Below are 113,102 nucleotides of genomic sequence, written 5' to 3'. Positions count from 1 at the left end.
AAGTATTGAATGAACAAATTAGCATAAGTAGTGAACACATTTAATGTGACTATGCTCTAGTGTACTGTTTTCCCCTCCGGTAGATTCCTTTTAGTTAAGGTATTATGTTGCATGTTTCTGTACAGACAGTCTTTAGAGTTTTCAGTTTTTTTTTTTTTCAATAAACTTATGGCATTGTGACATTTTTCATTTTTACTCCAAAAACTTTATCTGTTTATGTAACCAGGAGGACTCAAGAGGTCCTGAGGTCCATTCATTCAAAATCGTTGCATTGTTTCCTCATGTCTCATGGAGGCTAAATTCATGCTGCAGTTTTTTCCCAAAATACCTAAAGAAAAGAGAGGATCAAAATTTTTCTCTGATTTCTGACCTTGACTCATGCAAAGGGGCTGCACTGTCTTTTGCATGTCATGAGAGTCAGAAGAAAGATTTTCCTAATTAAGTGAGAACAAATTTGGTATTTTCATTGGAAACTCCTCCTGATTTTCCTGGGACCGTACAAAGAAAACATCCTTCTGTGTCAGTCCACCGTGGACACCCTTCAGACTGGTCTCTGCTGGACACCTTCCACCATGGTCATGCCCGGCCTGGTTGCGGTCTTTCTGTGGATATTGTTTGTTCTTCCCCCTGCTGCTTCGCAGGGCTGCACCTCCACAACTGTGGCACCGGCAAACATCTACTTTGAGATGAAAAGTCTGTCCTGGTGCTGGGCAGAACAAGGCTGCAGAGCAAAGAATGGAAAGCTTCTGCAGGTCCTGGACTGTGTGGTCCAGCAGGCCATACAGAGGGAAGTCCGGTTAAATTCGTATGGTTTAGTCCACTGGTGGGTGGGAGAGAATTTGAGAAATGAGTCCTCGGCACCGGCCTTGACAGGTGAGTCCAATCTATTGATGAGTTTATACTGAGCAACAGCGAGATTTCGTAACTCTCTTTGCGGCTGCTGTTGGATCATGTGGAATTTCAAGCACGTTCGGTTTGTGGAGTTGCAAGGAACAAAAAATCAGTTTTTCTTCATGTTTGTCATGACATAAAGACTCAAGCCAGTCTTAATGATAAATGAAGTCTCTGACTTATACATATATAGCACCTGGAGGGTGTGATGCTGATCTAATGGAAACCCAGAAAGCCGACAGCCTTTCCAACGTGAACTGTATAAGTAGAGAAATCCAAGTAGGTTAACTCTGCTTTACAGAGCAGATTTTTTTCTTGTTTCCGTAAAAATGGTCCCTATTTTCTTGAAGCAGGTTTGACATATTAATTTTCCTGAGATCATGCAAACAAAAGCTCTGACAGCAAACAGATACACGTTGGCATTTTTTCCTATGGCTTTTGTTTCTCAGAGCTAATATTTCACGTTGTACTGCAGCATGTGTTGCAGCTACCGCAGAAAAGCTCTGCAGTAACTAAGAAAAACTATTGTACCACATACTGGATTTTGACATTTTTCATAATTTTATCATTATTATAATTTTTACACAATAATAACATTTGAGTAGGGGGTGCGGTGGCGCAGTGGGTTGGACCACAGTCCTGCTCTCCAGTGGGTCTGGGGTTCGAATCCTGCTTGGGGTGCCTTGCGGCGGACTGGCGTCCCGTCCTGGGTGTGTCCCCTTCCCCCTCCGGCCTTACGCCCTGTGTTGCCAGGTAGGCTCCGGTTCCCCGTGACCCCGTATGGGACAAGTGGTTCTGAAAATGTATATGTGTGTGTAATAACATTTGAAAAAAATCGTATAGATCAAAGTCCTGAACTCATGTTCAATAGGAGTGTTTAATACCACATTCCCATGAGTGTGCCTACTGGAATACTGTGTTTCTGGGCAAATTTGCATATTGTCTGCCTTGCTCATGAATGTTTTGAACCGGCCCGTGAGCAGAATCCAGCCGACATCTCGACTGGCCTAACATTTACTTAAGATTTCCATACTCCCCTTGGCTGTTCCTTCTATTCTGACATTTAAACAGTCATTTGAATGGTGTTCTCTCAGAAATTCCTTATTTTCACGTGTTTCTCTATCATAATTGATGGCACTGCCAAGTGGTTCTCATGTTCTGAATGTGGAGTACGAGAAAAAAATGTTTTAAATCTCTTGATGAACTGTTCTTGTCAGGGTCTAATGAGTTTTCCCTTCTTGCTTCCATTGCCAGCATCAGGAAAACCTTTTCCGCTGTCAAATGGGGGCGGCTTCTTGCAAAATAATGGAAAGCCTCTGTTCTGCACCTACATCACATCAGATTATCAGCTGCAGACTACATCTGACTGCCGAAAACAAAAGTGGTCCATCTGCATCATTGGTATAGCACCTATGATAGAATATGTAGCATTACATTTATTCATTTGCACTTATTCATTACCTTACTGCTCAATCCTTACTTAAAAAGAACAGAGTTTACTCTCTGCCAAGCTTACCAGAGTTTAATACAATGTATTTATATTGCAAGATGAAGAAAGGGATAGTAGAAGGGATAGTTCCATTGTTTCAAGCAATGCTGAGCTTCTATGAGTTCTGATGCTTTTCATAATGCTTTGCTTTATTTTGGAATGAAGATCCTGCCAACCCAAGAAACAAGAGAACGGTAAGTTTCTTCACCTTGCAATAGCTTGGGCTATCCCATTCTCTTATAGAAAGGTGGCTCTGGGGTACCGGGATGATGCTATGCTGCACACTGACCCAGGCTCTCATGAAGGAGTGTCTCCTGGACTACTTCCACTTGCCCTTTTGATTGCTGCCATAGACCCTGTTGCCCAGCTTCCTTTCCTGTATGCCACTTCATGATACCCATTCAGCCCACCAACTCCTGGTCTCCTATTTGTTCTGTACCAACAGGCAGAGGCTGATTTCAACAGTTATAGTAGAAAAAGGAGTAAGAGGACGCTTAATTCAAATCCACCTATAGGTCAGTGTTTTGTAGAGTGTCATGGACAATGTGCTCCAGTTTTCTTGCTGTTACCTGAATGGGAAAAAATAAACACAATTCATTTGTTCTCCTAACACAGATGTGCCTGCAACCTTGAAAAACATGAGCAAAAGCTTGGGAAACATTTATGCTGCTGTCCAGGTCAGCTGTACTGCTTGAGATGTAATGCATTATTTGTTTCATTCATGCCACTTACTGGGTTTCCAGCTTGATCTGGTGGAGGATTTAGACTTTTTTCATGTGATGGGAGGTTTTTATCCATTTTTACCTCTGTTTTGAACCTGTTGTGTCTGGATTAATGATTAACTGATTGATGATCATGATTAATTCCTTTTTACAGAAAGCCGTTGACTTTTTGGAACTGATGGAACAGGGAAGGATAAACCCCACATTCCAGGAGACGGTAAAGAAATCAACTTAATCAGTGTTTCTGCAATGAGGAACAGTTCCCACATAGCATAAGACAGTCAGTCATATAAAACAGACAAACATCTTAAGTGAAATGGAACTATGGCAAGAATTCTTTGACAGATTAATTTTAAAAGTATTCAGCCGTGCGGCACGGGTCTATTTGGTTGAGAATCAGGAGGACTCATTGAGGTCTATAAAGGGTTAATGCCATGTCTGTAGGATTTTTAACTACAGTATAGTCAGGCAATGGATTTTTCTTTACATCCATTTGCAGGTACCTACTTCATAAAAGAAACTGCGTGCCTTTGACAAGGAGTAGTATGATGTGGTTTTAGCTTAAAAATGCTACTTTTCTCCAACTGCTCTTCGTGATTCACTCCACAGAAAACATTCCTGAAGTTTCTGCTGAATGCCACCTTATTACAAACTTCACTACCACGGGAGAACAAGACTACAGTATCCTCCATCCTCTTCAACTGCACTGGTGCCATCCTCTACTTCGCTACTTCTTACTGCGGTGGAATCCAGTTCAACAGATCTGAGGTTTCATTGGCCATTAACTGTATCTTCCAACTAATGATGCAGGGGAGCATCTTATTTCCTCATTTTTCATTATTGTATTATCATATTGTGGGGGGCGCGGTGGCGCAGTGGGTTGGACCGGGTCCTGCTCTCTAGTGAGTCTGGGGTTTGAATCCTGCTTGGGGTGCCTTGTGACGGACTGGTGTCCCATCCTGGATGTGTCCCCTCCCCCTTCAGCCTTACGCCCTGAGTTGCCAGGTTAGGCTCCGGTTCCCCATGACCCTGTATGGGGCAGGCGGTTCAGAAAGTGTGTGTGTGTGTATTATCATGTCTGATTTTTACTTCAAATTCTTCAGCAAATTTTCAGAACATGGAATAGACGTTAAATCTAGTTTCCTGCTGCAGGCCTCTTTCTCTGAATTGTTCCACTACAGTTGAAGCCATTGTAAGTTGTTTTCATTTGATTATTTCCTCTGACAGTTGGCGTATATTTCAACTTTGGTAATCAGAATCTACCAAGCTTTGAGTTCACAACTGAATAATCAAACGACAACAATAGAAACTTCGGTGGCCACCATCTACACGACCAGGTTCGTATGTGTGCAGACCAGTCTAGCCAGATCATTTCGCCAGAACCTGAACACTTTCTGATCCCACCTCTTGCCATCATGCTGGATGGGTTCCTCCATTTTTGTTGTCCCCTCCACCAGACAGACCCCACAGCAACTTGCCGGTAGCATGATCGAGGTGCCGGGGAGCGGAGTGTCCATCAAACTGCCCTCCTTCTCCACTCTGGGACCGTTGCTGGCGCAATACAGCAACATCACTGTGGAGGTCAGGCTAGGAAATGGATATCACTGAAAAGATACTGCTGCTGTACCCCTGAGTGTTCAACAAGAATTGTGTTGTTAAACATTAAACAGTAAACATCTTGAGACAAAATGCTTCTCAGTTACATTCATATTTCCATACTACATCCAACACCAGTGGAGAAAAGCAACAGCTATTACAGTGTAATGAAGTTCCAGGCTTGTGTCCTGATAGTTGCTGCCAAGATAGATAGAGCCCTTGGTGTTGCGTTAATGAAGAATGTGTTTCATAAGAAGAGCTTCAGCAAAATCAATGTGGCCAACCTTACAGCTCACTTTAAATAAGAAACTATGTATAAACATGCTGCCCAAGACTTTTTTTTTTTCTCAGTTCATCAATTTTAAGGTGAACCCCTATCCTGATGACCAAGGTGAAAACATCACAGGGTCTATCTGCAGTCTGACCTTTACAAACGATTTGGATGAGATCCATCTGGACAACCTGCCGGAGCAAGTAGAGGTACAACTGTAATCATCTCCAAAGTGTTGGCTGTCCATCTGCTGTTGTACTTTCAGGTTGTCTCCATTGCTCTTTGTGTCTCACTGCAGATTTTCCTGCCACGCCCTGATGCCCCAGCAGTAGCCTTGGAAATGGTGTCTGTTCAGGAAAAGACCTTAGTCACAACTTTCTTCAATATCACTGATCAGGATCACACAATTACCCTCACAATGAAGCCCAGCGTGGATGTGTCTCTCCAGCTTCAACTGACCTATGGGGCCCCACCCAATGGGTCCAACATCCTGAACAGCACAGTCTTAGACTCAACAGGTAGCTTTGTTCCTTCTTGTCCTGATGTTTTCACATGGTTGGGTGGCCCATTACCACCCCTTTCAAATACCCAAACATTAAAAGTAATGATGATATAAATACTTACGCTTGCTGATGTTGAATAAGAGTTGCTGAAGTTTTTGGGGATACTCTTCTCTTCTCTGTTTCAGTGGGCTACCGCTGGTTAATCACCCCAGAGATGCTGTGGTCAGGTAATGGGACATGGTATGTGCAGGCAAGTGTAATAAAACCCAGTAGCGGACTCAACATTACAGTGGAGGTCTCGACCTTCCCTTCAAAGTGCATTTTTTGGAATGAGTCCCAGGAAGCCTGGAGCACGGCTGGCTGCTCGGTGAGTCATGACCCACTCCTCCAACCCAAATAGTTCCTCAAAAGCCCTTTTAGAAATTCTGAAGATCTGGCACCCTGTTAAAATTCATACATTTAAAGGATGCTCTTCTCCAAAGCGATAAAGAAGGACTATTAATTATTGTTGAACTGATACCTTCAACCATGGTGACTTACAATGTTAGATACACAACAGTAAACTCCCTAGAGTCATTCACCCCTTTATACAGCAAAGCAATGAAACACACACACACACACGCACGCACACGCGCGCACACACGCGCACACACGCGCACACACGCACACACACGCACACACGCACACACACGCACACACACGCACATACACGCGACAGGCTGTTCAGAGTCACCAATTCACTTGAAACACATATTTGGACTGTGACATATTTGGACTGTGAGAGGAAACCAGAGCACCTGGAGGAAACCAGTGCGACACAAACTTCACACAGAGTGAAAGGAGGTCAAACCCATGTTCAATTGCACAGTCCAGAGTCCATAGAGTGACCGTCGATCAGTTTTGTGATTGCCTCCCTCAACCTCATCACATGCATTTCAGGTGGGCCTACAGTCGGAGTTCAACCTCACACATTGTCTGTGCAACCACTTTACAACGTTTGCAAGCTCCATCTTCGTGATGCCCAACCAAATAGACCTATCCCGCATAGCTGAATACTTTGCAACAGTGAAGGAGAACTACGTGGTGCCAGTACTGTTATCAGTTTTTTTCGCTGTGTACCTGGTGGCCTTGGTGTGGGCATGCCTTGCTGACAGAAAGTCCTCCAGGAAGGTAAGGAGTCCTGAGACAGGCTCTGATAGATTCTGTACCCTTTCACCTGACAAGTGGTGGAACCTATATTGCTGACCTCACATAGTGGGCTATTTTTTTAAAAAATAACAGCAATCTAACGTACATTGAAACTTGCCAATCATTTAATCCTATATTTTGTCATATCTTGCATGCAAGCACCTGAAACAGCCAGATACTCCAACCTGGCACATTACTTTAATAAATTATTAATTTCTTGTCGAACTCATTCAAAGAAACATGTTCTGATGCACCGATCTGATGTATCAATATTACAGCCAGGCCCTTATGACTTTGCTTCCCACCACTTTGCATTACATGCATATGGCTGTGTTCATGCACGTCACAAGGTCCATCCACTGTTGAATGAGATCAATACGAAAATGACACAAAAGATACTGAATGAGTTCAGTCAAAAATTAGTAGTAGGAGGTCTGCAGTGAACAGGTTTCTCAATGGCCAAGTGGTTGTTGGAAGACTGCCACGAAGGATCAATTTACAGTTCTATTTGTGCTGAAAGTTTTCTTAATCATGTAAAAATAGTCGTTTTGTTAAAAAATGCCCACAGCCGAATATTTTACCAATTAATTCTGCTAAATTGTTAATAAGGGTGATGGGGTATCTTTCTTGAAGGTTTAGTAGCATGAGTCTCGGGTTTGCAACAAAATTTTGTCCATAGCCAATACTATAAAGGAACTCCCCAGAAGTAGGAAGATTTGGGAAGGGTTGAGGAAGTAATGCCAGGAAATGGGTGGCAGGTGGTAGGCCAAGCACACACAGGGGTGAAGAGCCTGAAAGTGTTATCTTCTCTCTCAGAGGAAGATCACCTGGCTGGGAGACAGCACCTTCTGTGCCCAGTACAGTTACCTGCTCAGTGTGCACACAGGCCATCGCTCTGGAGCAGGCACCTCAGCCCAGGTGAGACCTTACCCCCCAAGAGCACAGCATTGCCCAACTTCACTGCTACCCATTTAGTTGAATGCATGAGCCATCATTAGACTGGTACTCTAATTTTTTCTCCTTCGACTGTGTTTGTGGAAAGCATTGAGAATTTGTTAACATGTCTGTGCCTGTTAGGTTGAGATGTCGCTAGTAGGCATCGAGGGGGAGACTGACACACATCACCTGCTGGACCCTGACAAGCCGCTCTTTGAAAGAGGGAGTGTGGACATGTTTCTGTTGACTACGCCATTCTCCCTGGGGGAGCTGCAGAGCATAATTGTGTCACATGATAATTCCGGGGGGCATCCTTCATGGTGAGGAAAACAGGGGGATAGGTCATTTGGATGAGGAACCAATCACTTCTCACAGTGATCATTGTTGTGGAGAGACCCTGGTACCTCTGTTTGAGGCCGTAGGCCAAAGAATATTTACATGTGCACTTTTAAGTGGCTCCACAAATAATGTTATGTTTGAGTTAGTTTGCATATTAATGTTGTATAGCTGATGGGGGGGCGCGGTGGCACAGTGGGTTGGGCCAGGTCCTGCTCTCCAGTGGGTCTGGGGTTCGAGTCCCGCTTGGGGTGCCTTGCGACGGACTGGCATCCCGTCCTGGGTGTGTCCCCTCCCCCTCCGGCCTTACGCCCTGTGTTGCAGGGTTAGGCTCCGGTTCCCCGCAACCGTGCATGGGACAAGCGGTTCCGAAAATGTGTTGTATAGCTGTAGCTGTAATGTTCTCAGGTATTCGTTGAAGTCTTTCACAGCTGTACTGCAACCTGTCTCCTCACACATTTCCTCTTTGTGTAGACTTTTTGTGTATATTTGTATAGAGCATGTAGAGTTTGTGGAATCAATTACTGTTGCCCTTATAGGAACAGCCATGCCTCCCTGCAGGTACCTGTCTAAAATGATGATTCAAGACTTGCAGACGCGACAGCAGTGGCACTTCCTGTGCTCTACCTGGCTGAGTTCAGTCAAGGGGGATGGGATGACGAAAAGAACTTTCCACGTTGCGCCGAAGAGTCAGATCACCAGCTTTGGGTGATGAGCCTCTTCACACTTCCACACACACACGTCCTAAATGCTGGTTACTCTTCATAGTTCTGGTTCATTTTCTGGCTGATGTTGATCACAGATGACAAAACAACATTGTTTATACTTCTGAAGACAAATTGATGACTTTCAGTAACTGTTGCTTGTCATCAGTCATTTAGCAGTTCAGTCCAGAATGAGTTATTTTATTTTAGACCATGTCCCACAAGTAATTGCAGGCTGCGAAGCACATTTTAAGGTTCCTGTATATATTGATTGTAAAATTCAATATTGTTTTGTTGCTAGAGGTATTCTTGTACTCATCACATCTAATCAATTTCTCATTTCTTAAATATGTTCACCTCTTCTTCATACACAACAAGAAATTGCATTGATTTATTATTGCAATCCAAGCATGTTTATGGCAACTAGTAGTGGTTACAGCTGCTGCCTTTGGTTCCAAAGGCTGCAGGTTTGAATGCCACCTACAGATGTAGTATCCTTCTGCAAGATACTTACCTTAAATTGCTTCAGTAAAATTACCCAGCTGCATAAATGGGTAAATAATTTTAAAGAGTGTAACACTGAAAGTTTCTTTGGAGAAAAGTATCATCTAAATGATTAAATGTAAATGTATGGAACCTGCTAATGCCAGGGAAGGTTTGATGTTGTCACAATGACCTATAAGTCAGCTTCATCTTATATTCTCATGTTTGAATCAGCTAAACGGGCCAAGTGACCAAGTCATCCCACTTTGTATGCATTGTGGTGCTATGCGTACACATTGATCACATCACTGATCAATTACACATTGGTTTTTGATCGGGTCTTATTGTTCACGGTCTGCTCTGTTCTCACCTGTGAACAGAAATATTTTCCAGAATAGGACATCAACTGGCTTCAGGGACGAACATATCTGGGTGTCTGTGGTAGACCCACCACGTCGCAGCCCCTTCACCCGTGCCCAGAGGGTCTCCTGCTGCATGTGCCTCCTGCTCTGCACCATGGCCATTAACATCATGTTCTGGAATGTCCCTGAAAACAAAGACTCACCTGTCATCCTCAATGTTGGTGAGAGCTCCCTTCAGAGATCTGGGCTGAGCAGTTTAGATTAAAAAATGATCATGTGGAAAAGATAGCTAGGATTTGACTTTTGAGTGCTCTGACTGAAGAGCTCTTTGGGGCAGCTCCTGAAGGAAATGTCCTCAGAGCAAAGATGTAAGATGACCTGAAACAACCAGGGTGGCAACATTCAGGAATGTGAACCACATGGCCCCTCTCTGGATACTAAATAACTGCCTGCTATCTTACCCCTTCCATTGCCTGAAGTTGCTTTACCGCTGTCACAGGCTCCCTAAAACTTACCCTCGAAGAGCTCATGGTTGGCGTCGAGAGTGGCCTGCTCATGTTTCCCATCAACATCCTCATCATCACCATATTCCGCAGCACCAAGCCACGCCACAGTCCAGCAAAGGACACCAGCGAAAGTGTGCAGGACAAGAAAGCTCCTCCTGTTACCATGTTAAGTTTCCTCAAGGTCAGTCTCTACGCTCCTCTCCAAGTCACAGTGTGAATTTTACCTCCTTTTTCCTTCAAGCCTTCGCGACTATACTAGTGGCTCACAGGCTCAAGTCCAAGCTGAACCCCCGCAGCCGTGCTGCTGCCTTCCTTTTCGTACTGTTTACGTTGATGATGTTAATTAACTTCTCAGCTGAGGCTCAAGGACCATAAGCAACCCTCAACACCACCTCTGCCTGTGAAAGGGGTGGTCAGTTTGTGTTCTATGGGTTCTTGTTCAGGACACGGAGAGATTCATCACCTCTCTCAGTAAGTGCCCAAGGAACAAGGTGGCAGCTCTGGAAAACCCACTGGAGAAGTGGTCTGACCTGTTTCCAGCACTGGACCGAGTACAAGAGTTACTCCAGCTAATGCAAGGTACTGGTTTGACACAAAGTTTAGAGATAATAAATGTATTCGTAACAGGTGAAGCCATATACACACTCGTGTCATGTAAAAGTGAGCCTTGGCCACAGCATGATCATCAGTACACTGGATGTAGTAAACTTTGAGGTGTATAATGTCCCTGCAGTGGTCCCTTAACCTGTTAGTATTACAGGCTTTTTGACACGTGGCTGAAGTGTGAGACTGTTTCAAGAGCAATAGTTTACATTTATTTGTTGCTTCACTCCAAACCATTTTATAACGATTTCACTATTTAAATAGCTGGTTAGATTTTTTTTAAACAGGAGCAATTTAGGGTAACTACATTGTTCAAGAGTACTACAGCAGCAGGTGGGATTCAATCCTACAGATCCAGCTTGATCAGAATCATGTGAAGTCCGCAGGATATGTTGAAGTGTTTATGAGATTTTACTTCAATTTGTATAGCTCACTGTGAAGTAAGTAGAACCCTAAGAATGGAAAATATTGCAAAGGATGTAGACCAGGGCTGGCCTTAGCAATGTTGGGGCTCAGTGTGGAACGTGTAGTTGGGGCCTCCTGGATTTAAGATTACAGATGTTCCTCGACTGACGTTGGGGTTACGTTCCGATAAACCCATCGTAAGTAGAAAAATCGTAATTTGAAAAAGAATAGAGTACCATACCTAACGAACATCATAGCCTAGCCTAACTTAAACGTGCTCAGAACACTTACCCTAGCCTACAGCTGGGCAGATTTAAACAGAAGACACACGTGGGCATTTAGTAGACATGATGGGATGCGAAAACACAAAATAAATAAATGCTTTCAGTGCAATATAGGTTGTTTACACTTGTTGGCGAGATCGCTACCGAGACTGCAAGCGTGGTTGAGTGAATGCTGCGGCTCGCAGCCATCGCCCAGCATTAGCAGAGAGTATCGTACCACACATTGCAAGCGTGGAAACAGATTGAAATTCAAAGTACAAATTCTACCGAATGCATATCGCTATCATACCATCGTAACTTCGAAAAAACCATTAGTCGAACCATCAGAAATACAGAAGCATCTGTATTTCAAATAAAACTATAAAGAATGTAAGCTATTGGTATGGGTGTAGACCACCGTAAAGTGTGTTGTCCAGAGTAAAGTGTGTAGAATACAGTTGTCTCTTTCCTACAGCGGACAAGGAGAGTGACTCGCACTGGGTCTTCTGCAGCCAGTTTGTCTTCTTCTCACTTCGCCGGATGGCTGAGGCAATGGACAGGCTGGATGTGAAGGCTTTCCAGTTGGAGGAGAACTACTGGAAGGCTCACAGCACTGTGACTCATCTGCTGAAGGAAGCAGACATGGTGGCCACCAGTCACATGCAGAATGGGTATTGTTCATCAACATGCTGCTGCTGGAAAGCACCAGACTATGTCATGAGCATAAAAAGACCACCAAGCTCTTCTTGAAGGTCTGCCCTAACCTCTGCAACAGGAGGAAATTTGACCACTCCTTTGTGTTTACTTGACTCAGCCCCAGTATCTCTGTCCCTGAGTTGGAGAAGAAGAGTGGATGCTGGCTTCCCTGGTGGTTCGTCTTCATTGGCTGGTTCCTTCTGCTCTCCATCAGCGGTGTCTCCACCTTCTTCACCCTGCTTTATGGCTTCGTCTACGGCAAGGAGTCCTCCACTAAATGGGTCATCTCACTGGGACTGTCCCTTTTCCAGAGCATCTTCATCCTGCAGCCTCTCAAGGTGCTGCCCGTTTCACACTAAGACAGGCATGCACCAGGCAGCGTCCTGCCATCTGCCATTTTCCCTGGTTGTGTCTCACATTTACACAGCAAAACATGTGTTGCATGAAATCATGTCAGGTTCTTCAGGCCCTTCACTGCTCACCCATTTACTCAGTGGGTTATGGAATAGAGGAAAAGTTCCACACTTCAAGCCTGATGTTGAAGCCCAGTTACAGCATAAACTTTAGCCATTTTTTGGACAGGTGTTGGGTGTGGCCATCTTTTTTGCTCTTACCCTGAAGACGGTGGTGGTGGAGGACAGTGATGAGGCGGAGTACCTGCTAGCAGGTGAGTGTTGCCATCTTTGCAGTGCAACGTAGAGTTGTTAGAGAGCTTCTATGGGAACAATACAAAATATTCCATTGACTTCCAAAAATGTCTCATAATGTCTTACATTACAAATCGGAAAATATCACTGTTGCCCACTAAATGCATTGTGCTTATGCCAATCATTGTGACTTACATAAACCCTAATTTCCCCAAGAGAGGAAATTAGCAGCATCTACAGTTCCTGTTATAGACAAAAAAAAAATCGATATATGAAAATTTATCTAAAACATCTCAAAGAGTTTGAAAAACGCCCATCGCACGAATGAAGCAAAATTGCAGTAACTTACTGCTGCTGATATGTCTGGATCCAGATCTCTCCAACCCTTGGTGTGTTAGGAATGTGAGAGTGTTGCTCTACAAGAGTGGACCATTAGGTGAAGTGTACGAAATTCCACCGGAGCGCCTGTCAGCCATGTTGGGTGTGTTTTTTAATCAAATTAAGCATTTTGCATTGCGTTGAAATCATGGGCTGATAGTTGTATAGGTGTTTTGCAGTGTTCTACTGATACCTGGGAAATTTTGTTTGAGGTTTTTAAATGATCTGGGAATCCGTTATGATATTTCCCCATTTAAAATACAGTCGACTCTTGAACAACACAGGATTGAACTGTGCAGGTCCACTTATGTGTGGGTTTTTTCCAGAAAAATATTGGAAAATTTTTTGGAGATTTGCGACAATTTGAAAAAACTTGCAAACACACCACGCAGCCTAGAAATATTGAAAAAATTAAGAAAAGTTAGGTATGTCACGAATGCATAAAATATATGTAGATACTAGTCTATTTCATCATTTACTAACATAAAATATACACAAATCTATTAGAAAAAGTTCAAATTTATCAAAACTTACGCACACACTTACAGACCGTACATGGCACCATTTGCAGTCAAGACAAATGTAAACAAACATAAAGATGCAGTATTAAATTATAAAATTAAGTGTAGTACATTGTCATAAATGCATAAAATATTGGTATATTTAATCTATTTTCTCATTAACATAAATATTACACAATCAATTACAAAAAGTACATTTTTTAAAAGTTACAGTCCAGAAAAGAACTGCGGTTCTGCACGGTTTATAGGATGACGTTAATCATCTCCAAGTGAGCAGTTCGTCTCAATGCATGAATCATTATACCTGTAAATAAATATGAATTTTTTTTTTCACATTTTCTTTTCATTTTTCATGTCTCGTGTTAGTAATACGTATAACATCTACAATGTTTTGGATCATATAAGACAATAGTGATGTAGGTACCGACAAACAGACGATTCATCTTGTAAACAGACGATGTAAACTTACGGTGTCGATAAATACAGTACAGTACTGTAAATGTATTTTCCTTATGATTTTCTTAACATTTTCTTTTCTCCAGCTTACTTTATCGTATGAATACAGTATATAACACAGATAATACACAAAATATGTCTTAATTAACTGTATATGTTCTCCCTAAGGATTCTGGTCAACAGAAGGCTATTAGTAGTGAACTTTTAGGGAAGTCAAAAGTTGTACGCGGATTTTTGACCCCGCGGGGGGGTTGGCGCCCTTAACCCCCGCATTGTTCAAGGGTCAACTGTAATGAGAAATAGTCTTTTGGTATTCAGAATTTCAATATGTGCACTGTGTTCAGAAGGGGATTAATTTTGTAAATGGGGGGATGCTGTAAATGACATCTGCTATTGCGGTTTTATATACTGGGTGACCCCGCTGCTTTGTGAACTATCCCCAGTGCAATAGCAGTAGTAGGCCTACCCACAATGCTCTGCGCTCTGTTGTGCGAGGCTCGAAGATCTGTTGTCCATTGTGTGCACATGTAAGAAGAAGGGAAACTACCACAGTCTTTTTGCTTTCCATTTCTCTAGAACAACGGAAAAAAATTGCTCTTCTCACTGGGAGGGCCTCGCCCTGAACAGTGGTGACCCCTGAAGAATCAACCGACTTGAATGTGTAACCCATCAGCAGATTGACTTTAAATTTCAGAAACCACTGATAATATCTTGCTTATGTGGAACATTCCTTTCCCTTTTGTCATTGATTTCTCCACTGATTATTTTGTACTACTGTTAAAAAGTTTTATTTCTATTTATTGTTGTTTCATCTCATGTCATCTGTCCTACTCTACAATCAAGCGTCTTTTATACAGACTATTTTCATTCAGCAATATACAGTGAGGGCAGTGTGATGAACGAACTTATTGATTAACTCTGATATCTGAGGAAGGGATGCAACATTTAAAACTGCAGCTGGTGTGTGGGACAGGCTTACTTAATATTGCCGTTTATTAGTGTTATGTGTATATGTTTATTTACAGATCTGTGTTTTCTGGCATGTGTTAAAGCAACTGACCATAGCATTCCTAAAATAACACCTGCTCATGTCTACATTGTTCCCATCCATTACTCAATTTTCATACATATAATGCATGAATATGCTTGATGCATTTGTTTCCAAATTCAGAGCAGCACCTTTTAAATCTCTCACACACATACACACAGTCTGGAGCAGCTTGTCCTGAGCGGGGTTGCGGAGAGACGGAGCCCAACCCAGAAGCATAGGGCACAGGGCCAGAGTTGGAGGGGATGCACCCAGGACGGGACGCCAGTCCATTGCAGGGCACCCCAGGCAGGGCTCGAACCCCAGGCCCACCAGAGACCAGGCACAGGCCAAACCCACCGCTCGACCACATCTGCCCCAACACCCTTCAAATGCTTTGCAAATTTCAATGATTTTTAATACAATCTCGTCAGCCTAATCACAATGTTGCTAAATCAATGATTGTCATTGCAGAGGTTTGGAACTCCTGTTCACATTCAGCAGATCAGAGACTCAAATCACAGCCTAATCTAATGACCTCAGAAAACAGAAAATGATGTTCATTTCATTAGAAACTCACAGAGCATCTGACATACTATAGCATCTTGTTGGCATTTGTAAATTGCAGTATAATCCTGACTGGCTGCTGTGTTATTCTGGCTGTGTATATGCAGTTTTTAATAAATTATACTCACATCCTATCCTCATCTCGAGTCTTGAACTACATCATAGGACCAGTCGGTAATGTTTCTTTGAAAGGAACATTTGTAATTGCATTAATTCCCTCTCTGTTTAGGTTCTCTTTTCCATTCACTGAACTTATTACAGCCTGTCAGAAGAGATTGTTTGTCACAAAAGGTGGAACAGGCTTTAGCTCGGAGGGTTGTAGAATAAATATAATGAGACATCATGTGCTTTCCAGTTGGAGCCACTTGTCATCACGTAGGTACAGTATAACTGACTATGGTAAGACTGAACCTTTTTAGTAAGGGTCCCAGGAGAAGAGTAGCAGCCTGGTGATCACACCAACAAATATACATGGCCTACGTGACCGACCATGAGGTCTCTCCATATCGTCCTCTCCAAGTAACATGAGGTTTGTACGGTAAGTCGCTTACAATTATTTACCTATACAAGTGGTCCCGAATTTACAATGGGGTTACATTCCACGAAACCCATCCTAAGTCAAAAATATCGTAGGTTGAAAATACTTTTAATACACCTAATACACACCTCTGCATGACAGACGGGGTGATGCGGATCACTGCTGCTGCCCAACATCGCGAGACACTATCGCTCTGCATGTTGCCTGCCTGGAGAAAAATCAAAATTCAAAATTCGAAGTACAGTTTCTTCTGAATATCTATCGCCAGCTCACCATCATAAAGTCGAACTATTGCAAATCGGGGACTACCTGTATAGTATACTGTACAGCTGCATGATTTTCTCCATATACATTCAGCCTAAGTACCTCGCTCCAGGGAACAAGAGCAGGAAGTGCAGCTTTGAACCCAGGACCTTCTGAATGCAAAGTGATGGTTCTAACCGTACTATGGTCTACCTTAGTGAGACAAGTCTGTATGTTTCTAACGCACTGGAAGCCAAAAAGGTGACATGGTCAGTGTTCAGCTATGTGCCAAGACACGCAAAGGACACATGAAATGGATATATCCTTGAGCTCTGTCTATAGTCTCTCATTTTGAATAGGCAAATTTTGTATTTGCCTTGGATCACCTTGTCAGTTCAGGGTGGAGGCACCGACACACAGGTTACAGGTCCTGGAAAACTGAAGTAATTTTCAAGAATGAAGTTTGCTAAGGGAAAAAATAAACTATTTGCAGCATATATTGACAGTTAATTTTGTATAAAATGTCATATACAAAGTGATAGGGTCACAATGGGTCATGTTCACATCACATATAAGGCAGCAGATCTTCAATTTTCTAATAAAAATTTCTCTATTACAAAGCAAGGTTTCAAATTAATTTTTTTCCAAGATATCAATATATTTATTGACTTCTGTAAAAAAAAAAAAAATTGCACCCTCAAATTTGGTGATTGCTTGGGTTTGTATCATTATGACAGCAGCTTTGTCTTTGCCAGTGCAGTGGAAGTATGATGACTATTTGACATCAGTAAAACAGCATGACTCAAAACACTACATTAAACATTTAGTTTTAACCCACAACAGTGTAAATTAGTTGGGGCCATGAAAGACAATTTGATTTAATGTGGAAATTCTCACACATACACAATCTGAAACTGCTTGTCCCATGCAGGGTCGCAGGGAGCCGGAGCCTAACCCGGCAACACAGGGTGTAAGGCTGGAGCGGGAGGGGACACACCCAGGACGGGATGTCAGTCCGTTGCAAGGCACCCCAAGCGGGACTCGAATCGCTGACCCACTGGAGAGCAGGACCCGGTCAAACCCACTGCACCACGTCTCCCCCCCACATGTGGATATTCATGATTACTAAGTTTCTAGATCCTGGGTATGCATCAAAATTTTACTCAAAGCGGGACTCAAACCCCAGACCCACTGGAGAGCAGGACGTGGCCAAACCTGCTATGCCACTGCGGCCCCCTACGTAATAAAAATAATTTCATATTTTTTATCTAGGGGGTGCGGTGGTGCAGTGGGTTGGACCGGGTCGTGCTCTCCAGTGGGTCTGGGGCTCAAGTCCTGCTTGGGGTGCCTTGTGACGGACTGGCGTCCTGTCCTGGGTGTGTCCCCTCCCCCTCCAGCCTTACGCCCTGAGTTGCCAGGTTAGGCTCCGGTTCCCCGCAACCCCGTATGGGACAAGCGGTTCAGAAAGTGTGTGTGTGTGTGTGTGTGTGTGTGTGTGTGTGGTGAATTCAGTTGGTTTTCAGAATATGATAGGATAATACTTTAGTAGCAGCTGAAGGATTAATAAAGGATTCCAGTGGACTAAATCAGGAGTGTGTGACTGAAATGTGGGTATGACTAATAGACCTTCTGTGAACTTTACATAGACTATGCCAAAATCAAAAGCTTATGACGGAATTCACACTGCATTATGTGTGTCCCCTCCTTCACAGGTACGCCTTCCTCATCCTCAGGCTCACATCCCAGGCAGGTCTACCCTACATCTCAGTGAGCGACGTAAAGCCTGAGTACCCACTCACAACACATTGATTGGCTTCTGCTGCTGACAGCGAGTGATCGAGCCGCCCTGTTGGTGAGAATACGGGACGACCGCTTGCTTGATCAAGCCCATCACCGAGGTGCCGATTTTGAAGACAACTTGCTAGATGTAGAGTGTGAACTCCTGTCACATGAGCCAAGCGCATGAGTTTCAGAATATTGATCATGGTGAGAAGAGAGGTTCCCAGCTCAAGGAGAAGGCTCCGTCCCTCTTCTTCTGCCTCTCCTGCTTTGAAGGTAACGACACCGTCCTGAGAATGACTTGATCGGCACACAAATAGCAGGGGTGTTCGGTGACTCCAGATGGACCACTGCATTTCATCATCTCTTTATTTAACAGCTTACTGGAATGTCTTAGTCAAGTTCTGACCATGACTCATCGATATAGCTGGTAGTGCAGACACACAAGCCAAATGACGAGTCAGAGTTTCACTATGTGCGATTAGGTAACGTGTAACAAGGCTACACACACAGGGCATATTAAATGAGTGCTAATGGGTTCAGTGTTCACGACACACACGGGCGTAATTCCAGCAGCAGAAGATATGCCACTGTCCCCATATCGCCATCGTCACTGTGCAAATCTACGTGACGGTGATGAAGAGTGGTGAACACTGTCTGGGCAGATCTACTTGTGTTTTCATTGTGCCCTCTAGTGGTTCTCATGGAACAAACATCTCTTTCCGGCACTGAAATTCATGTGTGAGATAGGTGAATGAATAGAGGGATGGAGACAAGGAAGGAAGTTCCAGGTGGCTCAGCAAGTACTGTACTTTACATGCCCCTGTTGGAGGAAAAATCGAGGATGGTGTAGTCACAAACCAGATCCTAGCGCAGCATTGTTCTGTACATCACCTGTAATTATAGTACTGTCCTGTAATAATTAACTGGACAAGTCACATCACCTGTGTATTCAGCCTTGAGCCAAGTGTGGTTTGAAATACATGCAAAGCCAGATGAATGAATGAGTGAATGAGCTTTATTGCCATGTATGTTTACACATACAAGAAATTCATCTTGGTGACATACATCTTGTGGTCTGTTTGTTTATGAGCTCACCAGTTTATGAGCTCACTACAGTTAAATTTACATTTACTCATTTAGCAAACACTTTTGTCCAAAGCGACGTACATCTCAGCAAAAGTAGAAATTTATGCCTTACATTCCGAGAAAGAGACATAGCTGTAGACATGTGATTCAAGTAAACCTAGTTTGTTACCTACCACTTGCCGCACCGAGGTTCATCGTTCAAGTAGGTGCATAAAACACAGGATAGACAAATCCTGATACCCTCCTACCAATTTTTTTTTTTTTTTTAAATATTGTAAGATACGCAAGCAAGCAAATACAATGCTGGAGTAGTGGCTGATTAAAGGCTTTATCTGGTGATGTTCATGAAGTTAGAGCACATGAACATTTACACCATACATGAGCTGGAGAGATCTTGGGCGAAATGGGTCCGGAAAAGATGTGTTTTCAGACCCTTCATGAATGTAGACAAAGCTTCCGCAGTTCTGAGTGAGAGGGGAAGGCCATTCCACCACAGCAGAGCCAGAACCAAGAACCTCCGTGCTTTACCTTTCGTGTGCAGAACCACCAAGCGAGTAGAAGTATATGAGCGAAGGGATCTACCTGGGGTGTAGCGGTTGATCAAGACCTGTAAATAGCTGGGAGCAGTTCTATTGATGCATTTGTAGACAATAACCAGGGTCTTGAATTTGATTCGGGCAGCTATTTGAAGCCAATGCAGAGAAATGAGAAGAGGAGATATGTGGGAACGCTTTGGCAAATCACAACTCGTGCAGCAGCATTTTGTAGAAGCTGCAGAGGTTGGATGGCAGTAGCAGGAAGGCCACACAGGAGAGAACTGCAGTAGTCCAGATGGGAAGTCACCATGGCCTGGACAAGTAGTTGGGCAGAGTCAATTGTGAGGTAGGGGCAGATCCTATAAATATTATGCAGGATGTACCTGCAGGACCGGGTTGTGGCTTCGATGTGCTGAGAGGAAGACAGACTAGCGTCAGTTTTTTACTCCCAGACCCTTAGCCAAGGAGGAAGACAAGATGAGTGAGTTGTCCAGTTCAATCGATAGATCGTGACAGGAGGACGGGCCAGCTGGGAGGTGAAGGATCTCCGTTTTGAAGAGGTTGAGTTGGAGGTGGTGATCAGACATCCATGAAGAGATGTCCAACAGGCAGGCAGCAATGTGCGCGGAGATGTCTGACACACCAGGCAGAAAGGAGAGGAAAAGCTGAGTATCATCAGCATAGCAGTGGTATTTGAATCCATGGGAGGCTATGACTGGACCGAGGGAGGAGGTGTAGATAGAAAAAAGAAGAGGACCCAATATCAAGCCCTGTGGGATACCGGTTAAGAGGCTGAGGAGAACGAGAGCTCTGCCAGACCACTTGATAGGATCTGTCAGATAGGGAGGACTCAAACCATCTTAGTGCCGCTCCCAAGCTGGTTAAGAGAGGACAGTAGAATCCAGTGGTTGACTTGTGTCGAACACCACAGACAGATCGAGGAGGATGAGGGTTGAACTCACTAGAGTTCCTTTGCATCCACCAGCAGCCAGACAAGTGTGGGCACCAGCCAATCAGTGCTTTTGGGATTGAACATGATCCCATATAAGATGTTCCTCTGAATCGAAGAGCCAAGCCAAAACCAGTCGTGTAAAAATTATTTTCATTAAACAATTAAAAAATAATGAAGGGAGCAAAATAGCTCAAACTGATTATTTTATTTTTTACTCCATTATTTTGGCTGATACAGGAAACTTTATTAGATAATGTGAATTGTTTGGTGACAAGAACTACTTCAAGAAAAGACAATTTAAACTTAGCTTCAAACATTGAGACACAAACGAGAAAAAGGGGTCACATGAAAACTGGATCTGTGACAGTAGTAAAGAGTAATGTGGCTTTGGAAGTGCTGTGTAGGGATCAGCAGCAAGAGAACACAGCACTGTTCGCTCAGGCAGCAAGAATCTGCTTGCTTAAAAGGCCACTGCAATACAAAAGCATCTGCAAAGACCTCCTGCAATCCAGAACATCGTGTAAGTAGCTCAATAGTTTCTGAACATACAACAGTTCAGTCAATTGGTTTTAGCTGATTAAGTATTATACACGTGCTCCAAATCGACTGCAATGTGATGACTTACATACTTGCTGCCAGATGTAAGTGAATGAGGTCATTAAATGCTTACCAAACAGAGACGCTTGGAAAACGGATCGAGCAAAATGTGACCCTCAATCTTGAAATCAGGAGGTAAATTAACTTTAACAATTAACCAAAATACAGGACTGCATTGTTAACATAGGAAATAACAAAATGCAAATGGTTAGTAAAACTAATAGAGGATTTATACAAGAGAAAAAAATACCAAAGACTGGCTGATGCAGAGGAAATTTCAAACCTCCAAGTTAATTATTGTACTATATAATATATAAAACAGTCATCATTCAGAATACCTTCCCAAATAGACTAAATCATTCATCTTCCCACCACCAATTAAAAGTAGCAGTTGTGTTTATAGCAAAACAGCATGACCACATCCTCTGAAATAAGGTTCTGGGTTGATTAAGGTGTTTGCTTCATTTAAATCAGACCTCAAGCCTTCATGTGATATATGGTGAACCAATGATGCTTGTTGCTCATCAATGTCTACACAAGCATAAAACGTGACAATTCATGCAGAGTGAATATCCTACCTATGGTCCCCCATACATTCTTCCGTAAGCATGTACATAAAGGACATGACGCGTTGTGGTTTAGTGAAGAACGGTAAATGTGCATCATCATATCTTTATATTACTTAATGGATTGTTTTTAATTTTAATGAAAAGTGTTTTAGTTTGGCTGTGCTGATTCAATTAAGATTCATTGGTTCCATGGTCTTCCTCTGGAGCTCTTACTATGACAGAGTGTTAGACTACAATATAAATACCAAATACAACAGCAAAAACTTAGGAATTTTCTCAAAGAGATTAACAACGGTCAAAACAGAGGAACCACTGGACATGGTTACTCCTAGTTAGAAAAGGCCTATTTTTTTTTTAAAAAAGTCAAACTTTCTTCTTCATTACAGCTATAAATACACATGTAGTGTTGAAAGCATGCTTGATTTCACTGAATGACTACACTAGAGATGGGTTGCTAAGTGCAGGAGATGTTTAAGAAAAAAAGAAAAAACATTGGCTGTGTGACATGGCTTCGAGGCAGGTTTCTTTTTTTGTAAAAGCTTTGATGGTGGACTATGGATAGATATGAATTCCCTCCAATTTTGCACCTCACGTGTTGGTGTCAGCAAAGTCAGTCATTCTGAGAACAGGCTAATTGCAGAGGTGAGAACTAATATCCCACCCAAGCAGTCAGTGCGATGCCTTCATCATGTTTGAAAAAGGTAGGGTAGCACAGGCATCTAGTGAGAAGATAGTGAGGAAAGCTTTACTGCAAAACAGAACCCATAGTAAATCTGAGCTGGGCAACACCCTCTCTTTAAATGAAGGCCTAGGTCTTCTTCTTCAGCTCCTCAAAGCGCCGTGAGAGGTCATCAAAGTCGATGTCATCTGAAGAAGCAGCATTTCCACCAAAGGAAGAGGCAGGTAGTGTGTCAGGAACTGAGGGGAGCTCAGGTAGACCGGCATTGTCATATACCTGGGATGGGCCTAAAGGGATGACAGTACCAAATAGCAGTTAGTGGCAGGGTATTCTATCCTCTTTGCTATACCAGTGTTCTGGATTGCATTATTTATGGCATTGTGACACATAAGTGACATTCAAACGTGACAAGACACACACACACACACACACACACACACACACACACACACACAAAAAAAAAAAAAAACACTTACCAGACACTGGGGGAGGACTGGAAGGTTTGATGGCAAGTTCATCAATCTAAAAAGACAAGCAAACATTGCCTATTAAACTTGTTATTTTTAAATTGCGACACTTAAGACCTGACTAAATAAGCAATGACAGCAGATGTTCCATCTAGTTTCTGCTGTTTGTAGCCATATGACCTGTGGGCCCCACTACAGAACCTTGCTTTTTCAGAGTCAAGAGTTCAGTAATTCAGTATAACTGAAAAAGGCTGACTTCCTAAATGCCATGGTAGCTGGTAGGTGATGTTTCTGCTTGGGGGGCCTTTCACTCACAGATTCATAGGTGGGGGGGCAGCTTGGCAATTGGGGAGGAGGCCCTCCTCTCACAGGGGGCTGGAAGTTAGCAAAGCCATCATATGTTCCAACAGGACCGCTGAAAGGCTCCTAAAATTTTTTTTAAAAAAAGAAAAAGACATCCATTGTGCAGCACAAATCTTGCCCATGTTACCCATTTTAGGTTTTTAATATTTCATCATTAATCAATCAGTCATAACTCTGCATATCAGCTAGCCTACCAGGTTCAATATAATGTCTGGGAGACATGAAGGTTTTGGAGACCATGAAAGGAGGGCACACTTACTGGTCCGCTGGGAGGGGGAATGTTGAAACCAACAGGCATGGGCACAGCTGCTGCTGGGGCTGTGAACCCACCCCCACCACTACCCCCAACCCCAGGCTTCTTGCTGTCATTGTCCACATCAATGAGGTCCGCCTCCTCGCCAAAAGCCACCTCAGGCTGCAGGAAGAATAGAGGTTGTCACACAACAATCAGGCAAATGCCATGCAAATTACAGGTTTGTGTACATGGCACACGGTGGCACAGTGAGTAGCGCTGCTCTCTCACAGCGCCTGGGTGGTGCAAGAGAATGAAAGTTCAATCCCTGTTTAGTTTGTGGAGTTTCCATGTTCTCTCCATGTTTGCGTGGGTTTCCTACAGATGCTCTGGTTTCCTCCCATAGTCCAAAGACATGCTGTTCAGGTGGATCGGTGACTTTTACATCACCCATAGTGTGCGAGTGGCACAAAGTGTTCTGCTGATGTATGGATGAGTCACTCATTGTTAAGTAGTGTTTCTAGCAGTGTAAGTCACCTTAGTGAATAAGGTGTGGGCTGATAAAGCTACACAGCATTCATTGGAAGTCGCTTTGGAGAAAAGTGTCTGCTAAATGAAGCAACACAAATGTTTCACGCTATACAGCCACCACAGAAACTTGAGAACATCCCCAACAAACTAATAAATATAACCTGTTTATATGTAATTTACATATTCTTCACCAATTGCTGAATAGTTAATAATAACTGAAATCATTTCAAAATACATTTGTTGCACACATCTTGCAATGCACCTGGACACATCATCAGGGAAGTAATTTGGAGTCATGGGGTTGCCACATTGTATGAAATAACTGGATGCTCCAGTTAACTTAACCAGCGGAAGGACAGCGGATCAGAGAAAGGGAAGCAGCTGGACTCTTACCTTGACCATGGCATCCGGCTCATAGGGCACATTGTAGTTCTTAGCGATCTCAATGAGGTACCGTTCCACCAAGATCTTGGGTGGGGCCTCCACACTCAGTTTATGCATCAGCTTCAAAGGAAGTGAAGGCCATTAGGTATAGCTGACCCACACACACACCAGTGTGACCCACACAGGCAGAAAGAAAGGTCACACTCCCCCACAATCAGAAAGCATACACACAAACCACTCAAATGTGTGACTCAAGAGAGCCCTACCCTGTCGTTGACTGTTCCAATCTGGTTTGTCCTACACAGTTTGCCATACTCCTTGCTGTACTTTGCACACAACTGGTCAGACACCTGGATAAGTAGTAGAGAGAAAATATGGGCATCCATGATTACTACAAATGGTGGACCATGCTTTGCAAAAAAAAGACACTATTGACTGAAATGGGGGTTAGCACTAAATTTGTATCACTCACTATCTTCAGTTCAGACACTTCAGACTGCAGACGTGGAGCAGCCCAGATCAGAGTTGACACAGCTTCCTGCAGGCCTGGATCCAGCTCCCTTTAAATGAGAAAGTTACTTATGGCAAAGATAACTTGAAGTTGAATAGACATTTCATGCACCATTGCTGAATGTTTCCACAAATTTAGAATGATTCTGTGCCTCTATCTGTTTACCAGCTCTGTATTATTTTGCTGGTCACTACGATACTGCAGCCCACTCACTTCATGGACTGGATGAGCCCAAAGCGTGCCAGCAGAAGGTCACAGTACAGCTCCAGGATCTCCATGGCTTCGACCAGGTAGTCCTCACGGATAATGTGCTCCACACGGATCCGTGCCCGTTCATCCTTCCCAGAGGACAGGTAATCTGCTATTTCCTTCCGAGCTTTTTGCGCCAATTCAGCTGGAACACCGCAAGCAGCAGCAGATCAAAATCAAGCTCCAGGTGTATATATGTATGTGTGTGTGTATGTGTGTGTGTGTGTGTGTGTGTGTGTGTGCGCACTCCCATCCCTACCCCAGAAAGGGTGTGTATAGTAAGGCTGAACTCCCACAGAGGACAAATGCTTACTTTTCTTCTTCTCAAGCAGTTTGAGGCGGTTAATAACCAGCCGAAGGTTGACCCGAAGTCTCTCTGCTTTGAACCCACCCCCAAGCATGACGGACAGCTCACTGTAAGTGGAGGACAGGAGATGTCATTCAACCAGTACGTGACACAGAGGACTTAATCAACCAATCACATCCTCGAGTTTACAAGTTATGACTCATTCTGCTACAGCTGGTTGAACAAGCCAAAGGCACTGCGCCTTGTGAAGTCACTTGTTAAACATCCAAAAAATAAAAAAACCCTACTACAATTCATAGTTAAAACTAGCAGTTACTTAGGAGGTAAAATACTCTCGGACTTAGTTTTATTTTTATCTCATGAATATTTAAATAGATTATATGCTTACACATCAGCACAACATATCTGAAATATTTGTGCTGCTTTTACATTTATTTGCTTAGCAGGTATTTTTCTCCTAAGTGACTTCCAGTGAACTCTATGTAGTGTCATCAGCCCACACACCTTATTCACCAAGGTAACTTACACTGCTAGATACACTACATACAATGGGTCACTCATGCATACATCAGTGGAACACACTCTCTGTGTCACTTACACACTAAGGGTGAACCTGAACATCATGTCTATGGAGCGTGAGAGGAAGCCAGAGCACCCAGAGGAAACCCAAAGAGGCACAGGGAGAACATGCAAACTCCACACAGACTGAGCAGGGATCGAACCCATGTCCTCTCATGCCACCCAGGCATGGTGAGACAGCAGCGCTAGTCGCTGTGCCACCCTGCTGCCCATAGTACACACATTAAGGAACTTCAAAACTTGTTCCTCAGCCAGGTACCTACACATGAACAAAATGCAAACTACAATCCACTTAAATAATAATGGAATAATTATTATTGCCATGATTAATACTACACTGTAATACATTTACATTTGTGCAGTTAGGAGACACTTTCCTCGAAGGCGATGTAAATCACAGAGAAAAATACAAGTGCATTACAACAGCAATACCTTAAATAAGTGGTATGAGTACTATTTTGCTTAAATAGATGTAATACATTTTACAATGTTTTGTTGTAAAGAGTACTTTGTACAGGTAAAGATGTGATCAACCAGGATGTACCGTTACCGACACAAAGGCTGCAGTGACACAGTGAAGGAACTTTCAAAACACACTAAGACACTATGTGAAAGGCAACAGTTACAGTATAGCAACCTGTCATAGCGGGCCAAAAATTGGACCTCATTGTTGATCAGTCTGGTTATGGTAATGACTTTGCCTCGGAACGGAAGTGACGCAGCCTGTTTACGGTGATGACAAGAGTATCATTGAGTCACACAAAGGATCGTATAACAGAGGAGTCGTGGAAAAACGCCACGACTGAACGTCCCCCAGTCCTCCAAACAGCTAATTTTTTTAACTAACCCTAACCGTTTCATTTGAAACGTTGTTGAAAACAAACAGAAAGGTGACGGGCTCGTGCGACAAGCATGGCACTGCTTCCGGCCACCGCCAGGCAGGTGACTGACGGTAAAAAAAAAAAAAAAAAAAAAAAGAAAAAAAAAAGCCGCTCGTTAACAGTTTACTCAAGAAACGGGGCAAAATAGCAGAAAAGAGCGTATTTTCTTTGGGAAGAAACCATTTAGAGAGAAGGACGGGAAATGTTCACTCTGTCACAGTCTGTGCCAGTCATTCAGGAAGTGGATTTACACTTCAACACTCCAATATATTACGATAAACACAAAACAGGACACCGCGCGCGTCTGGCTGTAAAACTTCAGGCTCGAAATGATTAATGCTCGCTAGCGGACATCCAAAAACACACACAACAGTTCTCACACGGCGTTACACACATAAAGCCAAAACAGCACACTACCTCAGAGTTTGGATCCCAAAATAGGTCCCTGGCTGTGTGGGGATTTTTTATTTATTCTCTTTTACTTCCGCAATGTATGCGCGCTCACGTGTGACGTAATACGTTGGGAACGCGGACGGCGGGGCGTCAGGAAAAAATTTATAGAGACCACCGAGCATATAGCGTACACGAGGTGGAGTGAGACCGAATTTTATGTAATTTCGTAAAACTCACTTTTTTAAAATTATGTTTCTCTCCTGTATGCTACAGTTACAGTTCATAATACAGTCTACTTCATACGTCACAGAGATGGCAATTACTGATACATAAAAGAAGTTTACCTAGTAACCTAGTATCATGCTACACCCTGGCCTGATATCAGAACCTGATATGGGCCCGGCGTTCAAAACATGAGTAATTTCTGGGGAAAAATACTTTTATAAAAACATACAGCTTCATTTATTTAAAATGTAAATTAGTTACTTAAGCACAGTAGATGGCGACCAAGGCTGCCTGTTGATGAAATCTCGCAGCGCAGGGCGCGCAAACAGTGCAGAGAGCCGGAGCTCGAGGCCATCCCGGAAGTGAGCGGCCTGCTCCGACGTCATCAACCTGCGCAGCTGGGGTTTCGCCTGGCTGCTGGGTTATAAGATGGGCGAAATCTAGCAGCTCTGATTTGATGCAAATTTTTTTTTTTTCCCGGCCCGTCTAACCCTCGAAGAGACGCTTCAGCCGGGAGAAGGAGAACGATGACATGGAGAGGTAGGTGCGGGGCCCGGCTCGGCTACCCTCCGGACCATGATGTAGCTCGGTACGGGAGCGGCGCTGAGCGCTCATCCCTGGACTGCGGCCGGTGTGGACTCGGCCTTCGCGGAGACCCGCCGCCACGGCCCCGCGTTTGGCCCCCTGGGGCCTCATCTTCCCTGGAGGTGTGCGCCGCGTAGCCCCGTCGTGGCGGAACTCCTCCCTTCAGGTGACAAGTGGAGAACCTACCGGTGTTAGCCTGTTAGCTTCGGAGCTGCAGCGCAACAAGCAGCGTCGGGTTAGATCATCTAGATGTGGAGGTTCAGTGATTTTACTCGCGGTTAAGTTATTGGTGTTGCTGCTGACGGGGGTGACGCAGTTCGGAGCTGTGCGAGAAGAGCGCGTGCTGTGGAGCTGCGGGGCGCGTGCTGCTGTCGCGTGTGCTGGGTTTTTTTTCCAGGGGAGCGAGTTGTGTTGTGTCTGCGGCAGCAGGCAGCTGGATTTACTCCAGTAAAAATGACCCCACCTATTTAAATAAAATTGGCAAGTCACTGTAAGTCACTTGTCCCAGCCTAATTCTGTAAAATGTCTTGGGCAACAGTGTCAGGTAAATGAGTTAATCATTGTTTACTGATAACTGATCATTTCAGTCAGTGTCAGGCTTCCAGGTACGGTGCTGATAAGTAATAATTTCTGCGTTGCTTAACTGTCATATTGTTACTTGTCTTTGTGCAGCTCCTGGTTGTGTTACAACGTGACTGCCCTCTTTTGTGGAACTGTGCAATCGAGTGCTTTGTAGCTGAGGTGTCTGTCGTGCCTAGAAATGTAAGGCAGTCCTGCTTATAAAACTGTTATTGTTTATTTACTTGGCACCTTGCTCTAAGGTGTCTTACAGGGTTACATAACTTTACAGTTGCTTGCCGTTTTATACAGCAGGTTCTTCTTACTGTATCAGTTCATGGTAAATAAATACCTAAGGACACTATAGCCTATATAGCAGAAACAGGGCTCCAACCCAGCAACCTTCAGATTGTAAGGCTATAGCCCTAACTACTATGCCATCCTCTGCCATCCAGTGACAGGATTAAGCATGGGTCTTCTGTCGTGAAATGAGGGCAGCGTACAGTACCATATTTTTCAACTTTGGTAAACACATAAAAGGCTTTTTATAACAGGACCAGTCTTTACCCCACTGGGCAGATCTGTTTTTCTGCTACAGCCCTCTATGTGATTTATGTGCTTGGAATGTCTGCATTCTTTAATTTAATTTCAGCCTTAGCGGAACATCAGCAAAACCTTTCAGACCAGATAGAAATGTCTTTGCTTTCCTTGAAGTTACCACACGTGTCGGGAGGCATGTGATAAGCAGGATGACTGTTCGGCCCCTTTGCCAGCATGAATCCACAGGGATCAAAGGGGCTAAGGCTTAGTTAGGGTACGCACCGGTTACTATTATTCCAGTAGTTTCACATTGGGCTTGTTGCTAATTCAATAAACTTACTAGGAATCGCTGTGCCATCACAAGACAGGACAATGCAATCAGATCAGTAAGAAAAGGTTCTGGGTTTGAAGTCATCTTAGAGGCATTACACACCCAAACCTCTCCTTGCTGCCACAGTGGTGCAAGGGCTGTGACTGCTCTCTTTTAAACAGGGTCCTGTGATACATGGCATGCTAGTCAGCCAGCGGGGCCCCGCAGCCTGTCTTGTTGCTATGGCAAAGGGCTGCATCACATGTGGGCTGGATAGGAAACAAATCTGAATTAAGTGAGCGGTGTGAAGTTGTGCCAAGGTGTCGTCAGTCATGAGATCTGTGGATTCGATCCAAAAACTGACCCATTTCATTATTTGGGTCTTTCTGGAGGTCTCAGTTTAAGACTATTAGGCAAATATCTTACTTTATTTGTACTTCAAATCCCAGGATCCGCTAAGCCTTCTGCACATCTCCTGTATTACTTGGGTTTAGAAGATTACTCTGTTTTTGAGGATGCTGTTTTGTTGATACGTTGGGAGTCATGTTCCCCCCGTTTTCCCTCTAGGTGAGGTTGACGTGGTCCGCAGGAGGATCTCAGAGCTTGTCGCTGTGCGCTAGTTGCCCTGGTGACTACCCTCGCGCGCCACACCTGCAGCGAGATCACAGCACCTTCACCAGAGTGCCATTATGAAGCCCACGCATGAGCGCAACCAAGAATGGCTGCCTCCCAAAAAGAGGGACCTCCCGGTCAACAGCAGTGGCAGCAACAGCACAGAGGAAGGAGGGGGCAGCGGGGGGGGCAGTGGTGGAGGCACCGGCGGAGAGGCGACTTCCACTCCAAGTTCAGGTTCCATAGCTGGCGAGGTCCAGGCTGGCAGCGCCTCTGGCGAGTGGATGAGGGTCCAGTCAGGGCTGCAGTACAGTGTGGACAACTCGGATGGCGTGAGCGTGCCAGTTGATCAGTACGGCATGGTCTACAAAGTTGCCATGCCGTCTGTCACCTACTCCCCCACCAGCCTCCACCCAGTGTTGAGCCATATCTCTCCAGCCTACACTGTTCCCTCTCCCCTTCTTCAACACCCTGGGATACCCTACCACCCTCTAGGTTATGCGCAGATCCCTCACCCCTCGCTGCAGTTTGTTGGTTCACCATATGCAGTACCTTACGCAGTACCTCCTGGCTTTGTGCCCAGCCCACTGATATCGCCGCAGTCTGCCATCCCTCAGCCCCACCATGTCTCCCACCTGGTCCCCTATCCATCAGTCATTCAGGAAGGCGTCGTTTCCCCACCCTCTCAACCACCCACATCAATCCACACCTTAGCTAAAGCAGCACCCTCTGGTAGTGCCCCCTTGGTGTTGTCCCCGGAACAGGCCACACAGCCGCATGTGTTCTACCACCACCCGGCATCTAGGACGGCAACAGCAGCTGCCCCATCCCCCACTGTAACCTTTGGGGACTCGCAGGGAGCCTTGCAGGAACGCAGGAAGGAGGTCAATGGTGGGGAAGCAGGCCGTTCAGTGAGGGAACAGCCCCAAGACTCTTCCTCCAGGAGTGCACGCGTGCTTCAGGTTGCACCCCCCTCCAGCACCTCTGATCACCTACAGACCCGTAACCATGCCTCTTTCCGATCCGAGGGGAGGGGCTCCCCTGGACAGAGCAGCACCCCAGACACAGACCTGGAGGTGAGGAGGATCTCCTGTGATGTTGTAAAATCCACAACAACTACATAAGTGGACACTTTTATCCAAAATCAGTAACAAGTCAGCATGCCTGATATTTTTAATAACCAGTTATTCTATTATAATAAATGTTTAAATCCTGGTTCGTTTTTTGTAATTGAAATTTGCAGAAATATTTAAGCTTTCCCAGAATGTTTCATATCATGATATTAAGCACCACATAAAGGGAAAATGTATTTTCTATGAAATACTCCCAACGCAATCATAAACTTCTTTCAATATTTTATTGCTTCCTAAAAATAACAGATGTGGGTCTTTAATGCTCTTGCAAGGAGGATGAAGGACTTCCTTTCGTTCTGTCCATAGTGACACCAATGAAGTTGCTTAATTTCTGTGCTCTTTCCTGTTTCCTTCCTGATCAGCCCAGCAGCGCATATTGGCGCTTGGGCAACCAAGGCTCTTGCAGACACTTCCGTGAACTTGCAGAGATTACTGTCTGTCTTGTGGTCCTAGCCCGAGATGAGAGGAAGAGTCTGTGGTTGGGTGGTTGGCTGTGGAATGGAGTTTGGGCGCCTTTGTACATGAAACGGGCAGCTTTATGAACTTGCATCTTTTGCTGTGTTGTTGAAATGGAGCTCTCTTCACCTTTCTTCAAGGTTCAGCAGGTAGTCGGTGGTCTTGTGTCCCCCAACCAAGGTGTGACCGGGAGTCGCAAAGAGGTGTCCTTTGGCCCACTGAACCTGTCCCAGGGTTCTCTTCGGAATAAGGAGGCCCCACCAGTGATCCGCACTCCAGAAACATCTGGTTCAAATCGGATTGCGTATTCGGCTCATCTACCTGCACCAGGTGACCATCGGGTTCCTGCCCACCAGGCAGTGATGCTGGCCAATGGGCAGCAGGTCCTCGTCCCTGTTGACTACACCCAGCCGCACCAGTACATGAGCTCCCCCAGTGAGGTTGCTCCTGCATCCAAACCCTCTGACCCCACAGCCAGAATGTGCCTCCCCGAACAGCCTCAGGTCACCCCTGTGTCTGCCCCTGGCCCCTCACACTTCATGAAGGGTGCCATCATCCAGCTGGCCACAGGGGAGCTGAAGCGAGTGGAGGACCTGCAGACGCAAGACTTTGTGAGGAGCGCTGAGGCGAGCGGGGGTCTAAAGATTGATTCCAGCATGGTGGTGGACATCAGGCAGAGCCAGCAGCGACCTGGCCTGGTGTCCCTACACTTCAGTGTGGGCGAGCAGCAAAGCAGGGTGACAATTGACGTACCGCCGGAGCACCCCTTCTTCGTCTTCGGCCAGGGCTGGTCTTCTTGCAGCCCTGAGCGCACGGCACAGCTCTATGGCCTTACCTGCCACCACCTGCAGGCCGGCGATGTGTGTGTCTCCATCACACTGCAGCAGCCACAGCATCAGTACCCCCAGCAGCAGGCAATAGCCAGGACCCCCAGCAAGGCCAAACCACCCAGCACTGCTGTTGCCCCTCAGACCATGGGACCACCTGCCCCACAGCACCCAAGAACCCCTGCCCAGTTCTGGCTGGACCGGACTCACCGGGACCGGGATGATGAGGCTAAGGAGGAGGCTGTGGACGGGGGTGGTGTGTCCCTCAAGCCAGACAGGCTTTTGGCAGAACACTCCCGGAGTCAGAGAGGTTACTGTTTGCACATGGAGGGCCAGGGAGGTGGGGGGGCAGCAGCAGCACAGAGGCGCTGGTCGGTGCCCGGCTTCCAGAGATATGGGAGCAAGGCTGAGGAGGAGGCCAACCCGTCGGCCTCAGCCTCCGGCCTCTCAAGACCAACCTTCATCCCTCAGGAGGTCAAGTTGTCCATCGAGGGTCGATCCAATGCCGGAAAGTAGCAGCAGCACGAGATTGTCTGAGCAAATGTGTGTTTGAGTGAGCAAGCGAAAGTATGTGTGTTTGTGAGAAAGAAGCCTCAGAATTTTTGAGATTTTTGCACACTCCAAAGTTACAGCCACTTTTGTGCACTGACGGTGCGACTTTTGGATGGTGGCCAACTGCTCTGGAAATGCCAGGGAATTGAGTGCAGAGCAGAAGAAACACTCTAAGTGGCAACAAAACTGGCAACGGTGAGCACTGCGCCAAAATGGCCCCCTCGCACATGCCTCTGTAGGGTGGGCCGCTCAAGCATAGCTGCCCCCACAGTGGTTGTTGCCGTGTGCTGGGTGTTTCTCAGACCCATTCACAGCCTCTGGACTGTCTACCAAAGCCTTTCAGATCTGCATTCCCTCCAGAGGGTTGGGCCAATTGCAGCACACCTGATTACTGTCCCCCACACTTGACCAAAATCAGATACAAACCCACGGCTGGAGAGATCCTACAGCCATTGCTCAGTGAACAGTATCATGTCCACAGAAGCAGCAAGAGTAAAACACTCTTTCCTTGACTATCTTCAGTACGGAAGAATTCCCGGTCATGCAACTCAAGAAAAATGAGACATTTCTCCTTCCTAAGCAGAGCTTTTTCACTGAAAGTAATTCTGGTTAGAGCTACGACAGTGTGTTTATAGTCTCCCCCCCCCCCCCCATTCTCTCCTTTTGTCCTTGAAGGATTTTACAATCAATATGAAAAGCACTCTGTATGCAATGGTTTCTGCACATATTTCTCAGGGGGAAAAGACTCCTAGTACTGCATGCTATTTCTTTGCCCATCTTTTCCCTGTTCAGTTCTGCTGAGGATGAATATTAGACTCGATTCTGTGTTGGGATCTCGGCCCCAGACACCCTGCTCAGTCAGCCAATCATGCGGTAAATCCCAATGCCCTTTCTCATCCTTACAGAAGCACTCAATCACACACACATGTGTGGCTGAGGTCACAGCTGCCCATGTCTCTGTTCATGTGTGTAACGGTCTCCGATCTCCTGCATATTCCTGTGGTGATGGGATCTCTCGACTTTGTACGCGCACCCCACTCATGCCTCTCTCCAGTCCTCCAAGGGCAACTCCAGAAAGAACCTCGTCAATACCTCATCAGCTCAGATGGGAACATTCTCGAGCCTTGCCACTGACCTTACCATCATCACATCTTTGCCATGGTGAAGGGTGTGGACTTCTGCTCAGCTGTGACCCTGCTGCAAACCAGGCTGATGAGTGTGTGTGTGTACAGAGTGTATGGGTGAGAAGCATTTCCTCCAAAGATCTACGTATCCTTCAGAGATCCTTTGACTGCAACAAAGTGTTGGTGTCATTGGGGAACCTTTTGGGGAGAATGACACCACTATAAATCCTGTAATCTCCTAGATGCTCAGTAACTTATCAAAGCAATAGTAGATTTCCTGTAATCAGCTTGTGTGCTTTTTGGGACATTGGTTTTATACAGCAGTGAGTGCAGCCGTTGCCAGGAAATTTTTTTTTTTTTTTTTTTTTTTTTTTTAAATTGTGACCCAAAATCTTCCTTTGTCCTCCCAAACAATGCACAATTTTCTGGTCATTATTTGGATTGCAATCCTTTTGTTTCTGTAGTTTCTGTTGGAGGCGGTTGTAGTAAGAGAAGTGTCGAGTGTGAGCGGAGGACTCATGGCACTCCCGTTCTTGGGAGGATCAGGGTTTAGTCCTCTACCTTTCAGTCCCCTTTCTGGGAAATGCCCATATTGAAGAAATCTCTTCCAAAGTAATGATGATATTTTTCTTTTTCCTGTATTTTATTTGCAATTTTATAGTACAAATTTGTCTCTAATCCTTTGCAATACTTACAAGTGGTCCTTAAATATCTTCACATTTGGGCCACATTTCTGTTTTAGTGGTATCGTTGGAGTCTTATTGAATTCCTGTTTTTCATTATCTTTTTTCCTGGAAGATGAAAATGTTTTTAATATTCAAGCCTTTTTCTTGAAAGTTTCTCAGCTGACCTGCTTGGTTGATGCTGTTTACAAACTACCGACCACAAATGCTGCATCTTCCCTGATTTTTCTAGCAGAAATTTTGAACGACTGAATTGAGTTAAAGTGCAATTAGAATATACAGAAATATAAGACTTAAATCAGAAAAGGCATTCCAAAAGATATGACATTCCCATCCATTTTAGCTATTTCAATCTTCCCACTTTCATTGTTTCGTCATTTCATCTTCTGTTTAGTGTCTTTATCCTCAATTATAGTTCTTGGTTACAGAACGACTGGGTTGCAGAGAAATCCATTCAGTCTTACTGCTCTGGTGACATCCCCATATTCAGAGTATTAAAACATTTTTTAAAAAGTATGCACAGGAAAGAAATGTATTCTTCATGTAAAGAAATTGTAGCCATTGAAAGTAGTGCGGTTATGGTCCTTCGTGTCAATGTATTTATAAATCCATTAGGTCACAAACTTTATGCTGTAAGCAATATATTTAGAAAAAAATACCTAAAGAAAATCTTAATTGCTTTCATGTAGGATTTTGCTATGTGCTATGCAGTAAGAGCTATGAAGTATTTTCCTCTTAACGTCCAGGTCTACCAACTCACAGGTTTGGTGTTTTGTATAAAACAGTGGAACCCTTGTACTGGTCCAGTTGTTGTGCGGAGATGTCCCTTTTTGATGCAGTCACTCTTAAGTTTTCTAAGGACACCTGACATTGAAGGGCATTGGGACCAGTGATGCTTAATACTGCTTTGCTGACTTTTTTGTTAAGTCACATTCTCTGGTTTGTCAGAGAAAGCCCAAATAGGTGTTTTCTACAGTGTCTTAATACCTCGTTACATGAACTCCTTGTTTTCACCGAGTCAGAAAAACATGTGTTGCACGTTACCTCTTTCTTCTCTATGTTGGGACACGCCATCAGCACACGGACACTCGGATCGCTGACCTCTCTTTGGCACATGATCTTCATAGCTTCAGGTCCCTCTCCCCGTGGTGCTTGGTGAGGCTCAAGTTGCGATGGCTTTTGCGTGTGTTCTGCAGTAGTGCCCTTAGCGATCGATTGAGTCTCCTCTGGTCTGCCACAAGGACACAACTCAAAGGAAATCCAGGTGACATAGCTTCAAGGACTTAGCTGGACCAAAGGGGTGTCAGTACACATTTGGAAAGCAGGTTCGTATTTATGTAGCTAATTATGTGTTGGAGATGTGGACCGAACTAATCAAATGTTTTGAGTAACATCTGATCTGTCAGGCCAAAAAAAAGCCAATTTTTCTTTAAGTGGTAGCAAGTCTTTGGTAGCTCTTCTAATTGTGATCACATTTATGATGTCAAGTGACTTGTGCTCAAAGCAAGAATGTTTCCCAAGGATAACGAAGGTTGGATGACCATTGTTGGGTGTTAAGCAGTGCCGCATAGGATCATTTCTGTCCTTAATTGCATTTTAACAATCCTCCCATGTGTGATCTCTGGAGATCGTTGATGGTGTCAATAATCTGTTTTGAGTTCACTCATGAAGAATTCATTCGAGCCCAATGCTGCGACGGTTGATCGTGACACTAGTGGATGTTAGCAAAGAGTATGGTTTATGTAGTTTCTCTTTCGCTCGGGTTCATTAAGAGATCGCTACAGAAACTGCTGTTATGGGTTAATGTTTTTGTACCCTTGGTCCAGGTGTATCTGAAGCAAAGCTCCAGTACCCTTTATAAATGCAGCTATGCTAAGTGCTCTGAAACCTGTCTGCTGGGGGATGGGAGTTCCCCATCTGGTTTTGTTTGCCTGGTTTTGGTTTCAGAAGCTGTTAGCCATGAGCGGAGTTGGGTGCGATTTATTGAGATCTGGGTCTGTGGAGTACGGTCCATGTTTCGACTGCGCTCGAGAAGGTAGCATTTGGGTCATGCACGAAGACCGTAAACCACAGATGTCCTTACTTCACAGTTGTGTAAAACACCGTCCATCCAGCATGCTCTGACATAGTGCACACATGTGAACATACACAAAATCCTGCGCAAGTAGAGTAGAGTCCAGTGTATGTGATCTTTGGTCAGTTGCTGAGATTGATGTTTGAGCAGTTGGGTTTGGGACCTGGGTTCAAAAGGCGGGTAAAGGATGAACGTAGGAACTGCACTTTGATTAAAAGAACCTCACTTGCATGTTTTTTTTTTTTTTTTTTTCCTCCTGTGATTACTTCTCTATTTATATGTATTTTAAGAAACAAAGAATCTGTTGCACTTAATTCCCCTTAAATTGTGGTGTTCTAAGGAAAGTTGATTAATTGATCACATAGTATGTATATGGTATATATAATAGTATGTATTATATATACACAAATGCAGTATGATTTGTATTTTATCACGGTTGTCAGTACTGCCTTAAGAATCATGTTAAATCAGCGACAGGCTTGAGTGAATTGTTCTTTGCGTGTGCAGTGGAAGTGGTCAGTAGACAAAATGGTTCAGGATGGACATGGGAGACAAGGACAGCAGTTTGGCAAGCTGTTCAACTGGGAAGTGCAACTGACACGGTTTCAGACAAAACAGTCTGTTTCCACAAGATGCAGGTTGACACTTTGCGGAGAGATGGGTATCACGCTGGAGTTTAATGCATATCAGCAGAAGAAAAATCCTGTTGACCAGTAAGTAGGTCACACATTGGAGTCCTGGGCCTAAAGGAGGACAGGTTTGATGGTGGTTCAGCATGCTGGAGGGAGGACATCACGTGCTACCGGTATCACAGTGGTGTGCTGGAGGTTCCTGCAGGTCGGCCAGTGGGGCTGTGCAGGTTGTCAGACTGCTTCCTAACAAATTGCCAAGTGGAGGGTTTGTCTATGTATGATGGAGAACATAGTAGAAAAGAAAAGCGATGACTGAATAACTTTTTACTGACATGAAATTGGGGCTTGAGGAAGGCCACTTAGCGTTTAAAAGAACAGCTTCTGCTTCTTTTAAGGTGGAAATTTGTTTTACTCCACTAGAGTCCCGCTGTGTGAATCTGCCCTCATCTTGTGGAAACAAAGCAGGGCACAGATCAACAAAGGGCCACAGCCCTGCTGGTTTTAGTCTGATTTAGCTGATTCATAGCCAGTGCTCCAGCTGCCGTGGCCTGCTGTTCAAGTTAATGGCTTCAAATCATAACAGGTTAGAGCACATGGGGAACAAAGACCCCTCAGACTGAAACTGCCCAACCAGGGGCACATCCTGACTGAAACCCAGGACCGGGTGAGGTACATGGGGAGTGGAGAGGGGACGATCTGCAACCGAATCAAAGCAGGTATCACTAAGTTATCACAAGGGAATGGTTCACATATAGCGTTGGATTAGCATTGTACTTTTGGCACTATGTGATGTGACAAATTTTAAAAAAAAGGCATCTTTAATGCATAGAAATGGCAAAAATATATGCAACAATGTATGTAATATTGAATCCTCAAAGTATAATCCAGGTTGTATAAACTTTGTATAGTGAGTTTTAATATCTTATGGTCATACCAATATGTATTAATTCTTATCAAAAGCCTTAGTCGTCTACCTAAAGTGCTCCCATTTCTTATAATACCCTACACCTACCTGAACTTTCAAAAGCATTAATAACTATATTTTGTTGCATTTTATTTGTACCCGTTTTGAATAAAATAGATTTGTACTGTATATTTGTACCTTTTTGTGATTTAGGGCTGATCTAGTTTCTTTTGCTGTTCTAATTCAATGTACTTAAGGACACAAAGATATTGTATTTTTATTGTTACAGCTAACTTCTTATGGAACATTGCATTTATCATGTTTGTTAAGTAAACACATAATATATATAGACATTATCCAGACTGGAGTTTTTTTTTTTTTTTTGTCCTTGATAATGGATTTGTAAATGAATACTTAAAGCAGTTATCTTTTACTGTGCTGTATTCTGCCCTTTGAGTGTGGAGGTGCTCATCTTTTGTAATACAAACTGTTAAAACAAGACCTTTAATTCCAAGGAAATTAACACGCGAAGTTCAAGTGAACTGGCCCGTTTCAGCTTTTACTGTGATTGCTTCGTCAGATGATGCATTCACCCACTACCACAACTGTCAGTTGTCATGTACCAGTATAGTAGGTACTTTTAGCAAGGCAGAATGGTACTACATTTACATTTGTTTAGCAGACTCCTTTCTCCAAAGTGACTTCCAATGAACTCTATGTAGTGTTACCAGCCCACACACCACATTCACCAAGGTGACTTACACTGCTGGATACACTGCTTACAATGGGTCACTCATCCATACATCAGTGGAACATTCTCTCTCTCTCTCACACACACACACACACACACACACACACACACACACACATATCCATATACTATGGATGAACCTGCACAGCATCTCCTTTGACTGGGGAAGGAAACCAGAGCAGCTGCAGGAAACCCATGCAGACATGGGGAGAACAGGCAAACTTCACACACCGGGGGATCAAAACCATGTCCTTTTGCACCACCCAGGTGCTGTGAAAAAGGAGCACTACTCACTGTTCCATCGAGCTGCCCACTGCCATTGAGTGTTTATAGGATCTTGGCCTCTATCTTGACCATTTCATTGTTGACAGGGTACTGCACCAGCCTGGACCTCTAGGTGGACACCCACCAGAATCTTCTATTCAAGCAGTTTTGTGAACACCAACCTTTCCCTGTCAAGGTGTGAACTGTGAAAAGAACAAATGCACCAGAGGACACAGGAGAAAATTTCCACTGGTTTATTTCCACATTCTTTGCCTTTTCCCTCAAATCTGTTAAACCAGTAACAGAATTGGGTCCTGCACCAATCCTAACGACAGAGTAGATCCCCATTGGCAACTTCTTCGGCCTCTTCGGTTAATTCTGTAAACATGAAAACTGCATCCTGAAACCTTAACAGAAGGCTAAAGAGCTTAAAGAACACATGGTTGGATCCCAGACCTTGCATTAACTTAAGAATTTAAAAGGGCAGGCATATAATCAAACACTAGCTCATATTTAACAGTTGATTAAATGTAGTTCTCAACATGCAGTGTTGGCCTAAGCTGTAGCTGTGTGTTTGACTGAGTCACCTACAAGCACACAGACACTGGGGATTCTCAGTTTCCAAAATCCAGAATGTGTCACATAGCTAAAATAATCTATTTATACAGTTAGAGGGAGAACATGGAGTTTTAGTTCACATCATCTGACTTCACTTGTAGCAAAACAAAAGTACAGTACTTCATACAGTGCTCTCCAGCATTACTGGAACCCTTGGTAGAAATGAGCAAAAAATGCTGGGAATAAAATTACCATTATGAAATATTTTCTATGCTTAGCACTATGACAAAATTACATTATTATGATACCATTGCAGAGAGGATGAACATTTTTATTCTGAAAGATGTCAGTTGTTGGCACCCCTGCATTTAATACTCTACACTCTCCCTTTCTCAAGCATTGCCATCTTCTCCACCTGGCAAGGGATGCGAGACCATACCGCCTTACAGAATCTGTCCGGGTCCTCGCACATGTACTCCTCCTTAGCCCCTACACCCAGGTTTTCAGTGTAGTTCAGGTCAGGGGACTGTGATGGCCACTACAAAAGCTTATCTCTGTTTAACCATTTTTGGGTGGATCTGGTTCTGGGTTAGAGGTACCAAGGGTGCCAGTAACTCATTAGAGCACTGAATGTGGTCAATAAAGTATAACTAGCTGCAATATAAAAGTGAACTGTGAAGAAAATAAACCATTTCTTTGTTTAAAATGGCAAAAACAGCAGTGAGAAAATTTTTTTTTTTTGCTGAAGTGCAAAGGTAATTTGCAAGAATTGTTATCTTTGAGCCCTTTCACACAGCAGGGGCCCGATGGACTCATCCGCAACCCTCGGACCACTGCTGGATCAGTCACTCTTTCGGTTGTGTACCGCAGGTGACTCACCACAGAGGACTCCGTTCCATCAACGTCCAGCCCGCAGGAATCGCCAGGTGCTCGACTTCTGTGAGCTCCATGGAGTTGCATTGTCTGAGTTGCACTTCTTGTCTGGTTTGTGCCCGTTTCTTACACACAGTCCTGCATAGTTAAAAGTGTCAATTCCTCATCGGTTGCATAGCAGTTTGAACCACCCCCAGGTGCCAGAGTTGGAGACAACGCCTTGCATGCAAAAGGGTATATTTTTCTTAATGGCTTCCTCCTTGGAATGGCTCAAACAGTAGCTCTCCTTTCCTGTGGTGGTCTCAATTTGTCTCATAAAACAGTTACTATTTATTCAAGTCAGTAATTATTTTAGTTTCTGTAACGTAAAATTAAACGGGAGTGCAGGACCTTGAAATGAGTAGTTTGTCAGAAGAATGTCGAAAGACATGGGAAAAGCTCGAATGCTTTCAATCTCATTCTTACGTCAATGACTGCTTTCTTAGGAACTCGATAACTTAATGACCTTGCTGATGACTGATTTATCAGTCAAGTTAAAATTTCTGAGTTTATCATTTACAACCTGTAATTAAAGTGGCATTGGACAAAAATAGTTAAGACAAAAAAATCCATGACAAGGACCTCATCATCATGCATTTCGAAATCAGGATCACCTGGAAGTAAACTTCTCTTCGAAAGGCTCTAGGCCAGCGAATGCCTCAGGAATTCTTACTGTAGGTGTCAATGACTGACTTACAAGAGGTAATGGACAGAGACAGCAGCAGAAGACATCCAAGTGTTACTTAGCCTCAGTGGTAAACCTTGGGTCGTCCTTTCAAATGACTCCGAGGCCGTACGCAGTGGAATATTTATTGTGCAAATCTGGTTCAGGGAGGTCAATGTGACCAGTAAGAAAAGAAGGCTGAGAAAATATGAGTGTTTGGCAGTGTTTTCTGGTCCCAACCTTTCTGACAGGTTCATGAGAATGGGAATGAAGGAATCCCTGTGGTCCACGTTCACCCTCTGGGCCAAAACTGAGAAAAGTGCAGCCGGACTACTGTTGGGTCCGGTAGACATTTGAGGTTTGACTGGATGTGCCAAAATCTGAAAACCTAATCTCCCTCATCACCCCTCTCATTTGACATTGCAAATTCTCTTCACCCCCTGCATTTTGAGTCTTTGACAACCAACTCTTTTGAGAAATCCGCCAGAACCATATCAGCATGGATGATCCCTGGCTGCAAGGAGGAAGTGGGAGCGAGGATAAATCCGCTCTGACGGAGCACACCGGATATCTGTTGGTTCTTTGAACATGGCCTGTGAGCACACCAGGCTGCTAACGCCAACAGGCCCTACAGGTCAGCAAGGACACTGCCAGACCCAAATGCGAGGTAGTAGATTGAGTGGGTGTGATCTTGCCAGTGACCCGCAATGGCAGCAAGGGAGGTAGCTGCCAGTAAACCAGAGAGAGGGTAAGAAGCAAGGCTATTCTCCCCAATCACTGTAGGTCCATGTGCAAATAACTCCTCCCCTGCTTACACTGTTTGTCATAGGAGTGTTGGGTCTGTCCTCTCATAAAAGAGCAGCAAAATACCTTTAAAACATGCTCCAATGTCACAGAATTCATTTAACGGAAAAAGAAGTTGACCCTGTGTTTATCCGCTTACGCGTTCCTTGTTTACATGGTCCTGTTGGTTGGGTTAGGTCTTTGCAGCAAAGAGGCTGGGAACCCCCAAACACAATGTGGTTCTCTTTGTTGTCACCCCTCAACAGGCAGACTGAACCCTAATGATGGCCCTCCACCCACTCTCTGCTTGGAGACAGCGAGTTGCGCGAGGCATGGTGCATTATAGGACCTTCGCAAGACGGCAGCGAGGGGCACGGGAACTGGAAGAGGCTCATGTCGGCTGTGAGAGCAGCCATAGCCGCGGGGTCGTGCTCGATCTGCATCCGCAGCAAGGGGTCAATCTTTTCCAGTCGTCGCTTAAGCCTCTTGGCCTCCCTCTCACGGATGAGACGTGCCTGCCTCTTCTCGGGGGTCTCATTGGCTCTCTTGAGGCGCATGGCCTCGCGGTCACGGCGCAGCCTCCGCGCCCGCTGCTCCTCTGTCTCCTGCATGCGCTGCAGTCGCTTAGCCTCGCGGTCACGCAGGCGCCGCAGCTCCCGCTCCTCCGCCGTCTCATTAGCACGCTTGGTCTTCTTGGCGGTGCGTTCACGCTCCAGCCTCTGCATACGCGCCTCAGCTGGCTCGTTGCGGCGCCGAGCGGCCCATTTCCGCGTGGAAGCCGACTGCGCCTCCACGAGCTGCTGGTAGGCCACACAGGTGTTGCACACCAGGAGGACCCCTGCGGGGTACACCGACATGGGGCTCAAGATGTCTCCCAGAGGTGGCAGGCTTGGGTTGGACGGGCTGAGGCTGTCGGGGAGGGGCGGCAGGGATGAGGGGGAGGACAACAGGCTGTCGGACAGGGAGGGCAGTGCAGCTCCTGGGCTGGTGTTGGGTATGGCATCACTGGAGATGACCTGATTGAGGCCACACGCCTCATCGCTACTGCTGCTGCTGCTGCTCTCCGGTCCACCAGTATTAAGGAACTCTCTCAGCTTCTCCCTGCAAGAAACACACAGCGATTAATGCTCACTGTCTCTAAGCCAGTTGTTACCGCGGTATGTTTTACACCGACAACTTGACATGAGGACATGCGACTCCTCTTAGACGGACCTGTTGAAGTTGTGGGTGTCGGTGAAGCGAGCACCACACACGGCGCAGTTGGACAGCCGGTCCTCGGAGTGGATGAGCAGGTGGCGACCCAGGGAGCCAGGTGAGCTGAGGGCACGGCCACACACGGGACACACGTAGCTCTTGCTGCCGCCCACCATTGCCGTGTGCTACCCGCAGGCCGGGGGGGGAGTGGAAGAGATGGAGGCAGATGTAGCAACCCTTCCCAGGTCAAACAGCAGGTCCCGGTATCCAGCCTGCAGTCTGTTTAGTGTCGATTCAGGCTAACCCGTTACCGACAATTCAAGCTCTTTCGAACCATTTTAACAATGAAAATATCTAACCGTGAACATCCCACATATTGAGTCACTTCTGCCCTCCCGCTCTACAGCTGACTGTGGGCGCCACTTCACATAGCATGTCAGATAGCTGACTGAGCTAGAGCTCCCATTCTGACTGCTTGCACCAATAAGAAGAGTTCTGGTTTCTCCGGTTTAACCACCACCTCCATCCTCACTGGGGCTTCTTGGTAACAGCAACCTTTTTGAGAGTTTCAGGAGGCTCACAATACCCCAGGTCTCCTCCCCTAACTGCCCCACCCCAGGTAACCTCTCACCTGATAGACGTGTGCAATGAGCTGCTCGGGGCCGCTGAACTCCAGAGCGCAAAGGGGACACATGTAGCTATTCCCTGCTGTGCTGCCTTCTTCCCTCTCCTGCAAGGATATGGGAGGTGTGTCGTACAGCTGGCTTTCCAGAATCCCCCACAGTCCACCCAGGAATACAGCTCCACTTCCAACAGACAAAAACAGTAACTCAACACAATATATTTATCTACAAAGGATGGACGAAGTCAATGGATATAAACTAGTCAAGGCTGTGGTCACTGCTTTTCCTCAGAGGAGCTTCACTTTTTGGAATGCAGTCATCACATCATGAACTGCGTGAGCTGGATTGCCGGACAATTCTTCAAGGAGGAAAGCCTTCTGTTATTTTGGGGGATGAAGAAAGTGGAAATTTACTCTATAACCTCAGCTCCAGAATTTCTCATAAAGGTTCAGCAATGTGTCAATCTAGAGTAAGGGGAGGCAACCAAAAGCCTTTGACTTCATCCTGGTCCTCAATCCATTCAGTGGATATTACTGAGGCGTTATGTTGAAACATGGGGACATCACGAGGAAGTAATACTTGTCCCATCAGGTTATACCAACTTACCAAAAATGGGTTCATATTCCATGGCCATGCAGAGTAACCATCATGAATGTGGTCTTTCCATTATTTGTCAAACTCCTCTACACCTGTGCACTTATGTTACAAGCTGTGGAAAAGTAGATGGCTAAATTCTGTCAGTAGCACAAAGTAAAGTCACTGTGGTGCCTCCTGTAGGTTTTTAACTGTTCTATGAGTAATAAGCTCACCTCCTTCACCTCCCCTTCCTGTAAGGAGCACTGGCTGCTCTTGGAAGCAGTCATGCTGTCTTCGGCTGAGGTGTTAGACGAAGAGTCTTCTCCGGGGTTGTCCAGGTCGCTGTCACTGTCCTCTATAAAGACACAACATCCGGTCATCATAATAACCAAGACTGCATATAGAACCTGAGACATGATACACCTGACAACTCCCTCACCCATGGGTTACACATCTCCTCACCGGTGGCACTGTCTTGCTCCTCCAACTCTCGTGAGTTGTTGCTATGACATTCGCTGTCTTCAGCAACGTCCTCTCTGCTCTTGGGGTCCATGTTGTGCTCAGGGCCTACAAGCCCTGTGGTGGGGAACAGCCCTGTGGAAAAGCAGGGAAGCAGTCAGTTCCATGGACACAGGCAACAAGGGAGCTGTGAGCATAGAGCATGAACCAGTTGTCCTGGGATATGTGAGGGATGAAAGAAACCACTCCTGATCCTCCCACTCATTCACAGCTGACAGGAATGGAGAGAGAATATAAGGGTATATCCTGAACAACCATTACCATGTTAGAAGTTTGTCCATTGGGAGCAACTTTGTCTACAGGGTGGTAGAGTCCCATCACACAGGACGACATGGCCAAATAGTAGAAACCAAGACTGCAAACCACTGACTATGACGGATTAAAGACAAAAGGTCAGTCTATGCAAAAGGTCAAAACAGAGCTGAACTGCTCAACTGTAGGGCTAATGTCACACATGAGACTAACACAGTGACTGGTAATAAAACACTCAGAATAAAATCAAGGAGGAGTTCAAACAGCACACAGCCTAGCAATAAAGGATCATAACTTGGCCAATCTGCTCACTGTTACATGTCCACAGAGCCACACATGCTGGTCGTTGACCACGTGGCTTTCAACCAAAGACCTGCGTCCTCAGGAGAGATGATGCTGTATTACACACAATCTCTGGCTGTGTCCACAGTAGGCGAGGCCCAACTTTAGTCACCTGGTGCTGAGTGAATGGCAGCCTACGCAAATACTCCAGGGGACATGTTTTGGGTATGTTGGGGAAAAGGCGTGGCTGCAGTTGAGGAATTTCCCTCTTTGTTTTCCCTGGATTTGCATGTCTCCCGGTGCCATTTCTCTGCTGATAAGTCAAACAGATCTAGAAAACCGAGCACAGGCCTTCGTCCATAAGGAAGGAGTGGGTCTGAGCCATGAACTGCCACCACAGGCCGGACTGACGGCGCGCAGTCCGTGATTGATGGGTAAGCGCTGCCCATCCCCCCCAACGAGTGCTGTCTGTACATCTGTCTCACTCTCCACTCCCTCCCACCCTCCCTCGTTTGCTCGCTCTCCTTCTCCCTCTCTGCCACTCCGATGTTATCTCTGTGAGTCTGTGTGTCTGTAGGCAGGAGGTGACGCAGTGTCTGACTGAAACCAGACAAAGAAACAAACTCATCTGCCAACAGACACTGAAGGTTGGTAGCAGTAATGGTAGGGGGGGACTGGGGGTAGGCAAAACAAAACAGACAAAGAAAAAACATCAAGACTCCACTACAAGGGGGTGCAGCTGAATTCCAGCACCGCTGCCCCCCTGCCACCACTACCCATACACAACCACACAACCAGAGCTCGAAGCCCAGGTCTGGGTCTATGGGAGGCGTTGAGGCCAAAGCCGAGGGGCCCATAATTCTCTTCCCAGTTCAGACCACTTTAGGGAGCAGATTCCTCTCCCTCAGCTCATGTCCCCCTGTCCTAACTGTAAGAGCAGCGCTGCACCCCATGTGAAGAGTGCCTCCCAGCTTCTCATCCCCTCAAGGTTTCCCTCCCCACAAAGACCCCGGGGTCAAACGCTACGTCTCATTATCACACCTCTGCCATGGGACACGTCCATGACACAAACTGCAAGGTCTGTCGCCGAATCTCCGGAAAAAACATGGCAGTCCTTCAAAGCAGAGTAACGGAAACTGGAAAAGTGGACAGCGCAGACTAGACCCACGTGCTTTTCCTGACCGCAGACATCAATCACTGATCAAACTGCAACCCCAGAATGAATGAGCTCAAAAAAAAAAAAATCTATCTGTTCAAGCCAATCATCCACCAGGGCCCCTCAGAGCCATCACATTCCAAAGTCCTGAACACCAACACACACACACACACACACACACACACGTATGTACAACATAATGCAATAAAGATGCAGAAACACTGTTTTCCCCTCCAGCCTTTTTCCTTTCTTTTGCAATTCTAACACTGAGCCCATACAGTAAATCAGCTGAATGCAGCTTTGAGTCATAAAACCTCCAAGTTGAGGAGTGACTAAAACAGCAAACCACCAGTGAGCCATGATAAAAAGCCTCAGTATTTACATTTATTCATTTAGCTGATGCGTTTTTCCAAAGCGCCTTACAAACTTAATTTACTGACAATTATTTACCTATTTCTACAGTGGAGCAATTTAGGGTATGTACCTTGCTCAAGGGTACTACAACTGGAGGTAGGACTTGAACCTGCAACCTTTGAGTCGAAAGACAGCAGCTCTAAACGCTACACTACCAGCTGTCCCCAAAGAAGACCCAATGATCAATCATTATGCCACACTCTGGTTTCACCTCTGCTCTTACGTTCCTGAGCTCTTACTATTTGCCGCCTGTCTGGTCAGTAATAAGCAGATTATGCACCTCAGCAAAGATCTGAACCAACTTTTGTGCATTAAAAGCCTACGGGTTCTGAATCTTCTCTGGTCCTACCTCAAGTAACCTACAGTGGCTCCACAGCACAGGGGTAACACAAACACAACCTCAGAATCAGATGCCCGAGGAAGTTACCTGCCGAAAGGACTTTCACTGGCAGTCTTAAACCTACAGGGAGATGATGACTGAGCAGTTAGTCATGACCCATGATTAGTGAGCTGCAGATAACTCCAAGTCCTTGGTGGCTCCTTAGTCATGAGTGAGGTTTCATGGTGATGTGTGCCAGATTCACAGTGACTGGTGCCCAGGACAACAACGCACTCATGTCACAGTGCACCTTCTAGCCAAGGTGGAAACAACAATACCTCTTCTTGAATCTCTCAAGCTTTCAAATCTCTTTCAACAAGGAAACTGATACCCACTCATTATCCTGTGATGGAGGGGAACTTCTTAAAATGATGGAAGGCTTTATGTTGAAATTATTCCCAAGTCCACCTCATTTAACTGCATCACGCACGGTCCTCAATAAGTAACAGTGATTCTGGATACCTTTCCCTTCCGGCTTCTTTTGAGCCCTTTTCAAATCGTGGGTGCCCAACAGCAATCGAAACCAACAGACAATTGCTGGTTAAGGAAATTATGATTTTGCCCAGGTTGATGGCACCAAATCAATGGCTGTCACTTCCAAGGATCCCACACAAGGTTTCCAACCTGCTGAATAACTGTTGGCACATTTAATTAAATCTCCTCCCCATCGAGGACTGGCAGCCAATGGATTGGTGGTTTGCAGCAAGGTCACTGCATCTCGCACCAGTCACTCAGTGTTATTTCGGAAAATGAAACAACTTCATCAAGCCTCTTCCATTCTCAAGAAGTCCATTATTCAGGTTTACCTCTGGTTTCATCTGCACTGCTTCACAACAAGATAACCGCTATGCTGTCTGAGCAGATCTGGGTAACGGTATTCAAAGAACAGAGAGAGCTGAGCGTGTTAAACCCACAACTGCTCAGTTTCTTACAGCGGTTGGACAGACAGTTGAACTGACTACACTTTGGAAGCCCAGTTAACCAACCAACCCCTTCCACAAAAACCTCGCTCACAGCCGAGGGATGCTCGGCCACATCACCCATCCACAGTACACATCCAGAAGACACATCCACATCACCCAGTCACTGTCTGCACTGAACAGATGATGGAGCACCATACCTGAAACCTGGCAATTACCTCACAATATACACCCTCTAGGAAATAGCTGAAAAACAGGCACAGAAAAATAAATCCAAGAAATTTTTGTAACTTCAGACTTCGGAAAAAAGAAGTCGAGCTTTGCTTTATATCCTAGGGCACTTCATAAATTATATATATTCTCCAAAACTGACAATACATTTTCGTACTATGTCAACCGAAGACCTTCAATGTCCAGCAAGGCCACATCTCAAAGCCAAAAAGTGATTTCTAGGAATTTGCATGTTCTCCTCGTGTCTGTGTGAGTTTCCTCTAGGTGCTCTGGTTTCCTCCCACAGTCCAAAGACATGTTGTTCAGGTTCCCCCATAGTGTGTGAGTGACAGAGAGAGAGCGTGTTCCACTGATGTATGGATGAGTGACCCAGTCTAAGTAGTGTATCTAGCAGCGTAAGTCACCTTGGTGAATAAGGTGTGTGGGCTGGTAACACTACATAGAGTTCATTAGAAGTCGCTTTGGAGAAAAGCATCTGCTAAGTGAATAAATGTAAATGTAGGAAATGGCAGCTTAACTCTTACTGTTGTGCAGGAGTGAAACACTGTTAGAGCTGCAGTGTTGCAGACACTTCCACAGAACTTCAGCTACAGAATACACACAAGAGACACACTAGGCACACTACCAAGAGCATTTCTCTACATTTAACTCACCCCACCCATCCATCCATCCATTCATTCATTCATGCTATCAGCACACACACGATGTTGTCACAGCTTGTGTTTGGATATTAACAAAATATGCAGAAGTATAACCCTCTGCAAGATAAAGGACAGAACTTACTGAACAGAGAGAAATTGGTGATATAATGAAACTCATGAGGAGGAGGAGGGTGGTAATTTACCATGCAACATAATGCACCCAAACGAGTGTATCCATCCAAACATGCCAGGCACACACTGAAAACCGCGCATCCATCAGACAGTGTCTAACACAGAAGTGCGACGCTGTATCCACTGCGAACACTCGAAATACGTACAATTCACTTTGAAGGGGTTCGTCTGTTTCCGTCTGGACATATTATTCCTGCTCCTGGGTGGAAACAGTCCAACGTCCCCCGGAGCCCCGATCTCGCCGCTCGCTCCTGCTGCTGCAGGGTTTTACCAACAAAGCCCTCCCTTTCGGAGAGATTTATGATCACAAGATAGAGAAGGAATTAAACACCGAAGAAGCAAAGCAAAGGAACGGCCGTGAGTGTCAACATACATCCAGATCTTCCGGACGGACAGAGCCTCGCGCAGCGCGCACGACAGAGGACGGCGGGGGGACTCGGGGGGACTCAGGGAGACAGGAGACACAGGAGACGGCTCAGTCTCCGCCGGCGCCCTTACGGCTCCCGAGCGCCCAAACACAAACTGGTGTCCGAGCGGCGCTCACTGCGGCGTAAAGAAAGAAAAATACAAACAAACGTGTTGTGGGTCGCGACGCCGTCAGGCTATGCGACGCTGCTGCTGCCCGAGCGGCCCCGGAGAAAGCCGAGTCCCCGTCGCTGTCGCCTCGCCAGGGCACTGCAGAGATGCGCCGACGGGACGAGACGCGCCGCGAAGGCGCGCCGCGCACGCGCACCGAGGCGCATTGTGGGATAGGCGAGCGGCCCCCGGAGGACCGTGGGGTTGTCGCCCGTGACAGGGCTAGAAAAGCTGCAGGTGTGACAAAAACACGTGCGTTCTGTCATTGTGACCACTGCACGCAAAAAAACAACGTTAATTCTTGTGTTTTTACCCCTGTGTGTAACATATTGTCTTTAATCGGTGGATGTATCTCTTTAGCGTTCTTTTCACTATCGTCCACTTCGCACTCACTGTCCTACTCATCACGATACACATGTAATACCTTAAATTAACATTTTCTCGCACGTGTTTCAGATAAAGTTTATACATAAAACCAAGGGAACATACACTAGGTATCCGATATTATAGTTCTTCTGCTATTTGTAATGCAATACCTCGCTCCTACCCCTAGGGGCGCCCTTGGGTGGCGTGGACTTCTATACGTAGCAGCACCTCGTCCATACAGTTACATTTATTCACTTGTTCATTTAGCAGATCCTGTCTCCAAAGGAAAACACTGAGAGTGCGGAACATCAGCAGAAGGAGAGACTTGGATGCACATATGTGATTGTTGAGTGCAAGAATCTAAGTCTGTGTTCATTCATTTAGCTAACACACACACACACACACACACATTTTCAGAACCGCTTGTCCCTCACGGGGTCACGGGAAACCGGAGCCTACCCGGCAACACAGGGCGTAAGGCCGGAGGGGGAAGGGGACACACCCAGGACGGGACGCCAGTCCGTCGCAAGGCACCCCAAGCGGGACTCGAACCCCAGACCCACCAAAGAGCAGGACTGCGGTCCAACCCACTGCGCCACCGCATCCCCCATTTAGCTAACACTTTTTTCCAAAACAACTGCTAATGTAATGCTACTTACAGGTATTTACATGTTATACAGGTGACCTATTACACTATTTGTACTGTGTCAGTTAAACATGGAGGGGATGCAAACCTGACGCCTTGGAGTATAAGGCAGCAGCGCTACCCCACTATACTACCCACCTCATTTACCATTTTGGACGAGTCACAGTAGGAAAGAATGGGGTTGTTTGTTTTACTGTGCAAAAGGACACGGCAATCATTGCGACTGGAAGTAACACAATGACTGATGCAGGTAAAGTTGACAGATTATGAACAAATCCAAGCCACAATTGACTGGACTTCTAGCCAAAACATATTTCTAGAAATTTTGCACTAGTAAGCCAAAGCTCGCAATGGATGGGGGGAAAAAAATCTGCCTGATATTCCTGGCAAGAGGAACATGGAAGAAGAAAAACTGTTGAATTTTTTCCAGATCCAACAAGCTATCTGTCCAACACATTTTTCTAAAACAACCCAAGCGCCCTTTGTATTGATGGAAGTCATTAGATGGCATACATGGAAACTAGACTTCATCTTTGACAGTAAGAGATGAAGAGCTTGTCTGTAGCAGCAAAGATGAGACCTGGAACACACTGACTGCAGTGGTCACAGCAAAGACGTTAAAATGATATGTACATACACAGTACTAATACTTCCAATTTGCAAAAATGCCTTTTGATGACACTTCAGAGGGAGGGGTCCTCACAGTATTGCAGTATTATCAAAAACAAAACTGGCCAAAGATATTCAACATTAAACCCACTGACTGAAATCCCATTCTCCACAGATGTGCTTTGCTTACAAAAATAAACAAATTTAACCATATTCTAAACACATCAACTTTTTTAATTACTCTACCTTTGAAAAACATGTTGGCACACATATCTTGGAAGCTGAGCCATATTTCTCATAACACCAATTGTTTTATGTACATTTCCATTTATTCATTTAGCAGATACTCTAAAAATTTATGTACATCTCAGAGAAAAATACAATTAGTGCATTAGATCAAATGAAGGAGAGACGTGGATATATAGACACATGATTCTTCAGTCCAGTCAATTTGTCACATTCCAGCATATAAACTAGTATACACTGTATACTTTTCCATCATTAAACAAATGATCAACATTATTAAATTTAGAAACAAACATGGAGAAATAAAACTCATGTATGGTGTAAATGGATCATGCCCAGATAAGCCTTTACAAAGCCGCTACTCCTGTATTGTACGTAAATGTTTGTGTACCTTTTTATAAAAAAAAAATGTAGGAAGGTGATCAGGATTCATCTATCCTGCATTTTATGCACCTACTCACGTGATGAACATTGCTGCATAAAGCAGAAAGAAACAAAGTTTATTTAATCACATTTCTGCAACTATGCCTCTCTCTCTCCTAATGTAATGCACAAATTGTATTTTCTATGAGATGTATGTGGCTTTGGAGAAAAGCATCTGCTAAATGAATACATTTTAATACAATACAATAAAAATTGCAAGGTTCTCACCCACCCTTGACCTAAATGTGTTGGGAATGACTGACAGTCAAGAGGAGGAAGGCTGTAAAAGTTGTTGCTGAGGCTGCAGAGAGATCTCTAGATGGCTGTGGATCAGCAGCGCTAAGAAGTACATTCAGGGTGACACCACTTGCATGCAGTGTGAAAAACCCTGGTTAGGCTCCCTTTGCGAGGATGTGTTATGCTGAAAGACCTGAAACACCCCATGACCCCAGGTTACCTCACTGATGATGTGTCCAGGTACATCACAGGATGTGTACAACAAATGTACTATGAAATTATTTCAATTATTAACTATTCACTATTAATTAGTGAAGAATATGTAAATTACATATAAACAGGTTATATTCAAAAAGGTGGATTGATCCCTCTGGGTTGGGGGGGAGTTGCTCCCTCAAGTGGAGGAGTTTAAGTATCTCGGGGTCTTGTTCACGGGTGAGGGAAAAATGGAGTGGCAGGTTGACAAACGGATCAGTGCGGCGTCCGCGGTAATGCGGTCATTGTACCGGTCTGTTGTGGTAAAGAAGGAGCTGAGTCGTAAGGCAAAGCTCTCAATTTACCGGTCGATCTACGTTCCTACCCTCACCTATGGTCATGAACTTTGGATCATGACCGAAAGAATGAGATCGCGGATACAAGCGGCAGAAATGAGTTTCCTCCGCAGAGTGGCTGGGCGCACCTTTAGGGATAGGGTGAGGAGCTCAGTCACCCGGGAGGAGCTCGGAGTAGAGCTGCTGCTCCTCCGCATCGAGAGGAGCCAGTTGAGGTGGCTCGGGCATCTGTTCCGGATGCCTCCTGGATGCCTCCCTGGTGAGGTGTTCCGGGCATGTCCTACTGGGAGGAGACCTCGGGGCAGACCCAGGACACGTTGGAGAGACTATGTGTCCCGGCTGGCCTGGGAACGCCTTGGGGTTTCCCCAGGGGAACTGGAGGAGGTGTGCGGGGAGAGGGAAGTCTGGAGGACTCTGCTTGGACTGCTGCCCCCGCGACCCAGCCCCGGATAAGCAGAGGAAGATGGATGGATGGATGGAGGTTATATTCATTAGTTTGTTAGGGAATTTATCAAGTTTCTATGGTTGCTTTTTATAGAGTCCAACCATTGTTGGTAATAAAATACAAACCATCCTACTGATGTAGTACAACTCTAGGAAATCACATATTGTCCACTATTGAAATATTAACTGCGTAACTCCAACAGCTCGAACTTTTTTGTGTAAAAGAAAAGTTAAACTGATATTGTCTTTATAACAGAACTGCCACTGAGTCCAGAGCACTATTAAGAGCACAGTTCATTTTCAGAGCTAAGCGTTTTTTGAAAGCTCGAGACGATTACAACGGAAGTAAGTTCCTGCAAACGTCCATTCATGAGTAGGAAAGCCCGCGCACCCTCCCCGTTCCGATGGTGCATCGTTAGGTTCAATATCCTTCCAGCCTCACCTGGGGGCGTGGATACGTGAGGAATGACGACATCGCTTAGAGGGCGTGGCGGCGCGTTTCACAAAGTGCAACCAGTCAAGCTCCTCTCTCTGGAACCACGGGGACGATAAGATGACGTCATCACGGGCTGCCACGCGGTGGAGTTGGGGCCGCAGAACCGCCCGTGTGTGATACGTCCGCGCGGAACGCCAACTAAAACGAAGCAGCTCGGTGGTTACACACATTAATTTTTGTCATTGTAAATGTTCAGGCAAACCGACAGTTTACTTTTTAAAGGTGAACATTGTGCAAAAATGTTACGTGTGCTGGAACATCTTAGCTAACAGCAGTTGTGTGGTGCGTGAACATTTTGTAAATGATGCGGAATGTTGTTGGGGTAATCGTGAATCTCACAAGCCGTCATCATGTTGTACCCCCATAAGGAAAGTAATAACCCTTATTTTCTACCGTGGAAGAAACGGGTCTATTATTGTAAGCTTCTTTGAACAAAGATTAAGATATCAATAAAAGAACTAATAATACGCTCGATACCACAATTAAAGCAGTGATGTTGAGGTATCATTATTCACAGGAGTGCATTATAATCAACGCGCCTAGTTTGTCCGTTGCGAGTTATCGCTGAGGAACGCTGTGCTGTCCAGGGCCCCCCGACACACCTCCTTTCCACATTCCTGAGCTAAAGAACGTGACGCTCAGCCCGCGCCGCACCACCTTCCCTCGAGAGCGTCACGTGGTGTATGGGCGGCTCTCCTTTTCCTTGACGGCGTCACGTGGTCAAGCCGGCCGGCTCTACTTTCCCTCGCCTTCACGACGGTGGACACGTTATTTACTGTAACCCTCCGCCTGCGGTAGAAGTGCTGAGGCTGGCAGAGCCGCCATTTTGAATGTCAGCCTTGTTCCTCTGTCCTCCGCGAAGACAGACGATTCTCGTGTGTTTCTGGTGTCACCGAGCCTGGTGAGTGTTTTCGAATCGTGAGCGGCATGGTTAAAAGTGCTGTTGCACCGGGACGACGCTGCTGGTGCGTACCCGTTTCTATGTGAATCTCTGAGGTGGAGAAACTTAAAGCGCCCGGCCCGGCCGTGTCTGTACCACCAGGAAGCCTTCCTGGGCATCCGCCGATAAGTTAGCGGCCGGTCTGCTTTACCCATGTCCTGCTCAATAAACTGTGCAGAAACACTCTGAAGGCTTGTAGTAACTGTGCATTGTGCCTCATTGCTCGTCGTTCGACGTCTTTCCCATGGTTTTCTTCAGTATTTGAGTAAAAAGTGACGTTTGGAGGCCTGTGTGTGTTTCGCGCACGAAAAAAAACTGGTCCGCCGCGCGGCTCGGTTCTGTCACTCTCTTTGCCGTTTCGTTGGGGGTCAGGGGCCACAACTAGTGACAGCAGCGAGGCCCTTAAGTTTCTGAAATTAGGTTTAAAAAAAAAAAAAAAAAAAAAAAAGTTGAAGTGAGGTGTGTCTGTCACCCTGTTTACCAAGGGGACTCTGGGATGCGAGTCTCGTGCAGTGGTTGGTTGGAGGTTGGAGGGGGGAGGGGGGGCGTTCACAGTTCAGCTTATAGTTATTGTCATGGCTTTAAACTGTCCAACACCCGCCGCTTTCTGGACTGACGCTGAAAACCCATCTTAGTTAGAGCTGCCACTGACACACCAGCCCCGAACCCTAACAAAACGTCACTTAACCCTACATCTCATCGTACCCTAAACACGAACACTGAAACACCCCCATCAGTGCGGGTGAACGCCGACACTGACTGTCCCTTTAAATCAAAATGAAAACATCTGTGTCAGTGTGAACAAATCCTAACCCCTGGCATGATTAAGGGTGACACCCCCCCCCCCCCCCCCTAAGTCCAGTGTTCACCCAAACGGGGGCACAGATACTAAGCACTCCAGCGCTGACATTGACACTAACCCTCAAATCCCACATCAGTCTTTGCTAACACTGCCACTAACTCTACTGTTAACCCACACCGGACCAGTAACCTTTAGTAAAACACACTTGTCAATTTGGACTAACCCTGATACTAACCTTCACCTTATCATTCACTATAACTGTAATGCTAAAACCCCCTTGTTATTGTGGGTTGGGTAGGTTAAAAACATTGATTCTATAGGAAACCGCAAAAGGCTACAGACCAACACACAACATGCTAGTCATGTGGCACCTTTGTCCTTCATCTCATTTCTATACGCAGCTAGTCGAGTAGTGTGTGCAGGCAAAAAATTTGACAAACTGTGTTGTACTGACTGCTTTGACAGTTTTGTGTCTGCATATGTAGCTCTCCGTCTGTTGAGAAAATGCACTTTAGTTCATGGCCAGTTGTGTACGTCAAGTCAGACAAAAGCATTTGCTAAGTGAGTAAATGTAAGACACGCGCAAGACTGCTAACGGGCACTTTGCAGACAGGTCAGAAAGCGGCACTGACACATCAGTTTGATCAGTCCTCTGCCTGAAAAGTCCCTAGAAAACTTGATTTGTAATGCTTCGTCCGAAGTTCGGAGACTGCCGTGTACCCAGCCTCTTTCTTGCCTCATTTGACCTGGATGACCACAGTCATGTGATCCTTAGTGTTTCAAATTAACTGCCTGGCATCTGATGAACCCTGCTCCAGTATTCCTCTTTTTACATTTATTTCTGTCTGATAACCACACTTTGGGTTTGCATGAAGAGGAAACATGATCCATGTGCAAAGCCATCTGACTTTGAAGTCCTGGGATTATAAAATGTCTTTCAGGAGTGTGATGCTGACATGTGCTTCCCTAGCAGGCAGGCTGTACTGTTAAATACTGAGTAATAATCATTATCCTTAACTGCAGGGGTTGTAGTGGGTAGAGCTGTCGTCTTACAATCGAAGGACCTGGATTGAAACCCACCGTGTTGTAGCGTTCTCAAGTATCCTTAGATTGCATTGCGCACACACTGTCTGAAGCCACTTGTGGCGAACTGGAGCCTAACCTGTCAACGCAGGGTGTAAGGCTGGAGGGGGAGGGGACACACCCAGGACAGGACGCCAGTTAGTCACAAGGCACCCCAAGCGGGACTTGAACCCCAAAGCTGCTAGAGAGCAGGACCCGGTCAAACCTGCTGCGCCACCGCGCCCCCTTAGACTGCATTGCTTTCGTAAAAATTAGTCAGCCGTGTAAGTCTATAGATGATTGTAATTAACTTAGTACATAGCGCTAACATTGTGAGTTGCCTTGGAGACATTTCTCCATTTCTGAAGCTTTCCTGAAAAAAAGAATATATTGTATTATTAAGGTGTTGAGGATTCGATTCAGTATTTTGTGACTGTATTGCTCTTCAGTGATTTCCTTAACAAAAGGAGCAACAGCTGTCATAACCTCACAGGCGATGTCCTTGAAAGTAACATAAAGGCATTTTTCCACCTGTGAGTTTGTTGAAAGGTTGGTCTCTAGCTTTCATTGTTCACTTGGCTGCTTGGAGTTACCAACGGACCACATGAGGAGAAAGATGTCAGAATGAGGAACGGATCGATTTTGAAATTGTGTGTGGGGAAATATATCCTGGATGGCACTGAACGTGGTCTCCTCACTCAGATATTTGTGCCTTTCAGTTGATATAAGCAGGTTTTTCATCTTTTCCAGTTTCTACAAGCTGTAGATAAATGGTGTTGCTTCCATCAGTAGAGACCATTTCTGAGACCTGGGAATAACAAGTATTGATGTGCTGTTTCCTGAAAGGTCCCAGCTCACCAGGGTTTTGTGGTGCTGCTTGGGATTCTTGTTATGTTTTAACTCTAGTTAAAGAATGTAAATGTATGTAAAGAATATCTCGCAGCTATACCTGTTTAGGTATATTTGATTCAGGAGAGTAATCTGTATTTTAAAATTGAGACCTTGACATCTTGGGTGATTTTTGTCTTTTTTGTGAAACGTTTCTAGTAACAAATATTTAGGCCATATAGATTAACTGCACAAGAACTCTTCAGTTCTTCACCATTTTAAGTCACATGGCATTTGGCTAAATATTAATTGGTAACATTACCAGTTACAATCATATGAATGAATTCTACATCTTTAAAAAAAAAAAAAAAAACAAATGTTCCTTCAGTGTTCGATCCAGTGGTGAAGAGATGTTGAGTCAGTGTGTAGGCATGCCTTTGTTCGTGTGCCTTCACCCGAAGTCTTTTTCTAAAGCATTATTCAGCTCTCATACTGTCGTCTGTTGACGTAAGAATTGGATGACTGCTCCACCTGTACTGTACCCATCCCTTCCTCACTATGTACATGTACACATTCATTTCTATTTTATGAGCTTTGTGAACGTGCTTGTGTATGAATGGGAGTGTGGAAGTACTGGTGAAGCATATACAAAAACAAAAAATAGAAACCTGGTTCAACCTTTGACTCATCTTTGCCATGTGTTTTAAATGGATGTCATTCTGTAGCATCTGTTTTGTAAGATTTTTTTTTTTTAAATTATTATTCCTTATGTGATTAAACAACTGAAGGTAAAAACCTCTTTTCATTTAGAGTTGCAGAAATCCTTAGCACTAATACTTGAGCTTAACAGTAGTGTTTTTGTCCTGAGTATTGAACTTTCTGTAGCTTGATTTCGGTGAACATACTTCAGCCCATTACTTCAACAGCACCCTTGAGGGAGAATTTCTTCCACTCCTTAACCTCCTCCTAATCCAAATTTACACATTACAGCTTAAAATTGTAATTTTAAAGCTAGTTTTTGCATGTCTTAAAATTCCAACTTTTGTAGGGTAACGTAAAATTCATGTTTTGGGGTTTTGAGCAAGATCAGTAGTATATAGGCCTTTTTTTTTGACAACACGGTATGTGTCATGAAATGCATATATTTTGATTCATAAGGCCTCGTTCTTCCACAGAAGAGTATGGTGCATTTTGTAAACAGGTCTTTTAAGTAAGCCGTACAGTTATTTTGGAAACAGTCTTTTATGTCACCTTGTATATTATGTTCTACGGGTACATTCAATAATGCAAATTTTTGCGCAGTTAATTTATACAACTTAATCCTGCCTGTTTCTACACATGTGCTTTTTACTAGAGCATTTAGCTAAAGAGTAAGAATAAGAACCCATCTAGAGACTTATGTCATCTACTACTCTTCAGTCAGCTGTCTACATGCTTTGAATTTGTCTTTGTTGATCAGTTATGGCTTACTCATTTTGCCTTCCTGTGGGGAAGCTCGTTCACTGTCTGCTGGCAGACAAAAAAAAATGTCACGGCATAGATATAAGTTTTTGTGCTGTCTTTTAAATTGCATTAATGGTATTTCATACAGTTAAAAATTCAATTAATTAAATTCAGGATAGTCTTTCAAAGAAGTTTATCCTATTAAAACTTAATAGATACCAAAGAAATAATCAGGAAATTATATCTTCAGAATTTCCATATAGCTTCCACCCCCAAATGTTTTTCACGTGTATTTTTCCATAAATATTAATCTAAGTAAAAATTTTAAGAACAAAGTTTATTGTTATATTGTTAAGTTTATTGTTATTATTCACTGTAAACCAGTGTTGAATATAACTTCCATAGGAAGATCTATATGACATTCCATTTGGTTTAAGTCTAAGAACTTTGGTTACCAAATTTATAGTTACAATATATTTAATTTATTCTGTTGTAAAGTAATTTTTCCATAAAGACAAGGTCATAGGGAAGAGTTCTGCTGTCAAGGCTATGTTATTTTCTCTTGTCAACACTCAGCTGAATGATTTGCATTTCACTGTTGCAATTCAAATTAGTGTTGCAGTGATCTGCAGGAGTACGTCTTGGGCCGGTAAGCAAGAATAATATACACTTGTAAAATGTTCCTTTTGTGTCACACGCAGATTTTCTGCAATAAGATGTTTCTTCCATCATGCTTGTTTTATAACTTCACTACAGATCCATTTTGCACAAACACAAAATACTTTGTGCCAAAAAGTCCCTGTTCAGTGTACAAACCTCTGAGCTGTTATGAACTGTGTTTTCTAAGTGAATGGGAGAATTGTGCTTAAAGGGAACTCCTGACAAAGGTTAGCTATTCTCTGAATTTGACTCTTTACATTTAGTGCTGGAGGCTGCCAGATTGTGTTTTGTATTTAGTTTGCCTAGGTCATACAGTGCCACTTTTTGTATTATATTTACATATTTACTAGTAGTACGGAAGGATATTTATGGAAGCATTTAAAATTTAACATGGTCATCATACTTACTGATAAATATCAAGCTGCTCACCCTTGCATCAAACACTTAGCTTTGCTTTTGGTTCACTAGAGTTTCAGTCATCTGTAGTCCTTAATCGTACTTTGTTGTGGAACTTATGTTTCAAGTTTCTCAGAAGTGTAGACCAGAACACTCGCATACAGGTATACCCCAGTATGCGGACTCCTGGTTTACAGATGTTTGGTGTAACTGCCCAAGAATAGCTGTACTCATGCTCAGTATACAGACCCACTGCTCCTGCTTTTACAGACTATTTCAAGGCGTTTGAGGTACACTCCCCCCAATGGTGTAGAAGTCTTGAGACAATGGGTGTGTACTTTTCAGCAATGACGTCCATCATAAGCTAATCAGATGCAGACTTTTCAACAACATATGGTCACTTCTTGATTTTGCATTTTCAGGTTTTGTTATAGTTTTAAGAAGTTTTCTTTTTAATGTTTTTGTTTATGTACCTCTTTACATTAAGAGGGGTCTCAAAATTCACCTCTTTCGGACACATTTCTCTCCAGTCTCATAAATGCTTTTTAAACGTGTGCATTTTATGTTCAGTAATTTTCAAGTTAAATAAAAAAAAAAAAAAGCTTATATGCAGCTATTTGTATACTAATTTATACTGGTTTATACAATGCTGGGGGGCACGGTGGCGCAGTGGGTTGGACCGGGTCCTGCTCTCCAGTGGGTCTGGGGGTTCGAGTCCCGCTTGGGGTGCCTTGTGGCGGACTGGCGTCCTGTCCTGGGTGTGTCCCCTCCCCCTCTGGCCTTCCGCCCTGTGTTGCCGGGTAGGCTCCGGTTCCCCGCGACCCTGTCTGGGACAAGCGGTTCTGAAAGTGTGTGTGTGTGTGTGTGTGTGTGTGTGTGTGTATATACAATGCTGTGTAACAAATTGACTGTAGTCAAGAATCAGATGTTTGCATCCAAATCTCTCATCCAAATCTGTTTCTTGAGACAGTTTATAGTTCTTTGGATGGTGTTTGTGGAAATATTTGGCCATGTCCGTAAAGTCCAGGAACACATTTTTTCCCTCATTTAAAATAATAGGAAAGGACCTCTCAGTTTAGACTCTTCGTATACAAACTGCTTTCAGGAGCGAATTAGGCCCATATAATTGGGGGTGGGTGTGTGTGTCTGTGTGTGTGTGTTTTTTCCAGATCATTTATATATTTTATATATACGCACACACGTATGTATATATGTATTTGTGTGTGTATAACATGCAGACACACACTCTGAGAATTGCATCCCAAGAAGTTCTTTCCAGGGCTTAGTGTTCATGGCACTGTTCTGGAGTGTCTCCTGAGGTGCCTCAGATGTAAAAATATTTGCAAGAGCTCTACTAGAAGGGTCTGCTGGCCAGGTGTAAATGGAATGTTGTGTAAAGACTGATGCTGTAATTAATTGACTTATTGGACAAAATGTAAAGAACAGAGAACTTAATCTTGCCACTGAGCATGAGCCTGCATTAATTTTTTAACAGGCACCAGTCCTTTAAACCCCAGTACTGTTCTTAGAGAATAGAATTTCGCCCGTTGCCCTCTTCTTGGTCTTCAGTTTATTTCAGGCTATGAGAACGGTGGGAAAATGACCTTCGGGGAAAAAAAAAAAAACTCTGGAAAATACCATTTCTGCAGTATTCTTAATATACTGTTATATATGTTATGTAACTTCAAAGAATGATAAAGAGAAAAATTCTTCTGTATGTAACCAGTAAGTGTTTTGAGCAGTCTGTGTAGAAGTGCGAATAGGTGCATAACTTCATGGTTTTCTGTGTAGTTTTTGAGCTGGGCTTCCTTTAATCTTTAAAATTGCTCTTTTTTTTTAATTGGAGTGTGTGTTCTCCTCCATTCAATGCTTTCAGAGTGTCAGTCACATAATTAAGCTCCCTTTGCTCTCATTTTAGAGGATGCCAGCTCCAATCAGACTCCGGGAGCTTATCCGGACCATCCGGACTGCCCGGACCCAGGCAGAGGAACGGGAGATGATTCAGAAAGAATCTGCTGCTATTCGGTCATCTTTCAGAGAAGAAGACAATACGTACCGCTGTCGAAATGTCGCCAAGCTGCTCTATATGCACATGCTGGGCTATCCAGCTCACTTTGGACAGGTTGGCTTTTTTTTTTTTCCTTCCCTCCCCCTTGCCCCACTGCTTTAGAGTAAGGTGGGGAAACGTTACCAGTCTCTCATGTAGTTTGTATTGTCATTGCTTTAATTAATAATTCATGTATCCTTGTTCACAGTTGGAGTGCCTGAAATTGATTGCGTCTCAGAAGTTCACAGACAAACGAATAGGGTACCTGGGCGCCATGTTGCTACTGGATGAGAGACAAGATGTTCATCTACTGATGACAAATTGCATCAAGAAGTAAGAGTCCACTCTAGTTTTCTTGTCTGGCTGGTTCTTTAACAAGTACTCATCATTTGTTTCTTAAGCATATATTGATTATTTTTGTCTTCAGTGGCATTTTTGATGAGTAACAGCCCAAAATGGTGCTTAAGCTGCTGTTTTTCTGTTCACCTCTTTCATCAGTGACCTGAATCACAGTACGCAGTATGTCCAGGGCCTTGCCCTTTGTACACTAGGCTGCATGGGCTCCTCAGAAATGTGCCGTGATCTTGCAGGGGAGGTGGAAAAGCTCCTCAAAACTTCAAATTCATACCTGAGGAAAAAGGTATTTCTCTCATGTGGCACTGGTCTTGGCTCTGACAGTGATGAGCCAGTGTTTGATAAATGTCACAGACCTCTCTCACTGTACACATTTTTCTATGTTTTCAGGGTTTGTCTGTGTCAGCAGAAGTCTTATGTAGTTGTATGTTGCTGTTAGGATTTCCCTTACAATTTTAAATATTATTTCACTCCCTGCTGTCTGCATTGCTGTGACTATATCACAATGTCAGGGTTTTGTAATAAGGCAGGTATTGTGATAAGAGCAATTGTTTGTGTATTTTTATTTTTGATTTATTTTGAATAATGCCCACAGGCAGCATTGTGTGCTGTTCACGTGATCCGGAAGGTGCCTGAACTTATGGAGATGTTCCTCCCAGCAACAAAGAACCTGCTGAGTGAGAAAAATCACGGTGAGGCTTTTTTGTGTTGGAAAGGAGGCTGCCACAGTTTCCAGTAAGATGAACGAAGGGGTGGGGGGATCCTTTTATATTCAATTTCAAATTCTCAGTTGTACAGCTCGGCAACAAATGTATATGTTCCATGTGGCTGTTGGTACTGCAGTTCATTTGTCATAGAGGTAGCTAGTAGGTTGTCACTTTCAGTCACAGTGTGCGTTTTGCTTTAGTAGCAATATATTGAAGCGTAGGACTGTTCAATGGTCAGTTCCATTGAGCCACTATTTTCCTCAGTAACTGGAGCCTTGTTTGCTGCAGTGCAGAAGGCTGGCTGCTTCAACACACACTTTTTGTCAATAGAAATTGAAAGCCTGTAGTGTGTGTGTGTTGTTTTTTTTTATTAATTGTAAATTTAATGAGAAATACAAGTACTTGGTTTTCAAGTCTTTTGTCTTGAGCCATTCTTTTTTATAATGTTGTAAGATTTTACCTTTGTGTTATCTAGCTGTGCTATCCTTCATACTTTGTCAGATGTGATCAGTAAAATGTGAAATGTGTTCTGTTTCAAAAGTGTGTATGTAATTTAAATGTGCTTGCTTAGGTTACATTTTTGACATTGTTATGGGGGGGGGGAACTAAACCCTCTTAAGAGTTGCACTTTTATTGATCCCCCCCCTTTTTTTTTTTTTTTTTTTTTAAATTTGCAGCTGCTTCTTTTTTGACAAAATGATCGTTTCATTTAAGTTTAGCTGTCTAAGCCATAGGATACTTGTAAAACCTTTCCAAAAGAAAAAAACAGCACAGAAGGCTATTCTTTAACACTTCTTACTAGGGAACCTGAGTGTTACTCATCAAATTCATGTTATTTAGCTATGTATTTAGATGCCTGCTGATGTAATGATTACTTTTGTTTTTGTATTTTATTGAATATAATTCCTATATTGCAATATAAATATTCGTTCTGCAGTTATGGCTGTTCTTCAGACAAGACTTACATGTGCCTGTGCCTTTGTGTTCAGGGGTTCTCCATACCTCGGTTGTTCTGCTCACGGAGATGTGCGAGCGAAGTCCAGATATGCTATCTCATTTTCGCAAGGTATGCAAGTAGACTTTCCCAGCATGAACTCCAGCATGTTCTCTTGAACATTTAATTGCCTCCTTATTAGGCCCAAAGGGAATATTAACCTTCAGGTGCATTTTATGACTGTATATATTCTATATTTATACCTCTTGAAAGTTTGCGTGCATACATTTGTTTTTCCTGTACACATATGTAGAATGGCACTTTGACTCAGACATTGACTTTTGTTTTTGGAGAAAATGGGTTTGGCTTGTGTTAACTGATGCAGTCCTTCATAAAATGAGGTTTTCTCCTCTCCTGCACCCTCTCTGTCAAAAAGTTCCTTTCCCTTCCTTCCCCCAGCTGCCAAAATGACTTTTCCCAACTCTGCAGCCCTCCACATTTGTACTTAAAACATTGATTTCCATCTTCTTCATTGTGAAGTTCCTCCTAACCTATTTGCCTCATTTTTCTGTCATTTTGTCTTGTTTACAATTCCTGCATTGTTAGAATGAAAAGGTAAGTGATGCATGCCCTTGGAAAAATCTCTGTGCACTTGGTCATAATGGTTGTAGCTCAATCACTCTGCTTGTCACTTTTTTCATCTAAATGTGCAGTTGTGGTTTTATCAGTTTCTTCTGTTCTTGTCATTGTAGGATTTGAGTTCAGTTTTTGTCAAGTCACACTTCCTGCCATTTCGTTCTCACCCTTTAAAATAATCATAGGTTGGCATAACAATGCATTTTACCACAGTCTCTTGGGGGGGTTAATATAATTTGTTTTTGAGGCAATCAGTCTAGATTTTGTGTTTGTGTAGCTTCTTCTGTCTGTCACTCTCATATTCTTCAGTACTTTTAATAAGATTAGAAGCTTCTTCATGATTAATTGGACTTCAGACATTGTACTAACATTGAAAGATATTATTTCACATTTAATATTTGACATCACCATGCTTGATTGGCTTTTTAGAATCATGTATGTCCACATAGCCCCTAATAAGGAACTGAAGTAAGTCCCCCCCCTCCCCGATTTCCTTGGATTAAAAATTGATTATTTTTCTCAAGCTCTAGTGACTAAGAACAATACAAATATTGGTAGCATCTAGAACCATTTTTTGTCTTGCAGTTCAGTCTGTATTCTTATTGTCTGTGGATCGTTTATAAAATTCAGCATCTTAGTTATTGGAACTATGTTGTCTTGGTGTCCAGTGTCCTGCTGAACTTCTTCCCACTCAATCTTCTTTTAGCTTGTTCCACAGCTTGTCCGAATTTTAAAGAACCTTATCATGTCAGGGTACTCTCCAGAGCACGATGTCTCGGGCATCAGCGACCCATTCTTGCAGGTGAGCCATCTGACTTCTGCTGCTCTGGTGTCTTAATCATTGTCCACCATGGGCTGTTCACTATTAACACTGGGCCTTTATCAGGTGCGCATACTGAGGTTGCTCAGAATTCTGGGTAAAGGCGATGATGACTCAAGCGAGGCAATGAATGACATTCTTGCACAGGTGAGTGTCAGCGTTACTGTTTATACTTTCATGGTTTGCTATTTGTTGACATTTTTGCTTTGTTGTTTGTGTCAAATTTTTATTGAAATACACACACACACGTATTTCTATAAATATAGGTTGCAACAAATACAGAGACGAGTAAAAATGTAGGCAATGCAATCCTTTACGAAACTGTCCTCACCATAATGGACATCAAATCAGAAAGTGGGTTGAGGGTGAGTGTCTTTATTTCCTTCTTTTCAGTTAACATTGAAAACTATTAGTACTTTACATTCTAATATTAATGACATTTCTTCATTCAATTTTCTTTTTTCTGCCCTTGTAATTTTTCGTGGAAAATAGTACTATGCTTTGTGGCCTTTTCTGTTTCAGGTATTAGCAATCAACATATTGGGACGGTTCTTACTAAACAATGACAAGAATATACGGTGAGAGTTGTTTTGAAGAATCGTGTCATGCTTGAACAAACATTTTGGTCATACTTAATTCTTGCCTACAACTTGTGCAATATTTTAAAAAGGCAAAAATAAGTTGCCTTTTTTGATAAAGGGATCTTGTGTCTGTGCAAATAACAGTACAATAGAATGGCAACAAAGAAGTTTAAAAAAAAAAAAAAAATCAGCGTGGATGTCTAACCATTTCAGTTCCTCTTATGGATTTTTTTTGTGCCATTGCTTGTCTTAACTGTTTTAATGTCTAGATATGTGGCACTAACATCTCTACTGAAGACAGTGCAGACGGACCATAACGCAGTGCAACGACATCGCAGTACAATTGTAGACTGTTTGAAGGACCTAGATGTGTCCATCAAGAGGTTAGTTATGTACATTGTTTCTGGGGGCAGAAACATACATGATTTTCTGATACCTGTTTGTAGTCATCAATAGCAGAAATTCTTGACTGCAGCCCCTCCCTCGTACTTCTTCCCAATAGACGTGCAATGGAGCTCAGCTTTGCTCTGGTGAATGGGAACAACATCCGTGGTATGATGAAAGAGCTGCTATACTTCCTGGACTCTTGTGACCCAGAATTCAAAGCAGACTGTGCTTCAGGCATCTTCCTGGCAGCAGAGAAGTATGGTTGATCTGGCTGGTCATTTCTCTCAGTAACTCCTAGTCTTCCTTGAATTCACTACTCATGTTATGTCTCTGAAGGTAGATACTGAACAAATCATATGGTAAAAGTTGCAGTTTGTAGTGTTATCTCTCTCTAAGTAATGGATAGCCTCTACCCTTCATTTATGTGTAAATGCTGAATTATTAAAATATTGGGTATAAGGAGTAATCCATCATCAGAGTAAAACTTACTGTTATTCCTGACAGCATGACATTCAGTTGTACCTTTTGTTGTGCCTGCCTGTCATTCACTGAAAATTATGCATCTACATTGGATTTAAAGAGACTTTTATTTATAGGTATGCACCTTCAAAAAGATGGCACATAGACACTATCATGAGGGTCCTTACCACGGTATGAAAATTCATATTATATCTTTTATGTGTTCTGCAACTCTGTAGTACATGGTATTACACTACAATTTAAATGAACTGTTTTTGGTTTTTTATAATATGTATCATTACATTATTCTAAATGATGTCAAAGTGATCTTGTGTGCAGTGTAAAGTTTTTGTGGTTGGGGATGAAAGTCAGACAGCAGGTAGCATGTTGTTTAAAGAATCTGAGTTTTTGCCTGTTATCACCAGGTAGGGTCCTACTGTTGTGTAAATTGACAAAATATTACATTTCCTGTATTTTCAGTGGTTTTGGGCAACATAATTTTAATGTGCTTCTTCCCAAACTTCACAACCCATGTTAAATTTTTGTGTCATATTGTTTCTGCAGGCAGGCAGCTATGTTCGGGATGACTGTGTGCCAAATCTCATCCAGCTCATCACCAACAGCGTGGAGATGCACGCCTACACAGTCCAGAGACTCTACAAAGCCCTGCTCGATGACATCTCTCAGGCAAGCCAACCCTCTACTTAGCTGTGTCTGTTTTGGGTCAAGTGTAGGAGAAGGGGTTTGATTATTACCTCAAACCGAAATTTCTCTCCTCCTCATTGAACATCTTCTCTGATAAAAACACACACACACACACACACACACACACACACACACACACACATATATATATATATATATATATATATATATATATATATATATAATTATATGAAAAGTTTAATGGAGAACAAAGTGAACTGATTAAAGAAAATTAATAAGGGCAGAGCTCTTCTTTTTTTTTTTTTTTTTTTTTCCTCCCAGGGTTTTTTGTCAACTGCAGTGGTAAACAAACATGCTGTGTAGTCTTCACCGTACATTAGTGTTTTGTTCTTGCGCTGTGAAATTTCCATGATTCACTTCTGTAGCCATTGTAGACAGATGGTCTTTTCTTCCTGCTGTAGTTACTTTGGGGTCACCTTTTGTGGTCTTGTGAAGTAAAAAGTATGTGGTGATCTTCCTCCTTCCAGCAACCCTTCGTTCAGGTGTCCTCCTGGTGCATAGGGGAGTACGGAGATCTTCTTGTGTCAGGCCAGTGTGAAGAGGAGGACCCCATCCAGGTAAGCTGCCACAGCACCTAACACTGTAAATGAGCCACACAGTGTACGCCACACAGTACTGTTGAACTGGCCCTTCCCTCATCCAAAGGTAACAGAAGACGAGGTCCTTGATGTTCTGGAAGGCCTCCTAGCTTCCAATCTGTCGTCCCCTGTAACTCGGGGTTATGCCCTTACTGCAGTTATGAAGCTGTCCACTCGCCTCAGTAGTGTCAAGTAAGTGTTTTTCCCAGGAGTCATCAGAACATTCAAGTCTCAGAATTTGAGGAAAAAAACATTTTCTCTGGCCATTCTGTCATTTACATACATGTTACAAGTGTTGTTGTAATCCATTATTCATGCATGTGAGCTTTTTGTGAAGATGTGTTGCAATTTTATGCTCGTTCTGGCTGGTGTTTTTCAGTCGGATTAAGAAGGTAGTGTCGATATACGGCAGCAGCATAGATGTGGAGCTGCAGCAGAGGGCTGTAGAATACAATGCACTTTTCAAGAAATATGATCATATGAGGTGAGCTGCCACAAATTGATTTCTATAAATAATAAGAGTAATTTGACATAGATAAAGCCAACTGTAAAATGTTAAAGATTAGCAATAGAAAAAAAAATGCATTGCATACATAATGTTATATGGTAAATTGTCATGGTTTCTTGTTCCTGGCCTCCAAAGGTGTGCTCTGCTCGAGAGAATGCCCATCATGGAAAAGGCCGCAGCCAACGGCCCCACAGAGACTGTTCAAACCAATGGGGAGGCAGAGCCTGCTGGCCTAGAGCCGAAGCACCCACCCACCATCATTCAACCAGCCAATCAGGTGAGAGAGATTTAACCGAGCCCACATAGACCCGTGGGGCTGCATTGTCCTTTTTATTGCCTGGGAAAGGAATACAAAGTTGGCTATGTAATGGAGAGCTGACCGCGGTGGATTTAAAATCAATTTTCTCCACGATCAAACAAGGACACCTGCTGGCAAGAAAATTAAACCCCCCCTTCCGTGACTTTCCAGTTACAACGTTTGAACCAAATTTACCTCAGAAACTTTTGTGTGGTTCTGCTGTAAACAATTAATTGACTAAAGAGATTAACATCCACGTGTAATTAAAAGACTTTCTAGAATGACTTAATTTCTTTCAGAACAACTGGGTTTTTCCTCTAAGTTTGTAATGATGTTTTTTTTTTTTTTTTGGGACATGGATTTCTTGAAAGACAAGCATTATCAGAGTTAACACTGCAATTTTAAAACTCACTATGTATTTAAATATTTGAGTTCCAGAACTGAAAAATCTTAACTCTTATGGGGGGGGGGTATCAAAATAAAGCTTCTCGCCTTATCTCAAAAACAGCAGGCATTCTCCTTGTGCTTATTTAGCAGGTTTAACTACAAAGCAGCCTGTGTGAAATGTCTGAAATGGATAAGGAAGTTATTACGATAATTAAACTTTTGGTTAAAAAGAAATCACATGTGGTACCAGCCCACACTTGTTTTCTTCCATTTCATTGGCTCCTCATTAGTTGTTCACTGGTTGCGGTGAGGATAGTCTTTTTGTGTGGGAGAGAAACTTCCGTACTGTGCAGCACATTACACACCTTGGTCATGTTTCAGAAAACAAGGGCAACGCAAACGTCCCTCCTTACTGATGCCGTTTAAAAAGTACAGTGCAGAAAGGGTTAGATTTACCTTTTTAACTGAATATAAGCTTAAGAATAGCTTCTTCATTTAGTGAAAATGTTGGTGAGCTTTTACTGGAATAGGTATTAAAGTCATTCCTGGTAGCACGGTCATGGTCGTGTCAGGAGTTTGCCCTAAATCCCTTTTCGCTTATTTTAGGCTAACGATCTGTTGGACCTCCTTGGAGGAAACGACGTGGTGCCTGTAATCTCCACAGCTCCTGCCATGAAGCCTGCTTCAGCTGGGGGGGAGCTTCTCGACCTGCTTGGGGGTCTTTCCCTGTCAGGTGAGCCGATACTTGTCTCTGCCCTCACCGTCCCTCCCCTACTCAGCCCTCATCTTGTTTCCCTGCAGCTTCAGCTGTTGGCCAGCACTCTGCTTAACGTATTTGTACAGTAAGGCAGCAGTGCTGTATTGTTGTAGGTGCTGTTCTGTTTTGGATGTATTGGTCATTGAGTGTGTCATGGATATTTTAAATATGAAACCTTTTCTGTCTCAGCTCCCACTCCTGCCCCCCCTATTCCCATGTCGCAACCCCCCTTTCTGCTTGATGGGCTCTCATCACAGCCGCTCTTCAATGACATTGCTACAGGTGAGTCATCAAGTTAGGATGCCTTCACCCCCTCCCTCCTTCACTGTGTGGGGTTATATCTGTGGAGAGAGATGCCATATAGAAGCATACTAATAAGTGTTTTAATATTTTCACAGGTTTTCTTGTCATTTCATTGGTATTAGTTCTAACAGTATATAAAATAGCCATCCTTACTAAGAGAAAAGTTTCCCCCATAGGTATTCCTCCAATGACGGCATACAACAAGAATGGACTGAAAATAGACTTCACATTTGAACGGTCCAATACAAACCCAAATATAGCGATTATAACCATCCATGCCGCCAATAGCACTGAGGCAGAGATGACAAACTTCGTATTCCAAGCTGCAGTACCAAAGGTAAGTTTGTAGCTAATACTGCAGTACTGTATTTGCCAGTGGTACTCCTTGAATATATCCACGTCAGCCTGTTTTCCACTAACTGGCCATAATTTACCAGACATGGGCCTTACGTGTACCTCAGGGGTTGTGCTGTGAGCCGCCATTGAACCCCGCACTGTAGCAGTTTCCCAATGGTATTAGTGTCCCTGATTGACGCACCATTCCTCCAACTTTCTGTCTCAGACGTTCCAGCTGCAGCTTCTCTCCCCCAGCAGCAGCATTATCCCAGCACTCAACCAGGGCCCCGTCACACAGGTCATTAAGGTGCTCAACCCGCAGAAGGTGAGGCTGCTTCTCTATACTTCACTTCTCATCTCAGAAATAATCCACAAATGGTTTTGAGCTTCGACAAAGCCTCTTGAATGGTTTCAGGTGTCATTGTCCACCGTGATATCCTGGCTTTGTTTTGAGGAGAAACACAGCACAAATGTGACCATTCTTGTAAACAGTCGCCTGTCCCGTGTGCTGTAAATATTGGAAATGAGAAGTTTTTGATTTCACTTTTGTGAAGCTCCTCTTCATGTGATTCTACAGCAGCAACTGAGGATGAGGATCAAGCTGACATATAACCACAAAGGGTCCCCGGTCCAGGACCTGGCTGAGGTCAACAATTTCCCCCCACAGTCCTGGCAGTGACGCCCTCCCTCAGCTCCCACTTCAAGTCCCGTATAGGGAACTATGGGGGTGGGATGGGGTGGGTAAGGTTCTTAAATCTACTACTCAATGACGAAGCGGCAGGCTGCTGCCCCCAGCTGGCAAAGGGGAGCCGACGCACTCCGACATCGATAGAGGTGATGGTGACAATGACGATTACAACAAAGACATCAACATACAGAACCGTCATGTCCATTTCCTGACTTTACAACTTCCGGTTCCATCCCGGTGTCTGAAGGCATTGGCCTGCAATGGGTGCCAGTCTCCCCCCTGTTCTGTGTTCAGGCACTCTAAAATCGCCATCCCCCAGTCACTCATTCTCATGTGGAAACTCATCTTTCTGATCCATCAAAGTAAGGAGTTTCCACGCTTATGCTTGAAGCAGTCTCTTTTGTGGCCCGTCTTTTTAACTAAGTCTAAATGTTCATGTTTGGGAAGATTTGAGGACACTTTTGTAAACATTCCTCCCCACCCCTCAACTCAATTAAATGTAACCGAAGACTATAAAGTTTGCACTTTATCTCGTTGTCTGGTCATTATGCTGAGTTAAAGTCATTTCTGGTTGTTTTCATAAATCATTGTGGTCTTAGAATTTTACACCCCCCCTCCCCAATAATGTCCTGATGTCAAGATCATATTTCAGTAACTCTGATTACTAGGTCTCTAATCCAAGGACAGGGTCTGTGGAAAGATGATAAAATATGTTTTATAGTAAGCAGTGGGGTCAATGAACTGGAGGAATGGGTTTGTTTTACTGATTGCCTTGTGCAGGATTTTCTCAGCAGTGTTCCTTGGGCTGCCATTGCTGTTTTTGCACTCGCACTGCCGTTCTTTGGTCTGCAGGTCTTTTGTTGTTGAAAAGAAGCACCTCGTATCCAGTCCTGCTGTGCCGTCAGGATGAAGAAGCTCTGAATATTCACTTTCATACTCAAAGGGAAGTCGGAGAGCGTTTTGACCCTTTATTACAGGGTTGCTTTTAACTGTCCAGAACTGCAAGAATGATTTTTTTCAAACAGCCCAGTTGACCTTAGACATCTAAAATTTTCTATATGTAGTGATATTCTTCCTTTTGATTTTAGTATTAGATGATCATTTTCCCTAGTGTAACCTACTGGTTTTTTTTTTTTTATGTTCTGTTTGCTGTCCTTTGATTTTTACTTGATCACCGGTGTTTACTTCGAGGAAATGTTTTTTGATAAATGGGTTTTACAAGCTCTTCACTTTTGACAGGATTATTGCCAGCTTTCTTACCCCCCCCCCCCCCCCCCAATCTAAAATCATCGATATGAAAGCATGATTAGCTTTATTCTCTGTTGTTCTGCCTTCTGCTGTTTCTCGTTGGCCCAGCCATTGGATAAATGAATACTGGGACAAAGCTCATCTTGAATGTAGTGCACCATTTTTTTCCCCCTCCAGTTTCTTCATGCTGTCGTGTTAGTCTAAAAAGAAGGCATTTCACTCTCGTCCCACAGAAACGCCTACTATTAATTAATTATTGCCTGATATGACAACAATGTGCCTTTGCTGTTAAAAGGACAGGATGTTCCCTGTTTATTTGAGGGTTTGTCATGGTTCGAATACCCTGAATTTGCAGGTTAGCGTATATGTTATTTCATCAAACTTGCAGAGGTAAAGTCAAGGGAAGAAAATGACCTTCACCTTCTACTGGCATTTCTTTGTGATTTTTCAGAAGTTCCGAAAATGTGTTAACAGGTGTTTCTATGATTCATCTGACTATAGTGCTTGTCAGAATTGCAGTGCAAAAGTAAGCTGTTGCAAACAGAATACCTCGCCGCATCTCTCTTCTGTGAAATAGGAGGAACTGGACAATGAGCTCTGGAACATGTGACTTGCATGATCATGTCAGTCGACTCCTGTCGGGGTGTTGTGTAGACCATTTTCTGTCGCTATGCTAACATACTACTGAGTGGTTTTGTGACACTGTACATGCAGGACCACAGATACTTAATTTGTTTCTGTAGGATAAGAAGGTATTTTGCTTTTACATGCATTATTCTCAACTAACATCTATATTTTTGTGACCAAATCAGATGTTTTTGGAACTTAAATCTTCTCAAGCAATGTTATCTGTATATGGAGGTAAATATAATGTTGATTTGTTTATTTGACTGAATGACTTAATTGCAGTTTTGGCTTTTCTGTATATATTGTGGACTTTTTAGATCAATTTCATCACATAACTTTTAAAACACCAACCAATTTCTGTTTTTTGTTCAGTAACACAAGTGTATTGTCTGAAGTGGATCTTAGTCAATATCCAAATAGCCGAAGTCAATGGCCTACCTGTTTCCATGTATATTAAAAAGAAAATAGTATCTTCTGCCTGTGTATTGTATATACTTGTAAAACAAAAAAGAAATAAAATGTGAAATATCAAGTTCGGAACCCTGCTACAGAGTAGTGAGGGGAAAAGTGATTACAAACATACTTCTTTGAAGGATTCAGACTTTTCCTGCTTCTTTTTTTTTTTTTTGGTTCTGAATACAGCCCTTTAAATGCTTGTTTATTTTTTTTGTGTGTCCCAAGTCTTAATCAAGTACATTCTGGTTTTCAAAAGAATTAAATTTGAGTGTTCTACTGGTAAATAACACTTACAATAATCAATATGTTCCAGTAATTGACTTAATCTGTTTTATGTGGGTTTTGTACCAGGAAGTGGCAGCTCCAGCCTCCTAACCCTGCCTCTTCGTGCTCCTCAGTCACACAATAGTAATTAGATGAAACTAATAATGTCAGTTCTGTGAGGAAGCGAATTCATGACTTGCCTACACACATCTGCTCAAAGTGGCTGTGCTAATGTACCGGTGGCTTCCTTGGAACGGTTCACAGGTATTTTATGGTTTCTAAACAGAAACCTCTTAGTGGTTTTGTTCTTCTCTGCCCCACATCTTCTCATGTGTGCCTCATGTGAGCCATTCTTCCTGCCAGATTGATTGTTTCTCACCAGCACATTCATGTCGGGGCTCTTCAGCACCATATTATTCTCTTATTTTCGCCAGGATTTTTCCCTTGGTTATAGTCACATTTGAACATCTAAACAGCAACCCCTGCTTGGAGGTAATAAGTTACTTTTTCATTCCCCCCCCCCCCACAAAAATTATTTACTGATTTCAAGAATTTTTGCAAAGCTTTATTCTTCTGAAAACACGTGCTGCTTTGGAATGGCATAGTGTTTAGAGCACTGCCTTCCTCTGAGGACCCAGGTTTGAACCCATCTCCTGCTGTAGATCAAGGTACTTTTCTTGAACTGATGATAAAAAGTACCCAGCGACATAAATGGGTAAAGTACTGTAGGTGTTAATCATGGTAAGTGCCCAAACACTGATATTGTAAGCTGCTTTGGAAGGAAGTGTTGGGGTTTTTTTTATTTTTTATTTTTTTTTTTTTTTTTTGGGGGGAGGTGGTAGCTGAATACCTAAGTGGCTTTCCTGTTTTAAATTTCTGAATGGGTAATTTAAAATGTTTACAACTGCAAGGCCTCTTCCTTGTTTTACTTGTCTAGGTCAATGCACAGGCTAATGGGCTTTGCCCTCACAGTAAAACAAGTACGCTACCTTGTTTCTATTGTTCATGGCCCAGCTGTAATCATAAACAGAAGAAGATGTCTGCAGTGCATAACATCCAGGCAAGAGTTTTGTATCGGGTCATAATTTTCTGAAATTTTGTTACAGCTGAGTCAGCGACAAGGACTTGGGGTATACAAAAAATCTTGGATTTTTTTTTTTTTTTTTTTTAAAAATTTCAATATCAGGAGTGGTCTTTGGCCTCCTTTTAACATTAAACATGACGTTTATTAATATGGGTTTTATCGTTTCACTGGTGCTGAACCACGTCCCTTTGCCCATGTTGGTGTGATATGCATTTCTGCTGGTTCACTGCGTTCTCAGGCCTTGAGCCTTTGTGTGGATGTTCTGGGCAGGAGCCAGGGGTGTCACCCAGAGGTGAGAAATGTACTTTTTTTTGGACCAGTGGGACAGGTGAGATGGAGTACCTCTTTGTACAGTGTTTCTCTGGTATGTAGGAATACTTTGCAGGCCATATAAAGGATGTTTTTCCAACGTATCAGGTCTTCAGCACACATTGAGATAAGGTTTTGCTTGTTAGAAGGAGAAACTGGCCATTATCTGTTGAATTTACCTGCAAAACCGGTAGCTATAAGGCATCGAGGATTTCAGGGAAATGGATCATGCTGTCTTGAAATATGTGTTGGTTTAGAGTTGCACAGCTCCTACGCCGTTATATCGTCAAGTGGGAATGAAGATGATTCCTTGTGCGAAATGGGAGGGTGGGAAATTGAACCGTGGGAAGTCTGAAAAGCTGTGGAGGCATTTCAAAATGTCAGTGTGTGGGTGTCTCTCCACTCCTTATTCCAGTTCCGCTGCAAAAATGGCGAGGTCTCTCGACTTTATATGTGCGTCTTCGGAATGGGGTAGAACAAAATCCTATTTTTACTCGTTCTGTAGGGGGGCGTGGTGGCACAGTGGGTTGGACCAGGTCCTGCTCTCTGGTGGGTCTAAGGTTCGAGTCCCACTTGGGGTGCCTTGCGACGGACTGGCGTCCCGTCCTGGGTGTGTCCCCTCCACCTCCAGCCCTTACGCCCTGTGTTGCCAGGTTAGGCTCTGGCTTCCCGTGACCCTGTATGGGACAAGCGGTTCAAACTGTGTGTGTGTGTGTGTGTGTGTACTCGTTCTGTATATAACTAAACTGAAAAGAGTTCACCTGCTAAGGCTACCACGCTGGATTTATAATCAAACTAGAAGTGTGTTAATTCTGTAGTGAAGATAAGTAATGAGAAATCAATTTGAATTAATTTTGTTCTGTCGCTGTTTTACATTTGACCTCCGTCAAGTATTTTTTTTCCCCATTGTACTGTGTGTCCCATTTTCTCAAACCCTGAGACATGAATCTAGTGATATGCTTTATTTTAAAGTCTATTTTATGCTTTTCAAGTATTTTAACTTTCCTTCTGCACCACTCGAATCTATTCCTACAAAAGTGAATGAGTCAGGAGCAGGTGAACTGAAAGGCTTTACAGGATGTACATGAAATTCTGGCTGAATTTCAAACCTTAAGACTGTGTGTAGGATTTGCACAGAAAATGGTGCTGAAATATTGAGATACATGAGATATTTTAGAAGTTAGCACTGTATTTCCATGCTTAGATCTCGCAAGAGGCCTGATATTTTTTTTTTTTTTTTTTTTTTTTTAAATTAGTCAGCGATCTCTCTGTTTGTAGGGTTTCCAACTGGCTTATGTAGGTTTTCTGTACCTTAGAAAGGGCCTGTTGCTAAAAAGTCTCAACACAGAGTAGCTCTAATGGTTTAAAAAGCCATTGGCCCAAAATATTTGAATTCTTTGCAGAAAGAAAACTGTAATCTTGGTTAAGCTTCATGTGAGACTTTGCACTAACCCCACACTCACTAATACTGTTATCCAGGCTTTACAGAAAATGCGCTCCTTGGGAATACAAAGCTGGAAGTTACGACTAGCAGCTGCAAAGGAGTACCGCTGCCCTTCATCGTGTCTTGTCTTGCATCGAACTTAAGTTTCCTCTCAGTTCTTCCACATGTTCCTGAGTTTGAGCCCTACAGCTGATGATATTCTGGTTTCTGATCCTTACATGATACTGTACATCTGTGAAGATGTGCTTGTGATTTTGCTCTTTTAGGAGAAGAGAAATGTGCCTGTAGAGAGGCTTAAATCACTGACTCACAGGTAAAGGGTGTGGGGTCATGGTGACCCTGTTTGGGCACTGAATTAAGGATTTAAAAAAAAATGTATGGAATATTGTGTTGGTGTTGATACAATGTGTCGTACTGAATTTGTTAAAACTGCACAACCCTGCGTTTTGTTGTAATCGATTCCTTGGGACACATGAATTATCACACCAGATCACAGGATATCATGAAGTTATCACGGGTGAGATTTTAAAAAAAAAAAAAAAATCTATTGACTGGTTATTAAAAGCGTAGATCAGCCAAAAAAAAGCAATAATTTTAAAATCAAGCAGTGATATCTGGTAAAACTGTACCTGACACCCCTAATTTTTTCAGATCCGTTATGAATCGATAGGAGAATGTCATGTCCATAATTGAGAAGCCCTCGTGAACTATGCAATAGCCTCTGCCTTGTGGGTGGTGCTGCGCATCATGAATATTCATGAGCCCCGCCCCCTTATGTTTATTGATACGTTTCATCTGACAGTCGCGCCGCTCAGTCTCGTTATGGCGTCTCCTCGGACCTGAATGAGTTTCTCCGCGCTCCTGTGTTCTGGAATTCACCGGGCGCGAGCGGCGAGCACCTTTTTTGCGGCCTTTTCCTTTCCTCTCTCTATCAATGTAAATGGAGGAGGAGGAGGACAGTCTGGCAGCGGCACCGAGCGCGGCTCCGGACCGGACGAAGCAAGGTGGTCCTGGGGACAGCGGCGCCGCCGCTGCTGCTGATGGCGCTCCGCCGGGCGCGGAGCTCGGGGCGGCGGGGTCCGAGCGACTGGCCACCGCCGGCGTCGAGCACAGCGCGGCGGGCGGCCGCGGAGGAACCGGAATCCGCCTTTTAAAGGTGCGTAACCCTCCTCAACGCGCTGGGGCAGGTGGTCGCCGGCGGGAGCCGGGCGAAACCCTGGGCCGGGCTGCAGGGCGAGGAGACAGAGACGGGTGCTCCGCCGGACCGACGGCGTCGCTCTTGGCTCGCGCTGGCCGTTCCGGTGCCGCCACAGCAGGGCGCTTAAGGCTCTGTTTTTCGTTGAAACGCTCCTTCCCGCCCTGCCTGACGGGTCTCGAGGCAGCCGGGTGCCACTCCACCATGACCATCCGCCCCGGCGCGAGCAAGGTGGAAGCCACGACTCGACTCGAGCCCCCCGTGCCGTACCCGTGCACAGCTCGCCGTTTCCCCGCACATTTCTCTACTCGCTGTCGCCGTGTGCGCTTAATTTAAAGAAATTAATAAAAAAAAAAAAAAAAGACACGGAGGCGGTGACCCCCTGCCGAGGAGCGTCCTACTGCTGTACTGTCACTGACCCGCTGGCGCGAGGGCGTGCGTCGTTCCCTCCCCGCCGGCCGTTGTCCTCCAGTCGGACCCGTTATTGCGTCTCATCCCGTTTTATGTCGGCCGTGTGCCTCGGGGTTGTGGGCTCGAAGCCCTCCCCAGACGTGCGCGCCTCGCTCGCCCCATTATTATGTCACGAATTAACCCCTCACGTTTGACACGTTCTGGGTACATAAAGTGCTGCGGACCGGTTCCCTTCTCCTCTAGACGGAATGGGGTTGAGGCAACTTGGACATTTGAAATATTTCCAAGTTCTGTTCAAAACACGTTGTCAGGGTGTGCCCCAGGGCAGTCTAGCGGGGTGGGTGGGGTGGGGGGAATGGGCACTTTCCTCCAGGCCAAGGTGAGTCAGCTGTATGTGGGCCCCTCGTGCTAATTAGCATAGACACACCCCCACGGACCATCTCAGGGTCCCAGACACGCCCCCGGACACCCACGGACACCCACAGGTTCCCCCACTGAAACGCGGTGACCGCGGTGACCGCTCTGGAAAAACTCCTTCTGCTTGTGCTGCGTTTTGTGTGACACATCTGACAGGTGGGCTCAGTCGGGGTGGCAGGTGTCGCGTGGAAATTCTCACTGCAGACCTGAGTTCATTTCTCTTGTTTTGCCGGAGGGTTGATTAATCGGCCCCGCGGCCTCGGCTGTTGCATCGTGGAAACATTTATTTATCGTGGGCATCGCTTCCCCGGACCGACCTTTTAACAGGCGGACGCTTGTTGGGTGCTAACTGGGTGAGTGAGTGCAGTTGGGATGCTCTCCGCCAGAGTGGACCCAGGTGTGTGTGTGAGTATGAGAGAGCAAGAGAGAGAAAAGGGAGGGAGAGCCGGAGCCGGCGGGGCACAGATGCCTGCAGAAGCCAGGCGGAGGAGAGCGAAGCATGGCATCGTGGGAGGATGACTCTACAGGCCTGACTAATCGCCCAGTGCTGCCCATCTTGGGAGTCGAGTTGCTCTTCTCCCGCTGCGCCAGGGTGCTCATTTACTGTGTCAATATTTGCATCCCATTACTCTGAATTTTATCAAAACAAGAACTGCGAGAAGTGTCCACCCCTGAGCAGCGCGGGTCTCTCTTCTTACGGACGGACGGACGCCGCTTTCCCTGCCCCCGTTTGCAGCAAGTCTGTGGTGGGCTGAGCTACGGAACCATCGTTTACATTCTTTACGTAGCACCGATTTGCCACATATTCTGTTGGTTTCTGTGTTGGACGGCACGGTGGCACAGGAGGCTCCTGAGCTGTGAGGTTGGATCCAGTTCCATCTGTATGGAGTTGGCACGTACTCCCTGTTCACTCTGGTTTCCTCCCACAGCCCAAAGGTATAATCAGGTGACTGCAGATGCTCCCTGTGTGCATGTATGAATAAATTAAAGCGTGTATGAAAGTGTTATCCTCTGATGGATTAGTGTCCCATCCAGGGTGCATCCTTGCTATGCTTCTTGGATAGGCTCCAGACCACCATGACCCAGTAGAGAGCAAGCAGTTGCTTGTAATTCATGCACAGAAGGATTTGTGCATTTCTGCCTCTCCCCAGCCACTGACCTGCTCTTCTCCTTTCCTCTCCACCAGCGCAACATGAAGCGTAACGGCAGCCAGGGCTGCGTGACCCGGAAGAGCCGCTTTGGGTCCCGGGAGCGAGACTGGCTGAAGGGGGACGCCCAGCGGGGCTGCGTGTGCCTGTACGGCCCGGGGGACCCCCAAGGCGCCTCGTCATCGCAGCCGGACCTGCGGCTCGCCCTCTGCTCCACCAGCACCACCGCGGAGGAGCTCTGTGCTCAGGGCAACGGCCGCAGTCTTTACGTGCAGCTGCACGGTGACCTCCTCAGGTAGCACTCGTCCTCCCCTCCTGCACCTTACCAGAGTACAGCGTTGCACATCCTGCCAGGCCCCTGGGATTGGGCCCAAAAATGGGAGGCTTGCATAAACGTTAATATATGTATTGATGCGCATTAATGCGGCTTCAGTGTCATTTCTTGAAGTGGCACAGGATCCAACTTAAAGGCACAATATGCAGCTGAATTTTTATTTTCAAAGACAAAAGGGGGGGGGGATTTCCAGTTTGTTGCACTGAATGGCTGAAGTAGTGCAAGTTCATAATTTTATTTGCAGCACACCTCAGAGCGAGCACGAAAAACGCATTTGTGTTGGGTGCGGCTGCAGTGTAGATATTCGCCGTGTCCTTGGATATTCTCCTTCCACATCCTTGGATATTATGCAAGAAGGCCATAATTCCATGACAAGATCTTGCCAAGCAGACCAGGGTTTAAATAAGACGTGTCGACCGAGCTGCGCGCTGTAGTGTTGCTGCAGATGGGATGAGCAATAATCGCTGTCCATGATCGCCGGTCTGTATTTCTTAGGTGGTTGCATTATAAAATCTGCCTTTACGTGATATGTTTGAAATGGTTGTGTAACTTGAGAAATCAAAACTGAAAGCTTCACTGTTTTCAGAAAGGTTCTGAAATGACTTTCTGGATTGCACACTGGAGGAGCACGTCAGGGAGGAAGGGGGGGAAGAATGACGTTGCGTTGTCAAAGCCGTTTTAGGGCGGAACAAGATGGCCAATATGACCAGATCAAACTGAGCAGCAGGGTGTTAGTTTGCTTGTCATTAGCTGCCAGCGACCAAACAAATGAAAAGTCAACACACATGGAGCTGCAGCATTTAATAAATCCTCTTTATGGCCATCATCGGAGTCAGTGTCTGCACTCGCTTTTGATGAATCATACCAGTTATTTATTCTAAGCAACGTGTTGCATTACCCTGCACGCTGGCGGTGTGACCGATCATCTTTTCGAGTACATGTCATAAATGCAGGTTCTGTGGTATAAAAACTGCATTGAGGTGTTTCGGAGATGAGTCTTTTTGATGGGAATGTGCAGAGCTCTCATGGATGCACAACTTTCTCAAGGATGAAATGTTCTGGGAAGGGTACAAATTACAGACCTTGTTCGAAGGCTGAGTTTCAGAGCATGGTACTTTACCTCTTGGGGTTCTCAGAAGCCTTTTGTATTTCTCTAACACCGTTTGCATCGGAATATACTAAGTGGTCATCTCTTCAACGGAGGGACAGGAAATGGGTTTTTTTCTTCTCCCCCCATGCTTTCGTTTTGAGAATGTTTGTATATGTTTGTGTGCAATTCCCCAGTCCCGTGTTGGATTGATTAAGTGTTCCACTCATTAAATTTGAGTGAGAATTTGAGTATGATTTTTAAGGAAATGCTATAAACATTTTAATATGTATCCTGTGATTGCATGACTCATTGTAAGTTTGTGTGGCTGTCCTGTTTGTTCCTGCTAAATCTTAGTAATTTTGAAATGATTCACAGGTCAAAATCACCCCATAAACTTGGGCTGTAAAAGAGATTATAGGACAGTGTGTAACAGTGTGGATAAGGACATGGACTTGTACCCTGAAGGTTGCTGGTTCAGGCCCCGCTCCCTCCTCCTGCTGCAGTACCACTGAGAAAAGAATTACAAGTGAGGTTTACCTGGATTGTTCTAGTAAAACACCCAGCTGTATAAATGGGTTGCCATGGATAACATCATCAGCTAAGCATGAGGGCAAGAACAGTGGATTTAAATTTTCAGAGTGTGCTAAAGTTAGTTGCTTACAGTGAGACGTACGTCACTTTGGAGAAATGCGTCTGCTAAATGAATAGATGTACTTGTGGTAAAGCCTGACTGTAAAACAGAGCTGAATGAAGGCCTGTAGTTTCTTTCCTCTCTACACTTCTTCACGCTTAAGACATGTCTAAGATGCTTAAATCAGCTGTAGTATGGAATTATTGCTGTCTCGTGCTTTGTAGTGTGCGGGGGGGGGGCGACATCATATGAGAACCCAGGTCACCTTGCGCACAGGGAAGCCAGAGCTCCTTGCATGTGGTCCCCTGCACGGCTGCTGACCCCAGCGACGGGGCGTCCGTTTGAAGCATGCTGCAGGAGGAAGAGAAGGTGAGCTCAGCGTGCCGCCGTGAGACCGTGAACGGACGGGAAGCGGGCCGAACGTGTGATCTGACCGCAGCCCGTTCCTAGAATAACTCTGACTTGTGGGTGAGGACATTTGCGAGGCAGGCTATAATCTGACATCACCCACCTCTTCCCTGCTTTGTAGCATCCCTGTGGAAGGGTTTGTTGTGAGAAACTTTGTTGTGCAGCGTGTTGTCTAGAGAAGGCCGTGCAATCGCATTGTGCGGAAACTTGCTTCCGGACCTCCACCAATCCGGTTACGTGTCCCTAGCAAGCGGAACATCTTCTTTTTGTTTCTGAACGTGCCCTAGTAGAAATTGTCACCATCGGCCAAGAGATTAGTGCAAGGTGCCAGCATCGAGGTTCATCGCAAACCCTGCTAGCATCAAGGGGTTACTGGAGAACCCATCTGCCAATGTGACGCATACAGGCAAACGCCGGCATCCTCAGAAAGAGCTGAGACCTCGGTCCGAGTGTGTGTCCGGTGTAAAAACGGCCCTGTGTGGAAAAGCAGGCGCGGCACCTAAAAACTCTGGGTAGCACTACGCTGTGTGTCTCGGTGCAGCCTGGGTGCGAGAAGGCCATTCACACCGCTCTTCAGCCCACAGTGGCAAGCAGCGTACTGTGCAGGAAGTGAACATTAGTGTCTGTGTTGAGCTTCAACGGTGGTTCTCCACAGTTAAATTTCAAGGCAGCTGGCGCAGTATCTGTGCACGAACATACGTGTGCGTTTGTGCACGTCTGTGTGTTTCTCGGCACGCATCGGCTCTCCTGATGTGTGCCGGTCTAGCACGCTGGCTCAGGTGTTCCGCGGGGGACCGGGACGTCACCATCCCCGCATCATGCGCGCTACTCCGGCCTGCCTGCAGCTGAAGCCGCCGTTGCTTCCGAGACAAAATTCTTTAGGGCGTTTTGAGGTCAGATATAAATGGAGGCGCACTGATGCATGACAAATCAGAAAATGTTTGCGGGGGGAGAAAAATTTGCTTTGAGATTGTATTACTTTACACGGGAACATCCCTATCAGCCTGTAATTCCTCAGCTTCTCTGTTTGGCTGTACTCACTCAGGAGATGTACTGTATTTCATTTCCCGTGAGTGTGACTTTGTGACTCGGTGTGGCTCACAAGACAAGTCAGCTTCCCAAAGGTGTTGCGTCGTACCAGCGCTGAGTCTGTTGGGGTTGCCAGGCAAGAATGAATCGACACTTTCATCAGGTGAGCAAGGCAGCCACCTGGCAGATGGCATTAGGAAAGTACAAAAAAAAGCAATGCTCTCACCCATGCTTATTGACATCCACGATATGCATTTCGAAAGCTTTTTGCTTTCCTGGAGTTTCACCTTATTGGTTGCGTTTTAAGCCATTTTCAGCATGTGTACCTTTTTTGTCGTATAGCAGAAGCTATCTGTGTTTGTGTTGCTTTACAGTTTTAGAACATGCCCCGTTGCACAGCCTGGTATGTTTGCAAAAAACCATTAATGTTATGTGTGGCTCAGCGGTACAACAGAAGGGCATCTTCTGGGGCTTAACTCTTGGTCCGTTTTCCTAATCGGCTCTCCAGAAACACTGGGTAACCATGGTGATGGAATCACTTAATGTCCATTCCCCTCTGTCTCCTGTCTGTGCCCCGGTTGTTGAGGCCCGCTTCTTTGCCGAGTGATGGATTGTTGGACATGGACAACTGCGTGTGAGCAATAGTCGGGGTGCAGCAGTGACAGGCTTACGTGCTTTGACTCCCCACCCCCCCCACAGGAGGCTGGATCCCACAGAGCGGCCCCTACAGATGGTGTACGACTACCTGGCAACCATCGGCTACGCAGACTCTCTGCGGGTGCAGAGGGAGGCTGCAAACTCGGACCTCAGCTGCATGATCCGCTTTTACACTGGTGAGTAGCTCACACACCACCCCATTTTGGCCAACCATCTCTAAACCTGTTCAGCTGGACCGAACTGAAATGCTGCTCTGTTTTTCACAGGCAGTTGAAAATTCTACTGCTTCTGCTAGAGACCATTAGGGTCTCAGAGCATTGTGTCCTGCTGCTTGAGAGATTTACCTGGGGCTTTTCCTACTTCTCACCACCTTATAACATTTTATTTTTAATTTTGACTAACTTTGTGTTATTTTCAAAGCATGGCTGCCCTTTACAGACCCCCGGAAGCCAATCCGCATGCCTCCAGTGAGGTCCATGGACTCCAGATGTAGATGAGTTGTATGCTGCTCTTGGTTGTGGTTCCTTTTTCATTCAGTAGCTGTCAAAATGCATGAAAGGATTCTGTGCTTCCAGTAGTCATGTTGCTAGTTAGGTCGATTTCCTGCTGCGGTACATACCTTCTAACAACCAAATTCCCACATATATTCATGCCCTGGGTCATTTCATTTAACTCATCTCCCTTAGATTGGATGCTTGGATGTTTCAGGTGGAGATGTGTAATGGTGTAAGAAGTGGGATGGATTAATGCAGATGGCTGTCAGGCGGTGAGGCAGCTGTGTCTCTGCTGTGTGCCATACAGTAGATGGAGAGGAGGGAATCATTTTCTGAGGATGACTCAGTCATCCCATTGTAGCCCTCCCCAGTCATCCATTCCACATCCCACACTGCATAATGGCTCCTATGTTGCGTTGTCACGGCAGCTGCAACATGTGGCAGGTGATGCGGGATGGATGCCGTCTGCTGTGTCACTGTCTCCTGACTGTATACTAAATCCGCTGCTGGAAAGGAAACGGCTCCTTTTCCCTGGTGGCCCCTGTGGCAGACCTAATGATCATCTTAAAGGCGCTGACTGGCTTTGCTTGTGACAAAATGGGTCCTGATCTGCTCTATCCTACCAAGAGTTGTTGCCGAGCACTGCCTCAATTCCCCTGGTGTTTGTGAGCCTGTGAGGCTGTTTGTGTCTGTGTGTTTGAGTCTGTTGGCCCTGGTTTTTGAGTTTGATCCTCTGAGCCATTGCTGAGGCCTTTAATGAGTTTCTGTCGCGCTGTTTTTCCTCCATGAATGGTGGAAGGCAGCCTGTGTTCCCAGTGTGTGGCCTGAAAAGGCTGACTTTCCACTGGCTTCGGCACGTTGGCTCAGCCTGGCAGCCAGCAGGAAGTGCCCAGGGAAGTTTTCTCCTTTGAGCGCATGGGAACACGGGACCGAGCCAAGCGCTGGCATCTCAGGAAGCGTTGCCGAGCGCTGTGATTGGTGATGGGGTGGACAGAGGATCTGCAGAGGCCTTCACTTTCCGGTTTTCTTCAGCGAAAGGGATACGCGCGTGTCTGTGTGAAGAAGTGTGTTTTGAGCAAAGTAGCATATTCATGTATGAATGTGTTTAAGCATGCCTTTATATAAATATGAGTGCGTGTGTATTTACATGGATTCATTTAGTTGTCGCTTTTTTCCAAAGCAATGTACGGTAATGATTAACTAGTATCAATCTTTGCCACCTTTGATGTCAGGGTGACTTTGTGTTAGATACACCACAGTAAACTGCGTAGTCATTGGCACATCTGTACAGCAAAGCAACGTAACACACTCGCGCGCACACACGTTACAAGCAGTTTGAATCACCATCCACTTTGTGGCCGTGCTACTCTTTATAAACATGTTTACGTGAGTGAAAGAGAGTGCGAGACAGGGAGCTCCCCCCACCCCGCTGTCCGCAGGTATGGATCAGCTATTACCCATAGTTCCTTCATGGGCGTATCTCTGCTTATCTCTGCTTGTGTGGTAAACAGTCTGGGCTACCAGGCCCGTCTCCCAGAGAGGTCAACAGCGCAACGCAGAGCGAACTTTGTCTTCTCCTGCAAGCACTCGTGTTCTCGGTCCATTTAGCACCGATCTAACCCTAGGCGCCGCACTCTGGTCGCTTCCCTCAGACAGCCCGAGCCTCTGCACCGAAACCCGGAGCTACTCTCCCTTCGCTTTGATTTCTTCTCCAGCCCCCGGCCAGGCCACTCTTGCTCCGCTGCCCGCTGTTACGCCATTAGAGTTCCAGAGAGCAGTAATACTTGTCTATGTTCTTGGTTGTCAGTAGCTCTCAGAGACATCTGTTGTTTTGCTCTAATCATTTGTAGGTTATTAAAATGGGATTATCATTTTATCGCAGTTATTGCCTCATTAGAGGCTTTGAAGTGTGTCTGTGGTGTAGGAGCGCAGAGTAACAACAATATTAATTTGTTGTTGGAAGTAGCTGTCTGGTTTTGTCCTGTGCTGGGGGCAGATAAATGAAAGAAAAGCAAACGCAAAGGGACTCGGAGGGGGGAGGAGAAGCCGACAGAAATGCGGAGCTAATTAAATATGCGCTTTAAGAAAACAACTGCGATCCAGAGCGTTAGCTGATGGGATAGACTGGCATGGCTCTGGAACGGCACACAGCAGGCCTTTCAGTTCTGGACCGAGTTCGCTGGAATCGAGACGGTCACCTCCAGCCGGAGCAGCCATCGCTCTCAACTCCGCACAACGAAATAAATCATCGCTAGATTCAGTTTAGTCACCTAATGAGTTATTGATCCAGCAGGAGCCTACTTGTCAGAAAGGAAAATGAGAACTAAATAAACAGTGTGGAGGGCAAACCGGGTCTGACGGGCCCGGGAAACCTGGCCGTTACAGATCTAGAACCCAGGCCTTGGCCTTCCTGCTGGCCTCACAGGAGATGGGCGAAGGTTCGGGGCAGTCCCACTCCTCATGGACATCTAGGAGAGTAGGGGCTGGCAGTGGACAGGCATTGAGCACCTTCATCCTGCTCTTCTTTTTACTCTGTTTTGTGCTGTAATAGAAGAGCCTTATGCCTTTGCTTTATTGAGTTTGACTACGCTCACAACCGGCATTCATGGTGAAGCGCTTCAGTTTCGTTTCAACCCCCACCCCCCTTCTCCACCGTAATCACGGACTGAATGCTGTTTTTCATTATTTTGGTTTAATTAAAGAATTCTTTTTAACCTCCAGTCCACTGTGCTTGGCTGATGATTTGTTTTCTAGTTTCACTTAGTGATTATTTTTTCATTAGCATGGAGTCGCTGTTTAAAAAAAAAAAAAAAAACGTTGAAATTGTCCTTGGATTAATTTACTGCTTCTCTTAAAAAAAAAAAAAAAGTTGACCATATTCTGTGATCACTTAACACTTATGATGTTATGTAAGAACAACAACAACCTGTGTTTGTCCAGGGTGACATACAAATCGCCTTCCTTTTTCCCGCCTCTCGAACTCAGATTTTTATTTTGTTGATTTAGAGGAACGACTACGTACATTCTTAATGTTGTTGAAAATGAAGCCAGTTCAGGCTTTTCGATAACTTAATTTGACGCTCACTGTGCACCGTGTCAACCAGAGGGGCTGCACATTGCTGACTGTGATAGAAAGGACGGCATGGTAAAAATGGTGTATCGAGGGATATGTCGATGTAAACAGGCAGCAGCGAAGAGTAGCACCCTGAAAGACACAAGAAGTTATATTGCAGCACTTAAGGAGCAGAAAGATGAGTTTGAATTTGCTTTAGAGTGAATTTCTCAAGTGGGACAGCTGTGGAAAATACTTGCCGAAACACAGAAAAATGTCAGAAGTGCCAGGCAACTGCGTTTCTGTGGATGAACGATGAGGATGTTAAGTCAATAGATGAAATTAAACATTTGTGAAAAGAGCCATGGTATAGGGTGCAACATGCCTTCTGGGTGCTACTTCATTGTCAGAGATTGGATTGAGCAGATTTACTGCTTACTGCAGTCTTTCCCGTCCTTTCCAGACACTGATTGGAGAGTTCATGAGCCCACATGCGGCACTCGTGAATATTCATGTGGAGGGGGAATGGGCCCTGCTGAACGCAGTTCAATGTGTGACCGTTGCAGGAGTTTACCATATATTGACTGAGATCGGAATCGGAGGCCACAGCATCAGTCTTGACGCTAATGAATATTGATACCCATCTGGCTCTGCCGCAGTTCTTTCGCTCCATCGTGAGTAGTCGCACTGTTCAGGGGAGTATATGTGTGCAATCTATGCCGTCGCATCCTGGACAGTGTAGCCCCAGTAAGGCATGTGGTACAACTGGAGGATCCTCTGTTAAGTTTTAAGCCATAGCAGGAATGTCTAACGTGTGGTGTGTTGGAGTGCTATAGATGGAATGGCGAATTCATCTCAGTTGGTGTTTCGTTGTACTTTCGTCGAAGAAATGCTAAACAAATTAATACAAATTAATTTTTTTCATCCACTGCTCATGTTTCAAAATTGTCGTTATTGTGTATATGATGCTTATTCCTGTACAGTGTTTTAGCTTTTATTTTGACCTTCTGTCCTTTCCCAAGAAAGCCAACATCTAATTGCCATTGCAGTCCAAAGAAGGCCGTTCGTTCTACCAAAAGTTTCATTTGAGTCCGGTCGAGGAGGCAGGAAGTTTTTCCAGAGTACAAGCAAGTGTTTCTGGAGCGATTGGTTCATTGAGCGGCCTCTGATATGTTTGTATTAGGAGCATGCATGCAAGGAAGGCCAGAACCTGCTTCTGTGGGGTGTCGGGGTGGACTTAGTGACACGGCATAGGAGTATGATTCATATCGTACATCCACATGTGCCGCGCACTGGCTGACTCATCGCTACCCAGCTCTAGGGTGCTACTGAGTACAACACAGTGTGGGTTTTAACCACATTTCACACGGTCGTCGGTGTGTGTTTCTATAGAAAGTGTGTGCGCCTATTGTATGGGTTCTGTTCACACGGCAAAAGACTGAGCTGAGAGCAACGTTTCTCGTGTGTCTGTAAAGCCCCAGCATACCTGCTGAGGTAGACTAGAGTCCGAGTTACTGTGGACTGTGTTACATCTCTGCCTTTCTGTGCACATGAGGAAGGTGCTGGCCTTGTGTGGGTGAGGTTCTGCTGAGTTGACCTGAGGTTCAAGTCTGTAGGTAGAGGTCTTAAATAAAAGAATGCAAACTTGTAGGTTCCTCTTCACTGACATCATCTTGAGACCCAACGGAAAAAATGATTTCATATTCACCTGTGGTTTGTTGTCAAAGTTGAAGTGAGAAGTTAAAATATGCAAAGTGTGACCGTGGTACAGTCACAGTAATGCACAACACGAGAACTTGGTCTGTTGCTACACAACTACAGGCAATATTGCATCCAAGTTTTAGGCCATTATGAGATGCCTTTGTAAAGACAAGAATTTGGTTGGCCTGTTTTTAACCTTGATCTAATTTGGATGAAACAATGAGTAAAATTATGGACATGTTGGTATCACCTGTGCTGATTTTAGCAAGTGACACACACAACAAATGTTACCTCATCTGTTGGTTGAGAAGCCCAATGGGCGGTGGGTTGGAAGGACAGAATTAGATGGTAGGCAATGGTGCTCTGGTTTTTGACAGTGAGTGGGAGATCCAAGACATCCATTGCATGGCCATTCTGAAGGTTCAGCTCCTGTAGCAGCCAAGCTATCTTTAATGTTTCAAAGGCACAGTCGTCTAGGCTTTAAAAAGTACCAGAATGCTGCCATGCCAGACCACTGTTCTGTGTGCAGCTATAAATAGAAAAGAGGAACAAGTGCAGATCATGAGTGCAACTACCAGTTGACCTCCTTATGCCAAGGACACAGGACGCTCCCTTTTTTTGTGGTACTGTTATAGATGTCATCAACATGTGCTATCGATCAGCCTCTAATGTGCACAACTTCAGGTTTGTTTTGACACTGTTTATACTGCAGTAATGGCCTCCGTCTGCAAGTGTTGAGCTCCCAGCCCTGCCTTTGCGATCGGGATGAACTCTCCATGAACAAGGTTTCAGTGTGTTTTAGACGGGTTTGAAGATAAACAGTTTATTACCCAATGACCTCTAGGACCCTTTGACGTGTGCAATGAAGTGACACTGGAATGAAACAGTCTTCAGTACCGATGGCCTTATCTGCAAGCTCCATGAAGAGGAAGCTATTGGATAAGACTGCTGATGTACTTATCATATGTACAGATGTGTAGTTCACCATTGTGTGTCTAAAGAGGACTGAGTTTGGAGCAATGCCCAGCTGTGCTGTATCTGCTGTGATGGCCTCTAGTTTGGATGCACTTGTGGAATGTATCTTTACCTTAGGCTTATTCTTTGAGGGTGAACCTCTCTTGGAGGAGCAGGTGGTAGAGTCATGTGCTGAAAGATGACAGTTCAGACTAAGTGGAGTCAGTGAAAGTGAGCACAAGGTGAGCAGACCTCGTTGAGGTTGCAGCCAGTCCAGAGACATGGATTGGTTCCGGGGGTTCACAGCCGCAGTTGGGCATGTTATCGTGAACCAGAGAGCAGAGTCCACGCTACTGTAGGGCGACGTCACCCTGCCCTTGTAAAACTGCTGTGCTCCTCTGAGACTGCTAATGAAAGATAGTTGATGTGCTAGAGGACTCCTGTCAAATCTCCACCTTGAAGTTCCCCTGACCCCGCTTCTAGCACTCCATTCAAGGATTATCTAAAGAGCAGACAAGGCCACCACTCCTTATTGTTACAACATAATTGTTGTAGACTTACGTGTTTAAGGTAAGCGGGTTAAAGGTAAGTCCAAATCACCTCAAGGTGACCACATGTAGCTTTCACAGTAAAGGAGGGCTTGGAGGTGGTTTACCTCTCCCTTATTCTACACTTGTCTTTGGACTGTGTAAGGAAACCCATGCAAACATGAGGAGAACACGCAAACTCCGCACAGATTGACCTAGATTCAAACCCAGACCTGAAACAACAGCCCAGGAGCTATGAGGCACCAGCAGAATCTGATGTGCCAGGAATGCTGCTCCAGACTGAAGTACTAGTCATTTGTTGTAGAGTTCAGCTTTGATCCATGTACTCCGTGTAAATATGTTTATATCAGTAAAGTACATCCTGCTGACTACTTGCTCAGGGGTGCCGAACTTGGCCCTCAGTTCTGGGATTTGAACCGACAACTTTTTGGTCCCAAGCCCAGTCCTTTGAAATGTTTGCAGTTCAGCGTGTGAGTTCCTCACCTGTTCTTCAGAAACTTCAGAGCCAAGTGGCCTGATGGTTAATTTTCATCTCGGCCCAAGTTCTTAGCAAGCAAAACAAAACAAGAGGCAGTAACTAATGGAAACAAGAGGATTATATAACCCAAAAGAACAATCTAATTCCAAAGGAAATTAGATGCTTTTCATGCCGGGTGCTTATTTGCCTGGTAATTAACCTGAAAGTGCTGGAAGGCCTGGTGGAGGTGCCAGAACCGGAGCGTAATGCGTCCCTTTGCCACGATCGCACCCACCCCACCCCACCACGCGAGCCCACCATGTAATCGGAGTTGAATGTGACCGAGCCTCGACTTACTCGAGAAAGGTAAAAAGTAAAGCTCAGAGGTTCTCGGTTCTGGCTCCATTGTGGTGGAATGACCTTCCCCTGTCACTCTGAACTGCGGAAACTCTGCCTATATTCAAGAAGGTTCTGAAAACTCACCTTTTCCGGATCCACTTCGCCCAAGATCTCTCCAGCTCGTTTACAGTGTAATTTTTCACGCATTGTAACTTCATGAGCATCCCCTGATACAACCTTTACTCAGCCACTACACCGGCATTGTACTTGCTTATTTGCGTATCTTAAAATATTTCTAAAAAAAAAAAGAATGTTGGGAGGGTATCAGGATTTGTCTATCCTGTGTTTTATGCACCTACTCGAACGATGAACCTCGGTGCAGCAAGTGGTAGGTAACAAATTAGGTTCACTTAAGGCTTTCATGTCTGCAGCTATGTCTCCTTCTCTCAATGTAATGCATACATTGTACTTTTGCTGAGATGTACGTCGCTTTGGACAAAAGCGTCTGCTAAATGAATAAATATAAATGTACTCGTCCATCTGGCCACGTCGCTCGCAAACAGGCAGCTGTGTTGAGTCTCACTGGCATGGCATGCAGGTTGGACTGCGAAGATGACGGACTGGCAGGCGTAGGCAAGCATTGCCGAGCCCAACGTCTGACCTCACGTTATTTTTGGGACCTCCCTCGCGTGGCAGACGCCTCGATGAGGTCACCACTTCATGCAGAACCTGACATCTCTCCAATGTGTTTTTTTGATGGCTTCTGTCCAGCACAGCTGAGGAGACGCAGCCCCTTGACCTTGTAGTCTTTGACCTGTGACACTCTTCTTTTTGTCTGTGGTGTTGAAGTGTGCAGTACCACCAGAGTGAATGTGGTCAAAGGAGATTGTTCTAGTGGTCATCTCAGGGTCCTGGGGGTGTTTGTGACATTCAGCTGCGTCTTGCCTGCTTTGTCTTAGCGTTTGCCTGTGTTTTTGTGCTTGGGTAGCAGTGAGTTGACCGCTCTATGCACTTGTGTGTGTGTGTGTGTGTGTGTGTGTGTGTGAGAGAGAGAGGGAGAGTGTGTTTTCTAGCCTCCCATTGTCCATTTTTCTCCCCTCTCCCCCACAGAGAAATTTCTGAATGCAGACCAGCTGTAGAGCACACTGCTGAGCACAAGAATGCTTATCTGTGTCTTTTGTGTCATTGTTAGCGTGTGTTTGCAATTTTTAGACTGAGACCATGTGAGTTTTTTGTTTTAATAGATGAGCCACAGCCTTGACCGCCCCATTCCTCTGTCCCCCACAGAGAAGCCCCTGAGTGCAGACCAGATGGAGCGCACCCTGCTAAAGGGTGTGTTCAGCGTGCGCAAGGGCAAGACGCAGCTGCACAAGTGGGCGGAGAGGCAGGTCATCCTGTGTGGCACCTGCCTCATCGTGGCCTCCGTCAAGGACAGCCTCACAGGGAAGATGCACATTCTGCCCCTGGTGGGGGGAAAGGTGAGGCGGGGTGGGGTCAGGATGTCAAGCTCAGGCGTGCTGTTTGTTTTCTAACACATGCTTTGCAGCCCCAGCTGGTGGACTCATGCTGCTTTGGGCTCTCTGGACTGAACTCCATATCGAGCTCATGTCCCCTAGTATGACCCAGAACTTGTAGTTGTACCATCCTGCCTCGTTTAGAACATGATTAACTTCGGTGAGTTTTTCACTTGTCCTTACATGCCCAGGTGGAGGAGGTGAAGAGGAGGATGCACTGTCTGATGTTCAGCTCTTCCGGACCTCAGGCTCAGACCTATTATGTCAACTTTGACACCCAGGCTGAATACTTGCGGTGGCATCGGCAGGCATCCAAAGTAAGTACAGCTCTGTTTTTCTGCGTGTGTGTGTGTGTGTGTGTGTGTGTGTGTGTGGGGGGAGACCTTCCTTCATGGACCATTTGTTTCCTGGACTGAGGGACTATTAATTCTGTAATTAGCACACACTTCACAGCGCAGCCCTCTCCCTTGGTCCTTCAGAGTACCAAAGCACTCCTCAGAAGCACACAATGTGACCAACGAGGAAAGAGGTGCGAAAAAATGAAAACCCAATTAGTCGGACATTTGTGCACCTGTGGCTCATGTGGTGGCATGTCTCGGGAGGCCTGTGGAAACGGCCCGCCGCTTTGGCACTCAGGCCACCGTGCCGATGATGTCATGTGGCTAGCTGTGGGCACTGGTGCAGTCAAAGAGAAACATGGGGGTTGGGAGACTTTTGATGCCAAGCTGGACACAATTGGGCTCTTGTGTGTCCCGCTCGAGAGTCCTTTGTGCCCACGACTGCCCTAGTGTGGAGGGTGGAGGTAGAGCCTTAAGCCCTAGCAGGTCGTTCCACATTTAGACAGACTGGGATGACACTGCTGATGAAGCACTCTGTCACAGGCCAGGTTTTTGAACCAGCTGGGCTTTGTGGCACAGTGGCACAGCGTGGCGCACCAATGCCTCAGAGCTCCTGGGTTCTGGACCTGGATGCAGGTTCGATTCAAGCTCAGTCTGTGTGATGTTTGCATGTCCCTCCTCTTGTTCTCATGGGTTTTCTCCCACACTCCCACTACATGCTTCGGGTGTATTGGTGCCTCAAAATTGACTATAGACTAGAGCACCGTGACTCAAACACATTTTCTGAGACCGCTCGTCCCAAGGGGTCACGGCGAACCGGAGCCTAACCCAGCAAGGCTGGAGGGGGAGGGGACACACCCGGGGAGGGGACACACCCAGGGTGGGATGCCAGTCCGTCACAAGGCACCCCAAACAGGAGTCGAACCCCAGACCCACCAGGACCCGGCCAAACCTGCTGCGCCACCGCGTCCCCTACACCGTGACTCTCCATTGCTAATTATTATTTACTACTAATGGATGGATTGAGGAGAAAACACTGATCTCTTTCCTTGAGGTTGTGTGCTCCCAAAGTTTTGGCAGTGATTTCTGTAACAGGTCTCAGATCTGTTAGCCTCATTATGGACTTCAGGACTTTTCTCTCCATCTTCAGGGATCCGAGCAGTCTTAGGTGTGTCTGTCATTTCAAATAGCAGAGTGGACAGTAGCACACATGGGATAGAATGACTTATTAATTTTTTCTGTTAACCCGCAGCTTGTGTTATGATCAAATTTGACCCGTTCACAACTTTTCTCTTTCATCAATATGGTTCCTGTTATCTGCCTCCCAGTAGGCTTCCTCCGCAGCAGGTACCCGAAGGCATGAAATTAAAATTGAATTTTTACGTGTTTTGTCTGCATTTTGTACATCTGTCTTGTGCGTGGTCAGATCTGGCTGCCTGTAGGGAATGAATGGATGAGACTGTAATAAAGAGCAAAGAGAATCAAATGCTAGATTCAGCAGTTCTCTCTCTCACACACACACACACGTGCGCTTGCGAGCGGTATCGTTTCTGATATATGAGGTCTATAGAACTCATAGAAGTAGGAATGAAGTTGGTTAAGAGGTTTAACACATTAGGGGATAATCTCCTACATAATTTTTATAAACAATTGAAACAGGCCGTCCAGTTTTGAAGGAAAACACTATCAATAGAGAACTTTCTCTGCTGCAGCGTAGGGGTCAATACAAATTAGTCATTGTTTCTCTTTGCACTATGTTCATAAGAAAGCGTACGGTGGATTTTGTCGTGTGCTTGCGTTGTGCTGCCGAGACGGTGCTGTGCTGTTGTCTTGGGTGCGCTAATGAGCTGCAGTCGAGGCACCTGCTTTGGCACCGCGGGCCACCAAGGTGAGCGCTGTTTGTCACCGCTGATAAAGGCAGCCTCAGCTGGCTGGAAAAGGTCCCACTTGCTGTGCTGAACAATGCAAGAAATCATTAATCAGAGACCCTCAATGGAAAACAACGGCACCACTGCGGGTGGGGTTGTGGGCCGGACGCCGGGGGGCCCTTTAGCCTGCTTGGAGCCCACGCAAAGTTCTGGGTAGATGGAGAGAGGCGGCTGCGCTGGTGCTCACCTCCTGTGGTTTGATCAAGGGCCTCTTTTGGAGCCAGGGCTGGTCCACCTCAGTTTTGTGCAGCTGTGGACCGCAGCCAGCTGCACCTGTGGGTCCAGTGCTCCCCCACAAGTGATCGAGAGTTGAAATATTAACCGGTTTGGCGACTTTGACCTCCTGGGAAGTGGACTCGAAGAATGTGAGTGTCTAACCACTGCCTTTCCCTCTGTGGTGCGCATTGCTCTGTTGGCCAGTGCCAGGGACGCCCAGGTTACCGCGTGTCAAAGAGCATTCTACGCTCGCGGCTTGATGTACGAGCTGTGCGCAGACTTCGCAAAAATACTTTGAGGGATTTTTAAGCCTCATCATGGTTTAAATTACATCACCACTAAAGATTTTCCATCTCGAAATGATTTTTGTTTTCATCTGAGCTCAGTCTTTGTCTAGAAAACTGGCCTTAAATGTTTTAAACTGAGCAATGAACAATTCTTTGTTATATTGATTTATTTTTGAGTGCTCTTACACCCTTACTGTATCCCCTGTGAAATGAAAGTATGTTCCTACTCTAAACCTCTTCATTTCTAGTATGTGATTTTTTTTTTTTTTTTTTTTTTTGTATTGCAGCAATTTGGTTGCAAGTACAGAGAATTTCCAACTACATGAGCATGTGTGTGTACACATGACCTCAGGTCACTTTCCTCTTTGTACAAGTGCATTTATGTGTGTCCTTGAGCTAAGCCCCATTTTCTAACTGTGTGTGTGCGCCACAGGTTGTGTCCCAGACCATCAGCCTGGTTGACTTGTCCTGCTATAGCCTGGAGGAGGTTCCCGAGTACCTGTTCTACAGCCAGGATGTTACACACCTCAACCTGCGACACAACTTCATGAAGATGGAGGGACCTGGAGGGCTGCAGCACCTCAACAGGTGACATGGAGGGCATTCTACCTGTATTCCAAATGGGGTTATGTGTTGCTCTCTACCAGTGGTTCATAAGGTTGCTGGGTACTACAGACTTTGTCACTGGTGTGTGACAGAGCTATGGTCCAGGTTAGAGCTTTCATGATGAATTTCACATATGCAGTGGGAGACGTTTATATGTGTATTTGCGCACTCTGATCATCTATTTGCCAGATTAAGACACGCATCCAAGCTGTGGGCTTAATTTACAACATTAAGGTTGCAATCATAATATGCTTATAATCACTTACCCGTTTATACATACTGGAGGAATTTAGGGTAAGTACCTTGCTCAAGGTACTACAGCCAGAGGTGGGGATCAAACCTGCGACCTTTGGGTCCAAAGGCAGTGGCTCTAACCACTATGCTACCTACCGCCCACACTAGACTGATTGCGGCACTCCCACCTAATGTTCCCGAAAAAGTGTGTGGAGTTTGCTTTGATGGTACATTCCCCATGGAGCCCTTTGAGTCAAAAATGTAGTGAGTGACATGGTGGGTCTCTCACAGCAGGTACGCAGGTCTCACTTCACTGAGCTATCAGGAGTTACAGACCCGAGGACTTATTGCAGAAAAACACAGGAAGAACTCGCAGGAGTTCAGGACACTACAACTGTGTCATGGTGACAAATCGGCTCCTTAATATCCCATGTAGGGAATGAAATAAGAAAGAGTTTTGGAACAAAGCTGCGATTAAGGACCGGAAGCCTGTTCTGCAAATAGGCCCGTGCTGAGGACTCTCTAAAAGGCTGGCAGCGTTAAACTGTAATCATTGCTTGCCAGCAAAAGCCTTTTATTGCCTTCTGTCCTCAAGTAAATAAAGAAGTTGATCATAGTGATGGTTTTGTGTGCATGTGTTAGTGTGTGTGTGCGTGTGTGCATACTATGAATAATACTTCATCTAAAAATAGCATCATAGCACATGATTTCATGTCCTCCTGGCCACTGGTGTGTTGAAATCACGAAAGGAGAGCTGCTCCTTTGTTTTGCAGTGTTTATAAAGGAAACGCAACCTTCTCCGGCTGTCCTCCTCAGCTCCTCACAACCGGGTTCCTTAACTGGGGCACGCTTACCTTCTTAATGGTCTTGGTTCTCCCTCATCTCCCTGCTGGACTGATGCACATTACCCATCCACAGCCCCATTCACCATGTTCTGCTTTAGTGTGTCACAGTGCGTGTTTTTATTCGAACAGTGCAGATAGGACTAATTTAGCTCTTTTGTGCTGCCCTTTTCCTCTCTCCTGGATGCATTCGAGAAGCGTTTCTATCCCGGGGCTGACTCACATCTCCACTGTTCAGTTCACTAAGCTTCAAGACCAGCTGGCTGAGGGCCCTTTTCCGGGTTTCTGTCTTTGCAGCCTGGTGTTTTGTGTATGCCAGGGTTTGAGTCCAGTGAACTCGGTGACTTTATGCTTTCTTTTTTTTTTTTTTTTTTTTTTTTAATTGGCAGACTTTTGTTAGCATCATTGACAGAATTTAAAAACTGTATGCTTTGTTGTTTGTAATGTTCGTTTTGCTTTTTTGTGTTCTATCCTGTATACACTTCCTGTCTCTGCACACCCCACACGCTTGACATGTCACTTTCTTTTCAGATTGGGTTTTTTTTTTTTTTTTTTTTTTAAAAAAAGAAAAAAAGAGGCATTCTGCTCCCTCCACTTTCCTCCAGTTTTTTGTTGCTGCAGTTCTGTCATCCACTCCATTAAATCGGTTCTCTGGTTCCTCTATAACTCTCTGTCTCTGTCTCTGTCTCTGTGGCTTGTCCATATATTTAGAAAGGCTCGGTCAGGGCCCGCGCAGAGCCTTGGTGCGGGGAGGATCTGGGAATTGTGGGGGTTCAAACATATGCTGCGACTCCCAGCGGCCATCTCCCATTGTGTGTCCAGAACACAGGACTGGGAGGGGAAGCACAAACACACAGGTTAACTAGACTGGCGCACCATAGAGTGCTCTCCCATGCAATTACACAGCCATTATCTCCTATTGCTTCCACTCAGCTTGCTCCGTTGTGACACGGCTGTGATTTTGACATGCACTTTGACAAGCGTTCGGTCACGGAAAATGCGAGACCCCCGACTTTCTCCTGCTTCAGAGCTCAAAGCGTTCCTGCATCTTCCGAGTTTACACTTGTACAAAGGCCAAAGTATATCTGGTGGCGCTGCTGAGGCCCTAAAGCCGTTTCCCCTCAAATGGCAGTGAATGGCACCTTGTGCCTGGGAAGGAACTGCCTTAGGTTCGGTACCAGTAGAAAGTGCTCATAAGGCCACCCTGGGCAGCACCTGTATGAGACCAGCTGGATAGAAGAGTAAAAGTAAAGGAACCTACAAGTGGACGGCACCTCTTAGGACTGCTGCAGAAGAGCTGGATGAACATGTCGGCTGCTTTCCTGCTCAGAATGATTCGGTTTATTTTTTATTGAGGAGACTGACTGTGGAATTGTCAGTGGGTGGCAGGAATGGCACTTGATGCTGCATGAGCCAGGAGTGTATATGAGACCGGGAGGAATCAGTTTAATCCACAACGTACTCAGCATTTCTGCTTAGTTTCTTACCATCTTATAGGGTCCAGACGTTTTAGCCATTGACTCTGTGCTGTTACCTGGTTAAATAAAGGTGCAAATGATTTAAATTTCATACTAAAAACTGTTTTCTGAAGTATAAGAATTTGAAAATGCACTCTTCATGTTAATGCCTTAAATTTAATGAAATTGTTTGTTTGTGCCAGATTTTCACAGCTGAAGAGCTTGAATCTTTCCCACAACCGCCTGGGCGTCTTTCCAGAGTCCATATGCGAGATCCTTTCCCTGACTGAGCTCAACCTCTCCTGCAACGGCCTCCGAGCAGTTCCCACCCAGATCGGCAACCTGGAGAGGTGGGCAAGACCCAGACAGCGGGGCTGAAGATGCCCCTGCCAAGGGAGGCGCATAAGTACAGTCACATAGCATCTAGAGGCAGCCTGAGGACAAATTCTTTCCCATATTAAGACACCCCCTCTACCCAGCTACACAGAAGGCACCAGTTTTAGTCCTTCTGGGTAATTAACCTGACTGCTAGAAAACAGTTATGTCTTTCTGGAAGCTTACTTTCCCCTGTAAACTGCTGCACATGTAAGTGGCTAGTTAATCATTAATGATTTTTTTGATGTTTTTCAATTTCAGTAAGTATTGATTACGGAAGCCAGGGTTTTCTTATTGGCATCTGTACTTTGACTGTGGTCTTTCACAATGCCTGCTGGCAACTTGAAGACATTTCCAGTGCACGCTTCTTTTCACAGATGCACAAGACCACACAAGCATTTTAGGATTCTTTGCTTGTTGGGCAGTTGTTTCTTTGTTGAACTGATGAAATGCTTTTAGTTAGTCAGACATTGTGGTTATGCAGCTGTATTAATAGAGCTGTTGGTGCTCTCAGCCCACTTAGTGCAGTGAGACAATTAAAGCTGGAGGACTATTGCACTTGTTTTGGTAAGCAGTGCACTCTCATGATTTACAGAAGTAGCAAGAAGTTAGTGGGAGGATTGGGGGCTTGCGGTAGCAAGAATGTGTTTGTTTCTGGATTCTTTCTGACTAATATCTGAGTATTTGATGCTCCAGCCTCTGGGTGTTTGTTGGGTGTCCCCACCATCTGACCTGTGTCACACCCTCAACCAGTCTGCAGACGCTGTCCCTGGATGGAAACCACCTGGACTCTCTGCCCGAGGAGTTGGGTGGCCTATCACAGCTCTGCAGCCTGGGCCTTTCCTTCAACAACTTTACTACCGTGCCTGCTGTCCTGGAGAAGCTGACTGGCGTTGACCGGTTGGCCATGGCAGGCAACAGGGTGGAGACGCTGGAACTGGGCAGCCTAGCGCGCATGGGCCACCTGAAGAGCATCGACTTGCGGTAACACACACACACACACACACGTCCTCCACCATAGCTGACCTCCACTGCATCTCCATTGGAAAACACCCATCCATCACCTCGGGCTGAATCGATGCTTGTTGGAAGTGTAAGAGTAGCCCCACTCCCAGGAGGTAGAGGAGAGGGCTGAATGGAGGATTGGGCTGATGGAGGCCTGACAGGACCTCCTCCTGGGCTGTCCCCGGCTCCCTGAAGCAGTGTCATTTTTCCCCTGCCTGCTGTCCCGTGACCTGTATTGTCATCTCATTTACCATCACTCTGAATCATCCTCCGACAAGGGCGTTTCTTTCACAGCTGCTCTTTCCCCCCCAACAGAGGTGTGCTGCCATTGCAGTTTTTCATCCCGCACTTCAGCTGTATAGCAGTACAGTAAATTTGTGATCTCTAAGCTATATGTGGCAGGGACACGGGAAACAGACAGTGTGTGGGGGTAGTTTACATGTGACAAACTGAAAGCCTAGGGAGACCGATGGGGTTTACACTGGCAGCCACCTGTCACAGAGAAAAGCTTCCCTCTGACAGTCTAGCAGAGAGCTTCAAGAGTTGCAATGACATGACCTTACTTTCTGGTCATGTGAAGCATGCCTATGGGGGTGCCTGGACAGCAGGAGAAACATTTTCTTCTCTAGTTCTCCTCCGATGTACTCTAAGGGACACCTTGATGGTATATTATCATGGATTTTCTCCTCAAACCCAAAAAAGTTTATAGGAAGTTGTTCAAGCCCCACCCCCAAATATATGGTGTCATTTAAAAGTCTCAGATGTCCCCTATATGGCGCATTAGGACTCAGCATTATGGCATGTGCATTTTGGGAGATGCTTAAAAATGCATCCTCTAGAGTAGACAAAAGTCAATGACTAAGTGTTGGGAGGTTTTGGCAGGTGTGGTTTATCCACAGCCATGTAGTGTCCTCAGCACTGTAACCACACTCTCTCTCATCAGCTGGGTTAGTGGCCAGTGTGGTGACACCCTGCCGTCCTGTCTGTCTCCCCAGACTGAACGGACTGCACATGTTGCAAAGCGGCAGCCCTGATGTGCTAAAGCTCATCACACACATGGATGTGAGAGACAACCACCTGACCTCGCTAGACCTGTCTTCTGCCTGCAATCTGGAGACGCTGAACTGCCAGCACAACCATCTGGGGGCACTCACCCTGAGTGGGTTCGCCCTACGTGCGCTCTACGCCAGCGGCAACCGTGAGTCCAGGAACACAGGCCTCTTAAATACCTCAGTGTCATCTTTTGCAGTTTTTACTTGCTAACTCTACTATACTTGGTTAGCTACCATGATTTTGCTGTAGAGTACAGTTCCACATGTTTACTCATGTTTTATTCATATTGCATTCTGTTTTTCCTGAAGCAATTAGTTCTTTCCACCCAGGTGTAATAGCAAGGCCTTCTCCTGCCTTTTACTGAGATCTCTAACTTGCAAGCAGCTCACTCTAGTACAGTAATTGCAGCATTTTCCATGTATGTATGTCATTTAATGTGTTTTTTGTTTATTTTGAGTGATGGGACCTGTTGATGCTCCTGTCATCCACAGGCCTTAGCACAGTAAATATCTACCCTGTTCCTAATCAGCTGACCCACCTGGATTTATCACGGTGAGGACTTTAGTTGGTGTGTTTCTTAATTTTTCGACTTCATCGGCAACGTTAATAACAAAAAACCTTTCTGCATTGCACTTATTTGAATAACATGTATGATGTGTACGAAGAAATGATTCAGAATTGGAATCACGATGCACAGATTCCCTCTGTAACAGCTGACTGTTCCATGTCACTGACAGGAACAGCCTGGAGTACCTGCCAGACTGGGTGTGTGACACCCGGAAAATCGAGGTGCTGGACATCACGCACAACCTCCTGTCCGAGTTGCCTGGCAGGTGAGCATCTCGCTAGGGTTTGAACAGATTTCGTACGGCTTTTCACGCTGCTCACTCTCAAATTCAGATCCAGCTCTCAAAGTTCTCTGTGCTGTTCCCAAGGAGAAACTCAGCCAGAAACTTCTCATAACCCTTTAATCTGTGAAAACAAATGTGACTGATATCCTTCCCTGTAACCAGCTCCATAACTTATTAGTCCATTAAATTACATAATTACTGTCTTGACACTTAGCAGTGATTTGTTTTATAGAGTGTTAATTTGCTGTATCAATAGAACAGTTCAAGTCCTGTCCAAGTGGAAATATCCTGAAATAACTACTGAGGGCTCACAGACAGAGGCTCTTGGCATATTGTGGAGGATCGGGCAGAAATCAAAGGCTGTCTTTGTGCAGTCTCTCTGATCACAAGTGTTCAAACATTCATGATGGGTGATGAAACCACACTTACGCCAAAGCTCTTACGCTCCTTGTTTGACATCTAAACTATCGCATTTTAAGAGGCCCTCGTTTTTCCACATTAGACACCAGCACTTTGCATAATTTCTACGACAGCTATGCGGTTATGTGGATCTATGTTCTTGTGCCCCCGTGTTTGTCTAAATGTTTTGAGCTGTAAAGGTGGAGCACTTGAGAAAGAGCCTTGATGGACTGCTTGACTCTGAAGTTTTTCTGCCCTTGATCTACTGATGATGGAGTGCACAGCAGATCGTGACTGCTTTCTGTCTTTTGCACCGTCTCCGTCCCGACCTGTCCCCCCATCTTTCCCAGACTCCTCAGTAGTCTGAGCTTGAGGAAGCTCCTTGCGGGCAACAATCAACTGTGTCGACTGCCGGATCTTCTGGACCACATCCCCCTCGAGGCGCTCGACCTCCAGCACAACAAGCTGAGCGAGCTCCCAGAGAACTTCTTCTACAAAGCCTTAAAGTAGGTCACTAACCTATCCCCCTCCCTTGGCTCTTGCCCTCGGGTGGGCTTTGCAGCCAGTGGCAAATGCTCTGTCTATGTAGTGAAGTCACACTCTGCTCACAGGGTCTAATCTACTACATTCCACTTCTGCTTTAACACTTTTCATCATTACATCTCTTCATGACTCCTAAAGCTTCACCCGTCAGCTTAAACAGGTTAGCCTAGTAGTTATGTACTTGGTCTGAGGACAGAAGGTTGTGGGCCTGGTTTCCAAAAATTACTTGGCATGATTACTGACACTGAATTGCTTCTGTGAAATGTTTGTTTATTTTTATGAAGTATTCTTCTCAACAGAGTGACACGGTGCTGAGCAACTGAGCACATACAGAAGTGATGAAAGGAAACAAAGAGGATGGTTTGCTATCAGTCCATAAGTAAGCCAACTTGCAACTGAGGCAAGGAAAACAGAAAAAGCTAGAGGTCACAGTACCAGTGGCTGCCAACCCCTCCTGGGCATTCAGATGTGTTTCAGTGGTCTGTTGTGTGGTGGAACAGAATTCACTAGATTATGACCTCTTCTTTCTCTTTTATTGGTCTGTTGTCTGACCAGCGTCACCTGGCAGGAGCACGTATAGTTAAGACCAATTCATATAGTGGATGCAGAAATTGTCAGCAGCGATAGAAGTGGTAATTCAGTCATCATCCTGTAGAAATGACTGAAAGTGTAAAATTTGTTAAAGAACTGAAGTTAATTTTTTGCTAAATAAATGAACCAACATAAAATGCAGTCAAAATAACATGACATAAACAACGGTTGGAAAAAGAGCTCCATTGAGATCCATTGTCTGAGGCACTGGGTCTGGAGAAAGCTGTGTGGCAGGTAGGTTTTGGAGTGATGCGCTGTGTCCTGTGAGTTGCAGTTGCTCTGGAGAGGCAGTGTTACGACAATGTGTTTGCTGGGCTGCAGGCAGAGCCTCTTGGGCCATGGCTAAGGTCGGGCCCTAGCACAGTGCAGGTGCCCCAGCAGTTTGTGTTGCGCTTCTAAACCTAATTCGCCAACACCTGGTGGACACACTCCCTACTGCAGGCTCCTGTTCCATCTCTGAGAAATCACTGCTAGACCACGAGCCAGAAGGGTCGCTCATACAGATGTCTGGAGTACCACAGTCCCCCAGTCCCTTCTCCCAGCTCTGTAATGGTACTGTTTCTACCTAGCTTTATTTTTTTCCCCCATTATGTTTTGCTGTCAGCAGAATAGTTATGGAAATGAACTTTTATAGCCTGAAGGTTGCTGGTTTGAACCTCACTAATGCTGCAGTATCCTTGAAAAAACTCAGTTTGATTCCTGCTCCCCCGGACTGATACAGAGCGGAAGAAAGTGCATCTTTCAGCAACTGAGCTTATAGAGAGCTTATTTTTCCCATTAAATAAAGGCAAACATTATTGAAATAGGCTGATGTGACATAATCAAACAGTTAAAAATCTGAATGGGTCTCGGTGCTTTTAATTTTTTGCTGGGGGCTTTATATTCTGTTTGGTCAGATTTTAAAAGTGCTTGTGATGAATAGAGGAAACATAAAAGTTCAGTTCAGCACTTCAAATATTGGTAAATTATTTGCCCCTTTTGACTCATTCATTTGTGCTTTTGTACCGCATAGAAAATTTGTGATAATATTCTTTAATGATTAACTTGTCACCTTATCACGTTATACACTAGTGCTGATAATGTCCTAATAAATACACCTTTGTATGTAAATGTTGTCAAGGTACTTGGGAATGTTCAGTGCCCTGTTACAGGAATTGTAGAAACTGCAGTCTTATCTGGCCGTTCTCGCTTTCGCTTGAACTCTTCCCCTTTCGCGCAGTCTGAGATACCTGAACTTGTCGGCCAACTCCTTGGAGACTATTCCTCCCAGCAGTCCGTCAGAGGAGAGCCTCAGCACCCTACAGGAACTGTACCTCACTAGCAACAACCTGAGTGAGCACTGCGCCGCCCTGCTGGTGGGACACCAGAACCTGCGTGTGCTGCACATGGCTTACAACCAGCTGCTCTCCTTCCCTGCCAGGTATCACCTTCCTCTTCTCCTTCTTTACAGCCATAGTAATGGCAGTCAGAGACGTCAAATTGATTAAACTACTTCAGCAAGATCAGGCAACTGGTGTTCCGGTGGTAATCATAAATACTGCTTTCTCAGTGACTTGTGTTGGAAACAATGATGCACCACCTGTTTTCATTTATTAATAATCTTTAGCCCAGTTACATGTTTGCTGAGTTTCCTGTGAAAATAACTGTCACCTGGTGTACCGAGCAATAAGTTTAAATAAATAAGCAAATAAGATGTAACTAGGAGATACATAGCAGCACAGTGGTGCAGCGGGTTAGGCTGGCGTCTCGCAGCTCCTAAGCTACTCATTCTAACGTAGACTGAAATCCAGCACAGGGTGAGCTGTGTTTGCATGTCCTCCCAGTATTTTCAACCCAAAGATATGCAGAAGGAGGCAATGGTAAACCATTTCTGCCTCAATCAGCACCCCCTTGTGGTCTCTTGTCATAGCAAGCTGAGTAAGCTGGAGCTCCTGGAGGAGCTGAACCTTAGTGGAAACAACCTGAAGACCATACCATCCACTGTGTCTAGCTGCAAGAGGCTTCACACCCTCATTGCTCACTCCAACCACATCACCGTGTTTCCCGAGATTCTGGGGCTGCCAGAGATCAAGGTTGGCTCTGCTGCGTGTGTGTTTATCTGTCTACGGTCGCGTGCGCACATCTCATTTGTCGCTCACAGCCCCATCCCTCCCTGCAGCTCGTGGACCTCAGCTGTAATGAGCTGACTGAGATCCTGCTTCCAGACTCCCTTCCCCCGACCCTGCAGGAGCTGGACCTGACGGGCAACAGCAGCCTCATCCTTGAGCACAAGACCCTCAACCTTTTCAGGTTATTGTGATGGACCACCTGCCTCTACTTTGCCCTGGGGACACTGAGTGGGGTGGATGTCAAAATTGTGCCATCTGAATCATCTTTCGGCTACCAGCAATCACTTGTTCAGCGCAGGGTCGTGGTAGTCTAGGGGGTGAAACAGCGTATGCCCTGTATTGTACAGCAATCACACATACACTCACTCACGCACACTAAGGGCAGTTTAGAGTGACCAGGTCTCCTAAAATACATGTCTTTGGCCTGTGGGATGAACTCAGAACACCTGGAGAAACCCACATGAAGACCATGAAAACTCCAAGCAGGCTGAGCTGGATTCGAACCCAGTTTGAATTATCATAATGGGAATGTAGATTGGTAGTATCTAAAGAAAGGTAGTTTTGTTCTTCACGGGAGTTGTCTGGTGGTGGAACAAAAATCACTAGTTTATGACCTTTTTCCTTCTCTCTTATTGGTCTGCTGTCTGTCCCCTGACTGTGACATCATCTCCCCTCGCAGTCACATTACCACCCTTAAACTGGACCAGAAGCCAGTGGTGAGCGCTGGAGATTCCCTCAGCTCCTCCAGTCTCTGGAGCCATGGCTATGCCGAGATGAGCGGCCAGAGGAACAAGTGAGGGTCGGGGTTTGACCATTGTGGGAGGGATGTCTTTGAAAGGGCAGCAGCTAATCTGTGTCGTGATGCACAAAACTTCCTATCAGTGTCAGACACCAGTGGTCTCTAATAAACGCTATCTTGCTTTGGTGTTCTGGGTAGGTTCGAGACCTCTGTGGTGTGGGTTTCTAATTAGACTACTCCCTGGGGTTGGCACGGTTCAAGGTGTGTATGTCTGTGTGTGCGTAGGTTTTCTTGCCCTTCAATAATCCCTGTACTACTTGGTTTCTACTGGAAACAGGCTGTGCGTGTCAGTCCTGGCAGTGGACCATTTCGGGGGCAGCATGGAGGCAGCCTACGGCATCTTTGACGGGGACCGCAACGAGGAGGTTCCCCGTCTGCTGCAGTGCACCATGGGAGATGTGCTGTCGGAGGAGATCCAGCACTCCAGTGTGGACACTGTGTACATGTGCAACACCTTCCTCACATCCCATCGGTACGGTGCATCTTAAGTAAATTAAGGTGCTAATTAAGTAAATTTAGTGTAATGGAAGAAGTTTGAAAGTCTGTCCTCAGATTCTCCTTCCCTCCTTTCCCCTGTGTGGTGCAGGAAGCTGGGCATGGCTGGGCAGAAACTGGGCGCCTCAGCACTTCTTTGCTACATCCACCATGAGGCCGCTGCCACGGACCAGAGCGGCTACTTCAGCCTTACCCTGGCCAACGTGGGCACCTGCCAAGCTGTGCTGTGTCGGGATGGACAGCCGCTGCCCCTTTCCAAAGTGTTCAGCCTGGAGCAGTGCACAGAGGAGACAGAGCGTGTCAAACAGGGCAAGGCCATTGTTACAGAGGTACCAGTCTTGCCCCACTGCTGATCTCCTTGAGTGTGAGACTGAGTCAGTGTGTGTTGAAATTAGGGGTCAAGTGCAGGATGCACCATTCTCGTCTCTAAAACTTACTGGCTTGTGTTTCAGGACAACAAGGTGAGCGGCGTGACCTGCTGTTCGCGTCTGCTGGGCTGCTCATACCTCTTCGCCTGGGTGCTGCCGAAACCGTGGGTGCGTACAGAGCCTCTCTGTGCCCAGGATGAGTTTCTGATAATGGGCAACCGGGCGCTTTTTGAGAAGGTGTCCTACCAGGAGGCAGTGACTACTGTCTTGGCGGTGCGGGACCCCCGGGCTGCTGCTAAGAAGCTGTGCACGCTGGCTCAGAGTTATGGCTGTCGGGACAATGTGGGGGCGGTGGTGGTGGCGCTACATGTCGCTGAGGACAGCTGTACTTGCGAGCCACCCCTCGCCGCTGGGGAGGGCAAACCCGGCACAGTGGGGACAGTCCTCCCAGTGGCTGTGACCCTTGGGGAGCCAGCCACACCTTCCTCCAGCAGTGGCATCGCCTCAGAATTCAGCAGTGAAATTTCAGCCTCGGAAGTGGGCAGCGAAGCAGGTTCCACAGCCTCTGATGAACACCCGTCTTCCGGCCCGGCCTCCCGGCCCGACAGGCGCTGTAGCCTGCACCCGGCCGCCACGCTCTGTGGCATCGGAGGTGGCGGTCCTGCAGTCACCCACCCTGCACTGTTCCAGCGCCAGCCATCCAGCGCCACCTTCTCCAGCAACCAGTCGGATAACGGGCTGGACAGTGATGATGAGGTGCCCCTGGAGGGTGTCATTTCTAACGGAAGCAAGCTAGAGGTGGAGGTGGACATCCACTGCTGTGCGTTCCAGATCCGCTCGGGGAGTCGGGAGGGCCCTGATGATCAGGGGCCCACTCATGATCGAGGCTCCAGTTTCTCCAATGGGGGTTTTGGCGAGAAGCTGCGGCTTCAAAACAACGTGGTAGTTTCGGCCACCAACGGATGCCTGCTGGCCGTGTGCGGGAGGGAGATCTCAGACCTCAAGAAGTCCCCCTCGACCTCCAGCCTCTTCGGTAAGAAGCTCTCAAATGGCTCTGTGGTGGCGCTGGAGGACAGTCACAACCTCATTGAAGTGGCCCTGGAGGCCCCCAAAAAGAAGTCAGGCTACTTCTCAGCACCTGCCCAGCAGGACCCCGAGGACCAGCTGGTGGTGCCGGCGAGCCTCGAGCAGGACGTGTGGGAGCAGCTCAGGGCTCAAAACGCCATTGTTCCCGGACCCCCGCCTACATCCTCCTCGCCCACCTCCTCGGCCAGAGACACTGAATTGGAGAACCCCCAGCCTTCCCAGTTGCCTCAGCGGGATCTGGTGCCGCCCTCTGCCCTCCAGCAGGAAGTCTACGATACCGCGCTGTAGATGATACCACAGCACAGAGCTGCACTGCGGCATTGTGGGTGACCCTGTGCTCGGGGTGGGACGTGAGATCTGTGGGTTGTTGCAGGAATGCTTTTGTCTGGTGTTTTTAAAGGGGCTCATAGTATGTGGGGTCCATGTGACGCTTCATGCCTGGTAAATTGAACCCTCTGGTGGTTACAGTGCCCCTAAGGCCATGAATTCAACAAACCAAGGAGAAGCACTAAGGAGCAAGAAGCCGATATGGACGAGGCCAAAACACATGCCTGAAAGTGGAATACCTCATTCGTGTGGCATTGCAAAAAGTGTCTGCAACATGTCCCTTTATGTATATGGTTGCGTGGCTTTTGTCTTTTTTTATTATTATTTTTATTTTTTTTTAATTGCACAGACCTCCTGTTCAGAAGAACCTGCAGGCATGTTGGTGTAAGTTTGAAGTCATGGAACAGAACAGGTTTAAAGTAGAACCGTTTCTAAAGTGCCTACTGTAGACAGTACCAGGTGGGGACAGTCCTAGAGGACTCCTGCATCCTGGTGCTTCTGTTGGACTGTCAAGGTGTGTGACAGTCTGGTGGCAGCCTGTGTGTCCCACAGCTCCAGGTCTCATAGCTGTGCTCCACTGTGGATGAAGGCAGACCTTGGCTTGTTTGCCTGAGCCTAGTAGCCACCAGTTGACTGGTTTTTCATTTTTGAAGCGTGCAATAGTTTGCTGAATATGTCTGAGAGAAGAATGCACTTAAAACCTAATTTCTAAAGTTTCTACATTTCTGTAAAGAGAAACTGCACTCCTGATATGCGACCGCTCTGTGAGGGACGTCTGCTGGAGCAGTTACAGTGCGACCTAACGGTCGGTGCAAACCTGGAGCCTGCAAGGCCTGCAGTGGAATTGTGGATTGTTCTCCGGTCACGGCCCGGTTAGCCATGGTGTGCGGGGACACCTCGCTCGCATTCTGTCAAACTCGCAGCCCTCGCCACTGATGTTAAATTATGCATTCCAAATGACTTGTTTTATTTGCAGACCTGTTTAATCCAGCAGTGTGTTGCCACTGCAACTCTGAGGACCAAGCGAGGCAATGGGGGGTCTAAGAGTAAAAAGTACCGTTAGTCCGTAAACTGTATTTGAACCTTACTGTGCTGAACATAACTGACCTGTATGGTCCTGACAGTTCTCAATGCACACTGTACTCAGCTTGTACAATGTTCACCATACTTGGAATGCCAGTAGCCAGAGAGTGTTTATTTCAGCATCGTGATGGTGTGTTTGTGATGAAAAGCAAGGTGGATGTGCTTCCTGCACTGTTCATATCTCCAAGCAGGCCAGGCCGTAGCGGAGTCTCTGAAAGAAGCATCGAAGGACGAGGCCGCTGACTTGTTTAGAGCTCGACAGACCGGGCTGTGTACTGCGGTACCACTGGCAGTAGCGCGTATGTGTAGGGCCATGCCAGTCCCAGTGTGAAAATTACTGTGTTACTCCTTCTGTGACTTCTTTCACATGCCGTTCAGCGTTGCTCCTTTGTGCTGGTACATGAGCAGGTGACCCTTGGGTGACATCGGTACTGAGAGCATAACCAAGAACAACATTTATGCTGAAATGAAGCGTTGCGATCAAGCTGAAAGAGAGCATTACACTTAGAGAAAAAATCCACATCACACAAATCACAGATAATAAAAAGTATTCAACTGGATGTGTATTATGCATTCTGACATTAGAGAGAAGATATTATCTATGTAATTGTAGAAATTGTACGTATGGTACCGACAAAACAGCTTTAACCGTGCTGTATGCTTACTGGCTAAGACCTGTTCTCTGTTTTCATTTGTTTTAATTTATTTTTTTTTTCAGCAAGGAAAGGGAGCGTGTGGAGCAACATTCATAACAAAGGAGGAGAGGTGCTATGAGACATTATCAATCATACTGTTGTTGTTATGCACTTTATTAGCCTGTCAGTTATGCATATCTGGTACTTAGTTCACGCATGCTCGTAATGATTGTGAGAGTAATGATTGTGGTGAGATTGATGGATGCAGGAGAGGACATAGAGACAGATTGAGTTATGGGTCATAGCGCCCCCTGGAGGCAGAGTCATGACCTGCAGCCCATTGATTCCCCCTGTCTTGGTGCCTGCAGCGCTTCTTCTCCAGCACATAACCGCACACGCTTTTGCTATATCGCAAATTGCTCACTATCATTCCTTGTACTTTAGTTGACCGGGGTGCCGAGACCTGTTGGATGTGGTGTTGCGAAGCAACCATTGCTGAGAGTGTGTCGAGCCATGTGCGACTCACCTGGGCTGTACAAGGAGCTCCGGACAGGTGTTTGTAGCAGGTGCCCTGTCCTCATCATGGCCCTGATTCAGCCGAAGCCCGCACGATGGGCGCATGAGTGTGACAACACTGAAAACCCAGGCATTTTCACATTATGTATGGTGACATGGGTGAGAAGCAGGTTGGTATATGATAGGATGGGGATTCTGTGATTATTTCTTTGTTTGCAAGCTAAATTGTGTTAGTAATGTGCGTGCGTGCGTGCGTGCGTGCACATGTCTGCCTGCAGGCCTGTGTGCATGTTTTTAAAAAAAAAAAAAGTGATCTCATATGGGTGTTGTCCCTCTAGTCTCTTACTGCCTGGCAGGGGGCCAGAAGCTCCCAGCATCCCCTGCTCTCTGTGCCATATGCAGCATACCTCACATTCCTGTATCCTGCACTGATAGCACTCCTCTCACCGCCCCAATGTATTTTAGCAGGAAGTTGCACTGGATTCCATGTAATAAATGGGGCATTATTGAAGAAGGATGGCTGTTGGTCTGTTCTCAGTTCAAATTTCGAAATGTGTCCCCGGTGTGCCAAAAACTGCCCACTTATTAGAGGCCGCCTGCTTATCCCAGAAGTAGTGTGAGCTTTAGGTGTGCCTACATTGTATGTTGGCAGCAGAAGAAAACGAGACTGTTGATTGTTTACCGTAGCGAACGGCTGATGGCATCCCTGCACACAGTCCTGGGTACCACTAGGAAGTGGAGAAACCATGTGCTGCAGCCGTAGCGACACAAGGGCCTCGCTCTTTATGCTAACTGACGTATTCCCCGTGGCCTTACACGCAGGGCAGAACCCCCGTTTGTCCGGGACAGCCGGGTGGGCGGCCCTACGCATCCAATTTCATTTTTGCCACTCGGGTTTGATTTTGGTTGGCTGGAAATTTTGCTTTTTCTCTTCAAACCAGATGTGAAACTCATACTTGGTTC

General features: G+C 45.3%; 5 protein-coding genes across 10 annotated transcripts; 3 read left to right on the top strand and 2 right to left on the bottom strand.

The window, feature by feature from the left end:
• Nucleotides 1-22,274: 22,274 nt before the first annotated feature.
• Nucleotides 22,275-28,034, bottom strand: ist1 (IST1 factor associated with ESCRT-III). Of its 2 annotated transcripts, none has more exons than XM_018752712.1 (10): nucleotides 27,916-28,034; nucleotides 25,583-25,683; nucleotides 25,234-25,414; nucleotides 24,982-25,069; nucleotides 24,776-24,859; nucleotides 24,519-24,629; nucleotides 23,622-23,777; nucleotides 23,315-23,425; nucleotides 23,009-23,054; nucleotides 22,275-22,819 (listed from the first exon to the last, which is right to left on the bottom strand). In XM_018752712.1, exons 2-10 carry the CDS (start codon nucleotides 25,668-25,670, stop codon nucleotides 22,662-22,664), a joined length of 1,023 nt encoding a protein of 340 aa, XP_018608228.1. In that variant the 5' UTR covers nucleotides 25,671-25,683; nucleotides 27,916-28,034; the 3' UTR covers nucleotides 22,275-22,661. The 2 variants fall into 2 exon arrangements, with proteins under 2 accessions (XP_018608228.1, XP_018608229.1); XM_018752713.1 differs by lacking the exon at nucleotides 27,916-28,034 and adding an exon at nucleotides 27,454-27,676.
• Nucleotides 28,035-28,043: 9 nt separating this feature from the next.
• Nucleotides 28,044-33,873, top strand: atxn1l (ataxin 1-like). The gene is made up of 3 exons (XM_018752711.2): nucleotides 28,044-28,194; nucleotides 30,215-31,335; nucleotides 31,989-33,873. Exons 2-3 carry the CDS (start codon nucleotides 30,337-30,339, stop codon nucleotides 33,189-33,191), a joined length of 2,202 nt encoding a protein of 733 aa, XP_018608227.1. The 5' UTR covers nucleotides 28,044-28,194; nucleotides 30,215-30,336; the 3' UTR covers nucleotides 33,192-33,873.
• A 6,670-nt stretch (nucleotides 33,874-40,543) lies between these two features.
• znf821 (zinc finger protein 821) lies at nucleotides 40,544-54,674 on the bottom strand. 4 transcript variants are annotated; one of them, XM_018752414.2, is made up of 7 exons: nucleotides 50,329-50,645; nucleotides 50,102-50,240; nucleotides 45,432-45,563; nucleotides 45,203-45,324; nucleotides 44,402-44,500; nucleotides 43,789-43,955; nucleotides 40,544-43,677 (listed from the first exon to the last, which is right to left on the bottom strand). In XM_018752414.2, exons 2-7 carry the CDS (start codon nucleotides 50,139-50,141, stop codon nucleotides 42,855-42,857), a joined length of 1,383 nt encoding a protein of 460 aa, XP_018607930.2. In that variant the 5' UTR covers nucleotides 50,142-50,240; nucleotides 50,329-50,645; the 3' UTR covers nucleotides 40,544-42,854. The 4 variants fall into 4 exon arrangements, with proteins under 4 accessions (XP_018607930.2, XP_018607931.2, XP_018607929.2 ...); XM_018752415.2 differs by lacking the exons at nucleotides 50,102-50,240; nucleotides 50,329-50,645 and adding an exon at nucleotides 54,496-54,674; XM_018752413.2 differs by having other exon boundaries at nucleotides 50,102-50,645.
• A 662-nt stretch (nucleotides 54,675-55,336) lies between these two features.
• Nucleotides 55,337-73,465, top strand: ap1g1 (adaptor related protein complex 1 subunit gamma 1). 2 transcript variants are annotated; one of them, XM_018752706.2, is made up of 24 exons: nucleotides 55,337-55,450; nucleotides 62,599-62,802; nucleotides 62,936-63,060; nucleotides 63,226-63,367; nucleotides 63,677-63,773; nucleotides 64,778-64,854; nucleotides 65,329-65,337; nucleotides 66,065-66,160; nucleotides 66,245-66,325; nucleotides 66,445-66,543; nucleotides 66,701-66,756; nucleotides 67,029-67,142; nucleotides 67,262-67,402; nucleotides 67,743-67,797; nucleotides 68,170-68,292; nucleotides 68,799-68,888; nucleotides 68,977-69,101; nucleotides 69,289-69,393; nucleotides 69,553-69,694; nucleotides 70,709-70,835; nucleotides 71,049-71,141; nucleotides 71,339-71,499; nucleotides 71,725-71,823; nucleotides 72,076-73,465. In XM_018752706.2, exons 2-24 carry the CDS (start codon nucleotides 62,602-62,604, stop codon nucleotides 72,175-72,177), a joined length of 2,460 nt encoding a protein of 819 aa, XP_018608222.1. In that variant the 5' UTR covers nucleotides 55,337-55,450; nucleotides 62,599-62,601; the 3' UTR covers nucleotides 72,178-73,465. The 2 variants fall into 2 exon arrangements, with proteins under 2 accessions (XP_018608222.1, XP_018608223.1); XM_018752707.2 differs by lacking the exon at nucleotides 65,329-65,337.
• A 4,985-nt stretch (nucleotides 73,466-78,450) lies between these two features.
• phlpp2 (PH domain and leucine rich repeat protein phosphatase 2) lies at nucleotides 78,451-112,393 on the top strand. Its single transcript, XM_029256311.1, has 19 exons — nucleotides 78,451-78,774; nucleotides 80,828-81,084; nucleotides 84,981-85,114; nucleotides 93,771-93,961; nucleotides 94,189-94,314; nucleotides 97,200-97,354; nucleotides 100,109-100,255; nucleotides 101,034-101,264; nucleotides 102,281-102,483; nucleotides 102,830-102,890; nucleotides 103,076-103,171; nucleotides 103,939-104,094; nucleotides 105,942-106,142; nucleotides 106,632-106,794; nucleotides 106,881-107,011; nucleotides 107,510-107,623; nucleotides 107,907-108,101; nucleotides 108,216-108,453; nucleotides 108,577-112,393. The coding sequence occupies exons 1-19, from the start codon at nucleotides 78,559-78,561 to the stop codon at nucleotides 109,864-109,866; spliced, it is 4,305 nt and encodes a 1,434-aa protein (XP_029112144.1). The 5' UTR covers nucleotides 78,451-78,558; the 3' UTR covers nucleotides 109,867-112,393.
• Nucleotides 112,394-113,102: the final 709 nt, after the last annotated feature.

The sequence above is a fragment of the Scleropages formosus genome, chromosome 11, assembly GCF_900964775.1.
Source record: "Scleropages formosus chromosome 11, fSclFor1.1, whole genome shotgun sequence".
Taxonomy (NCBI): Eukaryota; Metazoa; Chordata; class Actinopteri; order Osteoglossiformes; family Osteoglossidae; genus Scleropages; species Scleropages formosus.
This window is presented reverse-complemented; position numbering and strand designations above follow the sequence as displayed.

Bases quoted from the DNA above. Each gene is read 5' to 3' on its own strand.
- ist1 (XM_018752712.1), bottom strand. From the start codon at position 25,670: ATGCTTGGGGGTGGGTTCAAAGCAGAGAGACTTCGGGTCAACCTTCGG. The intron at 23,778-24,518 runs GTAAGAGTCCAG...TTCTTCCTGCAG, and splicing joins AGCCGGATGCCATGGTCAAG to CCTGAGGTGGCTTTTGGCGA. The intron at 23,055-23,314 runs GTGAGTGAAAGG...TTGTCTTTTTAG, and splicing joins GCCCCCCCACCTATGAATCT to ATTGATGAACTTGCCATCAA.
- atxn1l (XM_018752711.2), top strand. From the start codon at position 30,337: ATGAAGCCCACGCATGAGCGCAACCAAGAATGGCTGCCTCCCAAAAAG. The intron at 31,336-31,988 runs GTGAGGAGGATC...CCTTTCTTCAAG, and splicing joins CCCCAGACACAGACCTGGAG to GTTCAGCAGGTAGTCGGTGG.
- znf821 (XM_018752413.2), bottom strand. From the start codon at position 50,141: ATGTCCAGACGGAAACAGACGAACCCCTTCAAAGTGAATT. The intron at 45,564-50,101 runs GTACGTATTTCG...GCTTTTCCACAG, and splicing joins GAACCCCTTCAAAGTGAATT to GGCTGTTCCCCACCACAGGG. The intron at 43,678-43,788 runs GTCCGTCTAAGA...TGTTTCTTGCAG, and splicing joins GACACCCACAACTTCAACAG to GGAGAAGCTGAGAGAGTTCC.
- ap1g1 (XM_018752706.2), top strand. From the start codon at position 62,602: ATGCCAGCTCCAATCAGACTCCGGGAGCTTATCCGGACCATCCGGACT. The intron at 62,803-62,935 runs GTTGGCTTTTTT...CCTTGTTCACAG, and splicing joins ATCCAGCTCACTTTGGACAG to TTGGAGTGCCTGAAATTGAT. The intron at 63,774-64,777 runs GTGAGGCTTTTT...CTTTGTGTTCAG, and splicing joins GCTGAGTGAGAAAAATCACG to GGGTTCTCCATACCTCGGTT.
- phlpp2 (XM_029256311.1), top strand. From the start codon at position 78,559: ATGGAGGAGGAGGAGGACAGTCTGGCAGCGGCACCGAGCGCGGCTCCG. The intron at 97,355-100,108 runs GTGACATGGAGG...TGTTTGTGCCAG, and splicing joins GGGCTGCAGCACCTCAACAG to ATTTTCACAGCTGAAGAGCT. The intron at 107,012-107,509 runs GTTATTGTGATG...CTCCCCTCGCAG, and splicing joins AAGACCCTCAACCTTTTCAG to TCACATTACCACCCTTAAAC.